The 108,367-nt window shown below is 36.2% G+C and overlaps 1 protein-coding gene and 1 long non-coding RNA gene across 2 annotated transcripts; one reads left to right on the top strand and one right to left on the bottom strand.

Moving 5' to 3' along the window:
• Positions 1–10,879: 10,879 nt before the first annotated feature.
• Positions 10,880–77,211, bottom strand: LOC125228615 (roundabout homolog 1-like). The gene is made up of 11 exons (XM_048133259.1): positions 77,073–77,211; positions 28,342–28,470; positions 20,997–21,326; positions 20,757–20,910; positions 19,622–19,752; positions 19,225–19,497; positions 17,680–18,996; positions 17,262–17,595; positions 17,001–17,176; positions 16,045–16,391; positions 10,880–15,838 (listed from the first exon to the last, which is right to left on the bottom strand). The coding sequence occupies exons 2-11, from the start codon at positions 28,391–28,393 to the stop codon at positions 15,254–15,256; spliced, it is 3,699 nt and encodes a 1,232-aa protein (XP_047989216.1). The 5' UTR covers positions 28,394–28,470; positions 77,073–77,211; the 3' UTR covers positions 10,880–15,253.
• LOC125228616 lies at positions 42,636–46,204 on the top strand. Its single transcript, XR_007177310.1, has 2 exons — positions 42,636–42,863; positions 44,600–46,204. It is a non-coding gene; the product is annotated as an uncharacterized LOC125228616 (long non-coding RNA).
• Positions 77,212–108,367: the final 31,156 nt, after the last annotated feature.

Raw genomic sequence — 108,367 nt, forward strand, 5'->3', positions numbered from 1 at the left:
CTATTCTAATAATATCATGTAGGTTTTCTAATAATGAAGAAAACTCATTGAAAAATTTCCCTGACACTAATGGTTTATATTATAAGAAAACTATTGTAAGTGTCAGAACGTGAGCATTCTACAATGCTTCGACTAAAATCTCTTTCATAATATATTTTTATTTTATCTTCTTACTGCTAACACAAATGGCTGAAACGTTTTATAAGTACTTACAAAGTGCTATGCCTGTAGTAATTGTACGTATTACTGTAATATGTTATAGGTATGTTCTCTTACGTACTTCGACTACCAAAAATTTACTTCAGTAATAAGTCTTCTTGATTAGACTTTCATTGAGCGGGATATAGACCGTGATTACCTTTTTGATTTTTGTCGAGCTCCCGATATTTCGACGCAGTTGCATGCATCATGATCACGAAAAACTGACGAAGGCGGGTGGATGTCAAAGTTGCGTAGACAACGCGCGATCTACCCTCCTTCGCACGCGTCGGTTGCGTTCACTTTCAGCGTTACCACTGGTCGCATTCACACTTGATGGTCTGTCCAAAGACACTACACTCACAATAAGTCTAATGAAAATAACCGTGAATCATTCAAAACTCTTTATCATTCTCCTGCCTGTCTCGCTCACGTCAATACCTTAGGTACTATTTAGTTCAAAATGTTACGATATGTGGAATTGTGTATAATATATAAGAATTATTTTCGGCTTAAAATATTGTCACTTCGTATTTTGTTAGTCACTGCACCCAACTTAGTCGCATTTCTGTTTCGCCCATGGTTCACTGGTGAAGAACGCGTAAAGGCATTAAGTCCGCCTGTTGTAATTTTTTACGTGCAATAATTTATTTATCATTGATTTGAATCTTTATTGCACGTAAAAATTACAACAGTTAAAAATCTAATCAATGATAAATAAATAATATTCTACTGGTCATGCTCGCATGCCTGTTCCAACTCTAGGGCCTATTTACACGGCTCGCAAACTCGCACACTATTTTATGAACATATTGTGCGGACTGTTGAGGATATGGTGGATATTATAGATACTAACGAGTTAACGCATCGTGTAAATTATTAATATGTTCTGCGTCGCGTCCCGTACAAGATTTAATCATATGCAACACACTAAATCTGCTCCCAAGTCGAAACAAGTAACATTTTACCTCAAAGTGAATTTGTGAGCTGTCCTCATATTTCAGAGCCGTCGGAAAACTTTAATGCCATCAAGTTTGTGAGTAATAGGGGCTTGTTGTCGACACCGCGGGTTTAATCTGTCGCAGGAAACAAAATCTAGCCATTTACTGTTGTGCCAGAACTTTGTATTTCGACTTGGAAATTGAGGCAATTTGTTAGTAAGCTGGTTATGGGATTGTGTTACTGCTATTTTGCACGCATACTTTGGAAAATGATAGTTGATAACTGGATTAGTAGATGTTAGAGCCCCTTTACCCTTTATTAGAGCCACTTCATTCTAGTATGATAAAACTCTGGCTTCGTAAAGTGGAACACACAAGAATAAACCAGCTATAGGCCTGATAACCTACATAATTATATACCTACTAACAAATGACTAACAGTAAAGGCCCCGTAAGTCAGATTTCTCTCTCGATGTTACCAAAGCGGGTTAACTTCACGTGACTGGGATTGCCTTTGCCTATAGCATGTTACTGAATTATTTTTTGTAAGTTTTAACAATTGTGTTATCTTAAAAAGCTGTATAAACTCTGCGTTAAGAATCTATGTCAACTACATATTATTATAATATATTATGGTAGTCAGTGCGAACGATCCTATGTTATTGGACCAGCAATGACAAACGTCACAAATCTCCTAACATGGGTAAATAAATGATCGTCGTTCGCTCTAATAACTGAGGAGGAGACATCTAAATTAAATTAATTAGGAATAGGATGACTTTCTTACTTTTCAAAAATAGTAGAATTTCGGAATGTATCCCTTGTTAACGCTTTCTAGACGAACAAAACCGCGGGTAGGGTCTAGTAATATATAAATGCACGTCATTCCATTAAGAGTTATTACTGCGAAGTCCATTAGAAAACCACAGGCCGGACAATTAAAGCCCTTACACACGAGTGCATCACGCCTCACGCCTGCAGCTCGCGATAACGACCAACGTGATTCAACTTAATTCACTCAATTCAGGTCATTGTCAACTGTAACGTCCTTATAAATCGGCGACGATTGCCCAAATTTAATTAAGACAACCCTTCTAGCGAAATGGGTTCTAAACTGAGCACATGGGGCCAGAGTTTTGTAATTTTATTAATGACGTAATAACAGTTCTGTCAGTCGCATGTGCACATGAGCGATAGTGGAGCCGTTAGTTCGGACGGGTTAATATTGGGGGGCCGAATTGGGGATTATCTATGGGATACATGGTTGGCACGGTTGTAATGGTCGCGGTCTTTAGGACGTGCGCTTCAATGGTTTTTATGGTCCTCTAGTTTGTGGTAGAACAATATTTATTTTGCAACTAAGAAAAAAACCAATAGAGTATTGTGTATATCCTTAAGAAATAGGTTGAGCATTTGACTACAAACTCCCCTGATGGCAAGTGCCGTTGCGGTCTATGATCGAGCATGTTTACCTAAAGGATAGGTACACTTATTTTTTTGTAACAGTGCAATATTATGGTCGATCACGCAAATCTGATTAGAATAGAATAGAATAGAATAAATTTTATTCGTAAACACACAAAAGAGAAAAATATTACAAATAGGAACACATAAAAACGAGAAGGTGCCACGAAATGGTTTAACCTCAGCATATTGCTGGCGACTTCCAGCGCTGATCTTCCGGTTAAACCATTCGGTGAAAAACAATCACGACAGGTAAAACATGAACAAAATTATAGAAAACAACATAATACACACAAAAAAGACAAAGATATTACATGCTTTTTAAAAACTATAACTACTATTAGGTAGGGTGATTAAACTACACATGAAATACTTATGTTTACCCAAAGAAAATACTTATGTTTACCAATTTGTAACCGTTTCCGTTATAAATATTTCAATATATAAGTCCTAAGTTACGTACAAGAAGTTACATCAAGTTATTTCAATATAATACTTCACTATGTCAGAGGACAAAATACACAAAATTATTTTATACACTGATTCTAAACCTCTACATCAAATATAAATCCATACTAATATTATAAATGGGAAAGTGTGTGTGTCTGTTTGTTTGTCCGTCTTTCACGGCAAAACGGAGCGACGAATTGACGTGATTTTTTAAATGGAAATATTTGAAGGGATGAAGAGTGACATAGGCTACTTTTTGTCTCTTTCTAACGCGAGCGAAGCGGGCAAAAGCTAGTCTTTAATAAAAATTGTATGATCTCACGAGTGGATTAAACTATTAAAAATAACGTAAGCTATCCGATAGAAGTCGAGACGGAGGGGATATTAAAAGGTTCCGAAGTGTGAGCCCTGAAAGCCTCTGTACCTCGCCCACTTAAGCACAGTATTAAGGGTACTCGCTGTATAATATCGCCGCCTTTTACCTTACGACGTGAAGCACGTTATAACACGTCCTGCTAATTTTCTAGTTTTCCCTTTGCGTGTGGGGAGGTAAGGATTTTAAAGATAAGTGGTCTGGTAAATAGCTACATCAGTTCTATATAGATAAGACTTAGACAGATAGAATTGGATTATCGCTGTTAAATACTACTTATTTACATACATACATACAATCACGCCTGTATCCCATAAAGGGGTAGGCAGAGCACATGAAACCACTAAAGCTTCAGGGCCACCCTTGGCAAATAAGGGGTTAAAAGAAAACGAAACTGTGGCATTGCAGTGAAAGGTTGCCAGCCTCTCGCCTACACAACAATTTAACCCATATCCCATAGTCGCCTTCTACGACACCCACGGGAAGAAAGGGGGTGGTGAAATTCTTAACCCTTCACCACACAGGCACACTACTTATTTTACAAGACGTAAGTAACAAAAAGAAGCGCTGGTAGCCTAGCGGTAAGTACGTGCGACTTTCGTTCCGGAGGTCGCGGGTTCGAACCCCGGCTCGCACTAATGAGTTTTTCGGAGTTTATGTGCGAAGTGTCAATTGATATTTGCCAGTCACTTTTCGGTGAAGGAAAACATCGTTAGGAAACCGGACTATTTCTAATAAGATCTAGATTACCCTTCGGGTTGGAAGGTCAGATGGCAATCGGTTTCGTAAAAACTAGTGCCTACGCCAAATCTTGGGATTAGTTGTCAAAGCGGACCCCAGGCTCCCATGAGCCGTGATAAATGCCGGGATAACGCAAGGAGGATGATGAACAAGACAAAAGTAACTAACAAAACAATAAGTATGGAGTAATGTAGTCCTCACAGGAACTGATTGTTTCCAGCAGTGATGATGGGCGGCCGTAATCTCTCCACTTGCAACGCCTAAAAATCTCATCGGTCAATGGAGGCAATGAGCAAATTTCACGCTCGGTTGCCCTGAAAACCAGCGCCTCTCTATCACTCGTCATATCATCATTAACTTGTTTTAGTTCCATATCATATCTCACACAACAGTCCATCTACCTCATCTTCAGGTTTTCTCTCCCGTTACTTACACCACCTTCCATATTCAATATTCATTCGTAATATCTTTCTCGTCACGTGACTTTCATCCCTCCGCATTACATGTGCGTACCATGCTAGTCAATTCGCTCTTACTTTTTCTAGTTTTCCTACTATTGGATTACACTAATAAACAATTTAAATTCCATTAATTAAAATAATAAGTAATTTTAAGGAGACGAGTTCTGCTGAGTGTGACCTAAATATTCGTAATTTAGTCACTTATTTATTGTACCTCTATTATTTAAAATTTTAATATCAAAATTCTAAAAAAAATACACAATATCTTATTAGCAATCGAATGAGGATTGATGTCGTTCTGATTTTAAAAACCCACATGAAACCTCTCACGTTTCATCAAAATAACCATTAATTAAACGTCAAATGATCCGAATCAACCCAAAGCTACTCATGCCGGCTGGCTTAGCAAAGCTTTTATCGAAATTGACTCGAAAAACACCACACCTTCGCTGTCGAAATCATATTTGGAGCAATTATCGGGAACAAAACTCCCCGATGGCGACGCAACTTAATTTACCAATTAAGTTCTAATTGAATTATATCCGTCAAGCCCGAGTGGACAGCGGCCCTTTCAAAATATTGCTCTGCATTTTTGCACGGGCATTTTGTCATGAATTTCAGTAAGCCTTTATTTTTTTGCGTTTTGCTTAAAATAATAGGTTTAGAGCGTGTTTGTTTCAAAAATAACGTTGCTTTTTAGTTTGTCGATAAAGACCATTTTACTCGTTAATTTTGCCTATCCGTTATACCTTACATAATTATTGTTCTCGGCGTCTACTAAGCAAATGAAATAAGCAGGTAGGCACGCTGATTAAATTCATCTAATTACTATTAATGAACTCGACACTTATTAACCCCCGACGCAAAAACGACGGGGTGTTATATTTTTGTATCTGCGATGCGACGAGATGTTGGTGTTTTGATATCCGCGAAATAAATCAAGAGACCCTTTCAATATCCATATTTCAATGTCCATATTGGCTCATATAAAATTATTTGTTATAAAATTATTGTTTATACCGATTTGTGCTCCGAATGATCATTTCTCATAATTTTACTTATCATAATTTTGTTTCATTATTATCAATAGTACTACTATCACTGTTCATAATAATCATTTAGTCGAAAATTTTTAATCATGAATTCTATACAAATATTTAATAACATTCATAATTTTGTGTTTAAGAAAATCATTCATCATAAAATTATTTAAAAAGTTTTGGGGAAGTTCTATGAAAAACTTGTGCCATTTATAGAAGCGTGCTTGAAGCTTTTACAGTGACATATACAATTTACATTAAAAATTCGTTTCTGGTTCGCTCACGGTCAGCCTAACACGCTCCTCCTCGCTACGCTCGTCGTCGCACCTAACTGGACTGTCACATGTGATGTCTGTTCTGTTAACAATAATATAACGATAAATTATATTACTCGCAATCGTTATGATCAATAAGTATATAAACATAAACATTAGTATAAAACGTATTTATGATGAACATAAGTCATTCGAAGTTACGATAGTTATTAACATAAAATTGTTATAAATAATGATCGTTATAATGTAAAATTGTATGAGAAACATTTTCGGACTACCAATAATCTATATAACAATTTTATATGAACTTTGGCGCACCCAATTTATGTATTACATGTAGTCGATTCGTGGCTACAGGTTTTCGTTTTTCGAAGACTAGCGTCATTTTGGTAAGATTTATTATAGCCGCAAAGTAACGCTCGAGGTCTAAAAAACTGAATAGCGTTACATTTTAAATAATCAAAGTTTAAAATACTTAAGACATACATAACTTTGGTATTTTACATTTTGCTAAGTATTCATAATAATAAACAAAAAAAAAACAATGACCTGAAATAACACAACATAAAAATAACACCCAGAATTATATAATTAGATTTAAAAAGTGTCATTTTTGTAACAAGCCGTAACTCTGGGCGGCGAGTCAGCACAATTGGTCCTATCCAAATACGGGCGTGTTTTATTTGTCTCTCTAGGGAGCAAAAATGTAATAAGTCGTAATTTTTGCGTGGCATAATTCCGAGAGGCCGATCAGTTAACTTTTAAAGCTCATTAAAGTAGATGGTTCATTCAGTCGGTGTAAATTTTCAGGCGGAAAATTAAAACGACACCCGGGGCGGCTCGCGTCCTTCATGCGACTCACATCCACGGCTGGTGACGTAAATAACAGCAGATTTAGCTTAGTTTTGTGTAATAGCACTACAGTAAAGATAAAAATAAAAATGTATTTACTAAATATGTATGTAAATAAAGTATAACTTTCTTCTGAATAACTTGTAAACTTCAGTATTATTTCTCGCAACTGCTTTCAATATGTTCGTGTACTTATTGACGATCAGTTTGTAAAAGCGAACTCAAAACGATTGCATATTTTTAAAACTTAGAAGGCCCAGTTTGTCCTCTATCCGGATAGTTTGATGACAGTCGGTTTCGTAACACCAAAGACATATGTAACTCCGTATAGACAGATAAATTCTAAGAAAAAAACGTACCTCAAAACCATACAGAAAAAGGAACGGTGACCTAGATGACACCTTTGGTCACGCTCAGCTAGATGGCGCTAATGTTAATATTTGACATTTTAACACATATCAAGCTAAGAATATGGGCCAAATTGTCAAAACTGAGGTTCAAAAGTTTTAAGCCTGTGTCGAGAGATGGCAATTTATGCACTGTGATTACACATTTTACTTTGACAGTAACTCACTATAATACTCGATCCTCGTTGGTAAAACTAAATAGATGTACATTAACGTTTAGTTATTTTTATAAACGGACTAATTCATGAATATTTGTCTATTGATCTTGATAGCGTTCAACGAGGCAAAAACCGCTCTAACCATGCGAGTTCACTAATGACCTGACCTACTGTAGTTTTTGCGTGTGCGTTCAGCACCGTCCATTGAAAATATGCAAAACTAGGACGTAAGAGAAAAACTTCCCGTGCTTTTATACGTTAACTTGGTTTGAAAAAAGTTTATCGGTTTCACGGATATGAGCTTCAAGCTTTTTTTAATGCACTTTTTGCTGCAGCCAGTGCGCTGCTCGAGGCATATTTGCAAATTTCAAAAAATTGTGCATGCATATTTAACTTTGCAATAAAAAGATTCCTTGATAGTTGATGTTTAAAGTAGCCAGCGCGAGTTTAATGTGTACTCATTGGAGATTGTGTTCATATTTTGCCATAAAAGTACGTAATAAATGAGCAGTTTTATATTTTTAGAGTTCTGTATGAAATGGGTTATGTTTCTCTGAAAATAAACTATGGCTATCTTCTTTTGCGGTTTCGGTTAGACTTTGGTCCCATGTTGGTAAAACTTTAATTCAAGTTTTATTCAAACATTAATATTATAAATATAGGTACGCAATTAATCGACAATGTGCAAACTCTTTTTGTTGCGTTAATATTTTATACTGGAAACATACAGTCCTTGAACAGAAAAATTTGGTCCCTCCTAACAGGGGAGAACAGGGTGCGTAGCTGAATGGCACAAACGCTCACGAAACGAAACGCTCGCAGATATCTATCTCTATCGCTCTTGCGTATTGACGCGACAGAGCTAGACTACCTTTCGCGGCATTTCGTTTTCGTTTCGCGTCGTAGAAATGCCATTCGGCTGCGGGGCCAGTACCCTTTCCGAATGGTAGATGTGAAAAAGTCATCGTTGGGATTTGCCATAGCAACTATCACTCGACACAAGAGTTAAAAGCAAGTACCTGTAAACAGCAACAACTAACATCAGGTAGGTATGCGAGTAACGAGTAACAGCTCACTACCGCTCTCAATACGCTTCGAAATTAAATTCAAACGGCAAATGAGTGAGCATCGGCTTTGTTTACCCCACCCAATTTACGAGGATGCAATTCATAAAGCGAATCTCGACTCGACAGACGACGTAAGTACGTTATTGGCGGGTATTTAGCGGGTCTGCGGTCCGGACTGCCGACAGATGATAACGTGTATTGGGTTTGAATTGAAATTCTACATAACAGGGTAGCGTTCAATTCAGGATGTAGGATATTTTGTTCAGACGCGTAAAAAACTTACAGTAAAATAACCAATCGGTATTACCAGATACAATCTAATACAGAGAATCTCTTAACTGTGGTTACACTGAGAGAGAAAAACAACCAGTTTTCATGTTCGTTCAACAAGTTTTTTTAATATTTCCTATGTGCTCTTTGGTTCAAACAACGTTAGATTTAGTCAAGTGTAACTTAGTACCTTCTACAAGTTACTCGTCATTTGAATCAACAAGTCGACTTTATAAAAGCAAGCACTTTATATTGTTTTAAGCATATGTTTGACTAATTCAATCAAATATCTTTTAACAAGTCTGACCTTGTTGTTCGAACAAATTCGACTTGTACCTGTCATCAATATTGTGATTTTTTCAGTTTACTAAAAATACTTTTGTTTCAAACGGATAATTTTCAAAAAATGGTGGTGAAAATTAAGACTAACGAAACACCTCTTAATTAATGATGACACTAGTCAATTCCATGTCTGGTTTGATTTATCGGCCGTATAATGCTTACACACTGGTTAGTAGTTAAGTGACTGATAAAAGCTGTAATATTTTCTGTCATATGCTTAATTTTTGTGATAGCTGAATCATGTATTCCTAATCATCTTTTCAAAATGGTTTACTTGTAGGAAGGGCAAGGAAATAGGATAATTTTTGTAATGCTTACCTGTTGGTATTACAGACTGATATATTTAAATCGTGTCATTCACCACCATTTAGGATTTCTCAAATCTAACCTTTGGCGTTATAAACTAGACCAAGAGTATACACCGTGTTTCACTTAACACTAAAAACCTGAAAACCGTTTGTTCAGAATCGAGAGTAGAATCGATTGAGCTATATCTTGATGGGGGTAATATTTTGTGTTTTAATTTGTATGTCTTTCCCATCACGGAACAATGGTATTCCGGACCTTTGGGAGGCGTGCGCGGGGCCGAAGCCAACACGTAGAGGCCCTTTCGCCACTTTAATGAAATGTAAGGGGTACACCGAGCGGATGTTGCCCTTGCCCGTATCATGGGACACACGCAGAGGCAACACCCGCCAGGGTGTAAGGACTATTTGAGAGTTAATGGATTCTAAAATGAACTGGTCTATTTTGATGAAGGTGATGGACTAAATACTGGGCTATGGATAAAAATGTGTTGTGATTGTTTTAATTTGTATTATTAGTTATTGTTTACGTGTCCATTCTACAAATTCGTAATACAACATTGTGCATATCATATTGCTAGAGGTTTTATACCTTTTTCAGTATTTAGGGGTATTAATACTGGCTGGTTACTTGGACGATTATTTTTTCCGCTACGAGTTTGACGTTGTGCGTCACTTTAATTTTAAAGTTTATCATAAGTCACAACAAATTGAACTCTTACCTAATTGCAACCTTGTCATTTTGGATGTTAGGTTTAAATTTGCTTACTGCGTCACCTGGCCAATTTGAAGTTTACTGTGACACAGTTTAACGTGCTTTACAGTGACATAGCTGTCTATTGGTAAACCTTATGTCGTTGCAGTAACGTACACAATTAATCAGTTTTAAGGTTTACGATGGTAGCTAGCATTTATTTTATTGAGTGTAGAGTTAAAAGTCGAGTAGAGCTGCACAGAAAATTAAATATTCAATTTAAAAAAATAATAATCATCAAAATAAAAAATGAATATTCTAGATACGTTTAAAAAAATAAAAATCAGTTGGGGTGTCTGAGGTTTTGAGTGATACCGGAAACACGGTGTATATTAATTTGGCTGAACAAAGAGGTCGATGCGGTAATTGTAGAATTCATTGTCCACTAACACTACCATTATAGTGAAAAACTGTATGTTTACGTGAAAGTAATTTTAATAATATTTTTTCAAATGAAATAGCACATTAAAAAAAATGTTACGAAAAAGACGCACCGACACGATAAGCCATATCACGCAACCGTTCTGATACCACAGGTATGCGACTGGTGTTAAAAAATGGGCGAGACTTGTCTTATTTAAAAATATTTTAAGCGGGTTACTCACGTATTAAGTCGATATAACGCTCCACATGTTTCGAATTCGAACCATTTCCGAGGATCTTTTCAAATTGTTTGTCATAATTAATTGTCTATCGCCTAGCAATTACATACTGGGTAGAAAAAGATTGGTGGTCAAAACATATTTTTATTCAAGAGATACAGATCAATCAAAGGCCAGTGTTATTAGTTCAAATTATTTTATTAAAATAGGTATACAAAGACTATTACAAAAATTAAAATTCATCTCAAGATAACGTGTTTGCACATCTATTTCAGAGTGATCTTTAAGCGTAAAAATAACTTATTGTTTTATACCAGCGTGCGTAGTCAAAATGCCAATCGTTCGTTCCGTAGTGAAGGATACTCTTCCTCATTACGATTTAGAAATTGGAATTTCATTCGCTACGGAGAATGGATTGCCACCTTGGCTAAGCTTTGACGTAAATGGTTTGAAATCATGTACTAGACACCTTGCTATAAATTACAATTCTATTAAATCCTATACCTCACACATATTAAGGTTAGGTCATGTTTTGATAAAAAAATTAAGACCTATGAGTTCTGCGGGCGCAGCACACTAGTTCTATAAACTTTATCGCATGGGTGCGTCCCTATCGCACTTACAAATATTTAGTGCGAAAAGGACGTCCTGACGTTTATCACTCGACCGTGCTTGCCTGCCTGTTTAAATAGGTCTATTAGATGTTATAATACAATAAAATGCTATATAAGATGCATATACAAGGAGCTCTCTTTCTACTCTTACAAACATCTATTTTTAACAGTCTGGGGTTCTGAATAGGCAGTGGGCGATGAAAGTAGTAGGAGGTACAGTCGACCAATTGGAACCTACAACCATGTCAAAATAACAAGCAATAAGAAATTACTTACGATCTGATTTATAACGTCACTATGACATAGTTCTACAGTGGCCTGAGTGTGTGGCCTGGCCCTGTAGCCGAATGGAATTTCTACGACGCGAAACGAAAACGAAACGCCGCGAAAGGTATTCTGACTCGCGCTAATACGCAAGAGCGATAGAGATAGATTTCTACGTGCGTTTATTTCCTTGAGTGTTTCGTGAGCGTTTGTGCATTCGGCTACGCACGCTAGTTTCAATTGGTTGACTATACTCATAATATATGTACAGTATAACACATTTAGCACATAATACAGACATAACAAAAGTGACCAGTTACACATTGTAATTTAGTTGAAATCAGAACAGAACGTGTGTCTTCCAACATACATGTTGTGAAGTATAAGAATGATGCTGTCTAGTGTATAGTGAGTATGTATAAGGTTGCTTTTAAATTAATGTTTTGAACTTCATTTTATGAAGTTACAAAACTACTTCCCCATTTATTTTAAGTACTTAAATCAAAATTGATAAAATGATTAACAGTTCTAAAAACGTGATATTTCCTTACAGTCCTGCACATGAAAATAAATTCAAATTTATGATTCTGCATTTCAGATATTGCTTCCAATTTTCAGTTTTTTTAATTAATAAAAATAATTTTAAAGTTACACGTATTTATTTCTTAAAATGGATAAAGCCCTGTAAAAATTTGATGCAATTCATAAGATAGGAACTAGAGAATGTATGATTCAATATACTTCATCGCGGCGAAATAATTTCTTGTTAGATTTTGCACTAATCTGGTTCTAATACACAAAAGCAAGGTATCGTAGTTTTACTTCGTATTAAATAAACCAATGGGCTACATTTTAGCTAAAACCTGACCAGAAATAAATAAATACGCACCAAGTTGCGGAATTTTAGAACTATTTTCTTCATACTAAACTGAACTATCACCGCTTAGATGGAAATAACAGCGCCCTCATGAAAATAGGTAGTCATATAGGTATTTCTGGTCAGGCTCAACGGATCTTGATTAATGAATGGTTGAGCATCCACATATTTCAATAAGAATACAGATACTTACCCCCTTATTCATAAAAGTTCACTAAAGTTATCAAGCCGATAAAGTTCCTCTGCCCCTTTCCGACGTATTGGTGTGATAGAACGGGACAAACACACTTTATCGGCTTGATAACTTTAGTGAACGTTAAATAAGGGGGTTAGTGTTTTAAAGACACCCATTTGTTATCTGACTATACCAATACGTAGCCCATTGGCTTTTTAATGTATTGTACTTAATAATCTTTTACACTTGTGGAGAAACAGTAACAGAGAAGAACATACAGGTATAAAGTCATAGTTCTCATAATAGGCAATATTTTTTATTTATACGTATTTATTTACAAAATGAATACAAAAGGACGTCTTCACAATCTATAAGATGTGCTATGTGTAGGTAATTTGTGCATTTTAATAGTTAAAATTAATATTCAGTAGAACTAGGCTTTATTATATTCAAGAGCCATCACCTTAGTGTGAACACGTCCTAATATATAACATGTTTAACAAGTATTTCAACTAAGTAATACAAATGATATGCAGATATACAAGTTGTGCTAAGTTCAGTTCGCAACAAAGGTGAATACTGAATACCATCGCTTGGGGTTATTTCAGTCAGAAAATAATATAGTATGAATTACTCAAATAAAAAATAAGAGTAATAGGTACATACTTATTAATATGTATTTCAAGGAAATGTATATGAAATGATCCTGATATATGTGATATTTTTCTTCTGCTTCTTCTCAACATATTCGTGTCCACTGCTAACATATGCCTCTTTCATGGATTTCCATTCCGTTCTATATGCGGCGGTTCTGTGCAGGGTCGGCCCTGCCGTCTTTCTGATGTCGTCCGAACATCAGGCTCGCGGTTTCAGGCGAGGTCTCCACCGATTCGAGGATATATTTGTTACTACATCTTAATTAGCTCAGAGTGAACTAAATTTTTTCACCTTTGTTGCAAAATGTACTCTTATAAAATGGTTATACATATGTAATAATAATGAATATCACATAATTTACGTAGATTATCATCTTTACTTTTGTAAAAAGTTTTATTTGAATTATATTTCACAACTCCAATGTTTCTTAATAAGGTAATTTTAATTTTATAGTACAAAAAATTTATGGCACAAGTTTTACAACTAAAATAAGTATTAAAATAAACTCATCAGTTAAGTTTTTAGAAATGTAATAAAGACATTCGTGAAAGAAAACCTATAAGTGTAACTATAACCGGACTCATTAGTATATTTTCTACAATATATCAACATTACTTCAAGTTATTGCCAAGCGATAGTTTTGTATTCTGGTTCTAAGTTTATTAATGCTTAAACTAGTGATATCGTGGATACAAATTCGTTTATTGATATACAGACGGACATATCAATTGAATTCTATCAATTCCGATAACATAATCACTATAAAAAGTCAATAGATCGATTAAAATCGGCCCAGTCATCTTAAGCCTAAAAAAATGCAAAATGATACACAACGCTGAGGCTGGAAAATCGTACGAAAAATCATCATGGTGTGTATAAGTCAGTAATTGTAAAATTCCTTAAAAATGGCAGAAAATTTTGTGTTATTTAAAATTTTGTCTGCCTCTCTAATTTGGAAACACCAGAACGCATAAAACATATTTAATTACTTTATGTTTACCTAGATGTAAACTGGGAATGGTGACCAAATGGAATTTTTGTAATTTTTAACTTCAAACACCGTTATGAAGTTGTATACGAGTCTCTCATCCCGGAATCCGGGAAGCTTTCATTTAGCTATAGGTATAAAATAGAATGCCAACAGCTGAAATCTTCTGATGTGCCGACGGAAAGTTTCCAAAATTCTGAAATTTTAATGTAGGAAAAATTCGGAAACTTTCCATACTTTGTATGGACAATTGTATAGATGGCTCGGAAACTTTCCATTTCATAAATTTAAATTCTCTTTATTTTTCGTGAAAATTTCGTGAATGTTTCAAGAAATTTAAGACTTTTGGAAAGTTTCCGCAACTTGCACATCACTAGCAAAATCTGTCACTATCTTTAAAATTCCGTATCTTAATACTGAATAAGTTCTGAGATTCGAGTTGTACTTAGACCAAAGTATGTGGTACTTATAGTGAAAAGGGTTGGTTCTCAACTGATGTATGGCCTCACGTTTTCATCATCGAGGTACATTCGATCTATCGTGCTAACTAAACACACATAATATTAATATTTATATACATTATTTACAATTGGATTTATTATTTACAAACGACTAGGTGTAGTTTAATAATTTAAAATAACTACTTTAAATTAATATAAACTCTCGAAAAAACGCAGCTATGTACATAATATACTGCGTTGTAAAATTAGGCAGTCAAAATATTTAGTAGGCCAATCTCGATAGTATACTTTCAAAAGTTCTTAACACTATATTCGCCTTAAAACATTCACGACACAAGTCATTTTACCGAAAGACGTAATTATAAAACAAATTTCAAAATGCTTTCTAAATTGTCAATAATCTGTACACCATCAGGAAGAATACGATCTCTCTTAGTGGCATCACTAGACTTATTTATTAAAGGTCGGTCTACACGTCCGTTTGGCACAAGTCGCCGAAAACCGGCAGGGCGTGATACTACCGGGTCACGGAGTCCGCCCGTGGATGCGGAGGCAGTGGAGGGTGCGCCGGCGCAAGCGAACTCTGTGAGACGCCGTTCGTCGAGGCTTGGCCGTGTCGGAACGATGTCAGACGCGCCAGCGTCCTGGTACTGTCATTGTCAAAATTAGGCCTCTCATACTGATGCTGTGGTCTTTGTCTCTGAGACTGCATTGCTTGTAGCTCATCATAACCACCATCTTCAGGATATGATTCGTCATCTGACTCATCTCCCCCAAATGCTCTATAAGTAGTTTCAGTTTCAGAATTTTTCCTAGAGCTAACATATGTACGGCCGATGAGTGATTGCGTAACTTCAGACATTTGGTTTTTATCTACTTTTCTCTCATCTAAACTCTGATTGTATCTTAGTTGGGCTTTCTGCGTTTTATCCATTGATGGTAAATCATAGAATTTCAATACGTTGGGGTGACCTTGGAAGTATTTTTCGCTATACACATTTCTATTATAATAACCTCCATTACTAGCTGGATAAAGTTCTTCATCTGGAGCATACCGGTTGTCGAAGTTGTCAATATTTTTGCCACCCGGTGGAAACCAACCCTGCACAAAAAGAAAAACATTCAACAATCATGATCACTGAGGTAACTGTATTAAACGACCTTTTATTAATTTAATTAGATTCAACGAAACCGTATAAACAGTTTAAAGATACTTAGACATATTCATTGATTAGGTTAAACATGTTTTATCAAATATCAAGTCAGTTTTAAGGCGAAGAGATTTTTGTGTTATTTAGAATGTCTTACCAGTGAACTGACACACTGCCTCGTATTGGCAACAAGAGTGACGGAAGCGTACGCCGCCGGAGAAGTGGCCGTCTTGCTCGTGTTCCATTCATTGCCCATTACTTTGGATGACGTCACTTCTGCATATTCAGGCAACTGCTGCGCTACTTTATCGTATTCAGAATTCATCTTTTGTTTGTTTTGGTTGGTCTGAGTACCCGTCATACATAATCCAGGCTGATTCTCCATCCAAAGCAGTGACTCCGTTTTTGTTACAGTGTTCTTATTGTAGCAACTGGTGAGCGGATGGGACAGGGAAACCGCGGCTTTTATGTTCATTTGCGTTACTAAGCTCGTTCCGTTTGAATCTAAAAGGAGACAAACAAAATTAGACTTCGTTTATATTCAATTATCCATATAACTTAATTACGTTTCCCCCGTAAATCGAAAGTAAATCATCTCCTTCATTGGAGGCTTCAAAAAATATAAGCCCGACACAATACCAACAAAGCGAGGTAAATTGGCTTAGAGGTAACTGGGTGAGTCAACAAACGAATCGCCTCGAGAAAACAAAATAGAAAACATTTACATTTACTGGGTCTTTATTTCTCGGATTTGTATCATTCCTTTGTACCCAGAACATGAATGCAAAGTGAAAGAGATCCAGTGCGCTCGCGAGAGGGCTCGTGCCACCTTTCAACTCGAAAGTAATCTAGCCCCTCCCTTCGCATGGCAAAGCCTCCATCAAACAAACGCGCGGCTCGACCCACCCTACGACACCCAAGGAATGTTTTTAATTTTGAAATTCTGATGCTGATTCCACTGAAAAAATGTAAGCGTTTTGAGTTAAGCTGAATAACTGTTTATTTTCCAGTTACCTTGTTGCCAGTCGGATATAATTATTTATTATTCGTTTTCGCGAATTAAATTGATGAGGCTCGTTGATAAGTACAGTGTAATATCACTTTGCTACTCACCGTATATATTCGGAAGAGCGGATGACTTTTTGGCGAAAATATTATGCTTTCTGATGTAAATGATTCCGCCAATCACAATTACTTTTAACAGAACGATCGCTCCAATCAAAACGTAAAACCATGTTTCCATTACAAAGTCGCCGGCTACGATAGACACTTCTCCATTTACGGGATATCTGGAATAAAAACGTCACGTCAAAGAACAATCAAGTTAAAACAAATACATTTAGAGACATTACGAGCGCTCTCCTGATTATTTACCTTGATAAAGGATCCAATCCAATAGAACGGGAATCGATATTCAAGTACACCTTTTGACTAAATGGGCCCATCCCCACGACGGTTTCAGCTGCAATTTGAACCGAATAACTGACTCCGGAAGTTAAGTTTGTCATTATGAGGCTCGTGGCCTGATGCACTGTCGTGTTTATGGCTACCATTGACTTGTTGGCGGGAAAGTCTAACCAATTTACCAAAACATTGTAACCCGTAATCAGTCCATTTTGTAAATGACGTTCTGGGGGTGACCATTTTAAATGAACCGTTGATGTATTGAAGATAAACATTTCAATATTTATTGGTGGGCCTTCTGGAACTGAAAAAATATAATCTTGTTAACAACGCCAATAAAAAAGATATTATATATTTGGTATTTAACTAATTATGATTTAATGCTTACCATCATCGAGCGTTTGAGCAATTCTGGAATTAGAGGGTTTTCCTTCGAACTTCTTATAAAACGGAATAAGGAAAAACTCGTATTTTGTATACTTCCTTAAAAACGTTATTTCGTAGCCAGATACATCGTTTGAATGTAAGATAGTCTTCATTTGATATTCTGTTGTAGCATTATCAAGAGGCCTGTAATATATAAATAATCCCTCCAGATAATAGAAGTTTAAGATTTCCCACATCAACTTAATAGTTTTCGAGTCAATAGGCGTTGCTTCAATTAGTTCTACGATGTTATCAGTCATGATGTTATTTCTAAATCCGGTATTATTCGAAAACGCTCCGTTTTCCCAAAGGGCATTGCCGCTTTCACCCACTACTACAGGATCGGAGACCGGGCTCGGCCCGGATAAGCCATGCGAGTTTTCCGCTCTCACTATAAACATATAGGTAACGCCAGGAACTAAAGATCTCGCTACATATTGCGTTTGTTGTATTTTCTTTGCCAACACTACCCAGCCTCGAGAATTCCTAGGTGTGTTATTTCCGGAAAGAGTTTCTCTCGAAAACACTTCCACTTGGTATCCGAGTATGGATGACGATCCAATTTTGTTATTTTGATTCCATGATATTGTGACAGTGTTTTCCGTTATGTTGTATATTTGCGGTTTAGTGGGCGCTCCGGGTAGAGACGACACATCTGCCGCCCGGAAGAAATGTATGTTTGGGTTTATTGGGCTATCTACTAGTAAAACACCACTCCATACATATTTTCCGTGATGCGAAGAGGCAACGCAAGTGTACATGCCGCTGTCGCTTTTATCTAAATCTCTTAATATTAGAGTTCCGTCATTAGACACATTCCTTCTATGGTTTTGTATTAGCGCTTCCCCTCCGAAATACCATGCTATGATTGGTTCAGGTGTGCCGACGGCTGTGCAGGGGAAAACTGCCATCGATTTTATAGGTAACGTTTGGTTAGAGGGCCCGTTTGTTATGATTGGAGGTGGGCGGTCATCGTCTGACGTAACCGTTAATTTTCCTCTGACAAACGAACTGCCCGCAAAATTCACCGCCGAACAAACTATTGTGATGCCGCTGTTGTTTTTGGTTGTTTCATTTACAGTCAATGTAGTGACGCCGTTAATAACCGGCGTGGCGTGGTATTTGCCCTTCGAGGTGCCGGGCAGTATTATTGTCCTATTTCCCTCTAAACTCCAGAACATTGTCGGTTCGGGGCGACCTGACGCCGTACAGGTAAATGTAGCAGGTGCGCTATTTTCTACTGTTACAGAGTTGGGATTAATTGATATTTTAGGTGGATCTGAAAACGAAGAGAAGTAATTAAGAACCAAAGTTCTAGTTATTTTTAATAATAAAACAACAAACACTACACAAAGTTTGAACGATTGCACAACTTTCAAACAAAAGTAACTAAAACTATCATCGGTCATTCTTAATAGAGTTTAATAATTAATAGTTTTTGCACTATAGCTTTTCTATGTACAATACTTCAAAACCAGTCTTCCGCTCAAAATAAAATACCACTCACCGTATACAGTCAAGTACCCTGTCGCGCTTACGGCGCCGACTGAGTTCTCTGCCTCGCAACTGTACTCTCCTTCGTCTTCTAAAACAACGTTATCGAGCCTAAGGCTCCTGTCGTCTAGCACTTTGACGCGGCCGAGTGGCATGTTGCCTCCTCCGGCCGTCCTCCGCCACAGCACGTCCGGGAGGGGGTCGCCACCCACTCGGCACTGGAACGTCACGCTGCCGCCGGTCTGCGCCACCACGTCCTCGGGGCCCGTTATTAAGTACGGCTTAACTGTGCAGTGAGAAACGTCTCTTGAATAACATGACAAAAGAGCTTAAATCACGACTTCTAATTACTAAGGATTCAAAGTACAAATAGGTATGGCTTTCACAGAGATTCGAGGATTGTTACTCACTGTGGATTCGTAGCGTAGCAACCGTCGATTCCCTTGTCCCCGCTGGATTCCGAGCTATACACTGATATCTCCCGGCGTCCGTTTGCCGCGCGTCTTGTATAACTAGACTGCCACCGTCGACTAAATGCATTCTGAAATACAAAGTACTCATTTCATATTTCATATTAAGATGAAGACTTACTGTGATCAATATTTGAATGGATTTCATTACTTAGACCGATTGCAATGAAACAAAGTCATTCAAATGTAGGGCGGAATAATTCAATGGGAAATTAACATTTAATAAGGGGTCCGGTGAGTCGGAACTATTCAGATTTTTGCTTGATTGCTTGTTGAGCTCTTCAAATATCCCCTCTTTTATAACTTTGATGTACCCTCCCTGCGACTGTTAATTATTTTTATGCTCCGCCATACGTAACGACGTGCGCCCTCAAGATGTAACCCAACGCCGTGACTTATAAAAATTCATAGACACCAAATTGGAATAAATTGGCAATAAAACTTTTAACGAAGATTCAATTTTATTAATAGTATTTTTTATTTACCCATATGTCGAATTTAGTGTTTACTTGTTTAGTGTGATAATAAAAAAACATTTATGACCGACCACGCCACTTTTTTGTATTATATTTATACCCAACAAAGACATGGAAATAATATAACAACCTTTAGCTTTTTCTCAGCTTTAAAAAAGTAGGTATTATTAACAATACAAACAAACGCAGTACAACTCTATGAAATCGACATCATACCTTCGCATTCGCAGGGTTCTTAGAACAAAAGTGTACGCAATTAAATTTATATGACGCCGAGTATCTCATATCAAACGAGTCTCTAATGCTCATACACAAGACTATCGCGTTGCTGCCAACCCACTCGTCCTGAGAGCTCTTGCCGACTACCCCTAAAATTCCCTCCTAATTATGTTTTATCTAGCGAATACTGAACCCATTCGAGCAAAACTTTACTCGCAGCTATCGTAAACTTCATTTTACTTTTAAGTTCACATCTTAGTCCAGCTAGTTTATTATTCTGTTCATTAAGTACAGTTTTACAAATTTACCTTAAACCAAACTCGGTACGCTAAGTAAAAAGTTCTTTCTTGTGGCGAGAAGTTAACTAAAGCGGTAATTACCTGGAATCGCCATCAAAATGCAGGACCTGGCCGTTTTTCTTCCAGTAAATAGTTGGATCAGGCGAACCTCGTGGCGGCGAACATTCCAATATTACAGTTTCGCCTTGCGCAGTTTGTGTTGACACTGGCTCTAATCTAAAGTCCTCACGTAGCACTGAAACATATGTTATAGTTTACTTAAATCAACACAAAAAATTAAGTAATCGAAATATTTGTAGATCGCTAAATAAATAAAATTACCTGCAACATGTAACGTTGCATTTCTACTCCTAGCTGTTCCATATGAATTCGTTGCTTCACACCAATAGACTCCTGCATCTGAGTGAGCTCTGCCGTGCGTCGCTCTTAAGAAGAACAGACCACCTGCAGGCAACAGACTACGGTGTGTGTCGGAGACTACCAGCACACCTCCCTTGTACCATTTTATGTTAGGCGGTGGCGAGCCTCCAGCGCGGCAGTTGAGAGTGGCCGGCTGGTGACGAGCCACCGTGACGTCCAAAGGCTGTTCGATGATGTAAGGTGCTTCTCCGCTGCTCCCATAGTCGTCACTCAGCCCGCCATTTACTGGATCTGTTGACAAAACGACCCCTTTTTATTATGTAATACTTCCGTGTAAACACTTATAGTTCAAGTACTTGACTCAGTTAGCGTGCCAGGATCCAACGACTAATGAAAGGCGACGCTTGGTCTCGCGCGGACCCACCCACTGCAATTTCCTACACACGAGCTTTATTTTAAATTTACCTAACAAAAGACCTTTCTAGGCAACGGTTTATTTTAATAATAGGTTGAGTATGTCATTTGCAGCTACTCTAAAGCGGGACACACAATAATAATGAGCTATAAAAACATGCCAGCCAAACCATGGCCTTCCCCTAAGGATGCTGGGTATCGAACCCTCTACTATTTTACTGTGTTTACAACGAAACGCGCAGATGTTAGTTTTTGACACTGGAGTTGATGTATGTCTATTGTTGTACTTCGGCATTATTATAGTGAACGTAAAAATCGATCAGCAAAAAAAATTTCGATACGGTGTCCGATTTTGGCAGAATGAACCTCTGGGAGCGGGCGGTGACTCGATTCTAGAGACAAGGCTATTTGGAAAACGAAATCAATGGGGATTATTCTTTTGTATAAAGTAATTGTGTTTATTTATTCACGTGTCCCAACATTATGGATGCGGTGCGATGCAAGGGCTAATCTATAATTGAATCTCTAATGGTGAATTCGATTTGCTATTCTTAAAATTTTGGGCTAAAACCCACATTTATTGGCTTTTATGGTTGTGTTGTCCCCCGATATTTTTTATAGGAGCCGTTACTTAATTATTATTTTTATTTTAGGGCACATCAAGTACATAATGTATAAGCATGTATATGTATAATGTAACACACGTAGTTCAAAGTTGGCTATACGCAATCGCTATACGCGAATTAATGAGGAAACAGATTGTATCTACTAAAAGCAAATGCCTTAAGGCCCGAAAGAACTGCGTGGAGTTGCGTGAAGTCACGTACGGGGGCAAGTGCAGTTCTCATACAAATATTCGAGGCGGCACAGGCTGCCGTTTATGCCGTCCGCTGAAAACGTGCTGCAGCTGCATCTCGAATGACCCCGTTTTTTATGTCCCTGAATTCTAGGCCACCTATTTTCAATACGGAATATTACTCTAACATTGTACGTGAATCTATGCAATGGGCAGGTTCCTTCATTATTGTAATTCGGTCGTATCTTAATGATAAGGTAGTTAATCCAGAAATAATGAAGAATACGCACTAGCATCCCATATCCTTCATTGTATATCATGACTCATCAGAGTAATTAAGGTAAAGTAATCCTTAAAGGTACTGCTGATCTTCCCCCTATTAAAATGAACTAGTTTAGTCTTACCTTTTCCCGCTCCCTTACTCCCTATAATACTCGTACTAGAGTTGAATAAGATATACCTACAAAAAAATACAGCAAATACATTCTATTGAAAAAAAATATGGCAAATCGGATGAATTGTATGCACGGTTTTATTATATTATCAGATACGTAGTATAAAAAGAATCCCTAATCAACAACAAAAAAAATGCATTCACATTCACAATGTAAATAATGAAACCAAATCAAAAAATGACCATCGCGCATGGCTGTGTAATAAATTAACTGTCAAACTCATAAAGAGACTTCTCCGTCCCGACAGGACAAAGTCGATAAATATATACGTATCAGACGAATAAAAATATGATTTCGCAGATTGCGAAGAGCATAAAATATAGTTTATGTCGATCTCAGTATGTTGGTTTATCGGGCATAAAACTATGAAGCTTTATGGCTTAGTTGTGTATGAGCCGTTTATATGAGACAGTTTTCTGGACTTGATATAACTACCTAGTTCTTCCTATAAACAAATTCGCCTAGACTATGAAAATAATGTTATTTAGCAGTAATTAGTTATTTTGAATGGAAAGTAAGATAATTAATGCATTTACTTGAAATCATAATAATAAATAAATAAATAAAATAGATAAATATTACAGGACATTCTTACACAGATTGACTGAGGCCCACGGTAAGCTCAATAAGGCTTGTGTTGTGGGTACTCAAACAAAGATATATATAATATATAAATACTTATATACATAGAAAACATCCATGACTCAGGAACAAGTATCTGTGCTCATCACACAAATAAATGTCCTTACCGGGATTTGAACCCGGGACCGCGCCGCAGCAGGCAGGGTCACTACCGACTGCGCCAAACCGGTCGTCGGTCGTAATGTCAAGCAATTATTAAAAAAAAAGTAATTATGATTTACATCAATTTTATTGTTAAAATTTTTAATTGTAGTACAATTTATCCAATGTATGATATGAAAAAAATAGTAAAGTAAAAATAAAACCAAGTAATAGCTATAGATTAATGAACCAAATCCAAGTGTTAGTTGACAACAGCGTCGCCCGCGGGCATAACTTTTCGATTCGCACGCGAGTAGTTACGCTCTATTGTTCAAAATGTTTATAAAAAAATCGTGAGGGTGCTGCGTCCCCCTGCTAATTTATACTGCTGGCACATGTTGACACGCGTCGCCAAGAAGAAATAAATAAAAAATGGGTTATAGACATGGGTTTCGCATTTAAAGTCGACGGCCACGCGTTCTAATGCTGCAACTCCGTTTGAACTCTGTCGTTGTATATTTTTTGTTGGTCTGAAATTGATAGCCCTCAGAAGTCCGTGAACCATAAACTTTTAGAGGAACATTTGATTGCTCTTAGTTCACACTAGCTGGGTTTAGTGTTGATATATACGTGAGTCCTTTGCTGTGGTAAAATCGTCAAATTCCGTATCTCTGTCGACATCGTTAAAATATCATAACGATGCACGTTTTGAACATTTCTTTGATCTATTTATGAACTATTTATTTACATGGCCTACTTTAGAAATAGATTACTCTAGTTTGTTGCATTGGCCTGTTTATAAAATTAATAAAATACAGACAACTTTTGATTTCTGCCTTTTATTTTAAGTAATTTCACGCCGCAAAAAAAGTACCGCCGTATATGATAAGATCATCACCTAGCGTTCAAGATTTATGTTACCCTAAGTAACTTGATAACCTTTTCAATCGCAAATATCTAATTCTAATCACATTGATTGACTCCCCCGAGAGGCAATCATGATTTTTCAAATTATGAGGCGAGCACGTGTTAAATTTGGGACCCCTTTGCAACGCGACGCCGATGACGTTATTACACGAATGCCAGCCAGTTGCGACATTCTTGTCTAATTGGGTGGAGCCCTCATTACAAAAAGAAAAATGTTTGTTGCCACTAAAGAAAATCGCCGACAAGAAACTGACAACATCAAGAACACACCTAGGAACAAACAGGCAATGAAATGTCACGGCTAATGAAATACCACTTATATTTTACGGTGCAAAAAATGAGAAGACTCAGTCGCACATGTGCTTGGTCTCGACGGATGGCAGGATTAGCTGTAATGTGAAATTCGTGAGCTACAATGTTTTTCTTGTAAGGCGTCCGCCTAATGTAGAAGGGACAAATTGTTGATGTAGTGTCATATTTCATAGGGCTAGCCCGGTCTACCTGCGTGAAACAGACTCTACTTTGAACGATTTGGATGTTGTAAAATCACCTTTAAAGTATAGCCATAAAATTGAAATAGAAGAACAGCGCTTTAACTTCCTTGGCATAGTTAGGAGTAACGACATTTCTGGTAAAAACTGAGGAAGCGTGCCAATGGCAGTTGTATCTTGATGTGTATTTGTTGTTGCAACTATGTTGCTCTCCATCTTTGGCAGGTGAAACAACATGTACAAATGAAACAGCTATATATTTGATTGAGTTAGGCGAACACAAACTCTGTGTAGTAATTTATGTAAATGTCGTCTAAGCTTCTGGTGTTGTTTATGTAAAATATGTATTATGTACTTATAATTATAGTGGTACTGATGTTTGTATGTTTTGTTTAATGGGTTCTAATATGTAATATCAATTACCAAAAGAGAAAAAAATACTTTTGTAGTTTAGACTATTAACATAAGCACTAAATACATACGTGTTGCAAAATTGTATGTTACATTTTCCTGATACGTGGAGTCGATATATCAACACAAGAAACCAGAGGGGACCATTCTTATTAATAAGACATATCGGCAAACAGGAAGACGGTCCGCTGAATAAATAAAAGGTATAGTTAGCAAACTGAAAGCTATCTGATCGTAGCTGCTTTGTGATCATCACAAAAAATGTTTTTGGCGATCGGCCCGCGCGATAAGTTTGCTTTGGCGCAGCTTCTGACATCTATGTTTAGGACTTAGGACCAACAAAGGATTAAGATTGAAATCGTTATACGCAATGATACGCAGTACATTTGTAAAATACATTATAACGGCATGCGAAGTTTTTAAAGCTGCTTTGGTTTTCATACTAAGTAGAAATCTAACACAATTTCTGTTTAAGTACAGTCGGCTATGGATACCTGCAGCACCAGACGTTGTAATGCGCTTCTTTTTTTCTTGAAAGTCGTATCAGTTAGGTGCAAATATATCGCAAAGTTGCAGGAGAAACACACAGTTAAAGACGCCAATCATCTAATTAGTCAATCAGGTACTCTGGTGTTATTTGGCAACATTTTCCGGAACAAATAGTCTTATTCACGTACTGTTATTATTATAAAAGTGAAACGACATGTTTTACCTCGAAAAGAGCCCTGTTTATGAACATCATAAAGGACTTTTATTAAGCGTCACACATGCGTAAATATCCATAAGTGTCACAGTTTTGTTTATCTGCTACGTTTTGAGAAATAAACCATTTTTCAAATCCCGATACAATGACGTGCACTATGGATTGCCGTTGTAGGCCTGGAGCGCGACGGTTTATTTTTATTATTCGTTTTTTCACCGCATTTTACGCAGCATCCATCACGCATTAGTCACAAAAGATAGGCGTCGTTTAACATTAGCTTAACTTCTTTACGCTTTGATAGCCGCCCGGGGCGCTGACTGTTTTTTATACCCATTGATACACAGACTAAAATAATTCAATCACGGCGACATCATTTACTGGGGGATGGAGTGTATCCAGACATGAGGTTTTAGTAGACTTTTTGGTGTTGATTGTGAAATGTGTTATTTGGGCAGATGCGGGATCGTTTATGCATGTGTGTTTTGTTATCCTAATGAAGTTTGTCATTTAGTTACGCTTTCCATTCTATCTGTCCCCGGAGGGACGTTATTTGGCGTTTAATTTGAGAAACATAGTTTTAGATGTTCGGTGTTTTATCTAGTGGGTAGATACCTAATTTATTATTAGGTGAATCAACTTTTTCTTGCCTGTTATTGCCATGGTTACGGTCCCCTGAGTCACGCTGGTTTTATGCAAAATTATGCTGCTTAAACTATGCAAACATTCATTTTTCTGGTGTTACCAAGTCCTTTCCTTAATTTGCCACCTACAAACATGAACTACATGCATGCTTGCATAATTTCTGTAGCATAATTTTGCATAAAACCAGCGTGACTCAGGGGACCGTAACCATGGCAATAACAGGCAAGAAAAAGTTGATTCACCCATTTAGTAGCATGGACATCTGTATATTTGCCAATGCTAAAAGCAAGGAAAGCATATTTTATCAATTTATGACTTATAATAAAAATTAGTCACAGATTCAAAATATTTTCTATATAAAATGTCAAAATTTTATAGCGTGCGTATTCCATACGGGCGAATATCTTAATAACGATTAGTATCGGACCTAAGGAGCCCAACTACATTTTTTAAATAGACGAGATTTTTTTTCATACTTCATAATTTAGCACGCAGTGTATTATATTACGTCCACATCAATTAGCGTACCTACCTAATTGTCATTACGACATGACGTTTATGCCATGTCAAATTAAGTTGGACTGCGTACATCGCTGCTCGGTCAAATAAAAAAAAAATACTCTTAATTAATAACACTCTTTAACCGTGGTTGTATCCGTGTGGTGACGGGTTAAGAATTTCACCACCCCCTTTCTTCCCGTGGGTGTCGTAGAAGGCGACTGTGGGATATGGGGTAAATTGTGGCGTAGGCGAGAGGCTGGCAACCTGTCACTGCAATGTCACAGTTTCGTTTTCTTTCAACCCCTTATTTGCCAAGAGTGGCACTGTAACTTTAGCAGTTTCATGTGCTCTGCCTACCCCTATATGGGAAACAGGCGTGATTGTATGATTGTATGTACTTTTTAACAAAACGATCCTATACGATTCGTATGATCGGATACTATATCTGGATACATTATTCGCCCGTGTGGAATCCACACGCGCTATAGAAACAATCATGGTTCTCTTTGTATTCACTAGTGAACCTTAACTACTATAATAAAATTACAAATGTACCTACACTACACTTTAAATCCTTACTAAACAATTCTACCCCATTAAACAATATGGGCACTTTGGAGTTCCTGGCTTAGCCGGTGGCACAAATCTAAGATGATACGGCGGGCACTAAATATCAAATAGGTGTAGGGGAATGTCCCCCAGAGGGTGCTCGCTATTAGCGCTGGTTGAACCCTGTCTCCGCTGCATATTTGTGACTTTAGTTGTAAATAACGATGATTCTATTTGGTTAGGATAAGTTACAAACGTGAAAATTTGCTAAGTAAGGCACAGGAGGACAATTTCGACTGGGGATCAATTTTAGCTCGATTTTTTTCCACTATAAATTGATTCCATTTGTGTCCACTGATACTGAACAGTGAACACGCGTGCCATATAATTATGACCAGTGGACACTCTATTTAATAATTCAAAAATTGTGAAACGTGAGAAAAAAACGATTAGTCGAAGTTGCGGCCTCCTCAATTGTTAGTTTCTGTGACTAGGTATTGCTAAATATTTTGTTTTACTTGGTTCAACTCGGTCAGTTGACCTATCATACTATAATTCAAGATAGTGTGAAACGTCTTCGTTTCATGAAATACAAATGGTTTTTTAACGTTATATTTCACACACATATCCGATCCATATCCTATTTAGGTCTAATTTGACGTAAATATACTAAAATTCGAATAAAAGATCTTACCTGAGTAAAAACAAAAGACGGCCAGCAGCGTCAGCACAGCCCGTGCGTCCATGTTGTCTACTGCCACGTCTTTAGACAGACGTGAGGTGCTCTTGGAGGGCTCGCTTCATTCTCTTCTACTTCGCTCATCTGAAAAAAAAAGAAAAAATCCTTAATCAGCATAAATATTTTTTTATTGCAATTATGAGAGAGCAGGGAGTCGATTTTTGAATGTCGACCATTCGATTTTGTGAATTTCGTTCAATAATATCTCCATTACTAGCGATTTAAATTCTATTACCAGAATCGAAAACGAGTGGTCATTAACACTAGATTTAAAATCAATAGCCGTCCTTTTTCAAAAATAGCATTCCGTCGTTTTCCACAGACTTTTGAACGTCGAATTCGTGCATTCGCAATTCAAAAATCGGTCCCTTGGTCTTAAATGTTGGTAAGTGATATCAAGTACCTAAATAGAAAATAATAGAGAAATAGGGCGTAACGAATATAATAAAATAATAATCATATTAACCCAACTTTAACCTGGGTATGACCAAATACAAATATTAAAAATAATGGTAAGTAAATCAGCACCTAACAAAATTCATTTGAATAATTATGTCTTATCTTATGAGTCTTATGACAGGAAACGGTAAAATGCCAGTACATAAAATAATCAACTAACTTGCTTTGATTTGATTAGAAAGGAAACAGAAAAAAAAGCTAATAAAAATAAATTTGGATTCAGATTTCTACTCAGTTACAAATTATTTATCATTCCAAATCCGTCACCAATAAACATGTTCAAACTAAGATTGCAGTGAAAAGACGAGTAGCGTAATCACTAAATCAGATTTGCGGCAAGACAAATTAATCAAATCTATTGGTTTATAGCCCTCTAATTTAACGTAGTTTCCGGTCCACATTGAATTTCATAAAGCCCACTTCCTTTATCTAATAATACATTGCGAAACTCGCAGACCCATCTTGGGCACGGAGTTTCTAAATTAACCTCTACCATTTGAATACGAAAGGGCTTCGGATATCTCGATATTAATGGATCCTTTCATTAGCTAAAAGCTAAAATTATTGACACAATGTTAGTTTTAAACAAATGTATTTACAAATCGAACACATTAGAGCACCTACTGAGCTTAAAGTCTATTCGACTATTAATTTTGCTGAAGGTGAAATTACCACCTAGTTTTTAATGCATTCAGCATTAAAAACTATATAGTAAACAATAGACAGTTTATTTTCTTAGGCAAAGAGATTAGTTATGTATAAAACTCAAAAGCTACCATTAATAGGAATTGTCGATAATAAACTTTGTTTTGACACGTAGATGTAAATGAGAAAAACAACCTCACCTTCACACTTTGTATAAAGCTCGAAAAGATAAAGCCTTTCGGAATTTCTTTCATTAGATTAACTAACACAATACATTATGATAAGATTCTGGATAAGAACTAACGTCAACGACTTATGCAAATATGTACAAGTTAGGTGTTTTGTCTCTCAGTCAATCCTTTCCCACCTTCAAAACTTATTAAATTCAGTTACTATTGCTACATGTTTGTGTAATATTATTGAGGATATACTATAATAGCAAGGAGGATATACTATATTAGCTGCTGAACATATGCCTCTTTCATGGATTTCCATTCTGTACTAAATGCTGTGCCAGCCCTATCGACGTGTTGATGTCGTCTGACCATCTGGCTCGTGGTTTCCCGTCGTTTCGGTTTGCCAATTGAGGTCTCCATAAAAGTCCAAACCCATCTATCGTCATCTCCGCGGCATATAAATAATAAAATAAAAAAAAAAAGCCATTTATTCCTTAATATCAATATAAAAATAGATACAAAGTTTGTGGATAATGCATGCATTATTATAACATTTCAGTTGTTCAATTTCTTAATAAATTATTTATAAATGAATTTTAATTTTAATTTAGTACAATTATGTCATCAATATCATCATCATATTATCATCATTATATTATTAGTATGAAATGTATTATACAATATAAAAATAAATAAATAAGATTTAAAATTTCAGTTACGTTCCAGATATTAAGGACCTCTCTCGAGTATAGGCCTCCTCCAATTGTTTCCATTTGTCCCGTATTTTTGCTGTTTCTATCCAGTGTTGTCCTGCTACTTTTTTAATTTCATCTGATCTCCGCGACATATATGATCGGCCTATCCTAGCGTAAATAAATCTGCGTAAACTAATTCGTGGTAAGGGATTGCGCAGCATGCCCACTCATCTGTTTCCAAACGCCGGACCTCCCTAATCAAATTATGTAAACAAATAGAATAGCAGTCGACACTTCCCGAATTCGGAACCTTAATGTAAACAACTTCACCGTATTTATTTGCGTTATTAAAGAGACCGTAAACATCTGTCACATTGAGATTTGAAACTCTTAAACTTGTCTCAGTGGCTCTCGGAAATGCTTATATGATGTAAGCTTGGGTATTCTCGACTTTAGTCCACTGGCAAAAGAGAAAGATAAAATGAAACTTTTAAATTTATGAGTAACCCTTTTTGAACTTATTTTGTTATAAAATTGAAGTGTCTCAGAAGTTCTCATGTGTTTATATTTGCTACAAATCGTATAATTTTATGCTCATACTCGTGTAAATTTTGTCGAGTTATTATGCGGTGAGTAAGTTAATGAACATAACCTCATAATATTGTCTTCGGTTACCGCGATAGTTACTCATGAAATAAAACTATGGAAACGGATTAAATCGCGTATAATGAATTTAAAATACATCCCGACGTTTCGAACTCTTTACAGCGTTCGTGGTGAACGGGTGACGGGTCACCCGTTGACCACGAACGCTACGCGATTTAATCCGTTTCCATAGTTTTATTTCATGAACATAACCTCAGTTTCATATTTATTGTTACAGATTATTAAATCCTAATAAAAATGACGAGAACATCCTGTACCTAGTTTATTTTACAAGGAAGCTCAAATAAAGATTGACAGCACTTCACTTCATCCAATAACGTTTGATATGCCTAATTGAAAACAAATACTCCAGTTAAATGAAATGCGTACGGGTGTTTAATTTTCTGTTTAACTTTTTTATATCTTATAACCATTATTACCACTTTAATTTATTTATATTTGGCTATGGGTTCAGTATTTATACATTTGTAAAAATATTATCGTTACCTAATAATTAAAGAAATATTTTTCACGTGACCACTTTGTTATTTGTTGAACTGTTTGTACATAATCACCCTATAAATGATAATTTTAATAAGCTCCATATGGCAAAATTTTATAACGTTACAATTTCATAATACAGTACGTAATAAAGTTGCTCATAAGAAATACTCTGAGATAATTATTATAGGTATTTGGTGCTAATATAAAGCGGGTTACAGGCAATAGCCATAAATAAGCGAAAAATGATAATAACGGATGTGTGAAATGCAGTGTCGCAAAGGGAAATCGTAAAAACGTTATTGTTTAAATATAGGTAAGTTACGACAGAATATGACTTGAATATAATATTTTCGGGCGACGGATGAGGTTTGGTTGTAAATTGGTCTTCCTATTATTTCCACTGTTGAATATGGCTCTTTCGTGGATGTCCATTCAATTTCATGTGCAGCGGTGCAATGCTAGGTTGGTTCTGCCATCATTTTGATGTCGCACTATTTAGCTGGTTTACCGTTAATAGTCAGGTCTCAAGTGTTTCTTCTAAATTGTGATTATTACCATCATAATTATGTATACACTACCTTTTTGTATAAAGGAATCTCTAGTACTAGTATAGGGTGGGTACGTAAGTGCTATCTGCTTCAAGGGATAATTAATACGGTACCCTGTATACAGTAAAGTTTTTCTTCCTCTGTATTTAAGTGAAGTTTAATTTCATAATTTGTTTTCAAAAACCTTTTGTTTGAAATAACACCTACCAAATTAGTTTAACTAGTCAATTTGACCCCGGTTCAGTAAATTACATCACAATGCACGATGATATTAGGGTTGCCATAAATATTTGGCAAGTATTCGGTATTCGGCCAAAATTGCCTACTATTCGGCGTATACCAATTATGAACAGTTAGGAATAAAGAAAAAAAAGGTTATTGGAAACTATGTACTATTATTTAATATTCAAAAAGTTGCATGTCATGCCAAATGTGGTTGCTGAATATTCGGTATTTGGCCAAAAACACTATTCGGTCCATCTCTAGATTGTATCCATTCGTTTTAACATGTAATTAGTGTTGCGGTATTCTGCAGCACTGCCCGATAAACAAACCAAACAACATACTCGTAATGAGATTTGCAATCTCAGTTTAATTTACAAATTTCCACTAATAGCTCGTTTCTATTTTAGGTAATGCTAATGAATGTTTGAACTTAAATCCGTGTTTCGATAAAGGGTTAATTAATTATAAATAGATACGTAATAACATGAATTATAATTGGGTAATTAAATTAACGCGTCGTACGTTCAACAGTATTAGAATTATTGGAAATTAGTAAAGCGTGAAACGATGTTATTTGAGTATTTGGATTTTCAGTTGTACCTACTATCCTTTTACTGTGAGTGATTGGTCTTTCGACACAGATTTTGAAAGTCATCTTAAGCACAAAACAAAATTGTTGGCATAGACACATTATTTGGACATTTCCACCGTAGAAATGTATTTACTCGTATGCTTCATCTGAAATTCTCCCAAAAATTATCTCCCTTAAATAAAAAAAAAAAAATAATAATTTAAATTTAAAATTTCTCCCTTATGATGAACAGTGAAGATCCATCTCTGACGAAAATCCAAATTTGTAAACGGTTTTAGCGAAACTATCTCTGAAGGACATTGTGATTCTGTAAATTTAAAAGGAGGACGAAGTACACTTTAATTTGTAGTTTATAAGTACCTAAAACTGCCTTGAGTAGATGTAACAACACCGCCATCACTTCCCACTTGTTGACTCCGTTGAAAGCAGATAATTGGGCACTCAAGTTAAAGTAATATTTGTTTACCAAGTACTAGACGTTCGCATAACTAACCTATCCAACTTGAGATGCAGTGTTTCTCACGCGCATGTGTTTCAAACAAACGGTTAACCATAACAAACGCGGGTAAGTTTATAATTTATAGCCACTTGCACGATGACAGGGCGCCAGTTACACCGAAATTATTGTTAAGGATAAACAATGGTCGTACGTACCTACACACTTATGAACCCTGTCATATCGAGAACCCATAAGAAGTTTAAGGGATCCGTAATTGAGCGAAAGAAGCAAAAGTGGGCCGAAGTTTTTCACTTGATGCGACCTTTATGCAACTAGTTCGGAACACGGAATATTGATATCATCTCCAAAGCGCCTGTATAAATAAACCTTTTAGGAAATCCCTTTATCTTTATTTACAAAAGTATTTGACGGCGTATTCATATGACCAGCCAGCAATTTAGCAACGCTCGAAAGTAATAATGATGAATGTTGACTTTTTAGTTTCGAGGCGCGGTTAGAGATAAGTTTAGCAAACGCACTAAGCGTAAAGCTACGAACTGTTTATTTTTCACATATTGCTACGTCAACATTCTTTACTATCGTTTGAAGATTGTGTACAGAACTGTTTAATATTATTTCTAGACATGTTTAGTCTGTGACCTGTTTACCGCGAAGGAATGTAGGTAAAATGTTTTATAATGGTAACGCTAATATGTAATTTACATGGAAAGCTATGCTTGTGAAATGACGTAATGTTTACTGTCACCGGTTACCAATAAGTTTTGTGAAGTGGGCTTGAATTATAAAAATATTCACAAGAAAGCCTACGCGGTCCGTTAAACACACACGGTAGCTTTTCAACCGTGGGTGTTATTATAAAAATAAATGAAAACATGTTTTCTGAATCATGTTTGTTTTGACGGGGGGCTACCATATTTACGGCTCAGTCGCACCAAACGCCGGGTTAGACCCACACAAAGCGCGATTGATTGTTCGGATCTCGTAAAATATGAACGGCGCTCCACTTTCGAAATTGATTAATTGTGAGTCGCGACGTCAAAGATGCGAGTGTTTCGGTAATCTAATTTAAGAATCCACTCAAACGCTTATTTGTCGACAGTTTGTTTAGTTTTTAATTGCCGCTTTCATTAATCTTTCACATTGATTTACGGTCAAACTGATAGACTAATGGATAGGTAATTGAAATAATCCTATATTTTTTTATTATTATTGTCGTGTGAATGGTGGTCGACAATAAGGGATTACTTTTTGCCGACCGCGCAGTTCTGTCGGTGCGTGTATTGCCAAAATTGCACAAGTTTTTAGAAAAGTTTTGGACAAAGCGTCAGCGTCACTTTGCCGACAATGGTATATTTTTGTTCGTGCGGTCTCGACTGACAGATCACGTGATGTATTGGGACCGAGAAGGGGATTATTTTTACCCATTTCACGAAGTTTGCATGCATCTATTGTGCTCGGCGGAAGCTACTCAATGCGGCCGGCAGATTATTGTTCGTTGTGAATTTTGGGAGTTTATGAATGATGTTTAGAACATTTGGTAGGTAATTTAATATTTGGACGTTGAAATTAGATTTTATTTCATTGGAAACTCATAAGTGTTCAATAAAAATACTATTAATTTGATACACAGTTAAAATAAAAGCTGGTTATTTTTAAATAATAACCGTGAGAGTTATTGCAAAGAAGTAAGTAGGTATGTATTCATTTATTATTGGTTCATAATCAAAGCCATAACAGATGTCACCCGTGATCGACACAGCGGTTCAGACATGAATAATCCCAGATTATCGACGTGCAGAAAAATGTATTGTAACATAAAATATAAAAAAACAGAGATAAGCCCACAAAGGGCGGCGTCCTGTTTGACACCCCCGATTTATTCAACAATAAAGATGTTCGCTCGAATTGCACTGTGGTACTAAACGTAAACAGATAAAGCGCACAAAAAATGAACAAAGTTGCTAACGTAGAAGACGCTCTACGACGTTTAGCAACTTTGTTCTTATTTGTAACTTAGGTACCTATTGAAATTTATTTTTAAAGGTATACATTTTATTTTGTACTTTTATGTGGTGATGAAATCTTCTAAAATATTTTAGGCGTCATTCGGAACCTATTGAGATATAGTCAAACGCAAATTGTCAGTCCAGGGTGCGTAGCCGAATGGCACAAACACTCACGAAACGAAACGCTAGTAGATATCTATCTCTATAGCTCTTGCGTATTGGCGCGACAGAGCCAGACTACCTTTCGCGGCGTTTCGTTTTCAGTAAGGACCATCAAAAATGAAAACAATATCTTTATTACTACATAATGCTTGTAATAATGTTAAATTGAGTCTTGAGCAAAATCATTTAATTTTTAGAAGCAGCTTTTTTCTCTTACCTTATTGACGCACAATATTTGCAAAATACTACAGATTTACCGCAAATGGTAATAACAAAATCAACTTTCTACATTTAATTCTAAATAATTAAAATTCAATCTATAGTTACCTCGATAACACACAAATTCAGATAGGTCGATACGTTGTTTATACAGCACGGGAAGCATGGTCGCGCGATAGACGATAAAATAGCAGGCCGTCCCTATCGCACTATTTGTAAGTGCGATAGGGACGGCCTGATATTTTATCGTGAACGCGCGACCATGCTTCCCGTGCAGGTCTTACGGATATTGATGTATGTATCGTTAAATAGGTTAAGAAAACTGTTTCAGTATCGATAAAATAATGCGTGTGAGCCCGATAAACTCTTTGCGCATTCCTTCTCCTTGTTTATAAACTTGCGTTCAAACAGGCATGGGCGTCGCAAGCCTTTAGAGCAGTATTAACGAATGCACATATAAAACATGTGTGCGTCACAAACTCTCAAACTCCAAGAACACGTGTTGAAATAGGTAAATACGAACAGACCGTTTGCGTGACCAACAAATTCAATGTGCTCGATATTGTTATGATTTTACTGTTCTTATTTACTACGTTACGGAGATTGGGGTGAGTTGAAATAGAGGTAAGTTGAAACAACGATAATTTGATGAATTTGATCAGTCAACGACTTTGAGGTAAAGATGCATATTGAAGGACCAACGCTTTGCGTATTTTAAGCTCGATATGCTGTCTTAAAATTGACGCAGTTTCAAGTTTCAACTCTTATCTATGCTAACTCTAAATAGACAGGCTGCCTATACCCAAATTAATATTCTTTCATTTTGTGTCAATTAATTTGTCGTAGATGCAATGTACATCTTACTAACTTCTTTGAAACATAATGTTTTAATTATCTATTTAAAGTCAATGTAGGTACCTAACTATACCTTATCAAGTTATCATTTAGAGTCATACTAATTAGCTTAATTTAATTAAACACTTGACAAACAGACGCAGTGTATGAAAATGGCAATTGTCCTTATCTATGAAATAAACTGCTCCTTGTTCTCCAATACTGTTTGAACTTTGAATTCCCGGAGACTGGCTGCAGCGTTCCAATGAGGTGACGGGGGAAACTGAAGTTATCATTGTTTAGAGGTTAGATATGGCCCGACTGATGATAACCTTGAACTGTTTAATGTCAGTATAAGTTTCTTATTTCGTTGATAGAACTATAACGATAATAAATATTTATATTTACATTTAATTATAAACGTTGTGTTATACATAATAAGCATATAAATTAATTTAATCGATATTATTATTCTTGTTAGTAAAAAAAATACAAAAATGTAATACATCATAGCTCTCAGTTAGTAAAGATGTAGTACGAAAAGCTTCGTATTTTTCCGGAAACCTTCGTATCTGTCATGCCAGTAGGTCTAGCACATGATTGCCGCGAGAGTATGTCGCCGCGAGATAGATGACACGTCTTCTTCTAACTGTATTAATGACATAGGACGGGTAGTCTATCTCGCGGCGACATAGTTCGCGGCAATCATGTGTTGGGCCTACTGTTCGGACAGTGTCAGTACGTCTTGTACGGAGACTGACTGAAATAACGTAACACGTTCGTACGTTTCCGTAAAATTGCGAAGGAAAAGCTTTTCGCACTACATCTGTAACTATTTATTAATCTGTGCATCAATGACCATTTGACAATTCAATTCAATCAATTCAATCATTTATTCATAAATAATAATTTACACGTCACATCATCATATTACAATTTGCAATCAACAATAAAAATAAACACTGTAAAGCAGGCGGGCGGGTGGTCTACTGGTGAGGACGTTAGCCGCGTAAGCTGAAGACCCAGGTTCGATTCCCGGCTCGGCCACCAGTGGGCCCTGTCGTTTTTTCTTTCGTGTATGATATCTATTTAAATTTATAATTTATGTATAGTAGTGTGACTACTTGAAAAAAGAACAAATCGAAAAATATTCAATAAAATAATTTGATTTGTTCCCTAGCTAGTACAGCAATACAGTACGTAAAGCAATTGCGATATACGGTAAACATTCTAGTGCTTGACATGCTAATGCCGAATAGATGACACTCAGCTGTCACTTCTATTGAAAATCACATTTCAAGTTTATTGACAACATTTGGGTCAATGATGGGTACTTAGACATCTTATAAAACATGCTGGTAAACTCAGTACCTACTTAAACCAAAATGTATAAATCTTCAAGTATAATTTGCTAAATCTATGCAACATGATGATTTTTAGGGTTCCGTAGTCAACTAGGAACCCTTATAGTTTCGCCATGTCTGTCTGTCCGTCCGTCCGTCCGTCCGTCCGTCCGCGGATAATCTCAGTAACCGTAAGCACTAGAAAGCTGAAATTTGGTACCAATATGTATATCAATCACGCCAACAAAGTGCAAAAATAAAAAATTGAAAAAAATGTTTTATTAGGGTACCCCCCCTACATGTAAAGTGGGGGCTAATATTTTTTTTCATTCCAACCCCAACGTGTGATATATTGTTGGATAGGTATTTAAAAATGAATAAGGGTTTACTCAGATCGTTTTTTGATAATATTAATATTTTCTGAAATAATCGCTCCTAAAGGAAAAAAAAGTGCGTCCCCCCCCCTCTAACTTTTGAACCATATGTTTGAAAAATATGAAAAAAATCACAAAAGTAGAACTTTATGAAGACTTTCTAGGAAAATTGTTTTGAACTTGATAGGTTCAGTAGTTTTTGAGAAAAATACGGAATACTATGGAACCCTACACTGAGCGTGGCCCGACACGCTCTTGTTAAAGTACTAAACTGCATAATTTAAGGTCCCATTGTCTGTGCAACTGGACTATAGAGTTTCTTATGAATACAACACAAGCAAGTTACATACTTGCGGCCAATAAAATAAATTATTTCGATAGTTACAACACTTCCATACATACGTTCCGTGGAAACTATAGATTGTTTTATAAATTATATTACCTGTGAAAATAGTTATTTGTTATACAAGGGGGCAAAGTTGTTTTAACGCCGAGTGTGGAACTGAAAAACGAGCAAGTGAAAGGATTCTATAGATGAACCACGAGCGAAGCGAGTGGTTCGAGAATAGAATCCTGAACTTGCGAGTTTTTTAACACACGAGAAGTAAAATACATTTGCACCCGAGTGTAACACAAAACTTTTCCCCTGACTATAGCGAGGAAACTGCAACGCACAAAATGCGTTTATCACTGCTACCAGTAGTTCCACAGGTGGTAAATCATCTTAATTACTAGATTCACCTACTGTAAGGACATCACTAGTCGCTGGTCCCCATCCCTAGGCATCGCTGTCAACTGGGCGTCAGACTGACTGGAAGCTTCCATTGGGAGCATTTGTAACTCAGATTGTATTTTGAGATTCCGTTCAATAAACTGTATAATTAATAGTGGTATCCTGGTGTTTTTACTCTAACAGTTTCAGAAGCGCGATATTAAGTTACCCATATACGCCCGTACTATGAAATTTGTCCGAAATTGACAATGCCATTCTCGCGCCGCGCTCGTAACCATTTATTGTCGTCCAACAGTATTTAATTAACACCAGTCGATCTGATTCAACGAGTAAAGACACTAGCACCATATATTACAGTTAAAAGTGTACGAGGCAAAGAATGTGATGCAAATAGTTGTCCGTATTTGTATCTACCAACAAAGAGGTAGAACATGCCGTGTAGTGGCGTGCGTGTCTTGTGTTTTTCAGATCCATTGCACTTTAAGAGATATTCACACTTTGGAGTAGTATTTGATCATAATGAGTGTGTAACAGGAAGTAAATGTGATCCAAACACAGTGCTCTGGGGCAGAAGTGATCAACATCCAGAATACTGTGTTGTGTTTCTTTATTTCAGATCAACTTAATTATGTATATGTTGAAGATACTAATACTTGGATGTGCTCACAAAATGTATCACAATAAGTACCACAGTAAGTCATGGACGGTGAGACGTTAAAAACACATCCAAGTTGTCATTCACAACAATGCTCCGGGCAGAGTATAAATGTATAGAGAGGCTGCTGTAGTGAATAATCATTAGCTCACCTTGTGTGTTGTGTTTTTGTGCTTCCAGATATGTTTCAGAATACATAATACATATTGTACCTACTTGTGATATATTGACAATTGTCACGGTGTCACAGTGAAACAAAATATAAGATAAGTTTCAATCTAAATGGCACCTAAATGATTCCTTATAACAGGTGACTTTATGAGTTTTATGATCTACAAAGAGAGATGATCATTATCTTGCCCTATTTGTCATATTAAATATAAGTTTGTCCGGAATGACATGGAATAAGGTATTTATCCTACTCAATAATATTGTACCATTGCATCTGGCTTATGTAAGTATACTGACAGTAAATACATTTTAAATTCACTACAGGTTGGTATAAAGGGATGAGTAAATAAGCATAAGAAACTTTGACAACTGTTGACTATAAGTTCACTAACACTTCTCCGGGGCCTGTACCGGGGACTGTATTTTGAAATCTGTCTTAGTGACATTCTTATGCATATAAACTCTGTATGATCTTGCATTTTTCTAAATGAGGAAATGTGTTGCTATATTACATGGCACAAATTTATCAAAAAATGTTGAGAAAATAATAATAATATTAACATAATACTATTTTGATGAGGTTAATTATGCATCTTGTTAAAACCATAATGTGTGTCAAAATTAAGGGCATAGCACTGAAGTATAGTGTATTGTTGATGCTGTTTTGTGTATAATAATGTTGGTTTAGCATTGCAAACATTTTTGACAAGAAATGTAATCATGTTCTAAATTGAACCAAAGACAAATATATTCCCTAGACAGACACTTGGAACATTTATTATCATGACATAGTCCAGTGTCCATTTAATGCATTATCAGTGATATAATTTGTTCCTTAATTACATTCCTTTCCAGATTAATTTATTGATTACAGTAGTTGCCTGCCGGTAACCTGGTGAATATTGACCATAAGTTGAAAATACTTGCATTGATAAGGCATGATTCCAGAAGTTCCTGAGGTTAAATCTTGCTAAAAGCTGGAAACACCAAACTGGATATCTATTAAACTATTTATGACACTGGTAAAATTTGTCATAGCTAATGGTAAGAGATTTTGATATTTATAGACCTGATGGACTTTAACGGTCTACATGCTATACTTGTCTGTTACAACAAATCAGTTTGATTTGGAATTGGGCTTGAAACATGCCAATCAGTTAAGTTTTTAACAGATGTGCAATAATCTGAGGTAAATAACTTAATTGGAGCTTCTAATAATTTTAACCCTTCACTGCGAAGGAATGTTTCTGAACTGAAGCATGACAAACAGGTAACGTTTGAAGTTGACAAGTATTGTCTACTTTTAATATGTTCTGTTCCTTGAAATATAAAAAAAAAAAATAACTGTACACTTCTATTGCTTCTTGATTTCACAAGAATATATATATTTTACATGTTTTGTGACTTTTGCAAGAATCAAAAATAATGATATTTTGTTATAAAAACTCAATCACCTGTACTAAGTATTCTTGCATATGCATAGTATTAACACAACTAACAAAATTATGTAGTTGTGCAGGTGGCAGCTATATGGATAATGTTGTGCTTTAAATTGCACATATACCTACAGCTGGAGCACCTCTCTAGTGTGTCTGGCAAGCTTGATGGTTTAATTATTAAGCTTATGCACCATGCCTGATGATGATATATAAATACCTTTGTCAAGAACTATTTGGTAAGTGAACAATGATAGATAAAATATTACATTATTTGAATGTAGTGAAACCTCGATAAGTCAAGCCAAGTGCCATATGATTATTCTTGCTTGACTGGAATGTGTTTCAATAATGGTATATATAGTAAGCGTGTTACCTTAGGGGCACGGGAAAAATAAGACAAGTTGCACGCCGGATTGAGAACCGAGTTGTGTTTTGTCTAATTGGTCTCAGATTAAGAACTGAGTTGTCATTACATATATGCACACCGGATTGAGAACCGAGTTGTGTTTTGTCTTATTAGTCTCAGATTAAGAACTGAGTTGTCATTACATATATGCACGCCGGATTGAGAACCGAGTTGTATTTTGTCTTATTAGTCTCAGATTAAGAACTGAGTTGTCATTACATATATGCACGCCGGATTAAGAACCGAGTTGTGTTTTGTCTTATTGGTCTCAGATTAAGAACTGAGTTGTCATTACATATATGCACACCGGATTGAGAACCGAGTTGTGTTTTGTCTTATTAGTCTCAGATTAAGAACTGAGTTGTCATTACATATATGCACGCCGGATTGAGAACCGAGTTGTGTTTTGTCTTATTAGTCTCAGATTAAGAACTGAGTTGTCATTACATATATGCACACCGGATTGAGAACCGAGTTGTGTTTTGTCTTATTAGTCTCAGATTAAGAACTGAGTTGTCATTACATATATGCACGCCGGATTGAGAACCGAGTTGTGTTTTGTCTTATTAGTCTCAGATTAAGAACTGAGTTGTCATTACATATATGCACGCCGGATTGAGAACCGAGTTGTATTTTGTCTTATTAGTCTCAGATTAAGAACTGAGTTGTCATTACATATATGCACGCCGGATTAAGAACCGAGTTGTGTTTTGTCTTATTGGTCTCAGATTAAGAACTGAGTTGTCATTACATATATGCACACCGGATTGAGAACCGAGTTGTGTTTTGTCTTATTAGTCTCAGATTAAGAACTGAGTTGTCATTACATATATGCACGCCGGATTGAGAACCGAGTTGTGTTTTGTCTTATTAGTCTCAGATTAAGAACTGAGTTGTCATTACATATATGCACGCCGGATTAAGAACCGAGTTGTGTTTTGTCTTATTAGTCTCAGATTAAGAACCGAGTTGTGCTTGTCTTATTACTTTCAGATTAAGAACTGAGTTTCCATTGCATATATACACGCCGGATTAAGAACCGAGTTGTGTTGCCTTTACATGATGTTAATAATATATTCTGTTCACAGGGTTTCCTGATAAGCACATTGTACCTGAATCTTGTGGTATCCATGGTAGTGTAATTAATGTGATATCCACAAATGAAGTGATTTCCGTCACTTAAAGTGTGAGTCATAATTATAATGATTACTTTAATGTCTGCTATACATTTAGCACTTTGATTATTGTTTCTTAAGTAGTTCTGTTTATGCAATGCAGGCCTAAGGAGGCGGACCATGTGCATAAGACCTATTATTGTGATGCAGGTCTTTGGAGACGGACCATCATGTGTTATATAGACTATCCTTGCGAGGTTAGTTCTGTTCTGGTATTTGTGGTGTAGGTCTTTACAGACGCCATCATGTGTTATATAGACTATCCTTAAGAGGATTGGTCTGTTTTTGTTATTTGTGATGTAGGTCTTTACAGACGCCATCATGTGTTATATAGACTATCCTTAAGAGGATTGGTCTGTTTTTGTTATTTGTGATGTAGGTCTTTACAGACGCCATCATGTGTTATATAGACTATCCTTAAGAGGATTGGTCTGTTTTTGTTATTTGTGATGTAGGTCTTTACAGACGCCATCATGTGTTATATAGACTATCCTTAAGAGGATTGGTCTGTTTCTGTTATTTGTGATGTAGGTCTTTAGAGACGCCATCATGTGTTATATAGACTATCCTTAAGAGGATTGGTCTGTTTCTGTTATTTGTGATGTAGGTCTTTACAGACGCCATCATGTGTTATATAGACTATCCTTAAGAGGATTGGTCTGTTTTTGTTATTTGTGATGTAGGTCTTTACAGACGCCATCATGTGTTATATAGACTATCCTTAAGAGGATTGGTCTGTTTCTGTTATTTGTGATGTAGGTCTTTAGAGACGCCATCATGTGTTATATAGACTATCCTTAAGAGGATTGGTCTGTTTTTGTTATTTGTGATGTAGGTCTTTACAGACGCCATCATGTGTTATATAGACTATCCTTAAGAGGATTGGTCTGTTTCTGTTATTTGTGATGTAGGTCTTTAGAGACGCCATCATGTGTTATATAGACTATCCTTAAGAGGATTGGTCTGTTTCTGTTATTTGTGATGTAGGTCTTTACAGACGCCATCATGTGTTATATAGACTATCCTTAAAAGGATTGGTCTGTTTTTGTTATTTGTGATGAAGGTCTTCAGAGACGCCATCATGTGTTACATAGACTTTCCTTAAGAGGATTGTTCTGTTTCTGTTATTTGTGATGAAGGTCTTCAGAGACGCCATCATGTGTTATATAGGCTTTCCTTAAGAGGATTGTTCTGTTTCTGTTATTTGTGATGTAGGTCTTCATAGACGCCATCATGTGTTACATAGACTTTCCTTAAGAGGATTGTTCTGTTTCTGTTATTGTGATGTAGGTCTTCACAGACGCCATCATATGTTATATAGACTACCCTTACGAGGCTAGTTCTGTTCTGTTATCTGTGATGTAGGTCTTACAGACGCCATCATGTGTTATATAGACTATCCTTAAGAGGATTGGTCTGCTTCTGTTATTTGTGATGTAGGTCTTACAGACGCCATCATGTGCTATATAGTCTATCCTTAAGAGGATTGGTCTGCTTCTGTTATTTGTGATGTAGGTCTTACAGACGCCATCATGTGCTATATAGTCTATCCTTAAGAGGATTGTTCTGCTTCTGTTATTTGTGATGAAGGTCTTCAGAGATGCCATCATGTGTTATATAGTCCTTAAGAGGTATATCCTTAAGAGGTTAGCTTGAGACCTTGTTTGTCAAAAGCATGTTTTATGACCTTAAAGAGTAATGATCTCAAGGTTACCTTGAAAGGGTCACTTACATGCATACTTTCCAGAGGTCGCTGGTGAAATTACGGTTTCCAATAGAGCGGAGAGAGCAACTGTTCAGAATGCCTAGCTGAACGAATGCATGCTACAGGCTGCGCGACAACCTTGTCATGAAGAGCCAACTTCTGCGGTCGTTGCGCTGACAGCCACGAAAGAAGCCGTATCACCGTGGCTTTCGTATGAAGATTTGATATGGTAATGTGTGTTGTCTTATAGCAAAATTGGTGGCTAGTACACATTGATTATTACCATTTATTAATTTTATCATGTTGATAGAAAAAAATAATCAGCGGTTGTTAAAGGTCCTGCCAAGGAACAGCCATGTATTCTGCTTAATATATATAAAAAAAAAAAAAATACATACATGACAATATTTTGTAATGTCTTGATTGTCATTGTTTATTACTAAATTATTTAACGGCTATGTAAGCCGGATCTGTAATTGAGAGCACCTACTATGCCAATTGTAAATTAATTTCTCGTAACCTTATCATGTTACTTGAACGACAGTTGTGTTGTACTGATTCTATCACCTACTGGCTTAGTTCCAAGGAAAAATTATCACGTTCTCGTTACATTAAGGAACTTAGTATTTCCCATGTATGTTACAGAGCTTCTTAACAAGAGCTTGTGCTGTGTTGGAAGGTGGCTATGATCACGCATAGGGTGTGTCATGTTAACCTCTCACGAGTTGTACGCCTTCTTGCGCATGTGGGGAGCTTCACAGCCTACAGTGACGAAGCCAACTGTGAGTTTGTTCCATGTATTTGCTATTTAAACGACGCCAATCATCATTATTATATTGAGCGGTTGGTTAGTTTGGAATGCACCGCTCACGTAAGTCTTAACTTAAGGATAAATGGCATAATACTTGCCTGAAAATAAATGAAATGTATTGATGGGTGAAGTTATTTACAAGCAAATATTAGATGGTGTTTTGTACACCAGTAATTACCTGCCCGCCGCTAGATGTCATCTATTTTACATAATTAATTTGACTAATATATAGTATCGATCATGGCGGTAAAACATGTACTTTTCGTACCATCGCACCTTAATAGTTTTAAAGCCTTACTGGCTGTGGATTTGTTAAATAATGACCTGACTTACTTGTACTAGGCTAGTCTGGTCATGCAATCTTGAGTTTAGTTATGTCATTACTATGATTCGACTATAAAATGAGGCCAATTACATATCCTGGTGTAAGTTAGTCTTAAACTACACCGGCCGTTTCCAACGGTTCTCGTGTTAATCACTTCAAAGGACCAGGGCCTGAGTGTATAGCTGGAGTATACAAAGTTCTTGTTCACTTTGCAGAAAAGAAAAGAACAAATGAACAGATGAAGTCTACCGCCACCAGTTGGAGGCGCGGCCTGCTTCGGCTGCGTTGACTGCGGCAGTCATCAAGTAGCAGCATGGATAGCAGAGACCTTCGGGACGAAAGGTCAAGGTCAGAATGGGCGAATGTAAGGACATCACTAGTCGCTGGTCCCCATCCCTAGGCATCGCTGTCAACTGGGCGTCAGACTGACTGGAAGCTTCCATTGGGAGCATTTGTAACTCAGATTGTATTTTGAGATTCCGTTCAATAAACTGTATAATTAATAGTGGTATCCTGGTGTTTTTACTCTAACACTACTTTTATCAATTTTAAAGCAGTTAATTTTACTTTATTCAAGGTCAATTTACTTTACCCACTAGTGGATAAAATGCGTTTTTACCCGCTGGTATTAAAGGACAAAACACTTGTTTCCGAGCTAGTGAGGGGAAAATATAATTATTTAGTGTTATTAAATTTCAAACAAATATGTATTGAAAATTATGAGTAAACGGGAACAAAACTAAGTGAAAACACTTGAAAAAAATTATCATTTGTTTGAATTCAATTCACTCTTTTAAAGAATAGTACATTACGATACAAGTGCGTAAAAAAGGAAGTTCGAAACGAGTGGCGATAAATTAAAACACGACCGAAGGGAGTGTTTTAAATCGACACGAGTTACGAATTTCCTTTTCGCACGTGTATCGTAAGACGTTTTTCAGTACAGATGAGCCTCCGAAGTTTCGACCTGGCATATAATGAACTACTTCTCGCACTAGTGCGTAAAAAAAAACACCATCTGTACTGAAAATTAAATTTCAGAATTCTCTGAAAACAAAATTGAAATAATATTTACGATGTTGATGAACTTCTTGTAAGCAATATCCGTTGGCTAATGACGTGACATCTTACAAATGTGTAAATAAATAATAACTTCGCAAAGTCATGAATATTTTCGTTTCTTAACACGGTTTTAAAACTTCAAAAGAGTTGTTAATGAATACGATTTATCGAGTGCTCGAAAAACTGAGTCATCGGAGTCTCTCTTAATTAGAAGCCGTCGGCGCATACGCAACTCAACTGCGGCTGTCTACAAGCTTACAGTAATTCAAATATACACCGGCATCAGAACGATATACTAAAGATGTCATTCGGTCATCGTTTCTCTCCTCCTTGCCAATATAGATACTGAAAAGTTCGCGTACAATGCACGATATCCGAACGACATCTCAACTTAATTGGATAATAAGTCGCTAAAGAGTTAAATTATCATAAGCAGCGGAATAAACACGTTTTATATTTCGAACAAGTCTCGATCCAATTTACACGGATCATCATAACGGAGCAACGTTCATCTCGCCTTTACTGGTACAGGATGCAGTACATGTGCAGTAAAGGTGAGTCGTAGCGTAAATTGGATCGAAACATGTCGAGCACTTATTCAACTTATAAGACGCAAGTAAGCTTAAAATGTTTGAAAATCACTTGACTTTTATAGTTATAAAATGATATTTGCTCGTATTAAGTACTTATATCATTCTGTAAAATAGGTATATTCTAATACACACAATATACCTACAACTAAGAAACCGGATATTGCGAAATGAGTTCCAAAAATAATGCATTAAAATCTTTGTGAATTTTAATAATGGATAACCACTATCGCATACTTTTATTCTCCGTCGTGATTGACTAAACTATGTATATAATAAGGGCATTCAAACCACTGAGAATGAAAGTTTATAGTGCGGTTTTGATATTTCCGAGTTGGACAGCTGCGCGAGTAAATTTCCCATTCCTCAATAAAACTGTGAATAATTTGAGTCTCCCGTCGTGGGCGAAGTGTCAGATTTTCTACGCCATTAAACATTCCTTTAACTTCGAAATTAGAGTATTAAAATTTGTGGGCATTTTATGGGTCATTGCATATCAATCGCATTAATAATAATGCTAAGATGAAACGGTGCAATGGTGTTGCTATATTGCGTATAATAATTTAAATCTGATAAGTAAATAAACGTGGCCAATAAACAGTGATCTAGTCTATAATGTTGTCGATAATAAAAAGTGAATTAAAGTCAACTTCCGTGAAAGTATTGCCTTTGAAGTTTCCAGTTAGCAGTTGATTCATCCCAGACGGCTATTTTAGGTATGGCGCGGTTCATGCATGCGCTTACGCGCGGCAATACGCGGTTGTGTGTTCTGCCGAAGCGCGCCCGCGCCGTTAACCCGATGAAAATTTAATACCCAGGTTGCACAATGTGTGACCACATGTTTCTACGATCACCACGCGCGCTATCAAAATATTGACTCTCTTATCCGCATCGAGGTTGCATTCTGCCACTTTAATAATACAAGTGTACCTTTGGCTTACCCCATTAACTGGCACTTAAAGTGTGGGCACGTTGCTTATAATAATATTTACTTAAACGGCAACGCAGCTTTAGGAATCTATAAAACATTTTGCTTCCAATGAGCTATGGCCAATTACTGCTACCTACATCTGTTTTTATAGCCTCCTGGTTTTTTTACTGAACCTTTAAAGGATCGTCCATTTTTTGTGATACTGGCTAAATTGACGTTAAAGGCTACCCTTGTGACGATTAAGAGTCATTTAGGGTTAAAAAATGTCACCCCTTCGGACGGGTGCAGTGTCCAAAAAAGAGGGCATTTTTTATCACCTGAGTTGGAAGTCACAAAATGTTTATCGCCACTCAACGGCATGTTGATTTATGTTTCCACCCTGTCAAGGACCGGGACCCACTAGAATGAATTAGATTGTTTAATTGGTCATTTATTCCGGGAGATAACGCCTGGTCACCGCGACAAAGTCAGAGTGGATCGTAAAGCCATTCGCATCGGAGTTCCGTATTCTGATCTATAAGTCGATTTTAGGTTACGAGAACTTATAAATATAGAACGTTTTCATTGCATCATATAAGAAAATAAAGCGCTGTTGCTCTAAGATGTAAGGGCCTGGCCACATGGGCGCGTTGCGGCGACGCAACGCAAAAAATCTGCGGCGCGGCAACGCAACGCAAGAACCTGCGTTGCGTTGCGGCACCGCAAAAATCTCGCGGCGCGGCGACGCACCGCAAAAACTTGCGGTGCGTCGCCGCGCCGCGGGTCCTTGCGTTGCGGTGCCGCGCCGCAGATTTTTAGCGTTGCGTCGCCGCAAAAATTCAACAAATACACGGTGCCGTATTATGACTCTGTTTCCGTTCTGTTCAAATTAACCTTGTTTTCGTTTATATTTGATTTCCATGTATTTTGACTAGGTCGATGAGTAATTTCAAATAATGAAATTTAAAAAAATATAGGTATACACCGTGTTGTTTTGTTTTCCGTTGAATTCGACACGTCGTTAGGTTCATTATCAGGAACCACCCTGTATATCGCTTATTGCTAAATTCGAAAAAATAGTTTTCTTTTCGTCTATCCATACTAATATTATAAATGGTAAAGTGTGTGTCTGTTTGTTTGTCTGTCTATCACGGTAAAACGGAGCGACGAATTGGCGTGATTTTCTAAGTGGAGATAGTTGAAGGGATAGAGAGTGACATAGGCTACTTTTTGTCCCTTTCTAACCCCCCACATCCCTAAAATGGGGAGTGGAAGTTTGTATGGAGCATTCCGCAATTTTCGAATTTAACGCGAGCGAAGCTGCGGGCAGAAGCTAGTATAAATGGGTTAATTAGTGTGGGAGGGCCTTTATCAAAACATTAAAGTCGATGTCAAGTGTTTGACGGCGCATTTGTCCTTTAATACCAGCGGGTAAAAACGCATTTTATCCACTAGTGGGTAAAGTAATTTGACCTTGAATAAAGTCAAATTAACTGCTTTAAAATTGATAAAAGTAGGTGAATCTAGTAATAAAGATGATTTACCACCTGTGGAACTACTGGAAACAGTGATAAACGCATTTTTTGCGTTGTAGTTTCTTCGCTATAGCAGGGGCGGCTCACTCCGCGATTCTATCGCCGCGCTACAAGTACATTCTGGCGGCCGCGAGTTCGCGGCCTAATCAGGGGTGGCGCGCCGCCCGTTCTCGTGGAACGCACGTTCGCACTTTCTATTGTTACTTTACGTCGCGAATTTTTTTTTAAGGTTGTCCGCGTGTGGAATGACTACTTAAATAATGTTTACTTAAATAAATATCTGGATAAAATAAATACCATAGGACATCTTTACACAGATCTACTATTGATTAAGTCCCCCGGAAAGGTTCAATAAGGCTTGTGATGTTGGAACTTAAACAAAAATATATAACTACTACTGTATATATACCTAGAAAGTACCCAAGACCTGAATATAATAGTATAACATTTTACCTCAGTATTATTTAATTCGTTTTAATCCATAGGCAACCCTATCGCCGGACGCCGCGCACGTGCGGCTCGTTTCTTTGTTAGAATTTTGTAGGCATTTAAAAAGGCGGCATGCCGTGAACATCAAAGCAGTGGGCCTTCTGTACTTGTACTATTATATATTCTGTGGCTATAGTGAGGAGAAAAGGATTGTGTTACACTCGGGTGCAAATGTTTTTTACTTCTCGTGTGTTAAAAAAACTCGCATGTTCATGATTCCATTCTCGAACCACTCGCTTCGCTCGTGGTTCAACTATAGAATCCTTTCACTTGCTCGTTTTTCAATTCCACACTCGGCGTTAAAATACAACTTTGCTCCCTTGTATAACAAATAACTATAAGAAGTGGTAAGGGATGCCGCACACGTGTTCAGTAATAGTAGAGGAGATATAGCGTTGGGGGTCATAATAATTCCCACAGAACCGAAGTTTGGTTTTTTTAGTTCTCTGTGTGTGTCTTAATGACATACTAAAAATATAGTAAAATATATTTCTGCAAAATACGTTTTTTCGACCACCAAAAGTTGCATGAAAAATTACTATGAAAAAAAAATCCTAAAATTTAAACATCGTCTCTGGTATCAACTTATGGGGAATTAGGCGGCAAAAAAGTTTTTAACGTTGATGTTTATCAAAAATATAACAATTTTCCACTATTTAGATAAAATAAAAACAGATAAAAATAATACATTTGATGAAGGGAAGTGATTGAAACATAAATTTCAGCAATATTATTTTTTTCATAGGTACCACACCATGGTAAATACGGGTACGATCCGCCTGGTGATAAACAGTCACAGAGCCTATGACGTCTGCCACACTAGAGCCCCACATGCGTGCTGCTGGCCCTTTAGGATACCTTTCCACCAGAGATGCGCTACGTGGATGTGTTTGATATCCACCAATCATGTTCACTGTTCCACAAAGTATAGCTCTAGTGGGAACGGGTTCGATTAAGCTGATTGTGGATATCAGACGCATCCATAAACACATCTCTGGTGGAAAGACACCCTTAAGAGTCCTCAGCTAGCTCGCAGGATAAGGAGCGTCCGCGGGAGAAAAATCCTCCTAAGCCAACATCGGAAACAGATGCCGTAATCTCACTGTCCAAGGCCCTAAGTCACGCGGCCCTGGTAGGCCAAAGAAGCGCTGGCTGGACTTCGTGGGAGCGGACATGCAAGAGAACAATCTCAAGCCTGAGGATGTCGAAGACCGGCCAAAGTGGTTCTAAGACTGAGCAGGAAAGCGGATCCTGGCGCTAGGCGGGGAAAACGCTAGATTGAAGAAGCCGCAGTGTGCGACCATACGGGTCCATCAGGGTGTGCCGTATTTATCATAAACTTGTATTTTGATGAGGTTCAATGTAAGTACATAAATTGTCGCATCCCAAACAAAAACTCTCGATAAAGTATTATATCGAACACAAGAAAAAACCAAAATCTAATAATCATCGGTTTTTCTAGTCAGAAATCTGCCATCCGCACACCCGGGACCCGTATATGGTCGCACACTGCGGCTTAGGAGGATTTTTCTCCCGCGGACGCTCCTTATCCTGTGAACTAGCTGAGGACTCTTCATCATCATCATCATATCAGCCCTTTATCGCCCACTGCTGAGCATAAGCCTCTCTTCTAGTACGCCACTTCTCCCGGTCCTGGGAATCATAATGGCTGCACCGATTTTAATGGTTGGGGTGGCTATCAGTTTGTATTAAAACATTTATACATATAAAAATTTAAATCCTTTAAAAAATTAAAGATGGCGGCCAAATAATAAAAAAAAATGAAATTTTCAACTTTTTTTGATTCTCACGAAATTCACAAATAGTTTTTCTACGATACGGCTACATTTTTATTTATTGAAATAAAATCTGATAATATCATCTGCAAAATAAAACAAAAAACATTAAAATCCGTTCAGTAGCTTTTGAACTATACGCATTGCAAATGAAGCGCGCGGGTTTGAAAGACGTCTTTGCACTTGATGTGATGCATTGTATTGTTTGGTGCCGCTATACAGCCCCGCCAAACTATACCGCTAAACAGGCCTGAGTCCATGCTTGCTCACTAAAATATGTTAGACTTATATTGACCGGGATATAGACCGTGATTACCTTTTTGATTTTTGTCGAGCTCCCGATATTTCGACGCAGTTGCATGCATCATGATCACGGAAAACTGACGAAGGCGGGTGGATGTTAAAGTTGTATAGACAGCGCGCGATCTACCCTCCTTCGCGCGCGTCGGCTGCGTTCACTTTCAGCGTTACCACTGGTCGCGTTCACACTCGATGGAACAAATCAAATTTCAATCGTGAGGATGGCTTCAAACTATCTAATGTATGGAATCCAGTGATTTGTTTGTGTAAAAAACCGGTGAAGTCAGAATTGAACAAACGTAGTGACACTGTGAGTATAGTGTGTTTGGACAGACCATCGAGTGTGAACGCGACCAGTGGTAACGCTGAAAGTGAACGCAGCCGACGCGCGCGAAGGAGGGTAGATCGCGCGCTGTCTATACAACTTTAACATCCACCCGCCTTCGTCAGTTTTCCGTGATCATGATGCATGCAACTGCGTCGAAATATCGGGAGCTCGACAAAAATCAAAAAGGTAATCACGGTCTATATCCCGGTCAATATAAGTCTAATGAAAATAACCGTGAATCATTCAAAACTCTCACTAAAATATGTGTTAAGAACGGTCCCAATTTGGCATTTAAGCATGGGATCTATGGAGCTAATTATATTGAGAAATTTCAAGTCTCATCTAGTATATTTTCTTAATATTTCAAATGACAATAACCTGCCAGAGTATAAGTTATAAAATAGCTAACACTGTGGATCTTGGAAGACCTACTGCTCTTCGTGGTTTTTACGCCTTTACGTCTGACACCACTTCTTTTTTCAATAGAAAAGGAAAAATCATGTTCTGACACACTGAAGTTATACCAGATTTGATAGAAAAATCGCAGTAACTACAAAGTCTCCCTGGAGGAATAATCGCCATGCTTGAAAAGTTCACCTGAACTTGGTGAGCAAGAAACTGTTTACCACCAAAAATAAATTAGTACCTAACCGACATCGGCATTACTTGCGCTCCGTGTCGTATAACAACGCCCCATATTCTGGATATTACTTCTGTGCCTATGCCATCATCCTGGGGTTGGAAGACGTACAATGATAGTTGGGTACTGCAGTGGTCTGAAAACAGGGAGATATGGTATGAATGGGTATACATGGACGATTGCGGTTGTAAAAAAGGCTGCGAAACAATACGCTGTACGTGTTGTGGGACTTGTGGGTCTACCCTGCGCGGTGCAAATAATGCAATGTAACATTAGCAAAGGATAATATATAGAAAATGATATTATAAATTATTATTTTATCATTATTTCCTTGTATTTTGATATTATTTTGTATGACTCTTTTATCTTTCAGTATAGCCTAGACGAGAAGCAAAAAATAAGTTTTGTATTAATATACGTTCCCGTAGCCCCCAACAGAAGTTATCGAAAATTATCTCTGGAGTCCTCGGAAAGGACAATTGCTATTAATACAAATGTTATGTTATGTGTATTTAAGTTCTTTTAAAGTTTACGGGGGTTATCTAAATATACCTAAACTCGGAATAAAAAACTAAAAATGTATGTAAATACTAAAAACATTGATTCTGAATAGTAATATCCCTTCAGGTGGCGAAATCCGGGAGCCGACCGCACGTAAAGTGGCAGGTAACCGGGAGCCGGACTTGAAATAAAAAGCTGTTGAGTGGCAAGGATACCGATAAAATGACAGAAAAGTAAACTACCCTTGAGTGGCGGGGCCCTCACGGGTGGTCATCGCGAATGTCACTTGTGTTACAAAAATTATAATTTCTCAAAAAGTGTAGGGATGTTGTGCATAAACCAAATATCACTGGATTCATTATGAAACGGCTAAAATCATTCCATAGCAAAAAAATACATTCCATTTATGTGAATTTTACTAGACTCGATCAAATATCAGGTGGCTACGTTTTCCACTTCCATGTATTAAAGTAACTTTATTTAGGAAAACAAACAGTAAATTGTATAAAAAAGTAATTCAGGGACTTAAATATACATTTATTTACACTTATATCCCTTTTTTAACATATTACAGTACAATTTTTGCAAAAAAGACGGTTTTTAAACACGTGTCTCAAATATGGCAGGCGGTTGGTCCAATCAAATTGGGTCATATTTCAAGCTGTTTTGAAGTTGAGGGTGTTGGACCTTTACTGAATGCCGTCCGTGTTTAGTGACGAATGGTTCGTGCAAGTGTGAGGAAGCTAGATACAGTTTTAGACGGTTTTATTTATATATTTAGGTATATCATCGCACGGGGTCCGGGAGCCGGTCCCTGCCACTTATCGGCTTGTTTTTCCCAGAGTCCGGCTCCCGGCGCCTGCCACTTAACGGAATGTTTTATAAAACGACCGTGCCACTTATCCCCTATGCAACTTGTAGCTCCGCCACCTGAAGGGATATAGTAAGTTGTGACCAAAATAAATAATCAGTCTTGCGTGTATAGCGGTACCAAAAACAATACGATGCATCACATCAAGTGCAAAGACGTATTTCAAACCCGCGCGCTTCATTCGCAATGCGTATAGTTCAAAAGCTACTGACTGAACGGATTTTAATGTTTTTTGTTTTATTTTGCAGATGATATTATCAGATTTTATTTCAATAAATAAAAATGTAACCGTATCGTACCGTACCAAAACGATTTGTAAATTTCGTGAGAATAAAAAAAATTGAAAATTTCATATTTTTCTTATTATTTGGCCGCCATCTTTAATTTTTTAAATTATTTAATTTTTAATATGAATAAATGTTTTAATACAAACTGATAGCCACCCCTACCATTAAAATCGGTGCAGCCGTTATGATTCCAAATTTTTTTACATCACGTGCAAAAACGTCTTTCAAATCCGCGCGCTCCATTTGAAATGGGTAAACTTCAAAGACCACTCAACGGATTTTCATTATTTTTATTTTATTATGTAGATAATATTATCAGGTTTAATTTAAAAATATACAAATGTGGCCATATCATAAAAATTTATTGGTAAATTGCGAGAGAATGAAAAAAAGTTTGAAATTTTCATATTCTTCTTATTATTCGGCCGTCATCTTAATTTTTTTATGACTTTAATTTTTTATATTAATAAACTCTTCAAAACGAACTGATAGACATCCCAACCATCAAAATCGGTGCAGCCGTGGTGATTCTATAAATTTTTAAAAATGTGCGGCCGCCATTTTGGAAAATATCCGCCATCTTGAATTCTAGTGGATGAAAATCGTGTTTCCTCAGATGAAATCATTTGTATTGGTCTCTAGTATCACTGTGCAAAGTGGTTTGCTTTCTGCAAAAAATGCAGCTTTTGACCATAATTTCGCCGTATGAAGCCGAAATTATACATATCGAGCCACGGGCCATCAAAGATATGATGCATATATACATCACCATGCATTTAAGGGTTAATCATACCGTGTGTGGTATCAAATTAAAGGGCTATCAGAGTAGTTTACAAATATATAACACATAATAGGACTTTTTCTAATTGGTCTAACAAAATATGAGTAAATGTCCAGGTAATAATTGTGACTGTGATGGCTTGTTTTCAAAAAATTGACAAAAATGTATAACAATATAAATTTATAGTCACTAAACTAAAGCATAAGAGCAATTTTAGTAAGCTTTGCAGATTAATTTAAGTCAAAGAAATTGTCAATATTAGGTAATTTTTGAAAAAAAAAAATGATACGTCTTAGCCCCGTTTACTCTTTTTCAAAACCTTATAATAAAAATGTAGTCTGAGAAGTTTGTTGTGTATACGTATTATAAATTTACCAGTTCCAGTATTCAAAATTTTGCAAATTTTACAAATAAGATCGACTAATTCAGCGCTATACGCGGGGTTTTCCTAAACGTGCATCAGATAAAAATTCACAATTAATTTAGTGAGAATAGTGAGTCAGTTTTAAAAAATCCAGTCTTATAAGAATCAACATAATAAGAATCTCTAATTGAAACTTGAATTAATTACCGACTAAAACTATAATTTTACATTGACGTTTTTCTTGAAAGCAGCCTTAATTGCCGTAGTTTCGATGGATTTTTTATTTTTTACCACCGATATCAACAAAAGTGACCACCGACTTCGATTGCCATGTTGGAAACTGGTTTATTGTGCATTATTTTCTAGGATTTTATACTTAAAGAGTAAGATATACTTAGTAAAAACATAGAACTGTTTGTAAGCGAATTAAGCAATATTATGTATAAGTACAAAAATCACTGCTCAAAAACGACTAAAAACTAAAATTCACAATCCTGCGGACTAAATTGACAAATGACTCACTGATGAAATGTTACCAGGAACAGTGAAATAAAAATAGTGAAGGGTATATGTCGATAACAATATATCGACAAGTTGTAAAGTACAAACAACAGACTAGTTTAAATAAAAAATACATAATTACATATGTTACTTTAAAATAAAGGGTTTTGGTTTGTTCGGTTTTCGAGGTAGTGGATGGATAAAATGCGTTTTTACCTGCTAGTTTTATAGCATAAAAAGGTATCCGAACCAGTAAGTAAAAAAAAAATGTTGTCCGACAATAAGTCATATTATAAAATATTATTCATTCCCAGGCTCCGTTATTTCGTCATCATCATCATCATCATCATCAGTTACATTTATAATAAAACGATTTAGACATTGTCCACTAAATGGTCGAGTTGGAACATTTTTTAATCGGTTTTTATTATGTGATTTACACAATCTTTTCATCTTTCGGCTGTAACACAATAATTGTAATAATTCATTTGTAAAGATTCAATTAATATATCATAATAAATATATAAATTTCATTTACATTGTTGCTGGTTTGAAATTAACATTTTATATCTAATTAGGGGACCTTTTGATTTGTCGAAAATCATAGAAAAACTTGGTATATTGATTAAAAGATCAAATTGCCAATTTGATTATACCGTCTGGGTTCACCTTAAATCTACGGTGTAATAAGAATTTTAATATCGATAAGAACGACACTAGCCAAACTGTTTTTTTTAAAGAACCTATATTTCCATATATAATTTAGTAAAATTAGCCTTTTTACATAATCTCATCAATCATAGAATAAAATTAAAAACAGTAAAGAATTGAATAATATATATATCCATGATCAATTTCAATAAGTTACATATAAATTTGAAAATTATATGGAATAATATGTAAAAAAATTAATTCGGTGGGGCAAATTGATTACATAATTTTGGTGATTTTAAAATGGCAGATTTCTTACAAACTATAAGGTTCTAATGAAACCTCCACCACCGGAATGTTTTTTTTTTTAAATTGGCTAGATTTTAGGAAAAAGACTGATCTATAAAGTACTAAAAAAACAGCACCGAAAGTCATCAGATCTCTATGAATCGCTCACCCACACTGTTAACGAAATGATTGTTTATGATAATTACTTATATTAATAGGACATTCTTAATTTCTAACACAGGTCACACAGATTGACTCCCAATACGTAAAAAATATACACCCTGTTTTTATTGAATTCCGTTAACTTTAAGGGAAGATTCATTAACCTTTTAACTCTTACGTTTATCGAATTATTAAAAATAATAATTTAATTACTGAACACGTGTGCGGCATCCCTTACCACTTCTTAATGTTATTTGTTTTGACATGCGCCGTCAAACACTTGACAATGACTTTAATGTTATGATGAAGGTCCTCTAACACTAACTAATCCATTAAATATGTATTGACGAAAAGAAAACTATTTTTCGATTTTAACAATAAGCGATATACAGGGTGGTTCCTGATAATGAACCTAACGACGTGTCGAATTCAACGGAAAACAAAAAAACACGGTGTATACCTATATTTTTTTTATTTCATTATTTGAATCTACTCATCGACCTACTGAAAATACATGGAAATCAAATATAAACGAAAACAAGGTTAATTTGAACAGAACGGAAACAGAGTCATAATTTGTGACCGTGTATTTGTTGAATTTTTACGGCGACGCAACGCAAAAAATCCTTTTTTCATAGTGAATATATGTTTTTTTTTATTTGTGGCTTTTAATACATTATCGTAAGTTGACATCTAGGAAACTATTGATACCTACTGAATAAGAATGGAATCGTTGGGCATTAAATTTTATATGAAAATATAAAAAAAAAAATTTTTCATACAAATTGTATGGGGATCGTTTTTTCGATTTGTGGATTTTCTAGCTAGAAATCTTATTTTGGTCTCATACAAGCTTTTGATCCTTGATAGAAATTGGATCGATTGGCGTCAAAAAAAAGTTTATGAAAAATTACCTTTTTCTCGCATCCTGTATGTTTTTCCAAAAATATGTAGGTAAACGCCATTTTTCATAAATTTAAAATGGTCTTCTACTTTACTGATACTCTATCAAAATACAACCTGTATAAGTAATTGTCAAAGTTTAGACTACTTTAGACTAACATTTTCAATCATTCTTAGGGTTCGGTACCAAAAAGGTACAAAACGAACCCTTATGGTGCGACTCTGTCCGTCTGTCACATTTCTAAATATCTCGAGAACTACTTATGCTATCAACTTGTACTTTGGAATAGTTATGAACATTGTTAACCTTTACAAAATCAAAGGATTCTTTTTTTTATTTATGAATATTAACTATACAAAATGGCCAATATGAAAGGGGGGCAAATTGTATATGTCAAGTAACTAGGTCAAGTGGGGTATCGTTAGAAAGAGCTCAAATTGTACATATCAAAACTATTTTTATAATTTTTTGTTATGGAAAAAAACAGAATTGTGAAGGAAAATTAAAAAAAAAATACCGCCCCCTTATCTCTGAAGTTTACCTACATAAATTTATGAAGTTTTGACCGAACATGGCTATTATAACGAATATTACAGGAAAAATAAAATCGTACACGTACCTTAAAAACTTTTTTTTAATTTATAAAAAAACCTTTCAGATTTACATTTTCAACCTCAACACCTTACAGCTGTTTATTGTACCTGTATTTTTTAACAAAATAACAATAAAATTCAAAAACATCGCGTTTTTCCTGATATAATGAGGTCGGTTCAGGAGCGTCCTTGCGACATGTCGCAAGTCGTAAACTATTGAAGTCGAATAGTCTTGATTTTATTTGGATGTTGTCTAACAATAAAATTGTATATTAAAATATTACTTGTTATGTGGGAAATTGAGTCTTGAGGAATTCAGTCAAATCTGTAGAGTTCTATAAATAACATTTTGATGATTCAACTATTGAAAGTTTGTACGGAACCCTCGGTGAGCGAGTCCGACTCGCACTAGACCGGTTTTTTTTAATAAATGATTTTATGTTATAGTGAGAATTATAACATTTTTGAAATATACTATGTTGATCCATGTCTGGATAAAGACTGATCGTGAAGTTCTGAACCGTGCATTTGTTATTGAGACGCGGCGACGCAACGCGAGTTTTGGCGGCGCGGCGACGCGCCGCAAAAATTCTGCGTTGCGGTGCCGCGCCGCCAGTTTTTGCGGTGCGTCGACGCACCGCGAGTTCTTGCGTCGCGGTGCCGCGCCGCAGATTTCCTGCCGCGAAAACTGGCGTCGCGGCGCCGCAACGCAGAATTTTTGCGGTGCGTCGCCGCAACGCGCCCATGTGGCCAGGCCCTAATTTATTACACGTAATTGCTTTGAAAAACACCGTATCTCATGTATTATGGATTACGCCGAAGAAATATGATGTGCTTTAAGACAAAAGGTATAAAAATCGATTAAAAAGGCGGCTAATGACCGGCTTACACTTTCTTTAGCCCACCGGAGGAGTAAAAATTAAAGGCTTATCTTAAATTATGCTTAATTGAAGGGTCTAAAAAGTAAAGATTGAATTTCAAGGGATTGATTGATGGCTTTCCTCCAGTATGGTATTCTCGGTAACGCTTTATGTGAAAATTCGATAATTTATTACTGCATTAGCATAAGATACGGTTAGTTACGTGGCCAATAAAATGTATGGTCTAAAAAGATTTATCGTAAGATTCTTGGCTTAGTTATAAAAATTTGTGCTACATTAGTTACATTAAATAAATTAGTTAATTTATTTGGGTAACTTTTAATTGTGACATTGTAGTACATTATGTATGTATCTCATTATGATTATTAATTTAAATCTTTGGGATTTGGTACAGTCGTAATTCACAATAATTAAAATAATTATGCATTAGGGTAATTCTGAATGACAGAAATACTCGGGTAATTTCGAAAGGGGAATCTTGATATGATTGAAATAATGGTGATTTTTATGCGACTTTCGAAATAACACGTCTTTTAGAATTACCTAATGCACCTTATAGATAATTTCCTGGAGAGTGCCCACGCAAATAATTATAGTGATAAGTTGCCAAGCAGATCCCAGGATACCATGAGCTGTGACAAAAAGGAATAACCGGGAAAAGATGATGAAATGTGGCTTATCATTAGAAAAGGAACTGTTATGATCGAATGATATTTATGCACACGTGTATCCTTCTCCTTAGAAAAGCCGCAAAAGTATTTAATCAAATTAATAAAGAACCTAAACAGTTCAAACAATGTCCTAAACAGTTCTCTTAGCTAGTAACTTCTATTCAATATTTAGCGTGACGATCTATTTATTTCTATTTCAACGCGGTACCTAAATTTACTCCAACATGTATAAATATTTTAGCCTATCCATAATTTAATCACAACCATAATTTTAATCCGTAATGCGTGGTATACTTACACTGCTACATTGGCCATATCTGTTTGGCATTACATGTTTGTAAAAAAACTAATCTAAATTTTGATGAAATTTGGACTTCACTTAGATCTTCACGTGACATTTACAATTAAATGCTATTTATACCGAACTGAATAAATCTAATAATAATTTTGCGAGTATTATACCTTTATCACGCTAATAGTAAGTACTATTTCTACCGTACACTAACTGAAATTGATATGTGATTGCCTAAAGCTTTATTTATCTACGGCGATGTAAGCATACCGAATATTAATTTCATACCAGTATTGTGTTTTCCCAGAGCTTAATGAATGAATTAAGCTTAGAGATTCTAATTTGTGTTAACGGTTCTATGTCATAATGGGTACATTTGCATTTATATTTGCCTGTTTGTTTAAGAGAACGATTGGCGCCGCGGGCTACGTTTCGATAAATAATAAACTATTGTAAATTGCAATTTATAGACACATAAATACATTTTTTTAAGAAATTCATTAAGTTTGATATTTAGTTAGAATCATCATTTGCTAGCCAAGATTATCTGTTTCAAAACAAATATTAGACACCTAAATGTTGCGCTTTATATATTTTTTTTTAATGAAATAGGCAGCAAACGAGCAGACGAGCCGCCTGATGGTAAGCAGTCATCGCCGCCCATGGACATAAGCAACATACAATTTTGTACAATTTATTTGCTACAGGTGTATAACTACATAAAGTAGAACTATATTTGCTATTTGTGTATACATATACATAAAACTTAGTTTTAATCTTTAGATTATGATGATAAGGCATTCTTTTGATCTTTTGAATAGCCCATTTTCATCATTAAGTTTTCCGTGTCTGGTTTGTATCTGTCAATCATCATTACTTCTCGCGTTGCCCCACTCGCTGATACACCACGTCTTATGTGAGCCCGTGGTCCTCTTGGTAACCAATCCCAAAATTGGCGTAGACACTTTTTGCCATCAGAATGTTAACGAGTAACTGCCAAATAATAATACATTGATTGTGTCAGTGTGATGCAGAAACAAGTAAAGCACTTTGTCGATTATTTTATTTTTAGGCAAGTATTTATAATACCAACAAACACTCAATCATTGTATCGAATACCTCGTAGAAACTCATTTTATAAATCTCACGAACAATACAGCATTGTTCCCGAAAACCCTGGACAATACCGCACTGTTCGCTTATTACGGCTCTCCAAATCCCTCTAAATAAAGAACAGACCGCATTCGTGAATTTCTGTACCAACCCAAGAAAACTATCGTTTTAATTATGTAAACAAAAAGCTAAAGAACTCTTGAGGCCAATAATGGCTCCTTTCAGAAACAACACATGTTTAACAAAGATATAAAACACGTTCTATACAAATATTAGCTTCATTTCATTCCTGTCTAGTGTTGGCACTCGAGACTCGTAGCATTCTGTTGTTGTATAAGAGATCTAGGTGCCCTGAAGTACTTTCTCTGTTGCCTTTCCTTTACGTTCCTACTTCAAACGACACATTTCATAAATTAATTAAAGTAAACAGTGATACTTATATAAACTTTCATCAACTCAAAAACACATTGCATTATTTAAAACATACTAGTTAGTTAGCATGTTTTCCTTTCTTGTAAAATCATTTGAAGCTAGTATTCAATTGGACACAACTGTCGTTTGGTGTCGTCTAAATTGAAATCAATTGTAAATATCCCCTAACGATAAGCAAACTGATAATCTCCAAAGCTACTTATAACACAAACGAGGAATAAATCCAATGAAAAGACTATAAGTTACCATTAAAGATGCGGTGGAGAAATAAGTTGAGTGGCAACAGACGCGAATGGCGGCGGGACGACTAGGGAACTGGCGACTCTGGAGAACGTCAATGGGCCGAATGGCCAGCGACGTCGACATCGGATGTGGGCGGGAATGAGACAGTTAATTCTAATTATGGCCGTATTGTGTCGCGAAATTTTATCGCTATCTCATTGGCGCTTTCATTACTACCGTACGTAATTGTGCCCTATTGTGAACGGACATTTTTCTACGAAGCGTGTGAATCTGGGCCGAGGGGACTTGCCAATTTGTGTGAACTTTTCGCTGACTTTCCGTGCGGTATTAATTGCGTTAGGTATAAAAGATCGGATTTTACATCTGAGCGGGTTTTTTCGGTCGAGATCAGCTCCACGCAAGCGTTGAATAGATTCGCGCTGCGTATTTTTTTATTTTAGTGAAATATTAAAATAGGAAACGAGAATTCCATCAGAGCTGGACCAATTAAACGGAAATGGGCATGGAATTTTGGAAGTTGAAATGAACAAGTTGCTTACTGAAATAATTCTAAAAGATACAAATAGTTGGGTAAACAGAGTTCCAGCGAATGCGGTTCATTTAACGTAACGATCTCTTAAGGGATTTCGCTAAAAGGATAACAGAATAAATAAGCAACGTTATTGTGCTATTTCGGGAGCTCATACGACCGCTGATGGACTCTAAAGTTTCATCGCGGCCTGTCGGAGCGATTAGCGGCCTGACAGCTAATTTATATACTCAACTTACTGTTCTATTCCCGGAGGGAGGCCCATAGACGTGTGTGGTTGCAGATGCGTACGCGTTATGAATGGCGTCGTCAGGGAATATTTGTACCTATAGGTACATACACTTCATGTACTTACCATGTATTTTAAAATAGTAAGTTGTAGCAAAATCCACTTTAACGCTAGGAAGTGGATATTTTATCATACTCACAGATTAATTAATTACCTCTAGCAAAAAATATTGCACATGCTAAATATATCAGTCAGGCAAGTGGTCGCGCGATAAATGAAAAAACATCTGGCCGTCCCTATCGCATTCACAAATAGGGACCATACTTGCCAGCCACGTTACTAGTATATATTAAAAAAAAAAAAAAACGTTTTTGTGGCCAGACTTTCAATAATATATGAATGTGCCAAAGTATTAAAGCACCAAAAAGGCTAATTGATAATCATATATAACATCCAAATACTTAAGTTGAACAAGCAACTGTTAGGCAACACACTTTTACTGGGGCTAAAGGTGTCGCAGAAATCAAACCGAGACTGGAACCTCCGTGAGTTTTCTCTGCCAAAATGTGGCAGGTCGTGCCGCTCGCAAATCGGCCTCCAAAGTCATCAAACCCGTTGTCTAAACAGCAATGTGTAGATCGTCTGCAATGAACGCAAAGGCCTGTGATGATAACTGGGGCAAAGTTGAAGCACTTTGACCTATTCTCGATGGCACTAAAGTTGACAGTGAAAAGTCGCAAGTCAGTGTGCATCAGGATTATTATCGGCAAAAGCGGCAGCTGCGAGCACACTGCACACCTCATTGCCTTTTCCGTGACATTGCGCGATGCCATAAAAGATATTGCCATTTGTTATAGCATAAGTTTCTGATTTATTTTATACATTGTTAATGTATTTATTTCTATACGCAATAATAAGGCAAATTAAAAAAAGTACATTTTTAGATGTATGATATTGGCAATCACTTAATTAAAAAACAAATATTCAAGTGAAAGAAGCAAAAGAGGTACCTAAGTATTTCAGGATCGTAACAAGGCGAAATCCGTTTTACCTGCCTACCCCTCCGGGAAACAGTCGTGACTGTTATATATAAACTCAAACAAGAAGCAAAGTCTCCAATCAATAATTAAATTCCAACCATTAGGTATCTTAAACCAACTACATAACATAATGTCTATTCTAAAATGTTGTTCGTTCTGTGGATATTGTCATTGTCTAGGGCGGCATGGGAGCGTTTCGAGAAACCCCTTTAGAACTAAATGTGGAACCGATTTTCGGAATAGTTTCACTTGACAAATAATTTGTGAACAAATTGGTCTAACATTATCAAAGAATGGATGTGTTGGATCGTTAAAATATTTGTCAAAGTTGTTTTTATTTAGTTTTAGTTTTTTGGGTTTTTTTTCATTCATGTAAGATCAAGATACTTAATTTAAGTAGGTATTTTTAGTTACTGTTTAAGGTAAGAATACATACAATCACGCCTGTATCCCATAAAGGGGTAACAAAGCACATGAAACTACTCAAACTTCAGTGCCACTCTTGGCAATTAAGGGATTGTAAGAAAACGAAATTGTGACTTAAAAAAAGAAAAATGTAAAACAAATCAAATCAAAGAGAAAGGAAAAGGGGTGTGAAAGGTAGGTATTTAGGTAAGAATTTATAATAATATCAACGAAAGGAAATGAGCTGATATACAAATTATTGATACCTATTTAAACTTGTGTTAAAAAAACATAAAAGGGAACTACGTTTGTATAGCAAGGTGACCATTTTCCTCTTAAGATTTCAAAATAGCATGTTTTGATAATATTTATTCTCTACAAATATGAACAAAATGGGCTATCGTTAAATCTTTCATCGGATATTTTTATCAGACAGGCCGTTACGCTAAACCGCCCGACTCTTAGCCTTCTGTACGCCCATAAATTATCCTTCAACGACACACTAAAATAGCATAACTCCCCAATACCATGGGAACAGTCTCCCGACCCCATCGCTAAATGCCTACAAATCTGCAGTTTGGAACCGAATCAAAAATACATCGAGGGGCCTATTTGATATGGAGCTATATCAACTATTTAGGCTATATCAGCTATCTATATCAACTATTTAGGACCGTGATGCGTGGAAGCAATAAGAATAGCGTTGATCCAGAAAGCACAATTCGAGTGTTCAAGCCCATTCTTTTTATTGCCTGTAAACGGCATCAGCCTCCGGTAAATCTACCGTATTTTTTTACCGGATAGGTACATAATATTGTTGATTTTTATTCTCTGATTTTCCCTGATTTGAGGTTCTTCCGACGAGCAAGATTACATACTTACGATAGAATGTTGTTAGGTACATGTAGATACGTTAGGTAGAACATAACTTGTAATGCTAGATCAGATACTATTTCTATGTGTCCACCCCCTTGTATAAAGACGATAACTGTAATAGGATAGAGAATAGATAGTTTATTTCCCATTTTAGTTTGCCCCTATTAAAAATTCGATTGTAGACGAGCCTTTACACGCATAATAGCCTGCATTACTAACGCGATTAAAGAAATGCGTAAATTGGAACGACGAGGAACAGGGACAAAAGAACCGGAACAGCGCGTATTTTTCCCTGTTATCCCAGCAACAATGGGACGCTGCTTCAATGGCAACCTGCCGTCTTTTTGTTTATTAATTTCAAAAAGGTATGAAATAATTAAGCGCCGAGTCGAGCCGTGATTAAAGAGAACGCTCTAATATTAATTACAGTTGCATTGTTTGTTTGATGAATTAAGTTTATTTTGGAGATTACGACAAAGGACTGCTTTAAATCCAAATTCTTGAGACAAAACTGAGATATATGCAGGTTTTTGAAAATAAATTGTATATAAGAAACAATTTCATGCTATGACATCAATAAATCCGTGTCATCCTTAATTACTACACGGTGCAAAGAGCGTTTAAAAGAACATGGTTTTAAAGAATCGATTATCACTTATCATTGATATACTATACTGCATTAATGTATGTATCTAATTAAATTAGTATGATATTATCATCTCATGTATGAATCCCGTTGTTAAGGGGCGATCGGTCATTCCTGACAGTAGTCTCCGTAGACCAATAGAGCAAAGCCATAGTTTCATGGCACTAGCGCCATCAATCAGGGAACATTCGCAATCCGCCTGATAATACATCGCCAACATTTAATTGGTGATGGATGGAGTTGATCTGACGGCAGATTTCATGCCCCCCGAATATCATATTTCGCGTAAAGAATGTTTTTCATTCGCTCCGGCCGTGCATAAGATTCGATATGGATTTATTATTTTCATCTTTACGTCTTACCCTCTTTTGGCTCGGAAGCGATACGTAAAATGACGGAAGATATGAAGGGCGGTAATGGGGGAAAATTGTACTTTATTCGATTTTGATAGACTTGGCGGCACATTGTAGGCCGACTGTCACTCTCAGGCGGTAACTGGAAATTGTAAGATGCTAAAAGGGTGCAATTTCCTCTCTTGTACTTACGTAAATGCAACACTTGAGGCAGAGTATTATTTAAATACTTTGAACTTAAGACTAATTAGGGTTAACTAGCAATAATTGACGTCCGTAAGAATAAATTTAAATCGAAAATTCATTGCTGTTATTGAGGTAGGTACTTAAACCAAAGGTACATAAATGGGTAATCGATAGAACTATGACCGCAGTTAGCGAAATAGTAGGTACGTGTACTAAAGCTTCATTAAAATATTTGCACAGTTTCTAAATTATGATATCCAAATATGCATTTTAAAAGCAATAATTACTTATTCACAAGAGTCCGCTGTCAGTTTTTGTGAATCAAGTTGGGTGTTCTCTAGTTATAAAAGTTTATATCAGCTTTTAGTCGCCCTTATCTTATTCATACAAAAACTTTTGAAGTAGCCTCTTTATATATAACTGATAAGCTACTTAAAATAATCTAGTTTTCGGGTCAGGTACACATTATCAAACATTAAAAAATCTATGAATCCATGTTTAAAAGTTTCTCGAGACTTTTAGTTCTTGGTAAAGTACTAAAGCACCAGCAAAGACTTTTCCGTATCTTTCTTTCGATTAAAAAGTTAATATGGAAGATACTCTTATTCAATTACAGCTGCCGCCATCCATGTGTTTGGAAGCAATAGCCCATATCACCCAATTACCTATTCGATAAGGGGCTTATTTATGACCCTTGCCGTCGGCGCGCCGAATTAAAATTCATTGTTTCTCTTATCCTTCGAGGAGAGATACCGTCGAGGTCACGAGATATCTGCCTTTATCTTTAACAGGAATAGGCTTTTAAAGGGAGTGATATCCGAGGAATAATTACGTGACCTCTTCGAATGGAGTGCGCTGGGAATGGAACCATTTCGTGAATGGTATCGGGTTACTGATGGTCAATTCTTGGCGGATTCGGTGACAATTGAGGTTGTAAAACGGTTTTACACCTTTTAAATGTTTTAACGTTACAATAAAAGTTTTATTGGGAGGTCGGTTTTATTAAGTTAGCTGACATTTATACTGTGAAAATTTAGTACGGTGTGTTGTCATTTGAATGTGGTACCTACTAATACAATACTTTGAATATTTTTTGACATTAACACTTATTTACTTAATTTCGAAATATACATATTAGTGACGTTTACATGTATCTGTATTGACTTTCATTATAAATATTAATATGTATAAAACATACTTCCAAAAGTCCATAATGTTGTTTTAATTATATTTAAATTTCACTTTTAAATCCATTGTTTTGCCATAATCGTGGGTGGTAAAAATGACTTACAATATTCAAATATTCGACATAAATATGTATGCAAGGGAAACGCTTTGTAAGTGATTTTTTTAGCTCATCATTAATTTTGCAAACAACGGAGAAGTAAAGTTTACCCGAACGGGACGGGACTACCTCTTAGTTAAATATGCGCATAATTGTATCGCACATATTGTATGGTAAGTGTACAGTCATAGTTGATAAATGTGCATGTTTAGTGTAACTTTCATTTAGTTTACGACAAAAAGGAGAAATTGTTATTTGAGTAATCTCCGTGTGATAGATAACCATGGCAGAGTTATGGGGATAGGAGATACATACATACATACATACATACAATCACGCCTGTATCCCAAAAAGGGGTAGGCAGAACACATGAAACTACTAAAGCTTCAGTGCCACTCTTGGCAAATAGGATAGGAGATATGGGTCTTAATGACTCTACAAAATACATAATGAGAAAATATTTATCAAATAGGGTAAAGGCATTTGATGAGTAGGTCGGTTGCCTTTTTGACAAGTTTTCTAGTAAAATTCATGATCGACACTTAGAAAACGCAAAAAAAAAATGTAAATCGAATCAAATTAACTAATTGGTACTATAAGACTAAGCATAGATACGACTTTATAAAAGTTAGGTTAGAATTGATCTCAAATAGGTCCTTGCATAGGTCTATTGCATCAATGGCCTAGGAAAATCTGGTGGCATTTCCTCGCTGTGTTGCAATAGTAATATGCTTTAGCTTTCATTCAATAACTACAATAAATAGTTACTAGAACACCCAACTACGCCTCCATCTCTTTACTCTAACTAACCACTGCTATACGAATGTAGTAACCGCGAGATGAGTCGCTTCCGTTTGTAACCGATGACCCCTTTGACACCGACGCATCCAGTAACCCTTGCACCCACAACCGAAGATATATTAGGCTTATTGATATTTCTCTACTGGGTCAAAGCCATTTCTCAAGAAAATAATAATGTTATAAATGGTGATTCAATTTGATGTAAGGTCTTAACAGGAAAATTTCACAGTGGCTCTTATTTCTTGGGACACGAAGGTTAAAATATTTTTTCACCACACAATGAAAAACGAGTACTAATTGTAAAACATCAACCAAACAGAACATCCAGAAATGTATGATTTAAAAATAAGCTAATTCTACCAGCATAATTAAACCGTACAAAAATACAGTCAATTATTTTTCCTTGCAGACAGTGCTATTTTCATTGCTATTTTTGTAACGTTATGTAGATTTAATCCGATTTACTTAATGTAAATGACCGATTTCAGGAAAATGTTTAGAAATAATAATATTTCGAAATGTAAGCTCGGCGATTTATGGTAACGCTTTAGCATCTTTTAGTGGAGAAGGACCCTTTGCATCCAGGATCTGAGGCATTAAGCCCGTTGTTTCGGTTGTTTCTCTTTGTCAAACGGAACGAAACTGATTCATATTTTATTCATGACTTTGTAACTCGATATTTGAACAATAAGTTATTTGTATTAGGTATTTGTTTATCAAGCTTGGAACAATTTTAAACGATAAGAGAATCAGATCAAGTTGTCATAAATATACCTAATAATAGAACATTCTTCTTTTCGTGTTAATCTTGGTTTAGTTGGTTTATCCAACATTAAGAATAATATCTCTAAGGGCCTTTTGCAGCAACGAAAATGGAGGGTTAACCCACCATTTTATATGAAATTTGACAGATGACAGCCCACTAACCCCGAGTTAAATGTTTGGTGCAAGTGGGCCTAATAGATACAGACTTTTAAAGGATGTTCACTAGACAATTCAGTTATTTTATCCTAGTGCAGTGAAAAAATCTTACCTAGGGCATTAAGGAACCTATGTTCAAGATTGCTCTTGCATATTTATCAAAACTGAATAACTTCGCGAAGTTATCTAAATTACCACGAGACCGCCATAATGGTGTTATTTACATTTTTTTTCTTTTTTACAAATGTTTTCATAGCTTTATATAACATTTCACAATAACAACATATTATTACCTGAAATGAAATACAAAATATTGACAACAACAAAAACAAGCAAAATTGTTTACGTTATTGTATACAACCTACCAATTATTTTAAATACTTACACAAAGTATAGTATACTACCATAAGATAAAATGCTTCATAGATGAGGGCTCAGAATTCAGAGTCTATTCCATTTTTTTCCTGTTGCAGCTGAATAATAAAACTATCGCGCCATCACAGGATTCACAGCACATGTTACATATTAAAAGTATTAAAACACCCAATGATTTACTCCCGTCTAAAATGCATTACTTGTACATATTTTAACTTTCCCCGTAAATGCAACACCGTCTAGAATGTATCGGATGACAAGAAATAAATGTGTCTATTTGTACGGATGTATCCGGCGTGTGCGCAGGCAATTAACCGGAGATTTGTGATGGTACTGTTTTAAATATCACTTTCCTCGCAAGTTAACACGCAGTTAACCTGGTGTTTTATTGGGGATTACGGCTCGCAAGCACTTAAAATTTAAATAGATAAGTTGGAGACGAGATTCTACTTCTTATGGAGAGCAATTCACTCAAAATAATGTGAATCGGGAATTAAAATACGAGCATTTAGGTTTAAAGAATCTTTATTACTCATAAGAATTTTACAATTCACTTAAATGAGTACTATATACAAATAATTTATCTTGACGATTACAAATGTTTAATTTGTTATAACATTAAAGTGCAAATTTATAATCTAAACTTAAAACTAAATAGACATTTGCGTTTATAATTGCGGGTACATAGAGATTTTATTTCGCCCGCGGCACTTCTTAGTCAGTTACCATGCGCAGAATCATTATGCTTCGCGAGCGCAGGCGCGAGCTCTCAGATAACCAGAGCCGCAGGACGCGGATGCGTAAGGGCCTTATCACACTTGCGATTTACAAGCGAGGCGAAAGCGAAGCGAGCGCGCAGCGAGTTCGTCGCGTGCCCGTTACCAATTCGCAGCGAGTGCGTCGCGACTTCGCCGCGAGCGCGCAACGATTTCGTAGCGAGTTCGCCGCGTCTAGATATGCTGTACCTTCGTCAGCAAAATTCATTTCTACCCACTTTAGTTTAATCCTATCATTTGTAGTAGTTTATTATCTACGAGTGTGAGCGGACAGTAACAATAATGGCGGAACAATCAAACACTGTTGGAATCGATATCGAGGCATTTATAAAATTTAAAAAAATTTTGATTCGTTCACAAAACAGCACATAATAGTCGCTCACTTGCAGTCGATTACTTAAAAATGGATCCTCCCAAACACGCCGTTTCTGCTTTAGTTTTCGTTTCTTACTTCTTCGAAGCAATAAAGCTAACAGAAGTGTTTCGTCGTCGGAATCCATTATGTAAGTGACTGTCTAAGACGCAGATCACTTTCAGCGAATACGCAGCGTATTCGTTACGCGCTCGCGGCGAATTCGCGACGCACTCGCTGCGAATTAGTTACGGGCTCGCGACGAACTCGCTGCGCGCTCGCTTCGCTCTCGCCTCGCTTGTAAATCGCAAGTGTGATAAGGCCCTTACGATTACGCCAATCGGGAATATGGTAAATGCGAACACAGGCGCGCGCCCGCGCTCCGCAAGCGATCAGAATATTACTATAGCGATAACAACTAAGTCAAAACACAGCTAAAAACAGCGGATGCACTTATAAATAAACATGCTGTATTCTGTAATTATATGTTTGCATTATATGTTTCAGTGCATATTTTAAATCATAATTTAAAATAAGCTATTTTAGTCAATAGCCCACTTTTCAATATTTTATTAATATTGAGGCATAGTTATTAAATTATATATATAGATTATAGTAATTAATATTATCGAGCCGTTTAACATTTATAATTTGACATTTTAATTATTGTACATTTATGTTATTACTTATGTATTTGTAGTAGTTAGATTATTATGTTTATTTTTTTGTATTAAAGCTATTTAAGACATGCTGCTTAAGTAATTTTTTAAAAGTTGTATTAGATGTAGCATTCTTTATGGTATCCGGTAGCTTATTATATAAATTGGCACCTTCATAGAGTAAGCTATTTTTTCCGTAATTAGTGCGGGGGTCCGGAGTATTAGGTTGTTAGCGTTTCTTAATTTCATTTTTTGGACATTGTGTTTCTTAGTAAATGTTATTTGTATATGAAGGTCCTTACGCATAATTTTACGAATTAGAAGACAAGTGTAATATATATAGGTCTGAGTGATATTCATTATTTTGGTCTCTTTATAGATTTGAGATGTAGGTGTTAAATGGTTGTATTTAAATAGAACTTTTACTAACTTGTTTTGTGACCTCTGTATACTGTTTATATATGTAGCTGCAGCTGAGCCCCATATTTCGATAAGGTAGTCTATATGGGGTTTTACCAGAGAGTTATAGATTGTATAGCAAATTTGTTTCGGAAGACATCGGGCTATGCCACGTAAAGCTCCAGTCAGTGAGGTTATTTTAGTTCGAATTTTTTCAACGTGGGTTTTCCAAGTAAGTTGCTTATCAAGTATAAGGCCCAAGTATTTTTCATGGTCAACTCTATTTATGCTTTGGTTGTTTATCTTTAAGGTTTCGCTAAATTGTAGTTTCTTGTTTTTAGGAGCAAATATTATATAATTTGTTTTGTTAACATTAATGGTAAGTAGATTCGTTTGGAACCAGCTATTTAATGTATTTAAATCAGACTGTGCTTCGTTAATCAAATCCTGAATAGAATGGCCAAAATAGAAAAGACTGGTGTCGTCAGCATATAAGGTTATATCACCCCTAAGGCCAATTTCGTGAATGTTGTTTATGTATACAAGGAAAAGCAATGGTCCTAAAATTGACCCTTGAGGGACGCCACATGTTACTGGTAAGGGTTTGCTTTCACTCTGACCAATTTTTACTATTTGTTTCCGATTTGAGAGGTAAGACTCGAACATTTTATAGGCGGTGCCTTTGACGCCTATGTCTGCCAGTTTTTGGAGGAGTATTTTATGGCTAACGGTGTCAAAGGCTTTTTTTAAATCAATAAAAATCCCTAGCGCTACTTTCTTTTGGTCTATTGCAACCTTAATCTTTGTGACTAAATCTACCGTTGCTGTAAGAGTGTTTGATTGAGGCCGGAAACCGTACTGTTTATCATACAGGAAATTTATTGACTTAAGGTAACTTTCAAAACGGCATCGAATTATAGTCTCCATAACTTTAGATGGAATGGGCAGCACCGAAATTGGTCTATAGTTTCCAGGGTCTACTTTAGTACCGGATTTATGTATGGGTGTTACTTTAGCGACCTTGAGACTATCAGGAAAGGTGCCAAGTTTTAAGCATTTATTGAGGCAACCTGCTAACTCATTAACAATATGGCTTTGTATACATTTTATAGCTTTAGTAGTAACTCCGTCTAGTCCCGAACTAGTGTTAGTATTAAGTTTATTTATAGTTTTATTTATTTCAGTGATCGTAACTGGCCCGAATTCACAGAGCTCATTATTAGGTGTAAGAGATTTTGAAGTATAAATCTGATCTTCGTTATTCGTTATTTTGTTAGCTAATACTTTTCCTATAGTAGAGAAATAGTCATTGAAGGAATCACATATATCACTTGGATCAGTCACACTGCCTGCTTCAGTCTGTAGCATTTTTGGTACCTGCTCGTTCTTAAGTTTATTTTTGGATAAGCTATTAATCAAAGTCCACATTTTAGAAGAGTTCCCTTTACAATCACTAAATGCGTTGTGGTAATATTCGTTTTTTGCCTTCTGTATTTTTCTTGTAACTTCGTTCCTTTTTTGATAAATTCTTCTTTCGTTTTTTCGTTGCTTAAGTTATTTTTATGTTCACGCCATAACACATTTCGCTCATTTATTCCTTTGAGTATATCCCTATTTATCCAGTCCTGTCTGGGTGGGTTTAGTATCTTTGTTTTTTTAGTTTTACAGGTTTGTATGCTGGTAAGTATTCTTTCTTCCAAAATGGTGTACTCGTTACTTTCATTTGTCTTCTTATTCTTACTAATTGTTTCGTAAAGTTTTTTGTAATCGATGGCATCATAGGTTATCTTCTCTGGTAAACCCGGCTTACAGTTTGTGATTTCTAAGTATATTTGCTTGTGATCCGACATCGGTGACTCAATTATAGTCATATGAAATGCATTTTGAGGTAAGTTGGTACATATATGATCTATTATGGAGCTATTCGAAGCAGTTTCTCGTGTAGCGTACTTCTTATCTATTTTATTTAATATTCTGTAGCCATTTTCTTCTACTACTTGTCTATACTCATTAGTGATTCGATCTGAATCCAATAAATTCAAGTTGAGATCGCCGAAAATAATACTTCTTTTTGCTGTTAATAGCTCATTGGTAAGATTATCGAAGAATGATGTAGTATTTACGCGTTCCGGTTTTCTATATACTGCTCCTATATTTAATGCGGTATACTTTCATAAATTATTTTTCAAAACTATATAAATACTTAGGTATGTACAAATACGAATGTATATAATGTAAATTATGCTCGCAATAAGAATACTCGATCTATTTCAAATACTTAAATACAGAGTTACAGTTTTACACGAGATTAGATTATTATTAAAATAACTCTCATTTTACTGACCATAATATTAGAGATAATACGTGTTCTCAATTTACTGATAAGCAATTTTTAATTATACGCTTCGATCTGTTTACGTGTTACCACTAACACTTAAGTTGATCGAAGCGTATTATTAAAAATTGTTTTTACGTTATAATAACATACGCACAAAAATGGCGCCCAACATGTATCTAGTAATACGACGAATCAGTATGAAATATTAAATGTAAATAAATAGATAAGGCCGCCAGGGAACTAACGAATTTAGGGAAATTGTACAACTTTCCTGGCTATAAGTATGTAATATTGATTTATTAACAAATGTATCGAGTTTTTAATCATATCCAGATTCAGTATGAAATATTATCAATAATGTATATGAATAGATAAGGTGACCCAGTGCAATACCGACCGCTGTCCCTCGGGACAGCTAAGGGCCGCCCCGGGAACTATAACGAATTTAATCAGGGAAACTTTACTTTCCCGACATACGTATAAGTATATTGATTTAAACTAACGCGATCTTCACTCATATTATTAAATTAAAACGGGACTCATATTATTAATTGTCCGAAACGTCGGGTTAAATATAAAACGTAAGTTTTACACGATTAAGTCCCGTTTTAATTTAATAATACGTATAAGTATTGTGTAATATTGATTTATTAATAAATGTTACGGGTTTTATAAAGTTTATTGGATAACGTGAATAATTATTACATATTTTGTCTCATATTATGAGAAGAATAACTTTTATAATAAGTGTTATTGAGCAGCGCTACTTCTAACATACCTAATGATTGTCTATTTAACCTATTCGTACCGAGTCTCAGAAGCTATTTCTTATTTATTTTGGAACTCTTTCCTTATTATTTATTTGGTAAACGTGCAATATAAATTCTGGAATATGTAGGTAGGTACAATCAACAGGGGGTCTCAGGAGGATATAGTTTCAACATATATAAACAGATTTTATTACGCAAGTCTAACATATGTCCAACTTGAACAAAAAATCAGGAAATTCAGGAATGCCATTAAAACCCCACTTACACTAAGAAACGCCCGCGATTTTCATTAATGCAGCATTTCTAACAGTTCGCGATGATAAGTGGAGCCCGGCTGGCCGGAAGCCGCTTTTTTTCCCTCAAACTCTCGAGAGCTTGCAAAATGTCTTCAAAAACGACTTTTGCTCCCTTAAGTACATTTTGACGTCCTTTTCGCAACAATGGCGTGCACTTAAGGCGCTCTCGTGTTGTGCTTGTGTTTGCAATTTGGGTGTCAGATGAGTCTGAATGGTCTGTGAGTGCATATGCTATAGGTAGGGTTGTACGCACTGTTTAATTTCTAGGTCACCATATATTTTTATTGAAGCCCAATGGTAGCTGACGGCACTAGTTATAGGACTTGCAAGTATGCCTACTTCTTTAAAAATAGGTTAACAAGAAATCAGAAGATATTTATAAAGTAGGAACCCAGTAACACTAAATCATTGAAACAAAAATGTGCTATCAATTTCGAGTCTTTTATTAGCTATACATATTATATAATGTTATCAGTGTTTTATTTAGTTATTATTTGGCAGCAGTAAAAACTAATTCATTACAGGTATTAATTGACTGAAACTAATTCAGTACTTCTTATTCTTACCTAAAAATTATCAAAAATGTTTTTAAATACGTAATTATTACTTATTTACCTAGTTAATCACCTATTTCTAACACACCAGATAAAATCAAAAAATTAATGAGTCAAAGATTATTGTAATACTCTGAAACCACTCAAGATTTATATACTTAATTAATTCACAACAAGGAAGATATTATTTCGCGTCAAATCAATGTACCTATCCAATATTTTATCCTAGGTAATCAAAACACGATACCAAATATGCCCTTAAATATTTTCCCTCTTTTTGATAACTGTGAAATATTATGTTGTTTTGTCAACACAGACTCCTTACTACGACTGGCATAAATAAATCAAAACATACCAAACTCAATCCTTATCTTAACTAAATGATTAGAAAATATCATACTCACGATACACAAACATCCATCATAATTCACCAAGCTCCGTTAAAGTCACTTTTACACAAAATAGTCTCACAATAATCCAATGTCTAAAATGCAAAGTCACGCACAAAACATTCAAATTTCGCGCCAACGAGTGAAGCGAGGAACAGTGTGACACCCTTCCCGTGCGAACGCTGGGAGGCTACTAACGTAGCGAACGGTCTGGATCCCGGTCGGTCTAGACGAGAGTACGGGGAGAGGGGTGCGGAGTGGGGGGATGGGAGGGCGAATCAACCCCGTACACTATTACCCAATAGGTACCCTGAAATGAAGTAGACTAAACGATGGTGCCCATTTAGTGTTTCATATGGGACCTAATTGTATAGGATCGTGGTACTGAGAGCAGAGCACCCTTCATGCGGATCACATGATACCAAGTTGATTTGAATTAATTGAATTCGCTTCAGAAAATTCTGATCGAAAAATATAGAGTACTACGCAGTAAAAACAAGTCAAATTAAGCCCACTGGCAATTTTATTTTAAAAGCGCATAGATTTTAAAACTTGCAGAAATTTTAAGCCTACATCCCATATGTTCCAATCGGTACTTTTTCAGCGAAAGTATATTGAAGCCTAACTGCGAAAATTTTAGGACGTAAGTTTATAGACAATTTTAATTTCACGCATCTTTTTAGAGACGCTTGACGCTTTTCCTGCTTGGTCATCTAACTAGTCCAAGTAAAGATTCCAAGTAAAGGTCACGCATTTTTATTTTATTTTAGCCAATACAATGTGATAGTAATGATGAAATGTCGCCGTTTATACGACGTCTTATCGTTTAAGAAAAATATTTACTGAAATATCAGAAAGTATGTATATAGTTATTATCTCGGAGATTATGCCTGGACTTACGCATACTAATAAAGTCAGCTTTCAAAAGCTCCAGAATGTAAACTAGTGTTACGCTATGCTTGTACCTTAAGCTTATCTTGTTTGATTATCTTGGTCACCACGGCCATAAAATTATAACAGCTAAGTCCTCTATAAAATATTGTACTGTGTCTACGAAGAATAACTTGAATGAGAGTAGGGTAGGATATCTAATGCTAATTATATCTTCAGTCAAAGTAGGTAATTCGCATCCTACTATAAAAAAAGAATTATAGGATCTTTGTTAAAGTATTTGTAGTCAAGTTGCGTTGACTGCCTTCACAGGGTTAAAATATTTAAAATCTCAGTTTTGACTTTTTGACCCCATTTCATCTTGATGATTGATTTTTTTTTATGACATAGGCAGCAAACGAGCAGACGAACCGCCTGATGGGAAGCAGTCATCGCCGCCCATGGACATAAGCAACATCAGGGGAGTCACTTATACGTTGCCGACCTTTGAGAACCCTAAATACCTGCTTCTTGAAGAACCCCAAGTCATAGCGCAAGGGAAACACCTCAGAAGGTAGCTCATTCCACAACTTGCATGTTCTGGGCAAAACGAGCGAGAGGCCCGTTTGTTCTTGGTTTGCCACGTGTCCAGAAAGTGAGGATGAACTTTGTTTCTTTGGCGGGAGGTGCGGTGATAAAAGCGCGACGGTGGCATCAGGTCAAATAGTTTATGTGCTAAAATGGCTAAATGTTAATATTAGCACCATGTTACCGAGTATCTATCAGATTTTATTAAACTGTTCATATTTTACGGAGTTCTAGTGTCTTTGTTAAACCTTAATCCACTGCAAGAAAAAACTATTCTTAGAAATTCCATGTAATGACTATTAATTGAACGGATACCAAATATCGGGCTGCAACGAGTGCTCCCGTATCGATCTAGGCTAAATTTAGCTCACAGATAATACCAAATCAGGATGGTAGCCGTCTCGCCAGCAAGTTGAAATCATGAGTTATCTTTTTATTTGTAGAATTTATGAATGCCTGTATAAATTTTTGATAAAAGCCTGACTAGAAATATATATGTGTGGTGACGGGTTAAGATACCTTGTGGTGACGGGTTAAGAATTTCACCACCCCTTTTCTTCCCGTGGGTGTCGTAGAAGGCTACTGTGGGATATGGGGTAAATTGTGGCGTAGGCGAGAGGCTGGCAACCTGTAACTGCAATGTCACAGTTTCGTTTTCTTTCAACCCCTTATTTGCCAAGAGTGGCACTGAAAGTTGAGTAGTTTCATGTGCTCTGCCTACCCCTTTATGGGATACAGGCGTGATTGTATGTATGTATGTATGTAGAAATATATGACTACGCGCCATGTTGCGGAATTTCCTTATAACTATTTTCTTCATACTAAAGTGAACTGTCACCATATATTTCTGGTCAAGCTTTAATTCATTATACGCATGATTTAAATTTGTATAATGAACCAAAGGTAGAAGTTACCTATGTATCATTTTACGTCCGTAAAACTTGCCAGTGATGTCTAGAGCTGTGAGCGAACTTTTAAATATCGATAGCTATAATTATATACATACTAAACCATATTATTCACAGTATCGCTCTTTACTGGGAAAGAAAAGTAGAAACAGTACTGTCTTAGTTAACGGTTCGATTCGAACTTTACAATAAGTCAAATATTACATGTAGATACGATACACCTTATTGCATATGTCCGATTCAAAATTATATGTTTCTCCAAAAACATCGCTTTTGACACTGATATATCCAGTCCATATCGTATCTTAATCCTAATATTTTTCGTATCTTTCATCGGAATCGGATCGAAAGTCGTAACATTTCCGGGTTTTCGTCTAAAAGTCTTGTCGGATGAGGCAGTGTATTGTGTTACAGGAAACAACAGTGGGACAATAGATAATTATCAAAAGGAACTCCAAGACGGGAAGGGTTTTCTTATGCAAATAAGTTAATATCTTTGCTCACATGTCAGTTTTAAATATTTTATGTGGTTATACTTTAAAACAAGCTGAAGCCCCGTGTGGTGACGGGTTAAGAATTTCACCACCCCCTTTCTTCCCGTGAGTATCGTAGAAGTCGGCTGTGGGATATGGGTTAAATTGTGGCGTAGGCGAGAGGCTGGCTATCTGCCACTGCAATGTCACAATTTTCGATTTCTTTTAACCCCTTTTTGCCAAGAGTGGCACTGAAACTTTGTAGTTCATGTACTCTGCCTACCCCTTTATGGGATACAGGCGTGATTGTATGTATGTATTTACAAGCTGATGTACGTATCTCTACTCTAAAGAATGCTCGGAGTTCAAACGCATTGGACGGTATTGGAAATCATTTTGTGTGTTATCTTATTATAAGCCCTAGGTCGATTTGAGTAGGTAAGACTGTCTCAATTAATTCATAAAGATTACATACCTACGTTAAAGGTAACCACTATCAAATTTTTTATGTTAATTCATTTTATAAATTCACTAATCCTAACACCGGACGACAGGTCTGTCTCAGTCGGTAATGACACTGCCTGCTAAGCCGCGGTCCTGGATTCGAATCCCGGTAAGGGAATTTATTTGTGTGATAAGCACAGATATTGGTTCCTGAGTCATGGATGTTTTCTATGTATATAAGTATGTATTTATCTTTCTACGTATGTATATCGTCGCTTAGCACCCATAGTACAAACTTTGCTTAGTTTGGGGCTAAGTGGATCTGTGTAAGGTGTCCCAAATATTTATTTATTTATTTAACAACATTAATACCTCTCCACTTTTCTTCGAAAACAAGATATTTACGTTTACATAGCTGACACATGACATATCAAAAAGACGCGTTAATCGTAAAAGCAGCATGTAGAGCTTAGTTTGGAGAGCTTAATCCCCCAAAGCTCACAAAATCTTCCAACGTGATAGAGCTTTCGGCTGTTTGCCGGCCCGAGGCGCCATAGCTTTGTCTATCCAATATACTCTTCGAGGTTCAAAAGCAAGTAAACCTTAATAATTAATCATTACAGGTATGAAATATACTGTTAAAATAGGAATAAATAATTATATGGGACAGTCTAATACAGATTGCCAAAACCCTAAATGGTAAGCTAAATAAGGTTTGTATGGTTGATAGTCAGACAACGACATATATAACATACATTTTAAGTATACCCTATAGGGTTAGTCGCATCACGACAGTCTTTCACCCAACAGTGCACTTGATCCCGTAATATCGGGCGCAGTAGGAAATTAAGCGCGCCAAGTGCGTTCTTACATCCAGCAGTGCGAAGCCTGATCTACTGGACTCTTTGGACCTTCAGCCCTTCGCAAACGTCGGCTTTCTGCTGTCAACTTAAATACACTACATAATAAACATCCAAGAATGCCAGATATGAGGGCTTCTAAAATTATGACCAGTTGGACACCGCAACAAAAAGGGCCCAGGGCTAAACCTCAAAAAAGGTGGCTTGACTGTGTGGAAGAGGACCTGAGAAGAATGAGGAAATATACCAACTGGAGGCCAAGACCCACAAAGAGTTGTAGCGCCATCAGAAGTAAGTAAGTAAGTACATAATAAACATCCATGAATGAGGAACTAAGTACAGTCTGCTCAAAAAGAGTAGAAATTAAAAAGTGGCAACATTGTAGTGTCATCCCTTTCAAATCAATGTGTGAGAAAACGGGACGATGCTACGTACGATGTTGCCACTTTTTAATTCTACTCTTTTTGGTCAGACGTACCGTGATTTGAGCCTAGCACCACACCTCGGACACTGGCCGTCAAATATATGAAAGAGGTGCGTTCCTAGCACACAATCTAAGCTCGTGTAGGTGAACGCGTACTAAGCTTGTATGAGTGAAATATGACAGGTCGATTGTTCGCATTTTTGACAGGCGGTAACTGTGAGGTAACCGAGAGGGGGTGGGTGGCACTTTCAGCGGGGAGCGGGAGTGGCCATACTGTACGATAGTACTCTTTATTATATTGTGCTAGCACTGTCGGCTTAGCAGGCATGGTCACTCTCCACCTAGGTCAAACCAGTCGTAGTTTATTTGAACAGTAAATGTATACATTACATTCGTTACGATTGTTACGAATAGTTTAACTCATGTTTCTCGTTTCGCTAACATGAAAATGTTTCTGTTTAACACGTATTTACACTGTAGTTTACGCACAATTGGGAGTGTAGAATTTTACATGTAACATTGTTATACGTCAAAAGATAGTTTAAACATCAGACATCATTTTTGATGTCGGTAACAACATCATTAGCGATAGTTGCAGACACCGATGCTTATATTACAAGAAGCTTGGTAGAACCTAGTTTTTATCAAGGAAAACATTTATGATTGCTTGCTTAGATTCTACTTGCATACAGCTGCAGCGAATGAAATTTCTGAAACAGTTTGCGCAACAGTAAAAAACTCAAGAACAGCGTAATTGCGATATTTTTCATGCAAATACACTTTCGATTTGCGAGCGTCAAACGGCCTTAAGCGGCACGATCCGCGAACGTGCCTGAATTTATTAAGCTTAAAACCGTGCTCGAAGTCGAGCACTCGAGCATCCGAGCTAGCTCGAGCCAAGCGCGAGCCACGCTGTAATTTACCGTGTGTGTTGTTAATTCGGCTCAAGCGTAGGGAATTTCACAGAATCTATACGATATGCCGTTGGAAAATCAAAGTGAGACTGGTGGTGCCGTACGTGTAGATTCAATTTAGAATTTGCTTGAAGCTAACAGGCTTGTCGCGCGGGGATGGTGTACACTTAATAAACATAATTATTTTTTAATTGCATATATAATTTACGATGATGAAAATGAAGTTTATTTACGTATATACTACCTTTTATGAATGTAGCAGCTTTGTAGTCGCCTTTTAGTATATACAGGGTGTATTTTGATAGCGGGTCAGTAAGGACAGCTATGAGATGCCGTAGTCTTACATGAAAATGGTCTAAGGGGACCATCCATCGATTTCAAATTGATGAAAAATGGCATTTACAGATTTTGGAAAAAACATACAGGGTGCGAGAAAAAGGGCATTTTTGATAAACTTTTTTTTTTGACGCCAATAGATCCTATTCCTATCAAGGATTAAAAGCTTGTATAGGATCAAAAAAAATTTTCCGGCTAGAAAAGTCACAAATCGCGAAAAACTTTTCCCATACAATTTGTATGATTTTTTTTTTCCACATGGTGTTTTTATGATGCCAATCGATTCCATTAGTATTTTGCTCGTTATTTTAGTAGACATAAAATTTAAACTTGTCTTTAGACCCACCGCTCATTTATTTTGCTTATAATGCAAAGTAAAAGTGATATTTTAGTCAAATTTCCCTACTAACATACGTATAAATTGTTAATGGATATTACTCGTATCATATATACAGCTACTACCACTCGACTAGTTAAAGGTTCCAAAGCCAACATTAAATAGGTAAGTGCTGCAAAGAAAGTGCTTTATTTGCAAGTACATTACCCGGGTTAGGCCTCCAATGTTTACAAGGTATTCTGGAGCCGCTCCAAAGTTTCACTACCTCATTAACGCAGTAGTGTTAATGCCGAATGCCCGTGAAATCTTTTACGAGGGCACTTCAGCCGGTACGTTTTAATTATTCTATCTCTGGCCGGTCCTTCATTAAATTGTTGGGTTTTTGCCTATGTTTTATATTTGAAGGGTCTTTAGTGGTCATTACGAGTTCTTTTGTAGATCTCGCGGTAGTTAGTCTTATATAAGGTTTTGTTTTCGATTTGTATGGTTACTGTAATGGACTAATCCTAATAGGAAGAAGAAGTTACACGCGCTCTTTTCTGCACACCTCCGTTTATTTGTGAACGTAACTGTTCATTCTTCTCTCTTTGAGGGTTCAAACCTTTCCTTTCTTTCTTTGTTTGTTTGAATTCTCACTGCAATACCAAAATGTATCTTTCTTTAAACCCGCTAATTGCAAATAGTGCCGTTGAAACTTGAGAAATTCCATGTACTCTGCCTATTCCTTTTGGAAATATATGCGTGAGTTTATGTATGCATTTTCTTTCTTTGGTAAAGCAAGAATCTAAATCATTACTTTAAATACTTCTATAGCAGTCTATAAAAATATTCAGCTGCGATATATCTGAGCCTATTCTTTGGTCAGTTTATTGTTCAACATTGAGGGAGTACAATAGCCAACATCACAGATCACCCGGCCCAACACAATACGACTCTAGCTTTATTATAAGCACCGATCACAACTGTGTGTTTCGAACAATAACTTTTTTCAAATTACCGAAAATGCACTTTAAAGGGACTTAGACAGAAATCGTTTCATAGCAACCAGTTTGGAGATGCCTTGCGCTTGTTTGAACAGTACTTTCGGACATTTTTTATCTTGTGTGGGTGAGCGTCACACCCCGTGTTTCGCTTAGCTTTATGTCGTTTTATTTAGTCAAATACCATATATCAATGGCTGTTGAATAGAAAACGTTTCTTTTTTAAATAAAAAAGTGTTCCAATCAATAAAGTAAAAAAAAACACATGATGTAAATGTGTCTCAAAAGCGCTCATATTTCAACATGTCGAAAATTCATTGAAATTCAACGTTCGGCATAGACTACCGTTCTCTTAGTAGCACATCCGTCCATGATAAGTGGAATTATTATGCTTAACAAGCAAATTAACATAAAAAACTTGTCTAGTGATCGAAACAATTATTTGAATGGGTTCTGGCAATACATGAGCAGTCGAAGATTTATCATGTCACCAATAGAATTTCAATGTGAACGGCCACCCGCCAACTTACTAACGATGTCGTTGTTAGACAATACAAGTGGCACAATGCAAGAATAACGACCTTCCGACCGTGTGCCATTGATACTCTTGCTGGCTAAACACCCAAAAACAAAAGACGAATATAAATCACTAACCCCGTACCCCACGCGTCTGCCTGCAAACATTCACTTATGCAACTCACAAACTCATCGCACAACCATAATGCACTGTAGACCGTTGAAATATGGCGTCGCTATTCATAAATTACAATGTGCCGACTGCATCTACTACAATGGTCGTCCTATTACACTAACCACTTCCACGTAAACAATAGTCTCTTAGAATAATAGGGACATTATTACTTTACAGTCACTAACATAATCATTGGTCCATTGTTGGGTTCTGATTCCCGAAAACGCCTCAGACATGTTAAAAGACCCTTACAATTCCATAATGCGGGCGGACGCTGGCTAAAACTGGACAAAATATTGTTACCGCGAAGCATGACAAATTAATTGTTTAATAGTTTTTCGCAAGCAATTGTCCAAGATTCTTTTTTAGTTTCGAGTTTGATGTAGATTTATGATAGCAGAGTACCGAGACACCCAGGTAAAAGCTTGAAGCGTTCAAAATGACACTTAATGAATAAAGAGCTGACCGCAACTTGATTTATAGCTTCATTTTAAAAGCTTCTACAATACGGGACATTTGCAACTGGTTTATAAAGCATCTTTTATGGACATAATAATAAGGACTAAACTCAATTATCTCTGGTTTTCCCCACCTGAACCTAGGGCAATTTTCTTAAAGTAAACGATTACTATTGTCGGAGGAAAAACGGTAATTCTAGGCTCATCAGTTGCGTGCGCCCCCTGATACCGGAAAAATCGTTTACTCATCGCATGACAGGGTGAATTAACACGTCTTCTAATAGGACTCATACGTGCACAAAAGTAAGAATAGGCATAATGTGGTCATTAGGCAACATGCGAAAGTTTTGCGCACCGTTGTTGAGTGTCGGGTCGGGAGTACACCTATAAAAATACTTAGATTTTGGATTTAAATGTTTAAAATATTGCAGTGTGGTTAACAATTGAAACAATCAAAGTTGTCAAAATCATTTAAATTATTTTCATTAAAATGTGTGATTCTTGTAATATCAAAATAGTCTGCGCTATTTCAAATACGGGCGCGACTTGGCGCTGGAATTTTGATTGCTCAGGTGCATCATCAGTTCATCAGTATATATAAGTGTTTCTGAAGATAAACTGTTTTGTTCATACTACACTGGTTCGCCTAGATAAACTTGCCTGCGGCCGTGAACTCGCTATCAATGCACCTACATATACCTTCAATCCCTGCCACGTAACCCAAATGTTTTTCACATTTCCAAACCTTAAATCAACTTGGAGATTTCGTGAGGCATTGCGAAAGTAATTGTTTCGACGTAATCTGCGAGCTAAACGCACCTTACTTCCTCATTCGCGTATCTTTCTCTAAATAAAACTACACAAAAGCACCTTAGATACCCAGAAAACAAAGTTGAATATACAAACTGTTGAGATAAAGGGAAAATGTGGTTAGAAAAGTAAGAAGGATATTAGAAAATTTAGGTATCGCGTGCAAAGGGCGGGCACCGACAGACACGGGCGCGCACGCGAGTGTGGCGGAACCTGAGAAAACCAAGCTGTTAATTTACTACGAGACTGTCAACCCAGTGTTTGTGTTTTGAGTTATATTTGTCTAATTTTTGGAACATATTTTAGCTGTTACTTGATTGGCTGAATGTGCTCATAGGCTGCCCAAGCGAATTAAATACGTACCCCCTTATTCATAATCGTACACTAATGTTACCAAGGCGATAAAGTTCGTTTTATCCCTTTCCGACGTATTGGTGTGATAGAAAGGGACAAACGAACTTAGACCATACTAGTCAGCAGTATTTGTTTTTTTTTCACATTTCTTTGCTTGTTATTTGAATCAGACGGAATGTAACATTTCTACTGCTTTTACATTAATGGTAAACAAATGATTAAATAAATATGATCGCCTTCAAATTAAGTAAGTTCATTCGTAATAAATGACAATCGTAGGTATAAAAAAGTGTAATTTTTCAAGTTACCTAATTAGTGAAGCGTTCAAACTAATTTCCATAATTTTCCAGTAAATTGAAACAGTATTGATCGTCTCCGGAAGGTAATATTTACCTTACAGTCAATTTAATAAAGGACTCGATTTTATCATGGGATCCGTGGCATTATACTTATTTTCTTTTTATTACTTATTTCTCCGTAAAGCATTAGGCCATCCAAAGTATACTTTATCTCGAGCGACGCAAAATGTGTTTTAGGATGATATCACTGGAAAAAGATAGTATCGTTTAAACTCAAGTATGTCCATTTCTTTCGCCGCCCAAAATAATGCTGGGCTATTTATCAAATTGCAATTTCGTAATAGATATGCCTTGATGGGCAAGAAGTTTGGCAGAATGGTATTTATTTTTCCGAAGCTGAGAGAGCGATCAGTCTTAGACGTAAAGCGCCGCTGTGCCTTAAGATTTATATCCTATCGATCGTCGGTTCGAAGTAGATTTGTGGAAACCTGAGTAAGTGCTTTCTCTAAGTACTTACCTAGGTAAGTACTATACTCTACGAGTAAATGTCGAATTACTAGTAATTCGACATTTACTCGTAGAGTATAATATATTAGACAGTGTAGTTAGTTAAGCTTTAGTTTATTTTAAGATAGATCGAACGGTCGACTGGGGGGGCAAATGTAACTGGTCCATTTTTTCCATGTTTTACAATGTTTGCATTATTAAACAGAGTGTCCACCGGTTATATATGGTGGGCGTGTTCAAAAGATACATGTAGAACTCAACATCATAGTGTAATAATGGAAATAATGAATTAGTTACAATTGTCCCCCAGTCGAGATTTGACCCGCTGTACCTTCGAATTTTGTTGTTTTATAACTTTTTGGAATCGTATCTCAATGTGCCGTAGGTTCAGGAACGGAGTTTTTGAAAAATTGTTGTCAGTACTTTTTTGAATCAAAATACGAATTTATTTAAAGCATTTCTCGAGACATCTCATTGATTTCAATTCTGAATTTTTAACTTTCACACTATGAATGATAAAAAAAACACCGGGTTAGCAATTTGGCGACCGGTCTGGCGTAGTTGGTAGTGACCCTGCCTGATAAGCCGCGGTCCCGGGTTAAAATCCCGGTAAGGGCAATTATTTGTGTGATGAACACAGCCATTTGTTCCTGAGTCATGGATGTTTTCTATGTATATAAGTATGTATTTATCTATATAAGTATGTATATCGTCGCCTAGCACCCATAGTACATACAAGCTTTGCTTAGTTTGGGGTTAGGTTGATCTGTGTAAGGTGTCCCCCAATATTTATTTATTTACAAGCTTATGCCAAAGAACTGCTCGTTTTTGAAAATGACGTAAGTGCCTTTATTCATAGCTAAAGTTTAAAGGTGTAGTGTAGCCCCTTATTGATGGCCCGACATGTGCTTGATTTATCCTTATTTTGGTTCTACATTGTTCGTCTTCTTTGCAGTTTCAACATTACCTTCTTTATATCAATGACACGCAAATATATTCCCTTATCGGATTGGGATCGTGTGAACCCGATTTAAGGCGCGCGAGTCCGTGAATGGCCGGTTTGAGCGTGGGCCGCCATGTTTATATGTAATGATACCTTTTGTTACGACTCTTTTGTAACGCCTGCTGTTAAACAATGCTGTATCTTAAACAACCCAAAAAGAAAGACATATATCTTCTTTTCTTAACGTTAGAAGCCGTTTTTCAATAGCGCATCATTTTTAATTGTATTTGATGTTGAATTCTTAGTGTAGTCCACATTGATAACCCAAAATATGACAATGGATTTAAATGACTTTATTCCTGACATCTCTGTCATGTATTGTTGTATCCAAAGAGCGTTGGAGTAATTTATGTTGTTTTTTTTTTTCAAAGTTAGTGTTTGTTGATACAAGTGCGTCAGATAGCGAGGGTCGAAAATTATTTGAATAATAAACGGAACTCTTGTTAAAATTCTGTTTGAAGATGACCTCTGTTGTTTGCGAAGACGTTTTATTGGGAGCTTTACTTATTTTAGATCCTTTTCAAAACATTTGAGAGCCATTAGAATTCCAAAAGAATTTTTATTTTGTTTAACAATAAAACGGAATAAGTAAGCAAACAATTAAGCGACGCTTCGTATTTTGCGAAGTATGAAACTTAAAAAAGTTATTTGAAAGTTCTTGTCTATTGTACTTAGGTTTAATTATTATTGTTTAATTAAATTTTATTTGACATTCATGGCAGTAACGTGGATCTATTTATAATTACATAAGATTTATAATGTAATATATGTTATTTTCGCCTTTTGTTTATGATTGTGATTGTCATAAAACTAAAGATTTTGCAAAGTGATTCATGATACATAACAATCGGAATTAACCGTAGATACAATACATTTAAATTTATGGTTCGTATTTTTTTTTTCCTATCTCCACCTTCTTTGTCAGATGTAATAAAATTAAGCTAGTTAACCTATAAAGCCTAAGTAATAAAAATAAATATTCATAACCCGCGGATATATTTTCTAAATATTTAGTAACATTTTACAAAACCCGGCGATTTATTAAACGTACATAAACCATACATTGACAACGCGCGTGGACAAATGGCGCTGTTTGTTACATATATGGGTACGTAATCTTATGGACATGTCAAACACTAGCGTCGGCCGTTGGAACTATTTGGACTCCATAAGATTTAATATGGAATATTATATTAAACTACATAAGGAGTGCGAAAAGCGAATAGTTTTACTCACAAGCGCTTTTACCAAACCCAGAAACAGAATATTTGCTTTATTTAGGTACAATGTAGAAATGATACTAGGAAGATATTTAGGTAGCATAAAGTTTTCCCACAATTCAATTATATAAATTATATACACATGTCATGTGTAAATATTATGATTTATAAATAGCGCGGGGCAGATCATTTTTTTCCTAGAATTGGACATTCATGCGTCTAATAATAAAAAATGTAAATTTTTACTTAATCGTATGAGAAGGTTTCGTTGATGGATGCTAATTTTATCGTATTATATTCATACTTCTTATCATTTTTCATCAGGCGGACCGTATGTTTGTTTGCCACCGACGTAGTATAAAAAAACTTCTAAAAAGATTCAAATTTGAATCTTAAAACAAAAAATCTAATTAATCTTATTAATATATTCTACTTATTAGACTTACTTCATAATAGAAAAAGTAGTGCACAATACCTTATGAAACCATACCGGAAAACCAAAGTCCGACAAATCAATTATCACTGCACAACACTGAAAACAATTCGCGTGTAGTCCAAAAGCCGGCTGAATTTCAGCAGGGGCGTACACCCTTCGCCACAGTCTCTCCGGTACTGAGGGGGCTTGAGCTGTTCACTGTACAAGGTTCATACAGACGCGCGCATCTACCCTAAGCCCGTACATGCGTAAGCAAGGGTCACATCTTCATATGTTAGACACTGCAATATTGCTGGCAGGTAAGAAATCTTTCGCATTGCTTGGACGCAAGGGGTGCACACTAGGTACGTTTCAGTTGTAAAACCTGCTGAGGTTTTACTTTCAATATGAAATCCGAGCAAGAGCATGTGTTGCCATTTTTATTTTGTTTCTACGGTCGTCACTGTTTAGTCTTCCTTAAATGCTGCATAGTCTCATAAGAGACGCAATAGAACAGGTGGAAGCGCTCGCTGAACAAGAAAGTTGATCTTTAGATATAAGACGTAAATTACTATAAATTGGGACATCTTATATCTTTCAATATGTTAGTAAGAATTTTCCAACAATAACTTAGTTACTGGCAATTATTCTATATGAACTCGGGCTCGTCTCTTAACAGCAAAAAGATCTCGAAGTTTTGATAAGAGTAGGTACTTACTGTCCAGTTTCTCGTATGTAGTGCCTAAACTTCAATTGTGTAAACCAAAACAAGTGTATAATTGACCGCAGCGATAGCAAGGTCTACGTTTTAACACGAACAATTTGTATATATGGTGTTACAAATATGTTGGTATGACAAATATTCATTACGAGACGCTAGCAAACAATTAGTATAATAAATAACACATACAATCATACATACAATCACGCCTGTATCCCATATAGGGGTAGGCAGAACACATGAAACTACTAAAGTTTCAGCGCCACTCTTGGCAAATAAGGGGTTGAAAGAAAACAAAACTGTAACATTGCAGTGATAGGTTGCCAGCCTCTCGCCTACGCCACAATTTAACCCATGTCCCATAGTCGCCTTCTAAGACACCCACGGGAAGAAAGGGAGTGGTGAAATTCTTAACCCGTCACCACACAGGCCCGCAATAAATAAATTAGTAAATAATAAATATAATTATATGACATTCTTACACAGATTGACTGAGTCCCACGGTAAGCTCAAGAAGGCTTGCGTTGCAGGTACACAGACAACGATATATGTAATATACAAATACTTATTATACATAGAAAACATCCATTACTCAGGAACAAATAATTATCTGTGCTCATCACACACATAAATGCCCTTACCGGGATTCACTCGGGACCGCGGCGTAGCAGGCAGGGTCACTACGCGCTAGGCCAGACCGTACGTCAAAAATGATCTTTTCCCCTCACTAGCTCGGAAACACGTGTTTTGTCCTAAAGGACAAAACACGTGTAAATACCAGCGGGTAAAAACGCATTTTATCCACTAGTGGGTAAAGTAATTTGACCTTGAATAAAGTCAAATTAACTGTTTTAAAATTGATAAAAGTAGGTGAATCTAGTAATAAAGATGATTTACCACCTGTGGAACTACTGGAAGCAGTGATAAACGCATTTTTTGCGTTGTAGTTTCCTCGCTATAGTGAGGGGAAAAGTTTTGTGTTACACTCGGGTGCAAATGTATTTTACTTCTCGTGTGTTAAAAAACTCGCAAGTGAAAGGATTCTATAGTTGAACCACGAGCGAAGCGAGTAGAGAGCTTCAATTCCACACTCGGCGTTAAAATACAACTTTGCCCCCTTGTATAACAAATAACTATTTACTCAATCAACCCAGAAAAGACGTGACGATGTCACTGGCGTGACGTGCCCTGGCTGATTTGACAAATTTGCACGTCATCGTGAACAGCAAGATCTATAAGATCTACCCAAAAACATTTAAGGGAGCAAGAAACTCGTGGAAATAACGAGCACTCCAGGACCTCTAACACGAGAAAAGGTTTTAGGCAGCCTAAATCACACCTCGGGGAGGCTAAGATTCCTTGAAACTTTTGTAAATCGAGTATTAAGTTAGAACCAAGAGGGTTGCTAATAATATACTTAGGTGGGTACAACTATGTAATTACCTACAAATAGGTAATTTTTTTTTTCATATGGTGTCGTAAAAAATTAAGCATTAGAAGCTCCGGCACAGCACCGTTCCGGTCTAACGTGATTCATATTATGTAGATTAGTTAGAGGAATTTCAACTGCACTGAATCCCAAAAACTACTGTTAATAAACATTCAAAGTCATTTCACACTAACACCACTTTTTATTCTTCATGTCAAACTAAAAATATACTTATAGTAAGATATACAAAGACATTATTAACCAAATACAATAATGTGTGCACCCAAACCTTTCAAAGCTTACTTTTTATTTGCTTCCATGGAAAGATAAATGCGATCATTCTGTCACATGTCTGCGAAGAAAATATATATTGTGGGTAAGGAAAAATTACGTACAATAAAAACTTGAGTTCCCTGCGAAATTAACGATGTACCGGTTGACAGCGCTGTCAAGGCTTATCTCAGACTTAATGGGAGGGAAATTATAACTGTAGCTGTCCTACTTTTAAATGAGATATTTTTTTTTACCGGAAAAATGCGCTCGGCACTTTTTTTTAATTTCTTATCCAGATGACACCTTTTAGGTAATAGTCCTACAACCAACTTGAAACGACATGAAACTATCTACATAGCCTAGATCATATTATGCATAATGACGCTCAGGCAGGCAAGCATGGTCGCGCGATAAATGATAAAACATCAGGCAAGTCTCTATAGCACTATTAGAAGGTGCGATAAGGACGCCCTGATGTTTTATCATTTATCGCGCGAGCATGTTTGCCTGCCCGATTTGTAAAAGTTAACCCCTAAGGCTGGTTTTAGTGTCACGCGGACCGACCGCGCGGAGCCATCCGCACTGGACTAATATGTGTTAACTTCTCTGAGCGTTCTAGAGTGGCGCGGACGGGCCCGCGCGGACGACAACATCAACTTCATACAAATTGGTCGCGCGGATCGCTCCGCGCGGACGGTCCGCGTGACACTAAAACCAGCTTAACAGTATGACGGTCAAAGCGCGCGCCTTCCTGAATTGAACTATGTACCTAAATTGTACTTAGCTGTATTTCTTACCTACGTTACGTCATTATAACATAATATATAAATAGTACAATAAATATAAAGAAACTCAGACCAAATTACAAGTTAATAGGTATTTAATTCTTATATTCTCATTATTAATAAAAAATATTTTAAAAGATCATCAACACTTGGGTGTTTACAGCTCCTAGTGAGTAGGTATTAAATATTCTTTGGTGTTTACAAAGAACACGCTTGAATCGTTCCAAAAACTTCATAACGAATCTTGTAATGATATGGAGCCGAATAATTTAATGGTCCAGTTTAATAATGAAAATAAAAATAATGCGATTGGCAAAAACATTTTCATTGACATTTCTAGACTATTACCTCATTTTCGTTTTTCTGTAAACTGTTAAGAGGGAGAAGAATTTTTTTTAGAAAACTGGGGAGAACCCGTTTGTAAAATGTCTTAAAAATAAATAAGTAGCTTTTAAATTAGTCGTATGTAAAAAGATGAAGGGACAGCCTTTTCATAAAGTTTTCAGAAGCACATTCGGCTAAACGCACTTTCCGAAACCCGCACCGTGTCCGATATATGCTGAACCGCGTCTCTTTGACTTGACATACTAAACCAAGGAGCAAGTAACGTTGGAATCGTACACAAATAGAGGAAATATGTGCTCCCGTCGGACTATTAATCAATGTCCCCTAAAAGCCTCCGTAGTACACAAAAAATTAACACCGCACGATTTTCTATAGTAGCACTTACGTATTCAGTGGCAGATTTATGTGTCTCGTGGATGCTTATTATAAAAAAGTTGCTATTGTTACGTTTTTATGGTAAAATTATTTTTATTATTTATGTCGTAATGCTTTGAATGATAGTAACAAGAACCATGATGTAAACTGTGATAATAAACCATAAGAACTTGCACTTGCTTATGAGAAGAACAAAATTGAATATAGTTTATGTGAACACTGTTACACTTTTTAAAATGATATGACTTTCCAGTATAACAACAATGTGAATGCGAACATATCAAAATACTACTTAATGTCATACCGCTACATCGATTGCATGTATTAGGGCTCGTGCAATTTGAATTGTGCAACAAAAATAATGATGTATTAACAATGCACGAAAAAAAATTCGCAATTTAAACAAAGAACGTGGATTTATGTAGCAGCAGACGCTATAAAAAGAATAACACAAAATTCGAACGAAATTTGATACAAGCCAGTAGTATACTTGTTCAGATCATAGCTAAAATGGCGGCGGTCGAGTGTCTGCCTACCCTTATTATGATCTCTGACGTAAGGGTATACCTTAAGTTTAATACTGAAAGCGATTAAGGTATAGCGGGGCAAATCTCGACTGGGGGCAAATGTAACTGGTCAATTTTTTCCATGTTTTACAATATTTGCATTATTAAATAGAGTGTCCACCGGTTATATATGGTAGGCGTGTTCAGTGCATACATGTAGAACTCAACATCATAGTGTAATAATGGAAAAAATGTATCAGTTATAATTGCCCCCCAGTCGAGATTTGACCCGCTGTACCTTAGTCGGAATTATAAGAGCTTCATTTTCGCAAGCAAGTACGTGTGTACTTGTACTATATAATATTCCTTACTGTAATAATAAAAAATAATAATTTATTATAAACAATTTATAGTTATTTGAAATACATGTCAAAAAAAAAGCCTTAACTAAAAATAATTACAAACAGTAATTAGTCAATACCGCTCCGCACCGCCTCCGGTGCAAAAGTGCCCATATATAATTTATATTAATAAATTACAGGTAGCAGTCTTATAGGAATTTTAAGACTACATTTTAGAATGACTGTTGTTGTTTTACAGACAATTCCACACACTTGCAAATTGCCGAAGGGATATTTTTAGAAATTCATACTTGGTGTAAGTAGCTCTCCATTCGCTCAGTTATTTAATAGTATATTGTGCAACAAGGGAGGTAAGAGGGATTTTGTCGACGAGTGTTAAAACTCGCGACAGCCGCAGGCTGGAGAGAGTTTTAGACACGAGTTTACAAAATCCTTACCTCCTGAGTTACACACAATATTTTTCATCACATTTGAGAGGAAAACACAGAGAAAAAAATCATAAGGCAAAACCTTTAATGAATGGCGGTGTTGTACTGCCCGTTGCTATGGCAACGCAATCGAGATGGCCGTCACAATTTCCTGCCAGATTGCAAATTATAACGATTTATCTACGTGAAATTTACAAAATAAATGTAAAATACACTGAATTGTAAAACATAAATAAAATGCATTTTTCATACCGTTTCATATTTTTTTATAGCTTAATAGTAAAATTTTAGTTGTGCAAAAAAAATCCATGGCTGATTGAAACATCCTTTGCCTGAGGTATTGTACGGATAGTATTAATTTTTAAAACTAAATCCATTATTCCCTTGGGAATAAAATGGTACATTATACTTCAGTACACGTAGATGCAATGAGACCTTTAAACAGCAAAATGTGATGAAAAATCATTAAATTACAGGTAGCAGTCTTATAGGAATTTTAAGACTACATTTTAGAATGACTGTTGTTATTTTACAGACGATTCTACATACTTGCAAATTGCCGAAGGGATATTTTTAAAAATTCATACTTGGTGTAAGTAGCTCTCCATTCGCTCATAACTTAAGTTAAGGCATTACACAGCTCAACGAGAAAACAACGAGACGGGCGTTACTGCTATCGGTTTTATTTTCCCTGGCTACGTTTCGCCTCCAACGTTCTGAATCAGAAAAGCTTTTTCAAATGTTCTTATGTTTGCTCAAACATCTGAAATTTCAATGCAGCTATTCCAATTCCGGTTGAAACATTGGCTTTTTCGCTTAATAACCAAAAAGGAACTTTTGCCCTTTTTATGAAAGTAGGAACGCATAATAGGAGCAATTTTTGTGTACGAGGAACGGGTTAGTTACATTTCCAAGTAATTGTTGTTTGCATCAGCATCGAAATATCGGCATCTCGACAAAAATCAAAAAGGTAAAATCACGTATACAGGGTACCCGGTAGTTAATGGACAACTTTTTAACCACCAAGAGCACTGCACCTTATAATATACTGGTTCAGAAAATCGACTTTAAGGTTTAGTAAAAGTCGCCTGGTTTTCGAGATTTTCAAACTTTTTAAAATTCTAATACTACCTAAAATTTTAAAAAGTGTGAAAATCTCGAAAACCAGGCGACTTTTACTAAACCTTAATGTCGATTTTCTGGACCAGTATAAGGTGCCCTCTTGGTGGTTAAAAGGTTGTCCATTAATTACCGGGCACCCAGTATATTGTATTTTTGACTATAGACACAATAATTTCATTCAGCATACTGACATCGCACGCGTCGTTAACAATCGATTCACCTGAAATCCGAGTATTAACATCGATTTAACGGTGATGCTCGAATATTCCTGTCATGGGATTACACGTATAATCCAAAATTTCATCGGCCACTTTTTAAGGTTCCTTCTTGATGAACACTTAAAATGCCATTTTTTTAAACAGAGGTAATAATATTATTCAATTCCCATAACGTCCTAAATAAATTAAGTTTTTTTTTATTCTTTTTAGACTAGTTCCTGATTGCTGGTGAACAGGAAAAAATATAACATGACATTTTTCCTACCTATTGATTTATATAATATTTCAATTCAAATATGGTTTTGCGGCACTTGAATACACTTTGAGCAACGTGTTCAAATCGATTTTCACTATGTATTATGGTTTGTCTCGAATGACATGTTTAGCAAATTGCTTAAGCAAGTTAAACGCGTCAAGACGTTTGATATGCAGGGTAGGTTGTTGCAGAGGCGCGCCTTCGAACATAATCATTGTTTTGTCGCAAATAGTAGTATAGGTTAGGTTACCATCAGGCGGGCCATGCTTGTTTGCTACCGCGTGGTATAAAAAATAGTATAGTTAGTACGAATCTTGATAAGGTTAGAAACGATTAAGTTATGTTTAAATACGTTCACTTGAGGAAAGACGCGAAGAAAATTAAGTCTAGATACTTAATTTTTTTCGCGTCTTTCCTCAAGTGAATGTACTTTTATAGTCGTCATCTATCCTCCTTGCGTTATCCCGGCATTTGCCACGGCTCATGGGAGCCTGGGGTCCGATTTGAAAACTAATCCCAAGATTCGGCGAAGGCACTCGTTTTTACGAAAGCGACTGCCATCTGACCTTCCAACCCGAAGGGTAAACTAGACCTTATTGGAATTAGCCCGGTTTCCTCACGATGTTTTCCTTCACCGAAAAGCGACTGGCAAATATCAAACGACATACATACTTTTATTATTCACACAATTTTTCGACAGTAAATTCCTATCATTTAATTTTGCCTCTTTAAATCTTGTTTGATAATGACAAATATTTAAAATTATTAAAAAACCCGATAAAGAAAAATCTCTTATACGGAACTCTCATTGCATTAGTTCGACTCGCACTGGGGGTTAAAATTCAGGCTCCGATGGGTCTCGATGGGATTAAAGTGTTATAACTTTGCTTTCAAGCCTTTTTGTATTCCGTTTTAAGTGCATAACTTATTAATTAATTAGTGCTTCAATTTTATAATACCGAATTTGGAGTTACTTCTTAATTCGACGTGTTTTAATCAGTTAATTTGAAAGTTAAGGAATAGGTAAAAGTTTTTGAAGTAGCTATCCGTATTTTTAATTAAGAAGTCAGTGTTATTAAGCAGTTAATGATACGAGTCCGTGTTAGCGAAAGAAGATGTGAACATCGTAATGTCCAAACAGGCGTTATGAAGAGTCGTAGGAAAGTCGTAGTGTCTGATTTTGAGAATGCACTTAAATTCCTTTGTCATTCAACAAGTTTACAATTTTAGTCAATGTGTATTTGCTTGCCATTATTTAGTTGATTTATTAATATGGAAATAAATAATTCCAGTGAATGTAATAATACTTTGTTTTTATTAAATAATTGTATAAATACACATACATAAATATAGCAACGTATCCACAAGCACAATTTTGTTCCGAAAAAAGGGGCTACACCATCGGTCATAACAAAAGCATTTCGCGTACATTTTTTAATCATTAACCCAACATAAAACAACATTAAGTCCATTACTGTTAATCGTATCCACTCAAAAGCACGACAGTTCTCATTTCGCCTGTTCGGACTCCATAAATCTCGTGTTATCTTTCGGCGGTTTTCCATTACCATTCCAACGTTGGTACGTTGAATTACTTTGACGGTACGTTTTGCATTCGCTTCGTACTATCTAGTGTGGCCGTATGCTATGTGTTTCACGTGAATTGAATATTTTACTTCCACTATTTTTGATTTTGATTTTTTTTTTGTAATTAACATTGCTTTTTAGTTGTTACAAAATAAAGACGGACTAAATGCTACTAAGCTGAAGAACGGTACGTACGGTAAGACTTGTACTAAGTACACGGAGAACAGTACAATACATATAAATAATAAGGTAATATACAAATACCTCACACAGAAAACACCCGTGACTCAGGAACAAATATGTCTTTATCGCTCGCTTACTGGGATTCGAACACAGGACAATCTGGTCACATTCAGGGTCACCTGCTTGTCCCTGGTCGAAAATGAAACCGAAAAGCATGATAATACAATACAATACAATACTCTTTATTGCACACCTCACATAGTTTACAAGTAATGCACAAGAAACAAAAACAAAATATAAAAAAATATAAATATAATATGAATAAGACGACCAAATCAATTATAGACGTTATCGTTTTTCTGTCATGTCAAGAACATCCAAGTTTGATCTAAACCCCCTGTTAAAATTATAAATTCCCCTTACCAATCTCAAGTACCACCTACGAAATGAAGGAAGGTGCAAAACTCGAAACAAATTGTGTTAAATTGTAATAGAAACTCGTTTCCCGTGAAACTTTCAACGAGATTACGACGCAAATTCAATATTTAAGATTGATTTGGGCAGATGCTTGAAGGGCAGCCGACGTCTCGTGAAAAGGGCAACGCTGTGTAACGTACTATATATAAGGTAGTAAGCGTATACACAGATGTTTAGCGTTTGTTGGTTATGTAAAAGCAATTAATGCTAAAACTAAATAACTACCCAGTTAGGATGCAAAAACCTTGGCTCAAACGATCAAATTTTTTTTTAAATATATATTTTTCGACATATTCGGCGAAGAAGGGATTAGTCTAGTTATGTCCCGTGTGGCTTGTAAAAACGTATGTATGGTTGTCACTTTAATAAAAATCAGACCCCAGGATTTTATGAGCCGTAGCGTAGCAAAAGCCGGGAAAACGCAAGAGAGATGATAAATACATGTTAACGAAAGACAAGCGCAGTGTTTATACCTATAACTGCTTTCTTGTTAAAGATAAATATTAATACTATAATCCTTCATTACGATTTTTTTTACTAGCCTGTTATAGTATACCACTGCTGGGCAAAGGCCTCCCCTCGCTTCTTCCACTCAACCCTGTCACGTGCGTAATCCTGCCATCGTGGATAGAATGCGTCCAAGTCATCCCGCCATCTCTTCTTCGGTCTGCCTGAACCCCGGCATCATTACGATATAGACATATGTAAATATTTTTATTAAAAATGCGTTAAATAGTCGCACAGTTAGTTAACTCTGCGACCGAGACAAACGCAAAAGCTTTTTACGACGTGACCCTAAACTCGAAGAAAGGAAAAGGGAAAATAAAATGAAATTCATACTTAAACCACAGGAAATTTGCATGATATTACGGCTCATCCGGCCCTCACGGGGCTGTGTACAATACCGAGCGAACGCACAACAACAATTTTGATTTTTTCTTTAAAATCACAGGGACTGCTAATCACAACAAACTGAAACCAGTCATCGAAAATTGAAAAGGGAAATTAAAGAACAAATTTGCTGATAATAGAAATTGGGGCCGCTATGCCCCCAGCAAATGAAGTGTGTAATCACTATGTAAAATTGAGACATAGAGGTATATGTGTATATGTGTGAGTGATCACGGTTCTTTTTGAGACTAAACGCCCCGAGGCGTCCAATTTGCAGAAAAAGAATCCCACAAACACAGTGTTACCCGCTCGAGATCACACCGCGCACTATTTGAATTTTCTCCTAGGGAGGGTGGAATCAATTTAAATTTTAACTCACACTTAATACACTCCCTTGTTTGGTGTCTAAGTGGTGTGTTCGGGGCACCCTCTGTTTGGAACGAATATTAGGTTTGGAAGACAACATGACCGGCAATTCGGAACAAACATTGGTTCTTTTGATCGTCTTCAGATATTTTAAAGCTGTGTAAATATTTTATGACTAGCCAGAAATAATGAAACAAGTGCTTCGAAATCTTCCAATAAAACTTGTAACAATTAGGGAACTTAAAAAAAATTAAATCATTTATTTACATGAACCACATAGACACTAAGACTAAACAAAAAAATATCACAGCTATATGTCTAAAATACGGTATATTATCATGAGTTTAAAATATGTCACCACTATGTCACCCTATAGCGTGGACATCAAGGAAAATGTATGTAATTTTTGGTTCTTTTAAGTAACCATTTGCAGGCGCTGTTTCTTTCTTCGTACCATGTTTTCTATCCTCTTAGGTACTTTTATCTATTTTATATTATAACTGATATCAGACGTTGAGCAGGCCGCCAAATGATTTATTTTATTAACGACTAAGAGCCTTGTCGCTAAATTTTCTAAATAGTCCTATGTTTATGTATAGTATGCCTTTAACGGCTTTAACTTCACATAAATGTCCCGCCATGGTTGAATTCAAGCTGTTTAAAACAAGACAAAACTTATTTAAATTGTTATGCATTACATTCGCAGTCCGTATGAGATCTTGGCATCGTCCAAATGGATATAGTAAATTCAGCGAACATACTTCGCTTGGCTCAAGCCCATTCTCATTTTCCTAGATGACCCTGGAGTAAATAAATCTGGTCTGGATGTAATGAAAATGCCGGGCTAGAATACAATAAACAGAACTTAATACCTACTAAAATTGTCGGGGTTGGCTTAAGTATACCATCTATGATTCATTATAAATAGCCTTTGAATAAATACTTAGTTTGAATATTATTAATATTTACTATCCAGAAAAGTTGTTTTGTTTGATAAATTGAATGATTCAATAGATAGAAATTAATTTACTATTTATAGCATTTACTGACACATACGGGAACAGGCCCCGTAGCCGAATGGCATTTCTCCGACGCCAAACGAAAGCGATACGCCGCTGGCTCTGTCACGCCAATACGCAAGCGCGATAGAGATAGATATCTACTAGCGCTTCGTTTCGTGAGCGTTTCGTGAGCGATTGTGCCATTCGGCTAGCCACCCTGAAAAGAAAACACTTTGTTTTAATTTTTTTACAAAAGTTTATACCTACTCATATCAAAAACTGAAACTGTATCCAGTCTTCACGTTTATCTTTTTTTGAACAATGACCAGTGTTTAATAATAGTTCATACATTTATCGTTAAACAACAGTAGTATTTAAGTGTATAAACTAGCAAAAACACGAGTGATGAGTAAAAAGACCAGACACCCTTATTCGTATTGACCTCTCAGTCTTCTCAATGCAAACGAGTTAATTCTCATATTGAATTGGCAATAGCTACGCCTGCATTCGGCCTGAAGGCCTGGCTTGAATGCAGCCTGCAATTGCCTCAGTTTAGCATAATACGGTGATACCATTACGGCACAAAAGACATCCGACCTAAAGTCAGGAGCGTACAATAAATAAACGCTTTTCTAGAAAAACGTCGGAAATGAAAGCAGAGTAATTCTGTTTAAAGTGTTTATAATTTATAATCGATTGCAAAAATATGTTATAATTTGTAGTCGAGTTTGGTCTTCGTTGTTCTGTGAATCCTCCCTTTCTAAAATCAATGTGTGAGCCATAAGGTTAATTTTGTAAAAGGTTAGTATATCATCTTCATAGTGTTTTTATGTACGTACTTACCTAGGATAAGTGGCATTTGTAGGTCTCTAATCTTGTAAATCTCTAATCTTAAATAATAAATCAAGACACTTTAGAAGTAATAGGATAAAATCTACAAAGTTTACAGTGTCGATGCAAAAAAAAAACTTGAACAATAGTTACTTGTTTTACAAGAGAGAAAAGTTAGTGTTTAACCGCACGTGACAATATTTTGAGCTGAACATTTTCAGCTCCATCCTCATTCACGAAACACACAGTCTAAAGTATGCTTTCAAAATTCGGCCCACTGTATTGCAAGCGAGGAATTTTTTATTTAATTTTCTCAGGAAGCAGTGACTGCATTATGCGATAATTTATTAACGCATATTTAGAATAAGCAGTGAATGAATTAGAATATTTTACTTTGTAACAGATAAAGTTTTACTGTGGTTTTCGTACGTTTAAAGATCCTGCATAATTTGAATATTTAGAAATTATAATTCAAAATTGTTATCTAATTAAAAACCAAGTACATAATAATATAATACCAACATAGGTAAAAGACCCTCCGTATAGGTCAATAGTCAAAGATTTAAATAGAAAAAAATGTTTGAATAATAAAGGCTTTAACAAATTAGAAAAGAAAAAACGTTTTTTCCAGACTCATAAGATAAACAGAGTCACAAGTTAAAATACAATTATTAATCCTAAAGAATATTTCTCAGAAGTTAATGGGTACTTACCTGCCGTGTACAGGTGCTCAAGTATTTATTTAGATTCGGGCACAGATGGAAATAATGTCGTGGGTGTACGGCTATACTGGCTATCATTCTTTTATTATGATAATAAAGTCTTAAGTTTTTAAGCACACAACTTAAGAGACTGTGGACGGCACACTGGAACCCGCCCATACATTGCTGTGCTCAAAACTACAAAAAGTAAAATTAAGCAAAAAAAGTACCATTCTGCATTCGTAATGTCAAGTAGTGCTTATAATAATTATTATTTACATTATATTTGTATAAAAAAAAATATATTCCTATGATGAAGGTACATACCTATTCATCGATAAACATATCGACAGCTTCCGGGTGAAATATTTTTGTATTCATAATTGGCAGAGGTCGTATGCTGGTGATGAGGGGATCAGAGGAAACCAAGAGCCTATTAAAAACATCCGTCATGTTGTCGATTCTGGAAGTTTTACGACTAAATCTCTCTCGATAGTTTTTAAAATCCTTATTCCTCGCTTCCTGGGCCTCTTCACTTAAATTGCCTATTGGAATCAGGTGCTCAGATATTATTGCGTCTCCATGAATAAGGATTTTATGAACAGTAGGTGTCATACGACACCACGGGTACAGGTCTACATATTATTATATATTCTCGTCGTTGAAGTAAAATTGAATCGCTTTTCTCATCTGAAACCGTCGAAATGAATAGAAATAACCTTAGGGTAAAATATTACGCACTAAATCATTGTTTTAGTGCGAAAACGTTACATTTTCGCTACAGTAAAAACGCCTGATCAAATAGTCAGAGCAAAAAATTTTGTCCGTTTTCGAAAAACGGACAACATCTTTTGCTTTCGAATAAAGAATAATAATAACGACCAATTTTTTAGCTATCGTGCCTAAAAAGTATCAAAAGATGTTAACCATTATCGGAATTATGACCATTTTTATTAAATTACAATATAAGTTACTATTGTCCAAATATCACAAACACAATAGTGTTTTTAGAATATAAAATACGTAAAACGTAATCAACATGCCTTGTCCAAGATAAGACATTGCGGATTTTGAGTTATTATTACTGCTATAACTTGAAACAAGTCTATTTAATAATCGATGCTAATTACCACTGAACGTGACATATGAAATCTTAGACCTTTAACATAATGCAACTACGTAATGACAACTGATAATGAAGGTATTTTGCTGCAATGAGGTACAATACTTCCCTGGTCATACATTTATTTCAATTTCAGTACAAAATACCCACAATTGCTAAGTTGAGTTTTGAACACAGCAATGTATGGGCGGGTTCCAGTGTGGGACGGTGCGGTGGAGTGTGAAAATAAAGGTTCCTTCTTGATACGAACCCCTAAAAATTTAATGGCTATTCACTGGAGAAGAATATTATGAAAGAAATAAACTGATTTGTAGAACTATCCGGCCTAGTGGACTGCCTGCTAAGCTGATGAGCCTGGGTTCAAATCCAGGCCAAAATTTATTTTATTTTATTTTATTTATTTGAGTGATGTTGATGACCACAGATATTCGATACATAGGAAAGTCAATTAGACATTAAAAAAAAGCTTCTTTTTTTTTACCCAAACTGACTAAGATTTACATACAGTAGGTACCTAAGCTGCAGAAGGCATGAGGTATAAATATGTAGGCAATGTAAACATATTTAAAATATTTTATAATACTTACGTAATAACCCTCAAACACTCGGGGACAAAATATTTGTAGTCATTACACAAATGTCCTTACCGGGACTCAAACCCAAGATCCAGTTGGCGTAAATATATTTTCTAATTCAAACATCTTAATAGTTTCATTACATAGATTTAAAGACGTACTGTGCCTAAAGGCAGAGATAGAAACACTTAATTTAAATGTTGGAAATAGCTACATCTGCCAGAGGTTGTAGCGCTCGTTTTCTATCTGATCATTCCATTTATCTGCGCGATCTAGCGACATGGAACACTACTTCGCAGGTGCTCGTGTGAATCGCCCAAGGATACATTAACGAAGTGTTTTACTAGTTGACAAGATAGGATAGTACTGTCAGTAATAAAACTGCCACAGGTATATTGAGCCTATCGGATCTATGAATAAAATGAATTTAAAATGTTACAAAATAAAAACAATACCGATTATAACTTGAAACCTGATGGAGCATCGGTCGCATAGCTATCATTCAAATGGCTACGGATGTCCAAATTGTCCAACAGTGCATGCTGCTTAGACTATGTTTTGATCAAAAACTGTCAATGTAAGTCATGTTCAATATCTTTCTCCATAATCAACAGGGTCGTGAACAGTGAACACGCTTGTGAACAGAGGTTGCTGAAGACGAGGCTCGAACTTATAAATGCCCTTTCCACCTCTGGCTTCCCTTAACACAACAATAACAGTATGGTTGTGTAAACATGTTATTGACCCTTCGTCGGCGTCGATATTTGCGTCACTTAACTTCAAACTTGGGTAAATCCATTCTGTTTTAAGGTTGAGTATTACTTATAAAAATTATAATATGGTCTGAAAGATAATGAACCTTACAGCAGAATGGATTTACCCTTTGAAGTTAACTTCAAACTCGGGTAAATCCATTCTGCCATAAGGTTGATTATTTTTATTTACCTAATCAACCTTAAAGCAGAATTTTATAAGTAATTATACTCAATCTTAAAACAGAATGGATTTACCCAAGTTTGAAGTTGAGCGACACATTTAATATCTTCTGCCACTGTCCAGTAAACTTTCTTAATTTAAATAGGTACCAGGTTTTCTATCCAGATTAAACCACAACGAACTCAAAAAAGGCCAGGGTAAAATATTTCTTTTATTGCATGCAAAAATATAGTGCTGTAGCCGCAAGCAAGACAAAAAGAGTTTAATTAGCGGTCGAAAGAAATCTGCTACTTTTTAGAGACTGAAAAGTTTGCCTTTTGAGTTTTTTGACTGACTTAATAGAGACGAAAGCTTTAAAAGTTAAGCTCATTTGAAGATTTTGTTCTTTATTTTAGATCGTAGGTGTAGTAGATAGATTAGGTATGATGATTTAATTAACTGTGAAATGTACTGTTATTTTTAATTATTAGAATTACCTTTTACTTACCCCGTCAGTGGGAAGCCATTTAAGCTATCAATAATTAATTTCTGTTATTTTTAGTTAAAACATTTAAAGCGAAATTATGAAACCCAGTTATGATGAAAGCCAGTTCTAATACAACTTGACTTGTTCATTCACTAAATTTTAGTTTTCCGGCATTGGTAAAACTATACTGCAACATAAGGCTCGAATGGCTCGATGTTTTACCAAATTATTTATTTTATTTTAGTTGCCAAAAGTTTGAAAATAAAGTTAGTCTTAACTCTCTTCGCTTTACTTCATTCGGACAGATAAATCAATTCAATGGCGTAGCCATTTTGCGTAATTGAGTCTTCTATAGAGTTCAATCGAGAGGTAGATTACAAATTTTAATGAACTCGGGGAAGTCACCTTAACTGATGCAATAAATTCAAGGGGTTCTCTCTTATTAATGAAAAATTGGTAAAACTGATTTGTGCTCGATATCACTGGTACGATATAAAACTTTGAATTGTTTGAAAACCTTTATATAAATTAATAGGTGACTAAATGTTAAACCAAAAACATTTAGGAATTTTAAATTTAAAATATCGGCTTGATTCAAACGTAAATCTACATGAAAAATTGTCGTTATGGATCAAGTATATCGTCAATTTCGGAAATAATTTTACTTCCATGATAATCGTCGCATCGCTTGACACTGGTTTATGTACGAGTATCATATCAAAGTAAAGTACATACATACAATCACGCCTGTATCCCATAAAGGAGTAAGCAGAACACATGAAACTACTAAAGCTTCAGTGCCACTCTTGGCAAATAAGGGGTTGAAATAAAACGAAACTGTGACATTGCAGTGACAGGTTGCCAGCCTCTCGCCTACGCCACAATTTAACCCATATCCCACAGTCGCCTTCTACGACACCCACGGGAAGAAAGGGGTGATGAAATTCTTAACCCGTCACCACACAGGCAAAGTAAAGTATCTTAAAAACATTATTCAAATACGGCTGTACACATCAACATCAACCACAAAATGAAACACGTCTAACCAAATCGAATACGTATTCAGGATCATTCCTTAACAAGTTTAACGTAGAATATGACGTCTAATCCAGCGTGTCTTTGACAGAGTCCGGCCAATCATTTCGGCATCTATAGACGGTTCGATCTCAATTGCTAAGTCGAAATGATTGGGCTGCACGCTGTCCGGTGCATGCCGAGCAGCTTGTTGGCCTAGTTATCCTGCTGACTAGCTTTCAACGTCTCGACGCAATGGATCGAAAATCACTCAAGTTTGAAGATATAATATGTGTAAGAATGATGTGCCCCTAGTATTCATACTATACAGGGATGGAGTTGATGAAAATTAACATATAAAATAATGTTTCTCGCTATTTGTGCAATTTCTTGCGGAATGTTTTTCAAGACCAGAATGTTAATTAAATTGAAGGCGTAAAGGCGCCAATTTTTGACCGAGTACGTCGAGCCAGACAGGTGTTTGATCAAAAATTAGGACCTTGTTATACAACTTGTATGTTTTTTCCACAATCTGTAAATTCCAATTTTTATTAATACGAAATCGAGGGAAAGATAGAAGCATAGAAGACCTTCTATGCCCTATTTCTCGTAGAAGCATGGGATCTGGTAACTACTAGTAGTACCTAAACAAAAAGTAAGAATTCTATGTGACTGATAAGTGAAAAATGGCAGCAAATCATGTTTTATGTCCAATAAAATAACCTCCAGTTAACATTCCGACCCGCCTCAAAAGTCAAACAAATCAAGCAAAGCACTTAAGAAGCCAGGCCAGCTTCTTTCCCTGAAGACTTACAAACTTTAAATTGTTCTAAACTTGTAACGATTTCGATTTTTCTAACTTTTCCCACTAATGCAATTGGGTGTGATGAAACTTATTCATTTCGATTAGGGTGGATGAAAGTTTTTTTTTTCTAATAAGAAGTTACTTTTTTCATGAAATAAAACTATGGAAACGGATTAAATCGCGTATAATGAATATAAAATTCATCCCGACGTTTCGAACTCTTTACAGCGTTCGTGGTCAACGGGTGACTGAGGAAAAATTACATTGTGCAAAAGCTATATAGAAATATTAGCGAACCATGACCACAAATAATATAGATTTTTAAGGCAGGTTCACACATTATTAATAAAGCTAGTTATACAATATTCAAAAAAATACCATTACTATATTAAAAAACCGAACCGAACCGAAGACAATATTAAGTTACTTTTCTACTAAAATTATTTTGTTACAAGCAGAAACGTCTGCATCATTTACCGCTAATATTTTCTCGCATGGTAAAAAATGTTAACTTATGTTCTATTCAGGGACAAAATTTGTTTGGCACACGTCCCATGAAATCCTCGCTTTTAGCATATTAGCAGCGATTAGACAACTTTACTTACTTCAAACTTTTTCGTTTGTCCAATATTACGCATTTGAT

This window comes from Leguminivora glycinivorella, chromosome 8 (assembly GCF_023078275.1).
Source record: "Leguminivora glycinivorella isolate SPB_JAAS2020 chromosome 8, LegGlyc_1.1, whole genome shotgun sequence".
Lineage (NCBI taxonomy): Eukaryota > Metazoa > Arthropoda > Insecta > Lepidoptera > Tortricidae > Leguminivora > Leguminivora glycinivorella.

Coding starts and splice junctions, on each gene's coding strand:
- LOC125228615 (XM_048133259.1), bottom strand. CDS start 28,393: ATGGACGCACGGGCTGTGCTGACGCTGCTGGCCGTCTTTTGTTTTTAC. Junction 20,911..20,996: donor TGCAACGTTACATGTTGCAG/GTAATTTTATTT, acceptor CATATGTTTCAG/TGCTACGTGAGGACTTTAGA. Junction 18,997..19,224: donor AGGGTACTTGACTGTATACG/GTGAGTGGTATT, acceptor CTTCGTTTTCAG/ATCCACCTAAAATATCAATT.